At 40.4% G+C, this 143,469-nt stretch overlaps 10 protein-coding genes across 17 annotated transcripts in view; 1 reads left to right on the top strand and 9 right to left on the bottom strand.

Moving 5' to 3' along the window:
* The window catches only part of abca2 (ATP binding cassette subfamily A member 2), a 116,635-nt gene extending 99,463 nt beyond the window's left edge, over positions 1-17,172 (bottom strand). The window contains exon 1 of the mRNA XM_022753053.1: positions 17,107-17,172. Within this exon, the coding sequence (XP_022608774.1) occupies positions 17,107-17,172 (66 nt within the window). The remainder of the gene's footprint in view (positions 1-17,106) is intronic.
* Positions 17,173-28,816: 11,644 nt separating this feature from the next.
* paxx (PAXX, non-homologous end joining factor) lies at positions 28,817-33,891 on the bottom strand. 3 transcript variants are annotated; one of them, XM_022759185.1, is made up of 8 exons: positions 33,856-33,891; positions 33,245-33,497; positions 32,071-32,131; positions 31,940-31,989; positions 31,566-31,750; positions 31,382-31,432; positions 29,211-29,301; positions 28,817-29,124 (listed from the first exon to the last, which is right to left on the bottom strand). In XM_022759185.1, exons 2-8 carry the CDS (start codon positions 33,343-33,345, stop codon positions 29,076-29,078), a joined length of 588 nt encoding a protein of 195 aa, XP_022614906.1. In that variant the 5' UTR covers positions 33,346-33,497; positions 33,856-33,891; the 3' UTR covers positions 28,817-29,075. The 3 variants fall into 3 exon arrangements, with proteins under 3 accessions (XP_022614906.1, XP_022614914.1, XP_022614923.1); XM_022759193.1 differs by having other exon boundaries at positions 31,572-31,750; XM_022759202.1 differs by having other exon boundaries at positions 31,940-31,983.
* Positions 33,892-34,249: 358 nt separating this feature from the next.
* LOC111231900 (perforin-1-like) lies at positions 34,250-36,605 on the bottom strand. Its single transcript, XM_022759174.1, has 2 exons — positions 36,528-36,605; positions 34,250-34,776 (listed from the first exon to the last, which is right to left on the bottom strand). Exon 2 carries the CDS (start codon positions 34,760-34,762, stop codon positions 34,364-34,366), a length of 399 nt encoding a protein of 132 aa, XP_022614895.1. The 5' UTR covers positions 34,763-34,776; positions 36,528-36,605; the 3' UTR covers positions 34,250-34,363.
* A 2,604-nt stretch (positions 36,606-39,209) lies between these two features.
* LOC111229465 (perforin-1-like) lies at positions 39,210-43,038 on the bottom strand. 2 transcript variants are annotated; one of them, XM_022755807.1, is made up of 2 exons: positions 42,978-43,038; positions 39,210-39,817 (listed from the first exon to the last, which is right to left on the bottom strand). In XM_022755807.1, exon 2 carries the CDS (start codon positions 39,801-39,803, stop codon positions 39,417-39,419), a length of 387 nt encoding a protein of 128 aa, XP_022611528.1. In that variant the 5' UTR covers positions 39,804-39,817; positions 42,978-43,038; the 3' UTR covers positions 39,210-39,416. The 2 variants fall into 2 exon arrangements, with proteins under 2 accessions (XP_022611528.1, XP_022611522.1); XM_022755801.1 differs by lacking the exon at positions 42,978-43,038 and adding an exon at positions 39,959-39,995.
* A 2,754-nt stretch (positions 43,039-45,792) lies between these two features.
* fam151b (family with sequence similarity 151 member B) lies at positions 45,793-54,786 on the top strand. 3 transcript variants are annotated; one of them, XR_002665455.1, is made up of 7 exons: positions 45,799-45,839; positions 46,113-46,237; positions 48,827-48,986; positions 49,061-49,278; positions 51,407-51,542; positions 53,084-53,169; positions 54,617-54,703. XR_002665455.1 is itself a non-coding variant. In XM_022757456.1 (6 exons), exons 2-6 carry the CDS (start codon positions 46,188-46,190, stop codon positions 54,726-54,728), a joined length of 696 nt encoding a protein of 231 aa, XP_022613177.1. In that variant the 5' UTR covers positions 45,793-45,839; positions 46,113-46,187; the 3' UTR covers positions 54,729-54,786. The 3 variants fall into 3 exon arrangements, 2 of the variants coding, with proteins under 2 accessions (XP_022613177.1, XP_022613169.1); XM_022757456.1 differs by lacking the exon at positions 53,084-53,169 and having other exon boundaries at positions 45,793-45,839; positions 48,807-48,986; positions 54,617-54,786; XM_022757448.1 differs by lacking the exon at positions 53,084-53,169 and having other exon boundaries at positions 54,617-54,786.
* A 3,204-nt stretch (positions 54,787-57,990) lies between these two features.
* On the bottom strand, positions 57,991-59,789 carry LOC111231726 (ankyrin repeat domain-containing protein 34B-like). Its single transcript, XM_022758948.1, has 2 exons — positions 59,587-59,789; positions 57,991-59,485 (listed from the first exon to the last, which is right to left on the bottom strand). Exons 1-2 carry the CDS (start codon positions 59,787-59,789, stop codon positions 57,991-57,993), a joined length of 1,698 nt encoding a protein of 565 aa, XP_022614669.1.
* A 10,136-nt stretch (positions 59,790-69,925) lies between these two features.
* Positions 69,926-74,032, bottom strand: dhfr (dihydrofolate reductase). The gene is made up of 6 exons (XM_022757095.1): positions 73,844-74,032; positions 73,667-73,716; positions 72,209-72,314; positions 71,272-71,395; positions 70,789-70,904; positions 69,926-70,154 (listed from the first exon to the last, which is right to left on the bottom strand). Exons 1-6 carry the CDS (start codon positions 73,933-73,935, stop codon positions 70,037-70,039), a joined length of 606 nt encoding a protein of 201 aa, XP_022612816.1. The 5' UTR covers positions 73,936-74,032; the 3' UTR covers positions 69,926-70,036.
* Positions 74,033-75,181: 1,149 nt separating this feature from the next.
* On the bottom strand, positions 75,182-83,010 carry LOC111229339 (general transcription factor IIH subunit 2-like). Its single transcript, XM_022755632.1, has 15 exons — positions 82,973-83,010; positions 82,313-82,413; positions 81,963-82,040; positions 81,546-81,582; positions 81,037-81,123; positions 80,892-80,942; positions 79,017-79,071; positions 78,142-78,247; positions 77,967-78,057; positions 77,631-77,826; positions 77,043-77,106; positions 76,828-76,931; positions 76,606-76,708; positions 76,478-76,517; positions 75,182-75,727 (listed from the first exon to the last, which is right to left on the bottom strand). Exons 2-15 carry the CDS (start codon positions 82,366-82,368, stop codon positions 75,617-75,619), a joined length of 1,179 nt encoding a protein of 392 aa, XP_022611353.1. The 5' UTR covers positions 82,369-82,413; positions 82,973-83,010; the 3' UTR covers positions 75,182-75,616.
* A 6,377-nt stretch (positions 83,011-89,387) lies between these two features.
* On the bottom strand, positions 89,388-100,487 carry LOC111227513 (trichohyalin-like). Its single transcript, XM_022753041.1, has 9 exons — positions 100,353-100,487; positions 99,117-99,302; positions 98,271-98,442; positions 97,714-97,893; positions 97,492-97,614; positions 97,034-97,064; positions 95,324-95,405; positions 89,911-95,240; positions 89,388-89,391 (listed from the first exon to the last, which is right to left on the bottom strand). The coding sequence occupies exons 1-9, from the start codon at positions 100,485-100,487 to the stop codon at positions 89,388-89,390; spliced, it is 6,243 nt and encodes a 2,080-aa protein (XP_022608762.1).
* A 37,859-nt stretch (positions 100,488-138,346) lies between these two features.
* gcnt4 (glucosaminyl (N-acetyl) transferase 4, core 2) lies at positions 138,347-142,624 on the bottom strand. 3 transcript variants are annotated; one of them, XM_022755556.1, is made up of 5 exons: positions 142,506-142,624; positions 142,035-142,227; positions 141,081-141,163; positions 140,841-140,903; positions 138,347-140,604 (listed from the first exon to the last, which is right to left on the bottom strand). In XM_022755556.1, the coding sequence occupies exons 3-5, from the start codon at positions 141,116-141,118 to the stop codon at positions 139,314-139,316; spliced, it is 1,392 nt and encodes a 463-aa protein (XP_022611277.1). In that variant the 5' UTR covers positions 141,119-141,163; positions 142,035-142,227; positions 142,506-142,624; the 3' UTR covers positions 138,347-139,313. The 3 variants fall into 3 exon arrangements, with proteins under 3 accessions (XP_022611277.1, XP_022611286.1, XP_022611294.1); XM_022755565.1 differs by lacking the exon at positions 142,506-142,624 and adding an exon at positions 142,330-142,344; XM_022755573.1 differs by lacking the exons at positions 142,035-142,227; positions 142,506-142,624 and having other exon boundaries at positions 141,014-141,232.
* Between the last annotated feature and the right edge of the window lie 845 nt (positions 142,625-143,469).

Genomic DNA, 143,469 nt, shown 5'->3' with positions numbered 1-143,469 from the left:
TTTGCAGTTGTTTGGAAAGAGTTGACAGAAGCAGACTCAAAGGAGGTTTTCTGTGTGGACTTCTGGAGGCCTTTTACCAGTGGAGGTAGAGCAGAGACTGTTACATAAGCTTCACTGCTGCTCCAAGAGGCGACTCATCATGTAATAGGAACTGTTCCATCTTACAGGTACGTCTTGAATCAACTTATGCTGAGCTGTGCCCCACTGCTTTTGTTTGTTTTTGAGCTTGCTGCTGACCAGCTAACTCTTTTTGAAATGTTCAACAAGGCACCTTGCAGCCACCAAGTGCCTTGCTTAGCTGGGGATCCTTATTCAGGGCTCGGTTGACCACTAACTGAAGTGTATGGCCAGCACATCGATGTGAAGAAACTGCATGCCTCTCTTCCAAGATCCTGAGAGCTGCCACAAGATTAGCAGCATTATCATGAACAACAGCCAGCAAATCTTTCAGAGAGAAACCAAACTTCTCTGCAGCCTTTTCCACCCAGCAAGATTCTCTGCTGTGTAGCGCTCCTCAAGTGGCATTGACTGAGGTTCCAATCCTGATTTACAAAGTGGCATGTGACTCCCAAATATGACTCAGTGGCAATACTTGCCCAAATGTCAGTCGTGAGTGTGATTTTTGATGCAGCATTTTCAATCTCTGCTTTCACTCTCTCAACAGCAGCCTCATATTTCTTCTCAATCAGATCCTTAAAGTGGCACCTGGCGGGAAGTGTGTATCCTGAATGAAATGTGTTGATCATCTCATGAAAGCCTTGACCCTCCACAATAGCAAGGGGTCTCATGTCTTTAAAAATCATCTGTAAGATGCAGTTAGGAAGCTCAGCAGACATCTGGGGTGTGCATGGATTTAGGCTCCTTTTGTGGAAAAAGTCATCCACAGTGCTTTGTCCGGTCCTGCAAAACAGACACATAAAGCATATGGGAATATATATATGTGTCGTATTTTAAAATCTTTTATAATTTCTCACTGCTGTGTTATACTAATAATACATACATCGATTAAATAATTCACTGTATGTAATTGCAACAGTTTCCCTGAACTGGATTTCATTTCTTAAACATGGCTGATAGAGTAAAGAGCAAATGTAAAAAGGACGAATAACAATGTGAGATGATGCGTTGTGTAACGTTACGTTTAACAGCAGCAGCAGTGATGCAGGGGGAGACAAACATTTAACATTAGCAAATCAATTACTTCCTACAGCAACACATTCCTCGTGTTTATAATCCAAATATATATTATGTTTGGGGGGGGGGGGTAAACTGGACTTACAGTGCCGTCTTGCTCCTGCTGCCATTTTGATAAATTGCGCCGAGATGCTTCCGCTTCAAGTGCTCCAGCATGGCGGTAGTAATGCTGTGATAGGCCATTTCCAGTTTGGAGAGCTTGCAGAGCACCACGATGTTCTGTCTCTGCTTAAAATATTTAAAATATTCCCACACTTTAGATGATCGTGGGCAATGTTTTTTTGCTTCAGCTTGCTCTTCGGTGTCCATGCTCTGACAATGTGCAGCCATCATACTTCCTCCTTGCAACGCGTCGACGCACGTTACGTAAATCAACATGTCGCCCCAGCCCTAATATATAAATATCGGCCGATATATCGATATCAGAATTTTTTAACTCCCTAATATCGGTATCTGCAGCGGCCCCAGAAATCCAATTTCAGTCGGGCTCTATTACATACAGAATTTTTTCAAACAATGACATCATCCCTTCCCCATTTCCTTCTTTGAATGGCTGAGCTGCACATTTCTTTTCCTACGCAATAGAATCATCTTTCTGGTGATTCTGCACACCAACAGTGCTAGGCTGGACCTAACTAGATGCTATGGCTGTAGGAGATTGGATAACAAACAGCGAAGGGAAAAATGGTTTGGACCTACCAACTGTCTATTAAATAAACATCACTGGAAGATAAAACACAAACCTGAAGGACAACTTGAGGCAAAGCACAGAAAAATAAAACTAATTATAAGACGTCATTTCATCTCTCTCTCCAAATTAAATCCGACAGGCAACTGGACTGTATTATGTGCTGTGCGGAAGACGGTTTCGCCTCTTGTATCCAACAGTCGGGCTCGTTCATCAGTTTCTTAATGTAATGGTCTTCTCTAGTCCGCACTAGTCTGACCAAGAAGAGTGAGTTAGGACCCAAGGTGATTTAACCCTTTGTGGGTGGTCCACCCAACTTCGTTACCTGTGTAGTACTGGTTTCACCTGACCATTGTTTGGTTCTCATGTGGCACGACCGTGTCGTTAGGGGTCAGGTGACCCTGTTGTTGTCCCCTGTGAAAGACAGTCGTTTAGGGTCAGGTGAGCCCCTGTGGATGACGATCGTTGAGAGTCGTTGAGGTTATGTTGTTGAACTCCTCCTGCGGTACCGATGAAAGGGCGACATTGTAGATTGGGGATAGATGGTGTCGCAGCACCACCTCCCCTGTTTAGCGATGGCCTCTCCACTCTTTACATAGTATGGTTTCCTTGACTCCCCTTTTCAAACCATCTGTCCTCCCTGTCCAAGATTTTGACAGTGCTGTCTTCAAAGGAGTGTGCCTTTTCCTTTAGGTGGGAGTAGACAGCTGACGAACAAGGGCCTGAAGAGTTTTGCCCTTCCTGTGTTGGGCCATTACGTTTGTGTTTAAAGTTGTTTAGTTTTCCCCAATATATAGGTCATTGCAATCCTCACTGCATTTGACCGCATATATCAGGGTGCTTTTCTGATGTGTTGGTGTTTTGTCTTTGGGGTTTTGTACCAGTTTCTGCCTGAGTGTGTTACTGGGTTTGAAAACATACAGGGATTTGGATGTTTGTTTAAAAATCCTCCGGAGTTTCTTCTGAGACCCCAGACACGTATGGAATGCACTATTTCTGCGTTTATCTTGCATTTTCTCAGCATCCTCCATCTGTTGGTATTCTTTCTGGGCGTGTTGTTTGAATCTTTTGCCAAAGGTCCAACTCGGATAGCCACAAGTTTTCAGAGCTCCCTTTAGATGTTTGTGCTCTTCTGCTTGGGCCCGAGTGGAGGTTGGTATGTTGTCAGCCCTGTGTTGCAAGGTTCTGATAACACCCAGTTTGTGCTCCAGTGGATGATGTGAGTTAAAGAGAAGGTATTGGTCTGTGTGCGTGGGCTTCCTGTATACTCCAATGTGAAGGCTCCTGTCCCCAGCAAGGTGGACATCACAGTCAAGGAAAGGTAGGTGGTTGTCTGTTCACAGACAGACGTCATTTCATGTTACTTCTCTTTAAAGGTGTAATGTGTAAGATCGTGCTACACTCAAAAAAATGATTCACGAGTGTGCTGTTCATGTGAATACGGTAAGTTTAGTTGTTTGAAATATATTGTGTTGATGGTAGTAATATGATATTTTAGAATTATATTGATATATTCCGTTTTTTCGAGTTTCTCAAAGACAATGTGAATGCTTTGGCATTTATATTTTTGAAAGTCTGATGAAGTTAGAAGAGCACGCGCCTGAATGCATGGATATGGCTTTAAGCATGAGTTAGCAGCACTGCTTCCAGCCCGGTTAGCCTAAATTAGCAGAATGAAGCTAGTGGTTAGGCTACTGCCGCTCAGGCTGCATTATTTATAGTTACTACTTTGATGCTCGCGTCGAGACGAGGTCGGGTGTCGCCGTTTCCATTAGGCAGGACGTGACGGCCTTAAGCTAAGGGTTAGCGCTAGGCTAACAGAGCATAGGTTTATATATATGTTTAGCGGCTGGCACCTGCTGCTGGAGTTTGGTGCTAACTTGCTGGCTCGCTCTACAGCGTGTTTTAAAAATATTGAAATGTGTTAATTTAATGTTAAACCGAGTTTCTTTGTCACAGTCGCCACTGCTGCTCATGTGGAAATGTTCTCTTGGGACATTTATATCTGTTTTATATCTATGCCTGAGACACACCGCTACAGTTTATAGACGTAATGTAAGAACAACAATAACAGTCGACTCCCTCTGACACTGCGGCTGAAACACGAATTTAAAATCATCGTCGATCGTAAAAATTTACACTGACACGACTCACAGTCAACGTTTAATCGCCATATAATGTTTAAGGTTTGAATACAGCGGGAAAGAAGGAACTAACAATGTGATATTTTTCCCATTACTTAAAGCAAATCATCATAGGGCCAAGTCAACAAAGATCAACTCACATTTTGTATGGGCAACCTCTCAAATTAGGTGAGTACATGTGATAGCATTGTTAATTGTTGAAGCTTAATTAAGCCATCGTTTTCTGCTAAAATGTTATCTTAAATTACATTTTCATCTGTTTTTCCTCTTTCTTTTCTAGGTAGAACATGTGAATGGGCGTGTGGGAATGTAAGGTGTGTGGAAAATCAGTATCAAGTAGGTATGAATTGCTTAAACATTGCAAGCTAAAACACCGCCATCATGGAAACAGGTTCAGGCATCTCTGCCCATATTCTAATTGTATAAACAATAAAATAAAAATAAAAAATAAAATAAACAAGAGAGAGTCTTGAGAATGAAAGAGTAGCTCTCTTGACAGAGGTGAAAAAGAGACACAACAAGGCTGTGGTCAAGGAGAAAATGCAGAAGACCTTCTCCTACAGATGTCAGGAGGTTGTCCAGGACTCACCTTTAGTCTCTGAATTTGTGAACAGATGGCCTGCCTTGCTCACAGTGAGTGAGGTGAGCATTACTGATGACATTTTGCACACTGCTCTGCTGATGTATAACTGCTTTCCAAAATTATGTTCAGATAATAATTAAGTGGGGGAAAATATTTTATTCTATATGAACATATCTATTTGTACTATAAATCCATGGTGAACGGTTTTTTCTTCATGTCAACAGCATTTCTTAAAACTGCATTTTCAGAGACTGATTGTAAAGGGAGACTACACTTACTTTTCTAATGGGAAGTTTTAAAATGCAGAGTGGTGGCATATCAATGTATTGAGATGCCATCAGCTGTCACGATTTAGATTTTTTGTAGCTGCCCGACTTTGATATTGATGACTTGTGCAACTCATCTCTATAGTTTGACACTGAGCCTGACATGAGCTGGTGCAGGTGCTTTTAAGACTCTGTGTTAACAGTTTGACAAAGCCCTGAAATATGGAAAAGGAAATGATGATACACACCAGAATGTTGAGGATAGACAACTCCCCATTCAAGAAGATTGAGATGCGATTTATCTGCATTTAAGATTGTGCCCAATTGCCAAGTCTCTCTCCAAGTGTCTGTCCTTTTTCAGCCCAGAAAATTATTCCTCTTAAAGCTAGAAAGTTATTACTTCTTACTTCTCCTATTGTATCATTCTTTTCTCTTATAGATAAATGCGGAATTCATGCGTATAACAACTTTGCCACTTCAAGCCAAGTTTTTGGCAGAACTTGACAAATACACACCTAACTTGATGAAGGTCTTCAGCAGTAGAGGAGGAGCTGCTGGAAGGAAGATCAAGCTCGTCATGGCTCCAACTGCTAAGGCAAGTGCATTAACCCTTGTGTGATGTTCATATTTTTGTTACTCAGCCAGTGTTGGCGGGTCTGGTGGACCCGCTGCATTTGTTGGGGTTTAATTCAACACAATCAAACAATTTTCTGTTAAAATACTTAACAGATGTTTACTTCATCCCAATTACAAGCAATATACAGTAAACAGCATATACTTGTATGGTTAATATAAAATGTGTAGGGGGGTGTACAATGTGTGGTCATTGAAAATGTGTTCTGATAAATATTCTTCACAGAAAATGAGCCAAGGCCAATGAGTCTGGGTTTGAAAAAATACTTAATCATATAATATTTCTTTTGATAAAAAATGAAAACGGGTCCCACAGACCCGAACACCACACAAGGGTTAAACTGTTGCATTATTTACCCAAATAAGGTTTTTCTCCCCATGTAACATCTTTTTCCCCATCTACCTTCCTCTGTTTAATCATCTTCCTCCTCGACCCACTTTGTCAGTCTTTCATTTATCTTTCCTTTGCCTCCATCCTTTATGTCCTTCATGGATGAGATGTTGGACCCCCTCCCATCTTTTGGTGTCTTCAAGCTTCCATACTTAACTTTCTTTCATCTTCCTCTTACCACCTCTCTTTTATATTTCATTTTCTACTTCTCCCTTCCACTTGTCCTCTCATCTCCTACAATTTCTCCTTTTCTTTACATGTTCACCCCTCTTCTCTATCGTCACTCTTTCTTCCATCTTCTCTTCCTCCCCTTCATCTTCCTTTCTATACCCTCTACTTCCCAATGTCCATCTTTGTTTACCTCAACAACCTTCCTCTCCACCTCACATGGAGGTTATTCGTGATAAAGATCTGATAAATGCTAGAAAACGTCTTGAAAAATTGCTAGCCTTAACATTTGATATACAATCTTTTGCAGAGTGACGACATCGAAGTCAAGAGGGACTGTGTACTTCGAGGTCTTTGTGCTTATCTGAATGAGGACAGCAACACTCTTATCAAGAACTACTTGGTCAGTATTTGCATTTTACTGTGAGCTTTCAGTCTATCAGTTTATTTCAAAATGCTGAATTAGTTTTTCACCATTAGAACATCAACATTGAGGAAGCTGAGAGAAACATCGCACAGACCACCATGAGGCTTTACGTGATCCAAAAAGAGGGTGCAGATGATGAGGAAAAGCCAGAGGATGTTGGAGTGGTGTTTGAAGGTGTGGAACTTCTTTGCAAGCTGGGAAGTATCTCCTTTGGATGGGCCATGCTTTTTGGGCTCATCTACACACTCAACCTATCCCCAAGACCTTAAATTCACATTTGAGTTCTTCCAGAAAGTGTTGATGAACTTGGATGGTAACAGACTGTCTCCAAAGGTGCAAGCACTTAAAATAAAGATGCTTCAGTGAGATCACAAGTTAAGGTGCTGGATAATTGAGCCAGCCACATTTGACTTGGACATTGCCATTGTGATCTTCTACTGCCACTTTAACTTTGTTTGAAATTGTGGATTGTTTATATAATGTGCTGTTGGAAAGGATGGAGCATTTGTTGGAGGAACCTGCTTCTGGACCCTTTGGCCATTTCTTTCATTGACATTACTTACTATTATCTTGTTGAAGAGGAATACACCAAGACCATTCATATGCACAACTTTCATTAACTGACTGATCACTGTTATTTGTTCATTAGTGATGGAAAGCAGCAAAAGGCTTGCATTTCTCTGAAAATGTTGTTGAATGATTACTTAACGTTACTGTGACAATTGACAGTGACAATTCAGCACAAGTCAGTCTGGAAGCTGTGAAGGATGTTTACAGTGGATGATGGATGAATACTTAGTCATCACATGTTATTTCATGTCATCAAAACAATTCTTGTGTGTGTGTATCCAGCATGTGAAGATGCCTTTGTGCATTTCCAATGTAATCCCAATGATTACATCACATATTCCCAATATTGATGTGTGCAGAGCTTGTTAGATACTTGTTTATGTGGAGTTCTCTTCTCCCTCATTCCTCGTTAGTTTCCGCCCCTGGAGCTGCATCCCTGGGGGTCAGGTGGACAGTTACCTACAATGTGGATGTGCACAGTTTTGTCATGATTGCCCCCACCCCACATCAGCTAATTACTGCTGTTGTGCTGTTATTTCACCTTGTAACTGTTGCATGTGTTACCATGCCTCATCCTCATTGTGAAACTTGTGCCAATTCGCTGAGCTTGCTTGGGCCTCTCTCGTGGTGAGGCTAAAAAAGTGTCCTTGAAATTAGGACTTAAGTTTTTATTGTTATCTGTTTATTTATTTAGTTTACCTTGAATAATTTGTTTATTTGCATTATCTTATTTGGTTTTACCTTTTTCAATTAGTTGAGGATAACTGCATTGAACTTCCAAATGGTGGTGTTTAGTCATGATGGGATGTATTTTTTGGTTGAATCCCTGGTGTCATGCAGTATATGCTCAGTGGCCATTTTATTAGGTACATGTGTACACTCTAATGCAGTCCAATACATGCTGCTCCAATGCACATTTGCATAATGCCTCCTATAATCAGTTTTTATGACATTGTCATAGAATTGTTAAATGTTTGATGTCATGGTGATAATTTCTAAATTATTCTTCCCATTTACACTCATGAGGAAGGCAGAATATTAGAAACACTTAACAATATAATGTAGTCCAGTAGAACAGCTCAACTATGACCTGTCATGTTTGAATTTACAAGTCTGACAAGGACACCCAAAACGGAAACATTTTAAATTTCACAAGTTGGAATTTACAGCAAAGCTGTTGTATTTACTTGCAATAGATTCTACAAGTGTACCTAATGAAATGGCCACTGCTTTCATTGTCATCTGTAGTACTAACAGCCTTGCCTTTTTCTAATTGCAAAATGTCAAAGATAATTAATGTTCCTAAAAGTTGTAAGGTTCTGAATTTTAAAGCTCAGTACATGCTATACTGTGTTATACTGTGCCGGTGCACCCAGAGTCTGAATAGCTTTTATGATTTCTGTTCCTGATCTTTCACTTATTTGTCTTTGTGTTGAGGTAGACATATGCTGTGGCTGTGACATGTCTTTAAACAATGTTCAAGTGCCAATACAACAGGTGCACAGCATTATCCATGTGGTGCAGACACATTTAAAAGTTACTGTAATTTTGAAGTTACTGCAAATAAAGTTGTCAGATCTATGCTGTGTGTTACTTTGTGATTTTAACAGGAGATAGGAAAACATATTTGAAATGCATTATTATTGTTTATATACTTTAACACATAAGGTTTATGTGAAAGTTCACCTTACCTTTAACTGAATAAACACATAAGGTTTATGTGAAAGTTCACCTTTAACTGAATAAACACAAAGTTTATGTATACGTTTGCATTAACTTTATTGAATTTATTCACACTGATTCAGCATGGTAGAAAGACATTGAATTAAATGGGGCCCTTACATTGAACTTGCCTAATAAAATTACATGGAAAAACTTCATGTAATGGAAATACTTAAAGTCAACGTTTTTGGTACAATTATTTTTTTGAGTGTACTTGCTCCACCTCCATAGGGGGCAGCATTTCACCTCTTCACCCCTGTCCAGTTAATCATGTTGTTGTTTTCCCCATGTTCCTTATAATATATTTATATGTGCATTTATTGCTAATAGTTAAAATTGTTGATAGCACTGAAACAAATTATGAGTACTTGTAGTACAAACAGTATGTTTTTATTTACCTATAAAAATATGAAGGCAAGGGGATACTGCATGACACATGGGTGTCAGGCTACAGCAGCATGAGGAAGGGATGATGACATCATCACAAAGGCAGAATCAGAAAATAAGGTTTATTGCCAGGTAGTTTTTATTTAGAAGTGCAGTATCCAATAAACATATTAACAGGAAATAACAATGAAAAGGTAAAATACTGCAACAAGCAAAAAGATAAATATACATAGATACACTTATTAAAAAAATAAAACTATGAAAAAAACTATGTACAAAAGTGTTGACAAAACCCCTGCTGAGCAGGATGTGCAATAGATCACAGTAGAGACAATATGTGTTCTGTGCAGGGATAATACTCTGAGGTGTTACTGTAATGTGGTTGTTGATGGTTGATGAGGCCAGACCCAGAAGAAAAGGCAGGTGCTGGTCCAACACTGGGGAGGACTGGACTGGAATTCTGGTCCTGATACAGACAAACATGTGAGAGGACAATTAGTTTAGATCATACAAGTTCTTTATATTCAAACATGTTACGTCTGCTGTGTGTGTATAATAAATAATAATAATAATTATAATAAATATGAATTAGACAGTGGTACAACTGTGGTATAAATATTCATTATTATGAATCAGCAGTATGAACATGTATACACTGTGGCTCTGATATAATCACAGTGGGATAGAAAAGTGGTGCAGAGTGGAGCAGGGTGACAGCTGAGGGGAAGAAGCAGATCTGAACCTGCTGGTTCTGGAACAGGCTAAATTCTACTGAATCGCTAAAACTTCTGTCGACATCATCAATCATACATTTATGCCACTTGAAATGTTTGTCAGTATGGTTTGTCATTTGTACTAATGATACTTTTCGCTACCGACCAACATTAGATGTTACTCACCAGTGTAAAAGTTGCGAGCTCAGCGTCAAACTGCATCTTTTTACTCGCCCGGAGCTGTCTCCAGCGGTGGGAAGCCACACCAAGATTTACTCCTTTTCATCTTTTCTTTGCAGTTGAACGTGGTTTCTTGTCGGAGCAGTCTTCGGTATGGAGATAAAGAAAGCTTTCTAGGCGCTTCAGCCATCTCTGCGTTTCTGTGATGCTAGTCAGGAGCTTTTTTTTTTAGTCGAGAGCTGTAGTGTTACTTCAAGCTCTGGAGGAAGTTTTTCTTCGTCGTGGGACTGTGGGCAGACTAGATGCTAAACTGACTCACACAGCATCTAGTGTCATAAAGTGGTATTACAACACGGTTTGGGACACAGCTAGTTTGTCAGTATGCTCAATTTAGTAAATATCTCTGAAATACAATAGATGGAGGTCTTGGTCATGACATTATCACTGTGGCTCCTTCACATACTGTTGATAGTGTTAGTTCATTTTTTGAACATTTTAAGCTAAAATTCTGGTCAGATCTTACACACTACACCTTTAAAGCCACATGAAGCTAACTACTAAAGGCAGTGGTATAACATTATCTATTAGCATCTCGCAACAATGGAACATTGCTAATTTGTTTGCAGATTTGGATTTAGTCTGAAAGTCAGTAGCCCAATGAATTCAATTCAATCAATCTATACTCAATAACTCGTAATGACAAAGTGAAAACAGAATTTTAGACTTTTTGCAAATTTATGAAAAAGAAAACTAAAATATCACATTGATATAAGTATTCAGACCCTTTGCTATGACACTTGAAATTTAGCTCAAGTGTATGGAGGTAGATTTGTCTATTATTATATGTGAACAGATTCACTATCTGTGTGTAAATGTGTAATCTGTAAATATAAAACACATTTCCACAAATACAAAAAATGAATTTGTTAATTCAAAAATATCTGGAAAATATGAAACAGACCTGCAAATACACAAATTCCACAATAAAAACATATGAATGTATTTGAATACGTTCAATTCATTTACAAATAAATGAAAAATGTGAATATCTCTCGTTTACAACTTTCAAACAGGCACTTGTGAATCAGTTTTCAATTTTTGAAACTCAATTCCATGCTTGTGGATTTTCACAAATGCTATTCCAATTAACAAATAAAAAATGTATTCATAAATGCCACTTGGCCAGAAGCTCTCATCCACATCACACCTTGAGTCTCCTGCAACACACCTTGGAAAGAATCTTTTTGATAGTCTCCCTGTGTGATATATTCTGTTTTAGCAACCTGAATGTGCAAAGTACAAGTAGTAACCAAAGGTTTTTAAATAAATAAGTGGAGTAAATCACATGAGCTTTACCGGTGTTATTTGGTATATTAGAACAGAGCTAAGCTAGCTGTTTCTCTATACTTCCAGTCCATATGCTTAGATAAGATAATCTAATGCAGCTGTCTTTAACTACTTTATATACTGCTGGGTAGTTTAATCAAGAATGCATCATATCATGTCATCATGTGTTTAATGTCATAAATCTGTATTTATATAGTATCTGTTTGATGGAGTAATAAGAAGTATAATATTTACCTCTAAAATGTAGTGGACAAAGTTGTATAAAGTAGCATAAAATGGAAATACAGCATGTAACTCAACAAATTTGAGTAAATGTAGTTAGTTACTTTCCACCACTCAACAATTTTTAATTCCATTATGTACAGTATGTGTGTACCCCTCTTCTCTCAAATCCTACTTGATCACTTTTGAATTCTTTATGCAACTGGGCCACGATGTTCCTCTATGTATTAACTTGTGTCTTACCTCGGGTAAGTGCTGACTACATCATTGTGCTGTGATCAGTCCAAAGGACAGCTGTAGTCAGGCTAAAGTAGAGCAGCATGATTATAAATCTATAGGCAGGAATGATGCAGCTGTTGCTATTATTATTATTACAGAGGCTCTCCAATGCAGTTCTCCTGCCTTCTCTCAGTTTGATGTCTGAAGGTAGATGGGCTAAAACTGGCTGCCCCCCTACCCTCCAACCCACAGACACAAACACAAACAGGACACCAGTAATGGCATCAGGTGGTGATAAAACCAGGAAGCCAAAGGACAGACCCATAATCTTGCACAACTTCAGTCACACCGTGTCTACACAGGAGGCGTATGGCATGAGCAGCAGTTAGCAGAGGAGCGGCAGCAGCTTCAGTCCACACAGGATGCGTTCAGGCACAGTATTGACAGTAGGACACCCACATTTTGGTAGTGTTCAGACCCCACAGACAATCACTGTAGTTACACACATGCATGTAGCACGAGCTGTCGACACGTGTGAGACCGACAACTGAAAAAGCATGTTTTATGAGGCATTTGAGTAAATAAGAATTTTGAGAGAACTTGACCTACCGCTGAAGGATATGGAGTGGCCAACCAGGAGGAGGGACATGGACCCCCCAAAGAAACATTTTGGCCGTGAAAGCCAAAATGTGGTTCCACCATTCCCATAATATATACTGATCTTAATTATTGCATATTTTAATGAGTATGCCTTACTAATTGTAAGCTTGTAGTGAATTAGTTATGCTATGTTCACACTACTACAATTAAGTTTTAAAACAGATCTCTTTTGCTACGTTTTTGCCTACCGTCCACACTCCTCTGAAAACGGAGACTTTTGGAAAAACTGCTGGACCTGTTTTAGTTTAAAAACTATGGTGTTGTTTTGTAGTCTGGACGGGCCAAAACGGAGACCTATGAAAGCAATGACATAGACACCCATGATTGCTCCGTGATTGAGTCTCATCAGCCTCAACTACCAGTGGTGAATCATAGATGCTCACAAGTTATTTTTTTTCGAGTCCAAGTCAAGTCTCAAGTCTCTTCTGGTTGTAATAAGCATTCTGCCCCCTGCTGCTGCCATACGGTCTGCTGACAACTTCATCACCATATCTTATGTACTGCATCATCATCACTCCCTTATCTATAAAGTTATACATGATACTAAGGGAGAGAACAGGGATGGAGTGGGAATAAAAATCAGCCCAAACTTTTGACTTGGACTGACCCACCAGAACACGTCTGGAGACACCGTCGGATACGGCCGTCACACTGCACAAGAATCATGTAGCAAACAGAGGAGAACAAACCGAGGAGAACACATCAAAAAGAACAATCAGCACTTTAAACTGTGGTGCTTTTTGTCACTTTCCTCTGTATAAATCTGTAGTTAATAGTAGTTATAGAGAATATTAGATTAAAGTTCAGTCTGGACAGTACAGAGCTAAGAACAGTGTGACGGATAAACAACAGGCTGCACTGGCTCATATTTCAAATTGTCTTTCCTTAATGTGTACAGTTTGTCCTGCACTGGTTGTGTTCTTTGTTGTGCATTTGTGTGTTTTATTTAATGTCTAATCTATGTGCCTTTTAAATTACCCCCTAGGACTAATCAAGTTTATCTTAATGTCAAGAAGACTGTGCTATGTTTTTGAAAAAAAAAGGGCAAATTTGGATATTGACCTTGAGTTTCGACCTTGAGGTCGTACACGAGTTGAAATACTTGGGAATCATTATCTTCACATTTAATCCAGATTTGGAGAACAGTAGAGAAAAATAAGGTGTGCCAATTTTAAAAGGCTACAGCTGTTTCTATATCAATGTTCCAGATACATAATCAACATTTCATGTCTGCTGCATTTTTTAAGTCTGTTTATGTTTGTCATTTTGTCATGTTTGTGTGCTTTCTGCAAGCTGGTTTCTGCACTTGGCCAAGGCTCATCAATGAGGGAGGAAGCTCCACTCTGTAACAACACTGTTCAGGGATAAGTCTTCTCTTCACCTGGTCGTGTCAGTTTCAGGAGTCACATTCTCCTAGCTACATGTTTTTGAATAACTTATCAATCATTTAAGCCAATCAAGTAGATTGCAGAAGTGCCTAGTGAAAAATAAGGTGTGCCAAATGTATTCATAAATACTGCAGCAGATGACATGCAGTCATTAATGAGAAATTGCTTGTCCAATTATCACAAAACTCACAGGATATGTTTCATAATATCGAACCACGTGTGTGAAACTATTTAGAAATGGCTGAATAAGGAGCATGTACATGAGCCTGGTGCAAACTTTGTCATAAATCAGTCAGTTTGTCCAATTGTCACAAAACTTGTTGAATATTTATGTTGAACTAGTTTGTCAATTACCAATGGGGGGGGGGGGCACAAAACTTTTCCATATGGCTTTATAGTATATTATCTTTCTAGGGCTTTTATTTTGAAACTGTTGTTTTGTTCTGACCTAACGGCTTAATGATTGATTGATATATCAGTTCAACAGTTAAATATCCTGGGACATCGTTAGCATCTGTCGTAACGATCCTCTGCCGAGGACTGAGGTCGGCCTGTTTATTTTATTTTGAGGTTTAACGCCAGTCCAACTCTGTCGTGTGAGCAGTAGTCTGGCTGTTCACACACATTACTCAGTGATTCTGCTCCTCTGCTCTCACGTAGATAATAGTAATGACCTCATGAATGTGGGTTTCGCTTCTTTTGCAACAATGAAGTTAAAAGGACCATCATCCTTTGTGATGATCTGACAGGAGTGGCTTTCCTGTGTGTGTGTGCGTGCATGCGTGCGTGCGTGCGTGCGTGTCTTTGTCTGTCTCACACTCCTGATCATTCTGGTCCACTTTAACCCCTGTGTATTGGTATTTTTAATGGGTTACGGACACTCATGTATTCTAAATAGTACATTTTAATCTTGTCAGGTAATGGTTGGTTAACGAGCGTAAGAAAAAAAACATCCCTAGTCTGCAGTAAAACAAATCATCACTTATTCAGTGTGTTGTCAGCCTAACAATGGCAGAATACAGTGAGTCATAATGGAAACGATGTCATTGGATGGATGTTGTCTGTAAAATTTACAGCTAGTGTCACAACCTAACCTTTGAAAATTGCTGTACTGTCATTCGCCTCTCATCTTTATAATTGCTGATGAATTGCACACACACAATCACACACAATCAAGAGATTAATGATGTTACGATGAACCATATGGAGACAGTTGACTGGTAATGCATGACAGCAATAATTTTACTTTTTGCAGCAGCGAATACTTAAACAAATCACTATATCAATTACAGTAATGAGTGCAAATGAGCTTTAACTGACGCTTGCAGCATATTTAAAATATGAATTTTTAATGTGGAACAATTTGGTGAAATATGCAGATGCCAGACTAATTTTTTTAAATACTTAATAGTCTTGGTCCTTCCATTTTGACTGTTTTTTGTCAAGGAAATTATAAGTAGGCACACTAGACCTGCTGATAGACATGACTGCCTAATTTACCTGGTCACCTAGGTGACTATTGGCCTTCTCTCTCCAAGCATCACATTACAGGAACGCACTTCCAGCTGATTTGAAAGACTTTACAACAAATGGCAGTTTTGCTACAAAGTTGAAAATCTGGTGACTGGAGAGAAACAAGAGTGTCAACATGATGTATGATATATTTTCATCCTGCACTGTCCTTTAATATCTGAGTGCCATATGTGATGTCTAATAATGGCTGCCACTTATAAAGCCCCACCAAAATCTTCATCTGCCACTGCTGCAGAGGAGGAGGTTAGAAGATACCCAGAAGTCACACCACTGTCACTCACAGAACACCCACTACTCTGCTGTAAGTCACATGAGCAAGTCTGGCCTTCTCTGGACAAACTGAAAAACAGGTACCTTTGTATCCCAGGTACTAGTGTCTCAGCTGAGGGTGAGTCTGGAGACACCATCACAGCAGAGAGGAGCACCCTGACCTCAGAGCATGGGCTCCTCTCTGTCCTTCACTGTCCAAATGTCCCAAGGCCAGCAGCAAACAATAGCACATTTTATTTAAGCTACACATTTTAATTTATTTCAATTTAACATTATTTGTTTAATGTAAGACTATGTTTTTTTTTTGTTTTGTTTTTTTATTTCATTTCAATTTAACATTAATTTGCTTTCAAATTCCCCAGTTTCTGAAGGAGCTGCTAACTTTTGCTGGACAAGTTACATTGTTCAATATACCTGTAATAGTACAGTCGTTCACACACAAACTGTCTTACAAACAGTTCAGTTTATGAACTTTATCTTGTTAGATAAACATATGTTGAAAAACTACGAATAAATCGCAATAATAAATCACAACATATGTTATGATATGTCAGCATATCACTAAATGTTTAAAATAGCAATAATATTGTAGAAAGGCTTAAGTATAATGATGATATATCATGAGGCCTCTGGTGATTCCCACCCCTAATAAATACATTTGATTTAGTGTGGTTAGACAACAGATACTGTCATATGATCATTCGCTCTAAAAACAATGTATTATTATCCTCTGTGATTATAACTTAAATCCTACAGTCAGAACTGAAGTGGCAACAAGCAAAAAAATATGTATAATATTCCTAATCCCCTTCAAAATTAGTCACACATCAGTATATTTATATGCACTCTCTCCAGAATTCTTTCCATCAAGTCTGACAACTGAACAATGTTACAGATGTTTTGAGGTTAGTATGAATCATTTCATATGACATTAGCATATCTTGTAACGCTATGATAGCAACACCAGGCCCTTCAAATTATCTGCAGCTTGTGGATAGAATAAAATAAAAACTTGAGCTCATGACAACACATCCTGGGCTCATATTCACTGCATAGGCCTATTCCACATTCAGGCTGTTATTAAACTGTTGTTTGTCCACTAACAACAACCTGTTTGACAGAATAAGCACAATCAGAAAAGCAGTCTCCCAACAACACCCTGCCAGTAAACCAGTGTGGACATCATTATCACGTTCCCTCTGAAGCTCACTGCAGTGTTATTCTAATGTGTGATGGGAACATTTGCAGAGACAGGTACTGGGAGAATTAGCCCAAATAACGGCTGTGGACGATGCAGCAGCAGCGGAGCAGCTGAACCGACGCCCGTCTGCTCTCCATAGACGGACAACCACACACGACTTTAAAGGATTTCACAGACTGTCATATGAACAGATGTCTTACCGGCCCCCGCCTCTTCAGAGAGATGTTCTTCCACAGCAGGAGATGGAGCTGGTGCAGAAATCCCATTTTGCCTCCCACTTCTGCTCCAGTGTGTCCTAATTTTACCACATTAGCATACAGGCGGTGGCCTGTGACGAGGTTTAAATAACCGGAGAATCTCTATCCCATCCCCGGGCATCCATGTGCCCGCTCTGTTCCTGTGCTGAGATGTGTCGGCCTTCACTAATAACAAATAATATGACGCTTGTCTCCACAGTTTGTTGGAGAAGAAGAAAGATTATGAGCAGAGACAGGTGCTGGTAGAATTAGGCCACAATGACAGTAAAAAGCGTAACGACACTGTTTGTATTCCGTCTGTCATTCTCCGTGTGTCGGTCCATCACCGGCCAGCGTTTCCCCGGTGTCTGATTAGCTTTATTCCGTATGACAGTACTGAGTTGGAGCAGGTACCAGCGGGAACAGCATCACGTAAAGCGAGCCAGAGTAATGAAAACCACCACTTCCGATCTGCCCTTTCAAAGCAAAAGCCAGAATATTTTGACTAGACACCAAACAGGTCGATTTAAAATATATATATATATTTTTTTTTAATTTTTAATATTCTTTCAAAAAAAATTCCATTAATGGTTATGCAATATTTGCTGTAAATTATGTTTCCTGCCTTCTCCATACTGTCAAAAGTAAACTCTTGGAAAAATACTAAAGCTTTTATTTATCTATTTACTGGGCTGAAAGTATTCAAATTCACATATTGCGTCTGTTTACTGGAATCAGCCTGTAAAATACCAACTTTGTACCCACTCTGTACAGGTTGTTTGTCAGAATGTAAACTGGTTGTTAAATGCATGGAGTCCCACAAAAAATACTGTGGAGATGAACATATTAATTTGTTTAATGGTAGAGATGCATCATGATGTGGGAAAATACATTCACTGAGAACTTTAGAAACACCATACTAATACTGCATAAAGACCCCCTCCGATGAAAATTGAGTTTTTCACCTTGTTAACATCCATTTGGTTTTGTATGGCTCTGTGCTGGGCTGTCCGTTCGCTTCATTCCAGAGAATTTAATATTTCAGTAACACCACGACAGCACTTCTTCAAATTTGGCACAAACATTTACTTGGACTCAAAGATGAACTGTTCAGATTTTGGTGGATGAAGATCAAGGTTCAAGGTCACTGTGACCTCACAAAACATGTTTTTGGCCATAACTCACAAATTCATACACTAATTATGACACAATTTAACTCAAATGTCTACAAGGATAAAATTAAGTGATGACATTTTACATCTAAATGGTCAATGGTCAACTTCACTATGACATCATAATGTTCTGCAAAAACACCGGGAGGCAGTAATTCTAGTTTTATAATATATGATATATATGATATATGATGCGTGAAATAATCATCAACACCATCACTGAGTGTTTCCACCTTGAACTGCAGTGAACCAATGACAGTCTCATAAAAGCAGATTCAGACAGCCAGGGTTTCATATGTGACAAACCTAAGGAACCAATCCTGTCAACTTGTGGGGACAGTGGGCGGGGCTAAATAAACCTGAAACTTTGTCAGTACAGAGAGAGAGAGTGAGCTAGCATTAGTACAACCACTAACACTGTCTCATACACTGACAGTTACAAGCTAACAAACAACATAAACAGATAAAAGATGCTAACTACGCTAACCGTTCTGATCCGTCTGCTAGTCTCTGGTTCTGGTCTCAGACTCCTCATCTGAGTCTGGGTCTGACTGAGGCTCACACATGTGGCTGAGTCTCTCTGCTGTTTCCTCCTCTAACCATCTTCATACCCGCTGCTCTTTCACCTGTCCACCTGGAGCCAGCAGGTGGTGGGTGGGGCTCAAGGTCTGATCCAGATGTCTCAGTCAGGATGTAAGAGTAGATGTGCTTCCATTTTTTTTTTTTTTTTTTACTTTTTATGTGTGAAAACCATACCAACCTGTCTTTGCTCTCAAAACAGCCGCAGTTCTTCTTGCCATGGATTGCAAAGGATATTGGAAATGTTTCTTTGGGATTCTGCTCCATGTTGACCAGGGCTGTAGTGTTATTTGCTCAAGAAGCGTAGCGCAGCTATGACATATGCATTGGTTTGTTAGGTTGTGTATCATTAATTTACACAAAGAATCAAGGATGAAATGCTCATAAAAACTTGTTAGAAAAATAACTGAAAACAATTTGCCTTTTTAAAATAGTAAGACACTGAATCTCAACAAGTTAAACTAATGGGCTAAAACTACACTGCTCAAAAAATGTAAGGGAACATTTAAATCACATATCGGATTTTGATGAATGAATGATTCAAGTTGAAAATCTTTACTGATGTACATTGTATAATTTGTTGAGAACAAAATGACATAACAGCGGGACTGGATTCATAATCACACCGAAAATCAAAGTGAAAAATTGAAATCACAGGCTGATCCAACTTGTGTGAATTTCATCACAGCAACTCATAATGTGACTCAGTAGTGTGTATGGCCCCCACGGACCTGTATGAGGGCCAGACAATGGTATCGGTGCCTTCATCATTCAGGAACTGCCTACACACTTTGGGCTCATGAGGCCAGGTGTTGTCCTGCACCTGGAGGAACCCAGGGCCCACTGCACCAGCAGTGACAAGGACACTAGCAAAACACAAAACTAGAGAAGAATCAGTCAGGAAGGATCAGGAGAGAGCAACTGTCTGTGGCCACCACATGCAAAACCATTCCTTTTTCACAATCACTTGAGCTTCCTAAATGGACAGATTGATATCCCTGAAGTTTAACTGACTTGGTGTTAAACTATGATGATTAAGTGTTCCCTTCATTTTTTTGTGCAGTGTATAAACACAGGATGGATGACTGGTCTACTCAAACTAATTAGTGCTCATCAGTTCAGAAAACTTGTTTAAAAAAAAAGAAAATCACTGAACACTTCACAGGATACAGCAAATACTTCACAAATACTGCCAGAGGGGATCCAGTTCAACTGGTTTTGCCTTTGCTACCCTTGTCTGAGTGTCCTCAGCTCGGTGGTGCTCAGCCAAGTCCTGACATGACACATGGCACACTTGAATTTGTGATAGGTTGGATGTTATCGTCAAGTGCGTGTGGCTGAAGACCCTCTCGCATTCTGCTGTACTGCATGGAATCAATAAGGTACAATTCATCAGTGACAAGTCTCTGAACGCGTTCAGAGTGGATGGGTGAGGACGGTGGAATTTAACACACAGGTTAGTACTGCAACTGTCTCTGTATCCTGGAGGTAGAGGGTCTGGCCAGGATTCACTGTCCAGGACTCTTGTTTGTTCAAGCAGCTGAGTGTACTCCATCTGTGAGCGAACATCATTGGCTCTGAACATTTGATTCCAGATGTTGCTAATTACACTTGTCAAAAACTGTTGCAAATTGATGCACACAATTTTGGCATTGTCAATTAACTCCACCATCTCAGGCTACCTCTGGCTGCTGCTATGTTGGCCTCAAGAGTTTTGGTACCCGGTGATTCTTTGATTTGTTCAATGACTTGTATGCTTCTCCGTTTTTCCATGTATGTGGTGGCGATATTGTGCTTTTGTCAGCACTCAGACAGAAGAGCCAATTCGTTTAGGATGTTGTACATGATGGCCAAATCGCTGACGAACTACTTGGAGCACAGTTTTCTCTGCAAGCCATCATACATTTTCCTGTCACTGTGGGTTTTACGTTCACTTGACATGCCAAGTGTGTTCCACACTGCAACCACTGTGCAGAACAAGCTGGCCACCCACTGTGTATCCAGAACGCGCCCTATTTTGCTTTGTTCGAGGTGAAGCTTTTGAGGTGATCTGCTGTAGAGGCTGCTGTATATAGTTTGGAAGTGGTTCATGCCTGCTACATCTGAGACACAGTCACCCACTCCAGCTCAACTCTATGATTTAGAGAGTGCCACATCATGATGCTTCGGTAAAGGTTAGAGACACTTGACACTTCTCTCTCCCATTCTTTCCCTGAGGGATCGTTGCCTTCTCTTCTCTCTGTGATGCTCTCTCTCTCCTTCACTTATTCTTTGGTGTAGTAGAATAATACGTGAATTAGTAGCCAGTTGTAAAAGGATGAATGTCACAGCCATAGATAATCTTTTTTTAGGCTACCATATTTCCTCAATAAATTTCCAGTAGTCAAATACAATCCGGGTCTTGAATACGTTCTCAACATGAATTAATAAAGTTTGGTGCCAAATAATGGCCAGAGAAAAACCACTGTGACAAACTCCTGATGGCTGTCATATTATTTGCATGCCAACTAAGCATAATGTGTATTTTCATCCCTTTCATTGAATAAATTCAACAGTGTAATCATGCTATCTTCAACAGTGGCACAGTGCCTGTAGAATGTGTTTAAGTTTCAGCCAAACTGTATTAGTTAACGTACAAGCGCCACAAGTTGGCAGTTGCCACATTTCAAGTGCAGTATGGAAACCTTGCAAGTCAGTGACTTTTCCACAACACCTTCCAGCTCCGAAAGCCTTGTTAAGAAATGAAGTATTTCTGTCCACTGAAATGTTTGGGGGTTTTTAATTTGAAAGGGATACAGGAAGTATTGTGTTTGTATTGACAACATAATATAGTAACTTTAACAGGGAAAATGGAAACAGTTGATGTCAATAAAGACCAGTCACTATTTGAGGGAATTGTATTCATGAAAATGAATAAGAAAACAGCAACATTAACGTTACGTTTGAAATGCTAGTTTCAGTTAGCATTAGCCTAGAAGAAGCCAATCCCTTAGGTGGTCTGAGGCATGGGCCTGGTGCCAAGTAAGTTTTTAATTATGATTGAATTACATCATTATGTACTTTTAGTTACCTTTTAAGCTCTTTCAAAAAAATAAATGGATATTTTGCTGACTTAGCCCAGGGGTCGGCAACCTTTACTGTCAAAAGAGTCATTTTTGCCCCCTCTCCCACCAAATAAAATTTGTCTGGAGCTGCAAAACATATTTGGCCCTTAAAATGAAGATAACACAGCCTATAAATTTTTATTTATAGTTATACTATATATAGTGCCTACAAAGAACTATAGTTTATGTTGCATTCACAAAATTATAGAACTACATTAAAGAAAACTGTTACATTGTATTTATATTTATCTATTTTTACATTTTATTTATTTATTTTTAATTATGAATGGTTGCTCTGACATTTTAATGAACGATTCTTTCATGTATTTTCCATCCATCAATGGCTTTCCAAGCCTTACTATCTCCTGGGCTGGCACAAAACTAGCAGGAGTAGTTGAGTTTGGAGACTTGATCCACTTCTTGAAAGTATGATGATATATTTGCTCCGCTCAGCTATCAGCAACAGATGTGAAATTGCTCTTTTTCACGCTGCTCCAGCTTGGTACTTTTCAGCAAATGCTGTGTGCTCGTTCTGGAAATGTCTCTCAACATTCCATTTTTTGTTGTTTGCTAATTTCTCACCATATATCAAGCATACAGGTAAGCCAGCATCGTTGGCAATAAAAGCAAATGAATCTGTCCACACAGAATTAAGCACTTTATTTTCCTCTTAGAATTTTCTTCTTTTGGATTTATCCATGATTAACTTACCCAGGGCGGGGGTCAGAAACTCAAGACTAGCCACCTGCAAGGAAGTGCGCCGGGCTGTGGACGTAGGATGTGTAGGATGTTTAGGATATTTTAGTTGAGGAAATATTAAAACGTTTTATTTAATTTCAGTGTCACAGTATCAGATAAGACGTGTTCCCTTTGAAAGATTGTCCACTGCACAACAAAATAAATAAAAAAAATAAAAAAATACAGTTACTTCCATGTTATTTTTTGTCAAAGCTTCAGGGAGCCACTGCAGAAGGGCTGAAGAGCTGTGGGTTGCAGACCAGTCAACCAGTGGTGGCTGCTGGTCTTATAAGGAGGGGAAGCTCATTTTCGGCCTACATCATAAAATGTGTCCATTTATTTATATGTAAATTTGCAGTGACAGAAGAGAGTCGCCAAACACAATGCTGAGGATCAGTAACGTCTCCAGATCAACTCCGAACAACAGAATTAAAAACTTGAAAAATGCTCCGGTGGATGCTTATACTTCGCTGATTCGCTCATTTCGCTGTCAATCAAAAAGGGACTCAGCCTCAGACAGATCATCCAATCATCATGCAGAAGCTGAGCATCCGGGCCAGCCCACTGCCCCATAGACCCCCAGAGACGCTGAGCGTCCGATGGGCGGGACAAAGCCCAGCATTTATCCAATGACCGTCTAGTTTCGCTGCAGTGGAACAACCCACTCTGTGCTTCCCCATTGAAGTCAGTAGACGCTTGGCGTCTACACTGTGTAAAGCACTGTGGCGCTGCGGGGATGAATGAGAAGGAAGTTGTGTCGGTTACCTGTGATAAGTAGCTGATTCTGAACAAAAGATGAACGTGTTCTAGCGCATATTTAGTCAATGAAATGTACACACAACAGAACATATTTGACCACTTATTTTGTTGACATTTTAGGGGAAGCTGCTTCCCTTGCAGTCTTAGAGCAATCGCCACTGCAGTCAACATATGTAGTCTAGGGAAAAGATGATTGAATTCCCTGTGCTGCTTAAAGGTTACTGGCAGCTACTGCAAATTTTAAGGTATAATGTTTTCATTACATGGTACTCAATGCATAAGTTGACATTGTGAATCAACCAGCACACTTTAAATATCAATATAAAGATTATTCATTCACACCATTATTGACTGGTATGCAGAAAACATTCTCCACACCATAACACCACCACCACCAGCCTGGACCGTTGACACAAGGCAGGTTGGGTCCATGGATTCAGACTCTGACTCTACCATCTGTGTTTAAATTCCAGATGAGCAGTTTGAGAAACACTCAGACTTCAAACCAGCCTTTCTGACACCAGCAACGATGACCATGGTCAAAGTAACCGAGATCACATTTTTCCTCATTCTGATGTTGATGCGTACATGAACTGAAGCTCCTGACCTGTATTGATTGTATGCACTGTACTGCTGCCACATGATTGGCTGATGGGATAATTTCATAAACAGGTGTACAGGTGTTCTTAATAAAGTGACTGGTGAGTGCATGCTGATGTTTGCATCGCATGAAGGCCTTCTGTGTTCTTAGCATTTATACCAATATTTATCTGGTACTGGCTTCTTCTTGTTGTGCCTAATAACCAGTATTAAAGCTTTTTTTTGGTTATACACAAATATATATACATATATAATATAATATGGGCAGGAATATTTTTACACAACAATGTGTCTCCATGTCTGTGTTTGGCCCTTTCCTGTTTCAACATGACAATGTCCCTGTCCTCAAAGCCAGCTCCATAAAGCTGGTGTAGAAGAAATAAACTGGCCTGGATAGAGCCCTGACCTCAACCCTATTCCACACTTTTCAGATGAATACTGACTGAGAGCCAGACCAGTATCAGTGTGAGAAATCAGTAATATTTTTGTGGCTGAATGGGAGCAAATCCCTGCTGCAAGATTTAAAGATCTGCAGGAGAGCTAAAAACCAGAAGAGTGCGAGTCTGTTATGGCAGCTTATATTAATGCCCATGGTTTGGGAATGTTCGAGTGTCCACATACTTTTGGGCATGTAGTGTATCTGAGGTGTTTATTACAAGATAGCAGATAACACATTTTCTGTCTGAAGTTAGCATCTTCTTGTAGATCTTTAGAACCCACATCAGAGCCACATGATGGAGAAACAGGAGAAAGAAAAGAGCAAATAGGTTGGCACCGATTATTTTACAAAATGTCAATTTTACAGTCCATTTTGCTACAGACCACAGAGAGACAGTGTCAAATACAGCAGTTTACTGCAGAGCCCAAGGGCACTGCATAAACTTCAATGTCAACTAGTTCAGGTGTGCATGTTTTTTCACAGTCAGTATAATCAAACTTGACTTCTTTAGCCACCAAAAAATAAATAAAGGATTCTACAGAGCCCCTGAAGTCCAAAATGATGATCATCATGTTGTGAAAAATTGTTTAAATTTTTAAAATAGAATTAATAATAACTGTTATCTAAATAAATAATATGTCTAGCCATCCATCCATATTCTGCTGCTTATCTGGTGTGGCAGCAGGTTTCTCTCGCCAGCAATGTGTTCCAGCTCCTCCTCGAGGACCCTGTGGCAATCCCAGGCCAGATGAGACATATAGTCTGTCCAGTGTGTTCCTGGTCTCAACACACTGCAACTTAACAAAACACAAACAGTCAGAAAACATCTTCATCAATTTGACAACACGTGCTGTAAATTCTCACAACACAACGGGTTTCTCTGGTGGCTCCCCCGGCGGCTCCCCCAGTGGAGCGCTTACATCGCTAATATTGCTAATATGGCTAATATTGCTAATATTGATAATATCAAACTTACCCATAAATGCCTAACAAAACAGGCATCATTTTAAACTGAAGTTAAAACAGTTTAACAGTGGTGCAATCATCAGGTGAAATTCGAAATTTGTCCAAATCTTTGATTTATGACCTATTGCTGGGAAAACTCATCATCCTATTAGTGAGAATTAGCAAATGTTGGCATGCTAACAAGCTAAAATAAAATGGTGAACATGGCAAAAATATACCTGCTTAAAATTAGCATCTTAGCATTGTCACTGTGAGCCTGTTATCAGCCTAAGTACAGCCTCACAAAGCTGCTCGCAGCAAGCTGACAGCAGATACATGTTATTGTAGTAATGCTTGTGCTCTGTGCTGGTTGTATGTGTCTTCCTGTTGAGCTGTCATCATCATCATCATCATCATCATCATCATCATCAACATGCGGCTCTTCGGCCTTGGTGGCTCCCTGAAGCTTTGACAAAAAATAACATGGAAGTAAATATTTATTTATAATTAATTTTTTTAATTTTATTTTTATGCATTTATTTTTATCTTGGAGTTCGAGGTGATAGTGTGACACTGAAATAAAAAAATGTTTATATATTTCGTCAACTAAAATATGTGTTACATCCTACTACGTCCACAGCCTGGCGCCTTTCCCTGCAGGTGGCTAGTCTTGAGTCTCTGACCTATGCCCTTGGTAAACTAACCATGGATAAATCCAAAAAAAAGAAATTCTCAGAGGAAAATAGACAAAATGATGAACAAAAATAGAAAACAAGTATACAAACATGACAATATGGGTGAAAATGGGACATAAGCTTCAAAAGCTTGTGAGTAGGGGCCCAGTCACGGCATGTACAAAATACAACTTCAGCCACAAAATACCTGAATGCTAAAACCTAAAAGCCTAAAAAGAATTACTAAATGGTCGAGAACATCTGTCCCATCAGTCCTTATATCTATTTGCTAAGGCAAGATCAGCAATAAATGGTAGATAGAAATAATGCTAAAATAAATGCTCAGTAGAGTAAGCAGTTCTGAAGACCCCAGCCTTTCAGGATTTAGGCAAGTTTAAACATATTTTAGTAGCAACTGCTGCTTTAAGTTCTTTTGAAGAGCAGATAGAGATAGTGACTTTTTAGAGTGTTATGAGGCTCATTCACACCTGTGGACCTCTGAAGCCACACTGAAACTCTGCAGTTAAGTTCATGTTTCAAGTTCATTGGAATAAGGTCATTTAGGTTAAATACAACATGATACATTATACAAGCACTGTGAAAGATATCACATTCAGTAAGCTTCAAGAAACTGTAGCAGTGGAAAAGAGCGTCAGTGGGAGCGTTTACTGCAGACCATGATATTATACATATGACTTTTTTCTGTTCAATCTGTAGTTTCTCCAGATAACTAGTGTTGCGTGCCTCTGTGTTATAGTGTCTCTGTGTATGTTGGTATGACCTGCTCTACCCTCCCCTCTCCTCCAGCAGGTGATTTGGCACGGCTGTCCCTGTTCCCCAATCAGCAGCTGGGGCTCAAATGCCGTAGGAGGAGGCTTGGCCGGGGCCATTGTGTGCCATTTGTCCCGAGAGAGAGAGAGAGAGAGAGAGAGAGAGAGAGAGAGAGAGAGAGAGCTGTGTGGAGCTGTGTTTGTCGTTACGTCAGATAGTGATAAATATATATATATATCGTTACAGTTTTCCCGTGCTGTGAATAAAACTCCTCCTTATTTATTACTGGAATCTGGTTCCTGTTCTTTTTCACTGTTGCTTCCCTCTATCCCTAGACTCTTTCTGGGAACGTACCACTAGGATAAGTATTACACCATATAATATTACAGTTATTTATATGAGGCTCAAATAAGGGCTGATATAATGTTTGTAGAAAATGCCTCAAATTAGAAAATAAACCAACATATTTGGACTTTTTCATCAACTCATCAATATGGACCTTAAAGTTTAAAAATTCATCAGTGTGATCCCTCAGGAATTCGGTGGACTTCACTCTCCACCATTTATTCTAATACGAACATGTTCAACATTATATTGACCTCTGTTGGAACAAAAACAATGAAGTTTGTCTTGCTTATATTAAATGATATCTTATTGCATTTAAACTATGTATCCACCTTAACCAGTTCCTCATTTAGGTTATTTTGTAGTGCACATACATCTGAGTGATCTGCAAATAAAACCTTATGTAGAGTGCTGGAGGAGGTCACAAAATCATTTCTATACAGAATAAAAAGCAGCAGCATGTATAATCGTTGATGCATACATACTGCTTCCTGTCATACATGTAGCTACTGAACCATCTGAGTGCTCGACCTCTGACACCATAATGCTGTCCCCCTAAAAACAAACATGAAATTAATGAACACAGCCTGTGTTCTTTAGTTTATGGTTCCGTTGTGACCTGTGGTACTTATGATATATCTGGGATATTCTGATGATATTCTCAATCAATTTATTAATAATTAATTCATTCATTCATTAGTTAATTTTACCTCAATTAAATGACTGTCTGTGGAAAACATTTGTAACTCAGAATAACTGTTATAATTTCAATTTTGGGCACAGGGAAGATTTCAGTCCAGATGTTGTGCTTATTTAAACAGCTTTCAGAGGCTTTAGTGCAAATTTGAAACATTTCCAAGCGGAGATTATCTCCCCAGTGCTGTAAAACCAACACAGAGGGCTGGAGGAGACATGTCTGTCTCTGTCAGGGTCACATGCAAGTTGAATGAAAATTCTGCTGGTGCTGCTGTTGCATTAATTATATGAAGAATAAAATATATTATTTATCTGTGTCATTCATCTGGCAAGTTTATCAAGATAAGAAAGTGACAGGGTATGTGTGGTGTGTGTGTGTGTGTGTGTGTGTGTGTGTCGCAGACGCGAAGAAAACATGTGAACTCCACGCAGAAAGGCTCCAGCTCTCTGGCAGATTTGAACCCAGTTATTGCTATTGATTAATATTACTTAAAACTGAACATGCAAATGCAAACTGACGCGCAGAGTGGATATATCAATAACTTCACAATTAAAGAGTACAATTATTTCCTGCCACACAGGGGATCATTCCTTCATAAGGTGAGGGTTAGGAGGAGGATTTGAATCTTGATACAATGTTATTCAGAGTAGAACTGCCACCTTATCAAATGCGTTACACACAAGAAAAGTGTCAATAATATTTGGAGATTGTGCTCTAGAAAACAAGATATCTGGCCCTGCCCATAATGTTTAGTCTGCACAGATCTAAAGAACATCTATTTAACCTTTGTTTCCATTAACGATCAAGAATAATTGGCTAATTGTTTTACACACAGTCAGAGCTAATTTATTGCAAGATATTCTTTATTTCATTTCCAGATTAAATAACATTCAATTTAATATCGTACAAGTTACTGCATCATTCAGGAGGGAGACACTCGTCATGAGAAATACTAAAATACCATTAAAGAAATCACTGTGTTCATTGTGATTGATGTTATATGCCATAAAGGTAGTCAAATAGCTGTGGATTTTAAAAATTATGTGTTAATGGACTAAAAGAACAATCCTTGGTGGTTGTACAGCAGCAATGTGACATCATAAAGGTGGATCAGTGTTCATCTGCGTCATCAAAGGCCACACCAGTCGCCTGCAGCTTTCTGCAGGAAAGATGAAACAGTTGTTGCTTTACGTTCACAGTGAATCATGTGGATACTGACAAAAGTTCATGAGAGATATACTTTACTTTTTAGCTCCTGGGTTGATGAGTGAAGCCCCTGGAAGTCGTCTCTTCACAGTCACTGACGGAGCACTCTGCTGCTGCCGCGGCTCAAACTCTGAAGAAATAAATCATCATCTCTGTAAGATGCTGAACAACTCCATAAGCAATTCACCACATTTACAATATGGCACTGAAGATCCTGGATTCTGATTGGTTGGAAGGTGTGAATCTCGACACCTACAGACAGGTGACCAACATACAGTGTCTTAGTTAAGTGCTGGGCCACCATGTGCTCCTCTGCATTGATTCCCCTCCTCTCTGAACTCTACTGGAGGATGAACCGTTCTTCCTAAAGATATTCCCTCATTTATTGTTGTGATGATGATGGTGCAGAGCACTGTCCAACACATCCGTCCAAAATCTCCCATAAATGTTTAACTGGGTTGAGATCTGGTGACTGTGAAGGTCACAGCATATGATCCACATCAATTTCATACTCAGCTATTCATAAGAATTGGACTTCTACGGAGGCCCGAGCTAATGTTGCCTGTTTCAATCAGAGACTCGGGCAGTTTGAGATAAGTAAGGACTTTTTTGAACCGTCAATCATGTAAAGCTAAACTAGTGGAGTCCCAGAATAAAAATATAGAGTTGGAAATGAGCAGAATAGAAGAAAGGAGAAAGGAGTCACACCCCACTCTTTAGAAATATTACAATATGGAGAACATTTAGCTCAGTCTCTGATGAAGAAGATAAAACCTATGTTGATGTTTTGTGTGAATGTTCACATTTTTGTGCATTTTTAAGCGTCCATATCAACACTGGAGTCAGTTACCGTGGTAACTTACTAACCTGCTCCCTGGCAGGTTTTCTTCAACAAGCCCTGAGTTTTTGTGTGTCTCCACCCTCCTGCTGCGACTTAAGAAGTTTCTGACACGAAAAGTCAGTTTCCTCATTCATACTGTCTACGTTAAAGTGCAGATCGGAGACATTCATTTAAAGAAGTTTATGTTGGGAGAAGATTAGATTGTTAACTAAGACCTGTCTTAATGAACATGATCTCTTTTATGATGGATCAGTCAGTGTGAGGACAGAGACAGAGATCTGATATTCAGATATTACAAATGGAGGCTTCATCCTCAGATCAAATTAAAAATCTGCACTGTCCGTCTTTATAACTCTGAGACATTAAGACACCTGTCATATTGTCAATCTCTTCCTCTGCACTGAAACAACTACTATGCATTCATCACTATCACTAAATCCATTCAGATTTACTAGCATTATAAACCAGCAGCAGGTGAAGCGGTGGAGACTCCATACCTGTCCTCCGTCTGTCTGTTCCTCCATTATTTACATTCTTTTAGTTCTGAAGTAAAAAAAAATCAAAAACGGTTTCTTATAAAAATATTCCAAGATATGAATATTGTCATCCGAAGTTTGTTTACACAAGACGTGCAGAATGTTGCGTTGCCATGGTAGTTGGTGGCAAGCTGACCAACCAGAGCACACTGGGCTCCAGAGGGAGGAGGGGGGCCTTAAAGAGCCCTGAGCTCTACCAGATCGTTTCAGACAGAGGGTGAAGAGAGTACAGTATAAAATGTACAGCAGAAGAAAACTAATGTTTTCTCAGAACATTAAATCTTGTAAATCTTTTTTTAGTCCACACCAAGAATGAAATGATGAACACTAAGAATGGTCACAATAAGTCCTCTTTAAGTGAGGTTTTGCATACAGGCTGCAGATAGTCTGAAACTGTTTTAACAGCATTTCAGTAAATGTATATACATTCACTACGTGTTGGAATATAGTCATTAAATGCTGTTGAGCAAGATGTAAAATAAATGTCTGAAAATTTACACTACACTAAATAAAATGTGGAAATATAAAGAGAAATAAATAAAACAATAAAATTGGCTTTTACCTATTGCTTTTGCTTTTATCATATTGTTTTTGCTTTTACCTATTGCTTTTGCCTTTTCCATTGGAAGTAGATGGGTCTGCCTGCAGGTGGGCAGGCTGCGATACTTGCAGTTACACCCACTTCATGTTACATCCTACAGCTGGTTACATCCTGCCTCCCAGTACACACCCATGCTAACTAGCTGTAGCTGCAGTGTTGGACCACTGAATAAGTTTTAAAAACACACATTTACTAACCGGAGGATCTCATTCAGAGATTCAACTAAACATACCTGTTGGATGCCATTGGTGATTTTTCATTGGACTGACTGGCAGAGGTCTAACTGGAGGGACGGACAAAACACACTGAGCATTGATTTCAAAGTGACAGCTGGTTACATAAATGCATAAGTTCCTATAAACTCAAACCCCACACTCTCTGTGAAACAACTGCAATAAGTCACAGAAACAAAGTACATTTACTGTCCAGCTGAGAGAGAGTGTTGGCCATCCTGAACAACAGCTCCCTCAGTTCCTCTGTAGCCTGGGGGCTTTCCAGCCTGGACAGGGTCACACTCAGGTCCCCTGGATTGGAGCCCACCTGGAGCTCCACCCTGGAGTCATGAACCACAACAGACACGTCCCCACTACTACAAGCCGACCTGAGGAGAAAGACAGGAACATTCAGCCTCAGTTACCTAAAGATGACTCTTTAATCCATACAGTCTCTGGCATGGGAGCTGCTCGGTCTCATTACAAAGGATGTTCTGCTGCTGCTGACCACTGAACTCTAGTAACTTCCCAGAACGTTACACAAAGGGGTTTTAAAGGAAACCGGGTTGTAATCTTACCTGAGTTTTAGAGCATAATCTTCTGTAGATTTCAAGGCAAACCTCTGTTTCTAAACAGACAGGTACAGTTACAACCAATGTCACAGCAGGTACAGAGTGAAAATCATGAGGGGTCTGCAGGTGAAACTTACAAACTGGTTCAGCGTGCCCTCAGTGTACTCTGTGCTCCAAACATCAGCAGCATCTGTCAAACTGCAGCAGATGAACAAAAACATAATGATGACAATAGTTAAAATCCCACTTGGTCACATGTCCTTACAAAGGGGGGGGCAAATTGGCATTAAAAATGCACATCTACAACCTAATTCATTACATGGTCTCAGGTGTGTGTCCTGGTTGTTCCAAACTTCTTCCATTTAAGAATTATGGAGGGACTACACCTTCATGGTCATTCCAGATCTGGCATTTTGATGGTATGAGTCACAGACACAGGGGAGATACATGCCCTCTTAAGTTACAGTGCTTTGAGCGCTCAGGGCCACCGTACATGTCCAATCAACTGGGTTTACCACAGGTGGACTCCTATCAAGGGGTAGAAACATCTCACAGATGATCCAGAGAAATGGAAGAACCTGAGCCAAACTTCAAATAGCGCAGCAAAGTGTCTGAATACTTATGTCAGCGTGATATTTCAGTTTTTCCTTTTTTCTAATTTTGAAAAAAAATTCTAAAATTCTGTTTTCACTTTGTCATTATAGGCCATTGAGTCCAGATTGATGAATACTCTGTAGAATAATGATAATAAACCGACACAAAAACAACAGAACCCATGTAATAAAGAAGGCATTAACATTTTGAATAAGTTACATTTTCTCCATAAGGTTTAAAGTGGCTATGCCTTCAGAAAAGGATCGTCTATTGAAGGGACATTGGTTGGTTCATATTAGTGTGTACACCCCTGAACTGACTCAGTGAGCCAATATAGTGTTTTCTAGTTTAATTACCGTCACAAGAAAACTGATTTTAGGGATCACTTTTCTATAGGCCTACACTCTACTTACCACCAAATACGTTTGGAGATTGATTGATCGATTGATTGAACACTATAAATCCGACTCCACGTTTCTGCATTATGTGAGCATTTTATGCTACTTGGTGGAGTTGTGTTAAGCTGTCCTCATCAGAGGGGGACAATAATTCAGTTTAACACCAGGCTTTATTTTAAATTCTAACACAGCAGTTATTTTCATGTTAAGTATAATAAACTGTCGGATTTTAAATGGACATTGGCTCGAGGTTCTCTCCGTTCAGTAGTGAACGATTTAAGTCAATTTCCTGTGTATTTTAAGACAAGAGTTGACTCACCAAACAGAAAAGATTCCGTTCTTTCTGTGAGTATAGCAAAGAAATTTAGACTGGCTCTTTTTATCTAACACAGTGTAGTATGACGGCTGGTTCACATCCATGTTCACTTCTAACAAACAACAGAGCAGAGAGCACAACAAAACAAAACCTGTCGTCGTCTTCTTCTTCTCCTTCGACTGCTTCGTTTTCTTCTTCGTTGGGCTTTTAATGGCTGTTGGCAAACGAGCCTAACGCATAACTGCCACCTACTGGACTAATGTGTGGAAGAAAAGAAAAGAAAAGAAAAAAGAAAAGAAAAGAAAAGAAAAGAAAAGGAAAAGAAAAGAAAAGAAAAGAAAATTATTAAATTCTCTCTTCATCACCACAAGACTAACAATTTTCATAACCAGAATCATATATCACAATATCTACAGGATGTTTATTATGTAGGGCGGTGCAGAGAGTCTGTAACAATGACTGTACAAAAAGAACAATTACATTTAATGAGCAGTGAGGAGGCAACAAAATGAACTGATAAACAAAAGATCTGCTATCACCATCAAAAATGTATTGTTAACATAATATCAGTATTTCAATTTTTTAAATATCACGTCACCCATGAAGCAGTTTACCTTTAAAACTCAGAGATTCAGCGACGCTCTTCAGTGACACAGGACAGGACGTCTCCAGCAGCTGGGAGCTGAGCTGTCTAACATTTCCTCAGCTTGTTTCTCTGATAACTTCAGATCCAGACGTCCGACGACTAAAATCCTTCATCTGGTTCAAATACAGAGCTGGAAACCACCAAGGTGTCAAAAGTGTATGTGGCTTAAAACTAGATAAAAGTCAATGTTGAACTTCTGTCAGACAAACACACTGACACATGATCATAGAGGATATGATGTCACTGACAGGCGACCAATGAAACGTTACCATGATTAAAATCACAGATTTCTCTGGTTGGAGAATTGATGGAAACATCTGTGATAATGTAAGAACTCAACTCAACAACATATAGAGCAAAGGTCTAGATGTTTTTAGCCATTTTAATGTAGAAAAGTTTCAGATTATTACCACGTCATCATGTTGGAGTAATGCTGTGGTAAATACAGGCCACAGGGGTCATACATCTATACCAGACTAATGATTATTTCCACCAAGGGTGTAGAAGTAATGGAGGGAGCCACCCTTCTTCAGGAAGCAGTCGTGCTTATGGGTTCCCGGTTTGATCTGACGCTGGCAGACACCCAGCAGGTCATCAGAGATGAAATCACTGTCAAACACCTCAAGCCTCAGTATGTCGTTCTCCTGGCCTTTGAAGTGGGTGAACTCCTCCTCCCACCAGGGGTTGGCATCGTTGTTACGGATGGACGTCGTACCCAGAGTGGCTGAGCCACAGAACACCTTGACGTAGCCGTCTGTGGTTCCCAGGATGTTGGAGGGAAGACCGCTGGCCCGCAGGTTAAACACCGTCAGCTGGGACTGAGCCACACTCAGACTGCACAAGACCAGCAGGAGGAGAGGAAGACTGGAGGCCATGGCTTCACAGGAGGCTGTGGAGGAGGGTGCATGGATCTGTGAAGATCTTATGACACACTCTCAGCTTTCAGTGCCCATGACTGCAATACCCCAATGTGAGCTTTTGAAACCGTGGCCCATAACATCCAGATGAATATATATATATATATATATATATATATATATACAGTACATATATATATTTCTTAGACTGATCATACACAAATGTTTTTACCCCAAAAATAAGTGTCATTTTGAATTGAAGCAAACTCTACTGCCAGACAAAACAGTTGATACTGCACAGTTCTACAGATTCTACGAATCCTACAGGTCCCATTACTGTTAGCACCACAATGAAGCACAATGAAACACTTGTTGATCATTGCCGACATCACTAAATTAACAACAGTATTAGCAGAAATTGTGAAGTTTAGAATCATCCAATACCCAACATAATTCTTTTAGGGATTTTGCTGCTCAAGGACACCAAGGCAGGGTTGATGGGTTGTGACTTGCTCCAGTTTAAATATGAGATTTGAGCCACTCTCACATAAAACTTGATGTCACTGCCAGTAATCTGCCAACCTCAGACCTTCTGTCAACGATCCTGGTGCATATTTCATTCTGACTTAAGCAGTGTTTTTGTTTATTTCACATTTCACTGTCTTTAAACAATACACAAGAATTACAGTACATTACAGTACATAGATATTTGATCTTTATCTCATTATTTTGAGAAAATTGAGGAAGTCATATTTATTTATTTATATAAGATATAAATCATTATTACAAGAAAAGGTATATTTGAATTTCCCTTTTGTGAGTACAGTAGACTTATCATGAAGTACAGTGGCTCACCATTGCTGCTCAATAGTTGGGAACCACTGGGAGACGCACCAAATACAAATACGTCACAAATAGGATGGTTAGAACTGTTGAAAATATGTGTTGCACCATTCCCCTGATTCCTTCTATAAAGCATCTGTATCAACACTATTCACCACATGACTCATCACTTATGACTCAATGAATCAGGGAGAAGCCTGATAACAGCTGCATTAGTTTTGACTGTCACCGCAGTTATCTCTATTCGTCCCAGGAAACATATTAATCCATTTGTGACCTATTTGTTTCAGACTCACTGTGTGCTGCCATCTAATTCATTAATCTCCCAGTCAGACTGTGGATGGAGGATAAAATACTCAAACACACATTCACAATAGTATTTGCCATTAAATTAGCATTTCATTTCAAGGACAGCAGTGGAGAATAATCCCAAATGAAGGGCTCAGAGGGACAGTTTGATTTTTTATTAATTCAGAAAATGTGAACATAAATGAACAGTTTGTTTCATTAGTATTTGAGGAAATGTATATAAACATTAAAACAAAAATGAAACATAAAAAAACAGAAACAATGTGAAATTGGAGTTTAAAAGAGGAGATAAATATAATTTAATGACATGTAATAATGTAAAAAAATATTTCATTCAGCAAGTGGAGGGACCTCAAAAGATCATGTGATCAAAATTAAAGTATAAGTGGGGTGAACAGATATGGGAAATGCAAAAAAAAATGGAAAGTTCAAATTAAATTAAAATTAAAATTAAAAAATCTAAATATTCTTTTCTGAATTCAAGCTTTAGCTTTTATTTCTTCTACTTCTTTACATTTTCTGTCATTCAGATTAAAAGTAGAAATGGCCTCTGGGCACTAATTAGCTTGAATAAAATTAAAACACAATTACCAAACTGAGCAAGATGACAGTGACATATGTCAAATCTTACCTGTAGTGCTGATGACTCGTCTCTCACTGCGCTGTTGTTGAAGGTGTTTTTAAAGGCCAGCACACTCATATCAGCTTCATCTCACCCTCCCACAGCACACTGACAACCTGTTCCACTCTCAGCATTACATAATATGCCAGAAAGAGAATGTTTGGTTTGGGTCGGCTTGTTTGGCCCATCGGTCACGTTATCCATGTATGATGAGAGGACTACAGCACCACATTCATCTGATTAGATTTTTTTTTTTACAGTCTCAAAAAGCAAATACACCAAATATTCCAAACAAAGATTTCACAGTTTCTCTGAAACTTTGAATCATAAGCTTTATTTTCCTGATGTAGATCACAAGTTGACACATATTCTGTGCCCTCACCAATGTAAGTCCAGGACACAGCAGATAATAATTTAAGTGTTTTTTTTCTAATTCTCCTCTAATGATCTTATAAGCCGGCTGAATGGCTTCCATATATCTGTAAAACCTTTGTAAAACCTTTTGTTTCTGTATATATGTCAGCAGACATGTGCACAGACTGCATCACCAGTATCTATCTATAACAGTATGGCTACATCCCAGTGTCAGGGCTCTGTGTCAGTGTTGCTGATGCTGGATCATTGGCAGACATAAATAAAATGGAGCTGTCTTTGCTGTTGTTTAGAATGTCTTGTTCTCTTCTTATTGTCCTCTTTTATTCATGTATTGCTTCTTTACTGTTAAAGGTTCTTGAGTTTTTGACCTTTAGTATCAACGTGATGTTTTTCTGTGTGGGTCCCTGTTTTGTTCACGTGCTCAGGTTTTAACAGCAGTGGAAAGTACACATGCATGCAAGCAAGTGATCCTCTATGATGGCACGCCGATCAACAGGTGGTAACACGCTAACACATGGGGGAAGACTGCAAGCTAGTGAATATGGATGGGAACAAAGCTGGAGTTCAAATACTAAATAAAATCAACTGTTTTATGAGGAAGGACATGTTAACCTGAAGAATACACAGTGTGTTTGAATTAATGTAAACACAACTGTTTGATGTTTGCTCCTTTAAGTCAGCAGAGGTCTATTCCAGAAAACAGGTTTAACAAACTCTGACTGGAACCCTGAACTCTGAGCTGATGAACCCTGCGACGGGAAAAGAGTCAATTAGTTCAAACTGTTACAGATTATTCAGCGTCGTCCACTAGACCACATTCTTTATCAGACTTTTATTTGTGGAACAGCTGGAACCTGCTGTTTGTTAAATTAAATGTTCACATGTAACCTGATGTGGAGCCAGTTCTGCTGCAGCAGAGGACGAAGATATAGATGAAACAGATCAGACACAAGTTTATAGATATAGATGAAACAGATCAGACACAAGTTTATAGATTTATGATTGTAACCTCAGATTTTGAGTTAGGTGCTTTTCAGTTGAAAAAGAGTCGAGGTTAAAGCTGAGTGTAAATTTTCAGATGTCTACTATACATTTAAAAATCTTGCTCAACAGCATGACTATTTCAGTGTATTCAAAACCTGACATTTAAACTACATTTAGTCGAGTTTTTAAAATGTTAAAGTATTTTCAGCTGCATTACTGTCATCCTCACTCAGAAGTATCATCATCTACAGCGTAATATGACAGCTGTGATAGGACTGTTCATCAGTGCGACCAATCAGAACATGAGAAATAATTCTTCATAGACCAGAGTCATGTGTGTCTAAAGCTTTTTTTTACAGTGATGAATGTTTCGGTGCAGAGGAACTGATGCCAGTCTGACAGGTGTCTTAATGTCCACAGAGTCTCAGAGTTAGAAAGATTTGATGTGAGGATGAAGCCTCCATGTGTAACATATGAGATCTCTGTCTCTGTCCTCACACTGACTGATTGACCAGAAAAGAGCTCATGTTCATAAACACAGGTCTTGGGTAGCCTAACAAACTAAGGACCAATCGGGATTTTAATCTTCTCCCACATGAACTTCTTTACATGAATGTCTCCGATCTGTACTTTTACGTAGACGGTATGAAGAGGAAATGATTGGTGTCAGAAGCTTCTTAAATCGCAGCCGGAGGGTGGAGACGGACAGAAACTCAGAGTAAAAGGGAGTTTCCCTCATCTCAGGGTTAAGAAACTCAGAGTTTTCACTAAACCTGGAATAGACCCCAGTGGATCAACTGTTAGCCAGCAGGAGATCACAGTCACACACTTTAACTGATGAGGCAAAGGGAGAATATACTGCAATACCCAAGAATATACCATCTCACACCTTTAGCACGGTACTTGCAGCTTGGTTAAAACACACAGAGATGACTTGTAGCATAAAGTAATCTATTGAGTGTGCACTGATTTGTCAGTAGAGACAAAATGGCAGTTTATCTTGTGGCTCTTTTTTACCTACATTATATTATGCATAGAATCACTTAGCAACCTTCTGTGCCCACTTAAACTGATGTTAACGGTCATATTTATACTGTATACCCAATTTTCACAAATGTCTATTGGTTTGCAAGACCTTGAGCAATGTTTATAAGGAGTTTCAGTCTAAGAAGGTAGTAGTAAATAACAACGGTAATCTTGTAACTTCTGTTTCACTCTCACAATACTATGTTAAATGTGTGGGAACATGATATAAAGTTTGGTTGTTGCAGCACAGTTTATTTTCATGGTCATCCTTGGAAAAGGGTAAAATAGCCAATAAATAAAATGTGACAAAGGAACAACAATAAAGTTTATTGATTGAGTTAATTGACTTTGAGTATTTTTCTGGTCTAATTCTGATGAAATGATGAATCATAGATTTGGAACAGAGAACCTGAGCACCCACAGTGTGTTACACACATTCCCCAGAGCCAGTCCGAGAGATGCAGGTTGGGTGTAAAGACTGAAGGTCTCGTATATCTATACATGCTCAATGATTCAGCTGAGGGTGTAGGTGTAATGGAGGGAGCCACCTTCCTTCAGGAAGCAGTTGTGCTCATGGGTTCCCGGTTTGATCTGACACTGGCAGACTCCCAGCAGGTCATCAAAGGCAAAGTCATGGTCAAACACCTCAAGCCTCAGTACGTCGTTCACCTGGGCCTTGGAGTTGGTGAACTCCTCCTCCCACCAGGGGTTAGGGTTGTTATCACGGATGGATGTCATACCCAGAGTGGCTGAGCCACAGAACACCTTGACGTAGCCGTCTGTGATTCCAAACAAGTCGGAGGGAAGACCGGTGGCCCGCAGGTTAAACACCTTCAGCTGGGACTGAGCCACACTCAGACTGCACAAGACCAGCAGGAGGAGAGGAAGACTGGAGGCCATGGCTTCACAGGAGGCTGTGGAGGAGGAGGAACAAATCCACATTGTATCAAGGGAAATGTTTTCTCTTAATTTTGTTTTTACTCAACCCTTATCTGTCATTAATATTTCTGAGGTGCTACTGTTTTTATACAACAGCTACCACTCAGTTGTCAGACCTGGCCAGGTAAGGTCTTCCATGATTGACCACATCTCTTCCTGCTTTTCCATCAGTCAGAACAGTTCTATACTGACTAGCCTGGCAGGCCTGATGCAGCATCCACCTGCAGTTCATCCTGATATCATTCCTGTGAACGTCTCTATATCTGAATAATGAGATGTTATTGGTTGTTATTTTCAACAGAAAAAGGGAAGAAAATATCTAAGCCTCTCATTACACCACATTTCTCTTCGTTACTTCTGGTGTCTACTTTCAGAATAAAGTGACCAAAGTTAAGCATTTACAAAACCAGAGCTGTTTTGATTCTTTTATTTAAAAGATTCCACTGCAAGTCTTGATTGGTTACAGTCTGTCTTGAGGATAGATGGAGTGAACAAAGACATATGTATTTAGAGTCATGAGTTTTCACTGCCTTCCAGTGGGCACATTGTGGAACTGCAACATGATTAAATTTGTTATATACTGATAATATCAATATATGTGTTAAAGAATGAGGCTGGTGCTATGTTATGTTTTCCTTACTGTCAATGACAACCAACAGTGTGTTAGTACATCTTTCGATACTCTCTGACTTCATGGCTCGACAGCCTCATCATGATTTGCTCCTAGATTTTAATGTTTAAGTAGTTTCAGTTCCATTCCTTCCCTTTTTTTTTTGGAGACTAATTTCGACTGCAGATGAACACGTGGTGTTCTGTGAGTATTTTGGGCAGCAGGACAGTGATTTAGTTAAAACTATATGAAGGTATGACTTTAATATACAAATCAAGTACTTCTTATACTGAGTGCTGAAAACAAGACTTTTAAATGAGACCTCAACATGCCACAGAGGATTCTGTCTCTGTTGGTCCAGTACAGTGAATCAAAGTCAAACCTATGATGTTATATTATTCTTTGTAGGACAGCATTTCCTGCCCTTTGTTCATTGCTATAGGAATGATTTTTTTTTTCTATGCCATATATCTCATAACACAAACAAATAAAACAAATTACCCAACATACAAATAAAAACAGTTTTTTCTCTGTGTAGCTGCTCAGGGATGCTGCTCATTTCACAGATCAGGTCCTGAGGGTGAAATCTTATGTTGACTCTGTCAAGTCTGAGAAAATAATTGTCATAGTGGTGTCATCAAAGTTATGTCTGGTGAATAAAAATTCATCAAAGAAAACCTGTGTGACAAACTGTGGAGATTGAAAGACGTGGGCATTTGAGAGCCAGTGTTTTAGCTTGATTGAGTTGGTTTATCTCGGGACTAAAAGTCAGGATATCTCAGCTTCTACTGCTTCCATTTTAAGAACTTGAGAACTTTATTGAAGTGTAGTATATAGATATCTGGAGTAGGCTACTCCTAATTAAAGGCCATTATTGAACATAAGTAACTGTGACTAAAATCTTCATACAAAATCAATGTACTTTAAACTGGAAAAGGAAACACATATTGACTCTGTAAATAGAATCTGTGAACAGGCCATGTTGCACATAAAATCTCCTCCCGATAAAGATAAAACAAACCTCACTGTTATCGTCTTTCCACACACGTGTTGAGTTAAACATTCAGGACATGTTATATCATCCTCTCTGAAGGTCACTGTGAAAGTTTAGCTCCAGAACAGCTGGATGTGTTTGGACTGTTGTTCCTATCACAGTTGGACTTTAATTCCCAGTATGTCATGGAAATTTGAGACACTTCACTGTTACTTTCTACAAATAAAAAGCAAAGCTAATTAGCTGAACAGAAAGTGTAGATATAAAATCACCAACAATACTGAGCTAATAGATTAAATAACAGCTATAGAATGTGTAAAGAAGATTAGAATGATTGTGGAAACAACAAATTAATAGATGAATTAATGGATGAATTTTGCAGTATGTTATATTGAGGTATGTGACAGCAGATGCATGTATAATCCTCTACAGAAACTATACTGTCAAACTAAATAATTCCTTTTTATTTAAGTGTGAATACACTTTCATTCCTAATGTTATTTATATTGATTATTAAATTATTATTATTTATTTTTTTTATTTTCAAGTTGTTCATTGGATTGATTTACTAAATTAAATGTTATTTGTTGTGTGTTTGATTTATCCCTCTATATAGACTTCCATTTATGGAGGATGACAGGTGTCATGTTACTGCTTCTTTTTATTAAATATCACTACATGAAATACCTAATAATGTAATCACTTCATTTGTGGAATAATTTATCACTTCGACATTAACACCATTGTCTCCACCAAAGTTAAGACGGGCTAAACCAAAACTCTTTGTCCACTTGGCAGCCGCAGACACAAGTTGTGAAAACCACTATGACACATCATCGCCTTTGAGGTTGATATAGTGAACTTGTTATTGACACATCCAGCAGTTCTGAAGCAACATTACAATTAATAAACTGGAGTTGTGAGTCCAAAAGTCCAAAGTCGAAATCAAGCCTCTAGCAGCTGTATTTAACTCCCAAGGGAAATATGTGGCTCTTTAGATGCTAATTGCTCCATCATGTTCACCAGCTAGTTGCTAACAGTTAGCAAATCTACTGAATGCCACAAGCATTTAGTGGATTTTTCAAGCTTTTTTCTTCTAAGGATGCTGAAAACAAGCGGGAAACTAAACAATGAGGTGTGGATCTCTGTAAAGGTCCATAAAGCTGAGGGGAGATGCCACATGGGGTGTTAATTCTCTATGGGTTCAATCCCTTTTACATTGTCTCATTGTTTTCACATTTTCATGTGATTTTCTTATTTTAGAAATGTTGATTATAGTTGCTTTAAAGCTGGAAAATCATAAATAGGCAGAAAATGAACTGCAAAGTAGCAGTAGAGACAGTAGGAGTGCTCCTGCATTAGAGGTACTGGTTGGCGCCAGCAGTATTATTGGTGTACTACAGTCATTACTTATAAATGGGGACATTGGGGTAGAAGTTACCCAGGAGGATGGATCAGTTTGAAGAAATGAAAAGGGAAAATGAAAAAACTCAACTGCCCCTAACTAGAAGATTATATGTGAAAGTCTTACCTGCAGTCTTGATACCTTGCTTCTCCCCTCTCCATCTACAGGCCCATGTTTTAAAGGCCAGCAGAGCTCATATCAGTTTGATAAAAAAAAAACCCTCCCATAAAACCTGCCACACTCTCAGCATTACACAACACGACACACTGTTATACAATAATGATGAGCGGACTCGCACTCATTTTAAACTGAATTTGCTTTATTGGCATTACCATAATAGAGTGTTAGAGTTAGAGTTATAATTAAGTGCACTAGGTACAACCAAGCAGGGGTTTGAGAGATGCAGTGTTTTTTAACAGACTCATTGATACCGTCACAGATGCCTGAGGTAGGTTAATCAAAAAATAAACCATTAACTGAAAGTTAAGGCAAATGGATAGGGAGCCAGGGGAAGCTAAAACGGGTGTAATGAGGTCAATATGCTATAGGCTTGTGCCTGCATAACATATTATACCCATAGTTGGCAGTATTAAGCTTCACTAGACTGGGCTGGATGAATGAAAATGTGCTCCTTTGCTTGCTAGCTTCTTTTTTTGGACACCTACACAATTAGCAGGCCTGTAAAAACAATGTAGAAATAATCAAGTCTGGATGACACAAAGCTGTGAAGTAGAGTCTCTGCGTTAGCCATGGTCAGAAGCCAGTCATGGTGATGTCTTTAATGTGCTGATCAAAAGAGAGGGGAGTATCAGACCTAACACCTACATTACTGGCTGTCAGACTTTGAGAAGTCATGCACGAGTCAAGAGATACTGATACTTGATCGGGTCGGCTCAATGACCTGCACCTCAGTTTTATCTGGAATTAGGTGCATGACACATCGTGACATCCAGCTCTTCACAGCAGACAAGCAAAAAGCCGCACTTCCTGTTAACCGAGCAGGCTGTCTAATCAGCTGTGACCTGCCAAAGTCTGATTTAAACACCCGTCTATATTCCTGGAAAAAATAGCAGCGTCTACTCCAGTAAGATGAAGGCCGCCCACTTTCCGCAGGTCACGGTGGTGCCAGAGAGTCAGTAACCAACAAAACCAAATCTCTGCTATCTACAAAGCTGAGAAAGCCACAGTTCAGTGAAGCTCCACTACCTCGGATGGTCAAGGGACGAGAGAGGATTCATCGATGCTGAATCATCTTTCTGACAAATTCAAATGGCATGTTCATGGCAAATCATAATGTGCATCACAGACAGCCGCAGTGAGCATCACCAAAAATCACTTGGATGTCCCAAACAGCCCTGCCCTGCCCACCAGACCATTTAAGGAATCCAACTTTTATTTATATTCATCAAACATTTTTAAAACTTGCACCATAAAACATTTCAGTTGGGTGACTTTATGCTGGTGGTTATACACGGCCCATTCAAAATGCTTGACAATTCAGAAAACCTCCCTTACCCACGGTGTCTACCAGTGGGTCTATGATGCTGCCACGACAACAGCCAACGGCCGTCCCACCACAACTATTATAACACAGCAAAATTGCAGACCCAGAATTTCTGATCCATACACAAAACCAGGAACAGACTAATGACACAGGGGAGGGGGGAAATGGGGGAGAACATAGGGAGTGAGGGAGAGACAGAGTGTAACCGGTAGCCCCCCCCCCCCAGTTGGTGCCTCCAGGTGACCCACCAGGCTTGTCAGGATGAGTCTGATGGAAATCTCTCATTATCTGAGGATCCAGAATGAAGGAGCAAGGAATCTATGAGCCCTCCTCGGGCCTCTATAGCCCTCCCCGTCAACCAGGTGCTGCAACCACCTGCCTCTGCGGCACACATCCAGGAGCCACCGGACAGAAAAGGCAGGGTGATCGTCAACGATCCGGGTAATGTTTCATTTTTCCACTTTCTAATGTTTGTAATTTTACAGGTGTGTGGTTGAAATCAAAATGAAGGCTGAGTTTAAGGACAGATGTGGTCTGACCCATGAGTTCTGAGTACACATATAACAATGTGGTTATAACTACTGAGTACTCAAGGGTCAGAACATCAACATGTTAATGACATGGATTACTGCTGTGATCCCATCAAAAGATGATCTGTAGTTATTTTTAAATATTTTAAATTCTTTACTTCTGATGACAGATTTGATCTTCCTTTGTGTGGATGATGCTGTGGAGAGATTTTCTTCCTTTCTTCACAGATGATTCTTTCAGCTCCTCTTTGTTTGAGGGGTTAGGTGCCACTGTTCAGCAGGTTTCTTTGCGTGGTCTTTGGCGAAGTTTAATCTGCAGTTTTGTGTAGTTTTGTGAGCAATGGTTTTCTTCCTGGTACAGATTGACTTCATGCAATGTCCTTCGCACTGTCTGATCAGTCACTGAAACACACAGTCCCACAGAAAAAACACTTCAAAAGCACTTGTCTGTTTTTCAGTGCAGGGTTGCATAAATAGTGAATTGTCCTTTCACAAGGACAGTTACTGTTCCCTCTGTTATTGGGGGTTAGAAAGATACAGGATGAAATACTGAGAGGGAGATGAATCTTCTTAAGCGCTCATACACCTCTGTTGCCTCTGCACAAATAACATTGGAAGACTATACAATACAATACACAGAAAAAAAGAGAAGGTCACAGAAAGGTACCACTTGGTGAATTGGCCCCAAGATCAGATGCAGTTGTGACTGAGGGAGGAACTTTTCTCCTTTTCTTTGAATGTCAGTGATTAATGTTATTTTTACTATTACCAAGAAGTTGACATCTAATTAACATTAGGAAAAGTGAAACATAGTTTTGTTAAATTGTTAATGTTAGATAGCATCATGGGTTAAAGACTGCCGGTTCTTTTATTTTGAAAACTCGTAACCGGGAATGAGGTTGGTGTTCCTGCTACTAACTTGACTTGTGTAAACTCGTGTTGTTACTGGTTGAGGTGAGTCACGGATTGTTGTCTGTCTTTCCTTTGCCCTAGTATTAATGAGTTGTTTTCCACTTTATGTTATTTGGAATTTAAAGTGTAAAGACGCCAACAAAATATCTTAAGTGTGCTAACTGTTTTCAGCTACGCTTCGTGTTTCTCACGGTAATCCAGCTAGCTAACATTACAGATCCCAGTCTGCTCATCTTTACTCTGGTTCAGCATCCGGACTAAAGTCAAACCGTGGCTGTAAAGTGGCGCTAATTGACGGTAACGCTTTGTCCGCAGGGCGATGAGTGACCGGACGCTGGAGTACTTTCTGAGTCTGAATCAGATAACGAAGAAAGACGCTAGCGAGGTGAAATGGTCGCACGCAGTGAACAGCAGGAGCAGACTGACAGAGGCTCTGACAGGTGTGAACAGTCACATTTTTACTTGAGTTAAAGTACTGGTACACTTGATTTTAAAAATACTGAAGTATTCAAAAGTACATTTTTCTTATTGTTGTATTGTTCCACTTTTACAGAACCTAATCTAAAACAACTGACTGACTGACTGTAGGACCTGTACAATAAAAAGCTTGTAGAATATGATACAAAGACTGTAGATATGGACATAAAAACACAAGTGAATCAACAAGTAGCTGTTGTTTTCATTTTTCTTTTTTTAGGTAGTGATAAAGTTTGGTCATGGTAAATACAGCAAACATTTTAAGCAAAATACATCTCTCCTTATTTCTGGCTGTGATTGTTTTTTCTCCTGTGAACACAGTGTTTGGGCTATCAGATTTTCAAAATAAAATACAATTCATTCACTGACTAAAAGCTCTGTTTCAAAGTAAGAGTACTTCATAGAAATGTAGTGGAATCAAACTACAATATTTGTCTTTTAAGTGTAGTGGAGTAAAAGTAATACATTTAAAAAAAAATAATACTCAAAGTACAGATACTGGAAAAATATACGTCATTACAGTACTCAAGTAAATGTACGTCTTTACTGTACACCCCTAACACCACCTAACAGACACACCTAGTGATGTCAGGTCACTTGATTTAAAAATGTAACTTGAAGCCATTTGTCATCCCATTATCTGTGTCTTTAAATCTGATTTCTAATCTAGAAATCCCTCTGTTTAAACCAGAGTATATGCTGTAACATGTGTACAGTGTTTCAGATTAACAGACTCATGTTAGACAAATCATGCTCCTTATTTCTTTTCCTTTTATTTTTTCAATGTTTTTTAATTGTTGCTTGATCATCTGTCAAACCTCTGCTTCTGCTGCTTGTTGTAGAGTGATTGCGGCATCTAAAATGGTTTCTTTTCTCCATGACAGGACGTGAGTCACCCTTTTATTATTATATTGGTGGTGGCAGTAAATCATACTCTACTCATAATGCCAGTTTTAAGGGAAAGGTTCTGCCACCAAGTAGCACAAAGTGCTCACTTGTAGTGTTAGTGGAAGTTACTTGTGTCACTCACACACAAGTGCCCAGGCCGCCTGGACTCCAAAATACTGCCTGTTAAGACTGAGACTGTGGAGTACAGCTGAAGTTAACAGTTTGACAGATGGATCGATATAAAATAAATTTTCAAATATTTTGATAACTGATTAATTTCTCATTTTAAATCTAGAATCTTTGTTTTTTTGGACTATTAGTCAGACAGAAGACAATTAACCCATGATCACCTTGAGCTAAAACTGTGATGAACATTGTGATGAACTACTTTGTGATTTTATTTGATTTTTGATTTTTAAAACACTGAAATAACACCATAGAAAGTATATTTTCTATTTGAAATATATGTTTTTATATACAGTATCTGCTTGCCTTGTGCTAGTGATGGTGACATGAAGCTTCATGAAGCACTGAACCAGTCCAGCAAAGTGGTTTTTGAAAAGGTTCATTTCTTGATGCTTGAAATTAACAGAGCAACATCTACTGGACAGAATGAAAGCAAGAGCAGACAAATACACGTTTGCGTGTTATAAAATATCAGTATAATGGAAACTATGATTGTATCTTCATTCTAAACATAACTTTATCGTAATGACTGTAAATGCAAAAAAGATATATTTTCTATGCATCCAATGTTAATATCAGTCAAGTTAAGCTCAATGTATGTATTTTAGTTGAATTGAAGATTGAGTAGCCTCTGAAATGTGGGCAAATAACATAATGGAAAATGATTTTTGGAAAAAACACTTAATTAAAAGCTTTACATGTCATCAGTTCTGTCATACATCTAAAATGAGATCAGTAGTATGGTGATTCTGATGTGGGTGTTTTATGAATGAGGTTTGACTGACTGACTGCCTGACTGACTGACTGACTAACTGCTCGACTGCTCCCATGCTCAATATCTGGAGACACTCTGGACAGGACGCATAGACTTGTATGATATAGATATGACAAAAATATCTATCTCTCAGTTGAGTAGCTACAAAAGACCACACTGTAGGATATTAGAAATTTATACTTAGATCATTTTGGATAAAACCACATGTGTGAACTACGTGTAGTGGCCCAGTTGTTTGACATATGTTTGGCAATTTCCATACTGTTTTATGTTATGTATGTATTTTGCATTTCATTGTCACTGAACATTTTTTTTAAATGATGATGATTTTGTGAAGGTGATTTTTGTTGTTCTTGTACCAAACAAGCATGTTCCTTTTCGTCTGGAGGATATGAGCTGTAGGCTGGGGCGTCTCTGTAGCAACACAATGCTTATGGTGCTAACAATGCACAACAATGTTGTCTCACATTTTTCTTTATCAAAAAACATGCAGATTTGGATATTGCACTTGGCCATATTGAGATTTGGATTATATTTAGATTGATTGTGCCACACTAGTCAGAATTAAGAAAATAAGTTGTGTTGAAGTGGAATCTGGAATCTGGTCTGAACTAGACAGACATGATCACAATGTAAATCCACAGCTGTTTGAACAGTAAGAGACATGTTTCTCTTGTGTTGAGTTCTTCACTGACCCTTTTAGGTCCCATGCATATGTTGGAGGCTGACATAATCATAAGAGGTCGTGACCCCAAAGAGCCAGTCATGGCACATCCCCCTGACACAGACAGTGACATCACACTGAAGGAGTGGCTGGAAGCAGTGAAGGCATATGACAAGGGAATCAAACTAGACTTTAAGAGGTGAGACACAATTAAATTCCCTCTATTGATGTGTGAGTGTGTGTGATGATGACACTGGTTTACTCACCATGCAGCCTGGAGGCAGTGTCTCCGTCTGTGGCCCTGCTGGAGGCGGTGCTGGCTGAGACGAGCCGTCCTGTGTGGATCAACGCAGATATTCTGTCTGGTCCTGGTGGACAGGCCACACCGCTGGAGCCTCAGGCTTTTCTATCTGCCATCAGAACTCTTCCCACTCACACCGTGCTCTCCCTCGGCTGGACTACAGGATGGACTGCTGGGACAGATAACCCAGGTGAAGAGACTTCATTACCAGCGCCTGTGTTTACATTCTACTGATGACAGAAGAAAAACATCATGTTAATACCTCAGTCAGAGAATTCATCGTGAGAGAATGTCACTCCCCTTCTCTCTCTCTTCTTGTCCCGTCTATCTTCATCCACTGTCACTGTCAAATAATTGCAAGTTTCCAACTTGGCCTCCAAACAAATGTTTACGTACAATGTCACTACTAACATTCTGAGGTTGAAGTGTAGGAACCATTCACTTGAATAGGAAAGTGATTTCCACTGTACATACTGCACATTAGAGAGAGAGAGAGAGAGAGAGAGAGAGACAGAGAGAGAGAACATGCAGGATCAATGTGGTTGGTCTGGAGAAGCTGGTGGGTCACACACAGAATACTTACAATAGGACCCTGGTCTCACTGAGCTACAGTACCAGTCATTACTGGGAACACTATTCCGAATGATTAAACTGATAACTGTAAGTCATTGATTCGAATGAAAGTTTACATGGGAGAATGTGACTAACCCTAACCCTGTTTTGGCCAAGTTTCATTTTGGCCTGACATCATGTCACAGCTGATATTATCATTTTAACCTGAGTGACGGTCAGTGCTGGCTACAAATGAGAAACTGCTACAGTAGGAGCATTTACAAGTCTCATACTATTCCAGCTTTAGGGAAACAAACATGCTACAATGAATGATAGAAGAAACTAGAAAATTCCTGAAGAAATATGAATGTGTCTGCTGCTTGGTGCGTATCCATCACACACGTTTCAATCTCTACAGAGGACGTTACTTTGAGTTTCATTCATGTTGTAGAGAATTATCCTAACTCTGACCTCAGTCACTGCAGGTGTCCATCAACAAGCTCTTTGAAACTGTGAGGACTGGACAAAGTGACCTCACAATGATGGTTTGGGACCTAAATTTGTCCCCACAACCACAGCAAGACATGTCTACACACATACATGTACATGCCCCAACAGAAGCTGATCTGCAATAAAGCTGCTGTGATTTCTCCTGCTAGAACATGGACAACAGAAAATAATGCCCTGACTTAATCAGTCTAATTAGCCAATCGATGTCTATCATAGAGTCTCCAAAAAGCTTGTGTTACCAGGTTGAGACACTTACATAGTTAATATCTATAAGGTGGAGATGGTGTTTGTGTGTCTGTCAATGTAAGTGTGTGCGTGGTGTTAGAAACTGCCAAAGCTTAACCTTCAAACAGCACTTTGAAGTTGTCAGGACCGACCAAAATGACCTCACAATAATGGGTTTTACCCAAATTTGTCCTCACAATTATAGAACGACATGTACACACACTCAAAAAGCCACACAACAACACGCACACACAAGTACACACAAATACAACATGTTGATTTAGCTTAGAGTTGCTCTCATACCTGAGTTAAACGGCTAAAGAACCAGTGCACAGTGCAGGGGAGTCGCAGAGGACAGAGCAGACATAGGCAGAGTTTTCACTATGAAGCCGGAAGCTTCCACTGTGTTTACAGTCTATCGTTACCAGCAACAAAGAAGTATCTTCCGAGTGCTAAGAAACTAGCGTTAGCACTAGCTAGTTGTATTCTTTCAAAGGAATAGGAAAATTATATTTAGTCATAAAATTCTCATACGACAGAATAGATCCATGTTCATCAAAAATAACTGCAATATTACTGATATTTCTTTGGCCCTAATTGGGATAAAAAAGAGATTGTTTTTAAAGGTTATATTTTCATTGTTCCATAAGAAGGTTTTATGTGGAGAAAAATTGTGGATGAAGCATAACTTCCAGGCAAGAAGATATTTCTGATAAAAATTACATAATGACACAGGAAGTTTGTTAGGTGAGTAATTACATGTTAGAACAAAAGAGAGACCACCAATTTAATCAAAAATATCACAGTGCAACAGTGTGGCTTATACTGATGTGTCTTAAATAGTTTTTGGACAACAATTGAACTCTACACAGTAGTTGTTAGTAGGACACATTCGTGGTTGGTTTGGGTCTGCATATGGGATTTATTACCAGCCATATCCTCAAGAGTGTTACACCTGGAGTAGATGTTAAACCTGTAGATACTGTGAGAAGGCGGTCCGGATGTTGATATGTTTTCTTTTCTTTCTTCAGGTTACAGCTGGGACATGGTGCGTGTGATGGAGGAGATATGTAGAACCCTTACACATCCTGTCACTTTCCCAGTTCGTGCAGCTCTCCTGTCCCAGTCCTTCTCCCAGCTCAAGTGGCTGCTGCAGCAGTCAGACAGGTGAGGTCACACCAGTGAGGCCAGTCTTTCACATCAGCATTTACTTAATCTCTGCTGAGTTCCACTTAGGGACGGGTATCATGAAGATTTTAACAGAACTACTATTTTTATCGATACCACTTATCGATTCAGTTCTTTAATGGTTCTCTCATCGATCCGGTACTGTAACAGTACTCTTATATATCTGGTACTTTAACTGTATTCTCATCGATCCGGTACCTTTAAGGACACAATCCTTAAGGAGTCTGGCAGCTTTGGTGTTTTAAAAGGTTAGTTCAGATTCGCCGAAGTCACACAAACAAACTAACCGATTGAGGCAGCGGTAGACCAGCAACTCCGTGTTCTGCAAGGTAAAATTAGAGTCGGGCAGAGTCTGGCTGAGTGAGAGAGAGTGATGTCTGGCTTTTTTATAATAACAGTTTCCCACCAGAAAAGCCTGTCTGACTGCAGAGTAAAGTGGTGAAAAAAAAAGTTCTAAATATAGAGTACACTTAAACTGATATTGATATTTTTGGTTGGACCTTTTAAAGTGGCTTATATAAGTTTTGCCTTCCACAGCAGTGCATTGCTTAGCTTCTGTGCTGGTACTCCTCTCTGCTTCTCAAAGCTAGGTGTGTGTCGACCTCCCTACCTCGTACAACCCCACTTCAAATAGTCCGAACCATCCCTTCAAGTACTGTGCACGACGCAATGCCTTGAAATTCATTTCATTTGGCCTTCAGTAGAATACCTGCAGGATCCTCTGAGGATTCATCATTGTGCTGTCTCCTGGCAGACTTCAGCAGGCTGCAGCACTGGTGTGGTGGTGCAACTAAAGAAAAGAATGCCAATAATTACCAGCCCTTTAGTGTCCAGCAGCAGGTGCTATAATAAACGTTACGTTCGTGTGGTCTATTTGAAACACTATAACAAACGTGATTGAGTAGAAGTTAACGTTAATTCACCTGCACACAGTTGATTCCGGGACATGAGTGATTAACGGTAATGTTAAGCGCTGTATTTTGCAGACATAAACCCGGGACACGGCCATATCAGTTGAAACTAAGTCAGGAGAAGAAATCGAGAAGAAAATAACATAACAAAAGCACATGAGTTAACCTGTGCTCTACAAAAAGAAGGGCAATACTGAGTTTGATGAGGAAACAGTCATCTAAAGCTCCATCCAGTCAAAAAGTAGATGTCCAATACTGTGAAAGTATCAAAGCCTCAGTCCACAGAGAAATGCTCACAGCCTGTATATGATGGTGACAATTGACCATACTGGGCCACCATAATCAAATGTGCATATTTTAAGTATTATATTTTAAGGCCACCCCTCCCACACTCTTTGTTCAGTTTACTTGAAACTTGTCATTTTGGTCTGGATTTTCTTATTCTTATCATTTTAGCTTTTCAGAGAAATTAAAGAACACATTTCCAAAGATCTGTGTCTCTTTATGCTGTGGTTGAATTCTGTGTGCCACATAATAAATGTTGGACTGTTTGCTTTGGAAATCCTCTGTCACAGTAAAAAATAACTAAACTCAGTACATCTTCCACAGCTGAACTTTACAACAGTCCAAACAGCTCTAATCCAAAGCAGAACCTTGTACAGGCATGATGGTGATGATCCTTCAAGTCAACAGAAGTGAGAGCATTTTTATTTTCATTTTTGTATTGTGATGTGAAACTGAGTGTGTGAGCAGGGTTTAGTTACCAGAGGGATTTAAATCAAATCCTTCAGATGTGATAGGGTTGGTGATGGCAAATATGGTGACGTGATACAGAGCTGAAGAGAAATATGGAGCTAAGGAGCTGCAGAGGCCGTTAGCGTCCACACACCTGCCTTACCTGTGTGTTGTTATACCAGGAGAAGGAGGACAGCAAACCACATTCTTCACATTCTTTACCTGCTCAATCCAAACCATAGTCTGTAAATAAAGATGGACATGGCCTCCGTGACGTCACCCACAAGTTTCTGAAGAGCTGTTGTGAGCTGTTCTGTCGTCGCTGTCGTCGCCTTTACCTGACTCCGCCGAACGCCAGGCTAATACAAAAATGGGCAAAGAGGAGGGGCGCAGTTGTCATGATGGAGGAAATTAGCCGCAGGGACCAAAACTGTTTTTTTGTACCAGGCTGTAAACATGTTTATTTCTGCTGTAAAGTTGGACATTTTAACATGGGAGTCTACAGGGATTGACTCCTTGTTGGAGCCGGACTCAAGCGACCAGTCGAAGAAGTGCAGTTTTTGGTATTCCGTGTTGGCTGCATGTTTCAGCCTCAGAGGTTGCCGCTTCATCCAAACACACACCTCCTACTGCTCTGCTAGCTGCCCACTAGCTCAGATTTATATGATGGGCAGGGTTATCTCTTCATCTGTGATCATATAAATTTATGACTGCCCCTGAGTGCAGAATGAGTCATCAGAATATTTTCACATTTTGCAGGAAGAGGAAAGGGAGGGATTATATATAAAGTAGATTTTAAAAAAACCTGATACAGCATATAACAAGAGGTAAATGACAGTTAACACAGGGAGCTTGGAAAATGTAGTCTTCATTTCACACAGTTGCAATTATCTAGTAGGAGAATCACATCCACTGTAGATGGTTTCAGCACCATCTTCCTCTGGTCACCCACAAGCCCCTGCTACAGTGAAGTGCTGAATGCATTGTGGGCAAGTTTGGTTAGCAAAGGAACAGATCCAGTTACTTTTCCACCAACTTAGTGCATCTCAGTCATCCTGCAGTGAGTGTGATTTCTGGCGGTACTCTGCTGGACTGTGGCATGTCTGGAGAGAAGCAGCCTGCGCTCTTGGTGGATCACGTCCTCCCTCACAGTGAAGGATAGGATTTGAAGCTGGCGACATTTCTAGCCACAGAAAAATGGCAAGTCTTTGCGATGGCTGAATGACAACTTATCAGTTTATCCACTCTATATGTCTCTCATCTGTTATGTCTACGCACTGAAGGCGTTACAGGAAAGGCAAAGAGCAAGTCTGTTCCTGCCCACAACTGTAAACAGCAGAGTCGTTATTTGTTGCTCTGACACATGTTAATATCTTTGAGCTGTTAATGAAATGTTGTTGTTCACAGGTACACTCTAACTGTGTGGACTGGCAGGAATGACGTGGTAACACTGCAGGACTTGCTGCCCTACAAAAAAGAGATCCACATCAGCAGGATCTACTATGACCTGGACTTGTGAAGGACAGAGCTCAGCGTGACGTCCGCTGTAAACACTGAGAAGCTGTCTGGCTGTGGCTTCTTCAGGAGACTGTCACTGCTGGAGAGAGGAAAGTCAAACCTGTCTGTCTTTTGTCTGGAGTGTAAGTTAAATCTTACGGATCATGTGATAAATAAAGTATTTTTGCTCCATAAATTGTGCATATATTTTTTCTGACTTTTCTCTAATTGCTGCCTGTTCCTTGCGAAATACTGAAGTTACCTCTCTTCTGCGCTGTAGCAACAAGTCACTTGTAACACTGCGTAACAAGTTAAAGTGTTGCATTCAAGTACAGTTACAGAACTTAACACCAGGCCAAAAAGCAGTGTGTTGATGACCTCTGTTGTTTTAAAGTCTGTTTCACCTTTGACCATACGCAGCATAACTGGTTGGTTGAGGTCAGAAATGTGCTGTGTTGCACCTGTAACCACACCCAGTGATGTCACAGGGTCCTGGAGCACACCTGTACGTCACTACAGCTGGAGGTCAAAGGGCAGATTTTCAGGGCTGTTATACTCTTCAAAGTATCAAAAGTAAAAGTTCTCATGCAGAAAAATCTTCCTAGTATTTTATTATTGTATTTTATTTTAATTGATCAATGGATTATTACTGATGCTTTGATGTTTCAGTAGTGCTTTACTGTTTTAGTTGGTTGATTTGGAGATGATTTGAACTATTTTATACTTGCAAAGTAACTAAAAAATGCACAGGAATATACACAAAAAATATACAGGGACCTGAAATAATAAAGTAAGTCCTCCAAATATTTTCATATTTCAGTACCAGTTCATACAGCCTTGCTGAATAATCCATCACATCTGCTGCATTTAGGTTTGTTATTTGTCTGAACACAGATTTAGAATTGCTCAAATAAGCCACTCAATGAAATGAGATACTAAGACACTCATATATTTGGTACAAGGTTTATTGAAAATACAGAGTTTTACAAAGAACACTGACAACTTGCAACTCTGTACATAGTGACAAGAGTATCAGAGAAGGTTTTGTGTATTCAGGGTTGCAGATTTTCTAACTGGCAGTTTAGATAAAAGGTTATTCTCAGAAGGTAAGCTCCTCCAGCACAAAGTGAGTGAACTGAAAAAGAAACCTTGTAAGTGCTGGGCTGCACTCTTTTCTTTAGTGTGCAGTTTGTGTTGATAATTACTATTTAATTCCAGCAGTGCGGAGCATGTTTCAAATCTAGTTAATTGATATATTATTTAAACCTTTGTATAGAATAAATTGTTTTAATAACTTCTTGTAGAAAATTGGCAAAAACAGCTGGCAGATGAAAAGTGGATGAAAGCTGTATTCACTCTGGACTGTCCTCTCTCTGATGCAAGGTCATTCTCAAAGATGAAATCTTCTGTAATGTCACAGCCAAGTCTCAAATCTGTTTGGCTTTGAAAAGCAAATGTATCGTTTCTTCATTACATAGACACATAAGTTCTGTCAAAAGTCTGAATCATGAGAAAAAAAGTCCACATTCAGTTTCACTAAAAGGGGTGACATGGCTCAAGGTATAGACTCATCACATATGTTGTTTTTAATTTAGCAGCTGTGTAAGTTTAACATTTGTTACTCAGAGTTTTTACCTGAGTTCCTATGTAGATGTTGACAGTGACGGCCTCAGTTCTGAGTCAATTGGCTTTTCTCAACATGTAAATGAATCCACTCACTGTTTTAATCAAGCCCTCCATCTTGTTCTGACATGAATTGAACATTTAATAATATATCCCAAAAATGCTCTGTTGTCTGATCATTTTTTACTTGGACTTTACAATAATGCATGACAGCATTTGATGAAAAATTCTATTACAAGAGGCATCTATCTGATCATGCTGTACCATATTTAAGGAAAGAATCCCTTTGTTATTTAGTCCACTGCCATGTGTTATACAATGTCACCTGTCTCAACGTTACTCCCACACAGGGTGATGATCTTGTTGATAATGCTGCAGTCTCATCGCGTACAACACCTCTGAAAAAGAAGGTAGTGAATTAGAGGAGGTTCCATGTTACAATTCACATATACGCATGCTTTAAAGCATCGCGTAAGCTCGACAGAAAGTGGCGTTCCACCGATCTAGAAGAATTTAACCTTGATAAAGATCTGGATGACCTGTAATTTCTTACTTCTAAATTCAGGCAAGTTGAAGTAAATGTACTGAAGTAAACACCTCAGAAAAACATCATCTAATCATATAGTCACTTGCATTACCTCAGCCTCCAGTGCTACCATCAGAAAGCTTGGGGTCATGTCTTTTACTTACGCATAAAACAAGTTTGTAGGACAGCCTTCTCCCACCTGTGCAAAATTATGAAAATGAGAAACATCCTGTCTCAAAAGGATGCTGAAAAACTAGTCCATGTATTTGTTACCTCTAGACTGGACTACTCTAATTCTTTATTATTAGGATGTCCCAATAACTCAGTGAAAAGCCCCCAGCTGATCCAAAAATGCTGCAGCAGAGTACTGACAGGAACTAAGAAAAGAGATCACATCTCTCCTGTGTTGGCTTCTCTGTCCTACTGATGAAGCTCCATCATATCTTAAAGAGCAGAACACTCCGCTGTCTACTTGTGGTTCCTAGAGTTTCTAAGACTAGAATGGGAGGTAGAGCCTTCAGCTATCAGGCTCCTCTCCTGTGGAAGCAGCTCCCAGTCTGGGTTCAGGAGGACTTCTTTTTATTCACACAGTCTGCCAGCTTTACCACCAGAAGCATCCTAGTGGGGCACCCATACAAGACCACATACAGAAAACATTCATTCATTCTAATAGCTACTTTCCATCTGAAGTTCCTGGGCAGGTGACAACACCAGACCAAAGTCTCTCACAGCATTAACTGGAAAGAGATCACTGACCAGGAGTCAGTGGACAGCTGGAGTAAGATCAAGAAGGACATCTGCCGAAACAGGGTTTACCATCATTTACAGTCCCCTCTTATCATGTGACCAGAATTCCATACTTTGGTCATGTGATTAAAACAAAATCATCTCACAGACAATTAAGCAACTCCATTCACTGAGGAGGGAAATTAAATGTTGAAAGCTTTGTAAACAGAAAGCAAGTTGAACCTTGTGTTAAGATTTTTTTTTTTTTTTTAGTCAAGTCCTGTAGTCCTTTTTGGAAAAGTACTACAGTATATAAAGTTTCACATTGAAACATGAGCAGGCTATTACTGCAATGTGTGATACTGCTAAGGGCAAACACATCTTCCCCTGATACATGCAAAATGTTATTCTAGCGGCCAAAGGTTTCCTCGAAGTTGCCGAGCTGTTTCATCTGCTCACTCTGCATTGAGTGGCGTCTCCACAGCATTTTCTTGGTTTGTATATTCTTCAGGAAAACAGGTGCACAAGGGGCAAAAGGCTTTGACCCTGTAAGAACACCGTTCAGTGTCTTGCTACTTCCACTCAAAGGGTAGGAAGAGCTAGAGCAGACCCCAATGTGTGGTATTGGAGCATGGGGGTTCAGAGGAGGAAGGTATCCAGGGCGAGTGTGGGCAATGTGATCTAGAAGTAGGGCCCCTGAGCCTCTTCGCTCCAGCCAGGCTGCGCCTCGTCTCTGGACAGAGCTCTCCAAGGACTCCCTGGATCCTGACAGAGTGGAGGACCTGATGTTGATGAGCTTGTGCCTTTCTGTTCCCACTCCAGCTCCACCACTGTTCTTGGAGCTATTGTTTCGGCTGCCAAACTGTGATAACTGAGAGTCAGAACTGTAGTGGTTAATACCAATATTCTGCCGACGGACCACATTTTGCAGACTAGAAACATTCAGTTGTCTAAGACAGTCAGCGGAATCTTCATCCACAGGACTGGATTCATGGGGAAAGGGGAGACTGTCATGATGCAAGTTTGGGTGGGAAGCAGAATGCAGTGAACTTGCAGCGCTGTCATATGACATCTTTCTACCAAAGGCTCTTCTTCCACCTCCCCTATTCTCATTTCCTGACATGGTCTCTAGTGCTTTCAGAAGCCCTGGTGTGTCTTGGACATCGATACTGTGGTTGCGTGAAACAGCAGGAGGTCTGCTGCGGCTGACAAGGTTACAGACTCTGAAGGACAAGTCCTCCTCAGGTGTAACTTCCACTGGCTCCTCTGTCAGAGAGGAATCCTGGCTCTGCTGGAGCAGCAAGGAAGGACTTTTGGACCACTGCTCTGAGTGAAGTCTATGAAGATTAAGTTGCTTATCCATTCCATTAACACGTAAAGGACTAGGATGTTGGATTGGAGAACCTGGTTGAGATGTGACATGGCCGGACCCTGAGCGAAAACACTGGAAATCCCTGAGGCCAAGAAGGGGGCTACCGGGCTGGGGAGAAGCACTTGCCGAGGAGCCCTGTGGAGGAGTTTGTAGCTGGAGCTCATATGCAGACATACAACAAGTTGTTGGGGTGTAATGCAGGCGCTCCTCAAGGTCAGGGGGTGGAGGGACATTGAGATACTGTTTTGTAACATGATGGCCAGATGGCAGTTTGTTGGTGGTGATGATGATAACCTCCTTACCCTTTGCTTTACAGGCATCCAAGAGGACCCTGAGGACATCCCTGTTTCCTGAATTGACTGCATAAACCAGTGCTGATAAGCCTGCATGATCCTCCAGAGTTGGATCAGCTCCACTGCTCAGAAGGAGTGACAGTATTTCAGCTCCAGCTTGTTCAAGGCATGCATGCATCAGAGCTGTTTTCCCTGTCTTGTCTTGGATGTTTGGATCAGCACCATTTTCCAGAAGATACCTATTGGGAGTGAAGATCACATTTATTACACCAAGTGGCAGCTAGTAATTCTCAACAAACACATGCTTTCAAGAATCAACATGTGCCCTGATAGAACGTACCGAACCATCTTGTGTTTGGGTACACTCTGTGAATCTGTATGGTGTGTCTTGCAGGCCACCATAAGCGGTGTCTCGCCATGTTCATTACTTTCGTTTATGTAGGCCCCTCCCTCCAAGAGCAGCCGAGTCAGGCGCAGACGACTCAAACAGACCGCCTTTAGCAGAGAGTTGCCATCGGTTCGCACTTCTGTTGACTCATCCATTGTAAGGCTCTTGGCTGACTCTAATCCACCTTGTCTTTGATGAAAAATTGTCACTTATTTGTCCAAAGGTGTACACAGCCGAGTGCCTGCAAGAAGAAGAAGAAGAAGACTAAGTTCTCAGGTATAGTTCATCAGGTGATCAACAGTTGGTGGCTTTGAATTGTTGGTCCTCAAACTACAACAGAACTTCAGATGAACTGCACGCTTTTTGTTGGATGCACATCTTTTTTAACTCTGACTCATTCAAACCCATCCCGAGTCTTTTCTGCATGTTATGCATGTGCACACTGAGATATTCACATACTTACTATAAATGTAGACATTAATACTGTATATAATATGTCATACAGCTGTTATATATACATAACCTTGGAGGAACAAACTGGACCCCAATGGCACAACAGAAAATGTAGTGTAGACCTGTGAAGAAGAATGACTGCAAAGCTCCACATTAATAGACCTTTGTCACTACAGGAACTTAAGGGCCCATAACTTAAAATGGCTCCATCTTTGTGCAGGTTCTTGGTGCTTAACACAGTGATGCACCGCTGAACTGGTATTTTCCTATGGCGCACTGAGGTTATTTCCTAACTAATCACACAACACCGCTTTATGTTTTGCTGTTCTTCATGATTATGCACCAGATACTGTAAAGATTAATTAGTGATTCTTAGCAGCTCTGTGATCTATTAAAGTTAGTAGGTAGTCTATGCTCAGGGCATTGTCTTCAATGTTGTGAGTCGGGTTGATGAAAATAGAGCCCAAAGTGCAGCCATTGTCAGGTTCAGGTTTTGTTTCCACTGTACGAGTTCCTGAATCAGAATTTGGGCCCTGTGCAGGAGATGGTACTAACTCAAAGTTCCAGGTACTCTTGAAGGAAAGAAATACAACAGCTGTTTTACAACACTGCAAACACAGCGGTTAATACACATGACATGTTTAGATAAGCACTGCGGTTAGTTTCAGTAGTCAGACATTGTTCTGGTTCAGAGTTCCTTATGTGTTTTGCTTCTTCATTCTTCATTTGTAATTGTAAACTGTAGATTGTTTGGACCGTGTTGGGGAGTACACTGATGTGCTAGTTGAATATGGTTTATTTCACCTGACACTAGCATTTTAAAAATCAGTACATTGTAAGTAGTGACCTATTTGTTCCATAAAGTAGTGCGGCAGTGAAGTGCTACAAAGCTACATCGCCATATTTAATTTTATCTTGAAGAAAATAATGAAAAGAAATGAGTTTGCCGTGTTCTGCAGTCTGTTCTCCTCCCAGTTTCTGAACATCACCTCTGTTGTTTTATTGACATCACCGTCTGTCAACCTTTCCCGAGGAATGCACCTGGCTTTGGGAAGCTGGTCAGCACGGTGGTACCTGGTCTGGTCAACCTCCCACTGCAGGTGAGCGTGAACATTACTCATCTACACAGCACATAAAAACCCTTCTGTTTTGTATAAAACAGTGGAAAACGACAAATACCTAGAGCCTCTCCCTCACAGGTTACTACAAGATCAGGTTATGGGAAGCTCCAGGTTAAGGGTTGTTAAGTTCCCATAGTGAAAAAGAGCTATAGTCTGGAGGACTCTACATTAATAGGAATGTTAGTGTGAATTGTTTGCCTTTCTGTGTATATTACTTTTGTGAGTCCTGTCCAGGGTGTACGGCACCTCTTATTGTGTGAATGCTTGCATAAACTGATTAGCAAATGGATGGGTGGTAACTATAGCAACAACATTTGATGTTCAAAGTAGGTGTAGTGCACTCACAACATAGGTCTATTGTTAATGTCTTAGAAAGTTCAGAGCATACGGAACTGAAAGAAAACTGGGAGGAGGAAGGAGAAATGCTGAAAATCTATGACATTATGACACATTATCAATGTAAAATATACACTAGTAAAAACATACAAAAGCAAGTGCTCCTTGAAACCAATATTCTGATGAGTGTCATTCAGTGTTCAGTGCAATCACAGTTCCTGGTTTGGCATATGTTGTCATGACATTTCTGTTTGGATGTTGCATAATTTTGCAGTGTTTGTCTGTCCTCTTTGGACCTCTGTGAGAAGCCTTGTGTTGCCTTGAATTCTCACAGTGATGATCACTTCTGATGACGATGACACACATGTCTGCATTTGCAAAATACTTCAAGATTCACTTGTATAGTTGCCACTATAACTATGCTTCACAGTAGTTGAGGTTACACGGTGGCAACAGTTAAAAACATAGACATCCCATTAGCTGCTGTATGGATGAGAAGCAAAGTCAGGCATTTATTCTAGCTTCAGACATAAGAACATAATGTGTTTTTCATCCTCTCCTGGACAGCCTGTATTCACTACTGCTGCCTATTGTGTGTGTGGCCTTGTGTTTCTCTCTGTCAAACTGTGACTGTGAATGAACTAGTTTAACTGCAGCACACTGCATGTACAAAACAGCAGATGATAAATTATATAAAGTGGTCAAAGTGTTTGTTTAATGTACTTTTATCTGTCTGTACTTCAGTTCATGATTTGACTGTAGCTAAACAAGAGACCAACTCTTTTAACCAAAAAGATCACGTCCAGTCCCCCCACATCTGTCACATCCTAAAGCTGGACTTTACCTGTTCACATCACCCCTGCAATACTAGACACAGGTGTTGTATGTGATATACCATGCTTTAGATTCTTTCATACTCTGTGATGCAGTGAGAAACACACATAGATTTGTAAAACTGGAGTTATATCAAGGTAACAGACATCCCCACAGGGACACGACAGGCCACCAACATCGTTAGACAGGTTGTGACGTCAGGTGACCAAAAATCATGTCAGGACGTCTGATGCCAACGTTAATGTAACGTAGGAATAACTGACGACAGCTGACGTTGATATTTTGTTGGTTTTAAGTTGTGCTGTTAAGTCACCAATATCCAACCTTCTCCAAACGTCTCATACCAACGACATCTTGACATATAAAATACTAACATTCTGGTCATGAACAAAACCCAACGTCTGCTAAACGTCACAATGTCAGTTAGCTAACGTTGGGTTTGATGTCAACCCAATTTTCACTTCCTGTTCAATGTTAGAGTCATTAGAGCCCAATGTCCCTGATGTTACATTGTCAGCTGGGATTATTTTACTGTTTGTCAGCGTCAGACAAGGAACTAAATTTAGCCCTTACAATTTTCATTTGGACTGGGCCCATGTTCATCCAAAGAACACACTGCAGTATGAGGCCGTGTTCTAAGCAATAATGTCAAGTTGATGTGGTGGTTGTTTCTGGTCCTCCATTAGCTCCGCTACTTCTATACTAGCTTTGTTAGCATTAACTCCGTTATTATCTCCACGAGCTCTGTCACTGTCTCTACAAGCAGAAGAACCTACGAGGCCATCAGGTCTTTTTGGGAACGTCATCCATTTTGTATTTTTGATTTGTTATCTTAGCTTCTTTCTGTCTTATTTTGATTATTTCCCCCCTGATCTCTGACATTACTCGGATGGACAGATCTACTTGAAGGGGTGGGGGAGGTGATGACGGTCCTGCACCTGCCTTGCAGTATAGGCTGTTCCAACATTAAGCAGCCCAGGGCCGGCAGGTGGTGAAGATGGAGACGGAGACACACCTGTTTCATGTACATGTTAGGCCCTGGGTGCAATGAGGGGAGAGGAGAGACCCCCACTCCTCCCATTTCCAAGAACCACCAGCAACAACATTTATAGCCCTCAAAGCTTTCAACAGGATATTTAAGCTTGAGGGTGAGCTACCAACTAACCAAATGAATCAACCTAACTCTCCCAACTCACAAAGAAACAATCAAACAGCACAGTACCCCCCCCTACTGGCCCCAGAGCATGACACCGTTTACAGTGTTTACAAAGGTGTAGACCACAGCGTGCTGTCTGGCTAACAGGAAGTGGAGGAGAGCCATCCTTTTAAGTTTGAAGCTGTCAGGCTGGAACCAATCAGCTCCCTGGAACAGCCTACACACTCCTTTACTCACTCAGCCAATCAGAGAGGCTCACCTGCTCCAAATAGGCACAACGTTGCTTGGGTTCTAGCTTACTTGTGCTGAAGCAAGGTATTTATAATGCTGTTATCTCACTTCCAAGTAATGTAAAAAAATAATATTCACATGCTGCAGTTGGAAACAACATGATAGTGGAGTTTGTGGGCTGTAACATCAAAACCGGCGAGTGGTGCAGCTTTTAAGCATCAGAAGTAAAAGTAGAAATTATACAGATTGGCTTCTTTTATACTGTCATACGTATGGATGTTATTATTTGGTAATTATTAATCATGCAGCAGCAAGTTGGCAACATGTCATTGTTGTTGCTGGTCTGGGTGGAGCCCATTTTAACTCCTGTGTGTACAGTTGGGTGGTTTAATGCATCATATTTTAGAAGTTGATCATTGGTCTGTGTGTAAAGTAACCAATAGCTATAAGGTAGTCAGACAGTACTATTGTCTCTCAGACATGTAGTGAAGTCAAAGCAACAAAGTATCAAGTATCATAGAATGTAAATTCTCAAGTAAAACTGTGCTGCACTTGAACAAATATATTTACTTTCCACTGCTGGAGCTTGGAAACTCATTTAACAGAAAGCCTGCAGATTGGCTGCTTGGTGTTTTTGAGACACTGGTGTTTACCTGGCAGGAACAGTCTAACATAAAGATCCTACTGATACTATATGCATTATGGGAAATGTAGATACTGTAGCTAATACACATACCAGCATCTAAAAATCAAGGTATCTGCTGAACATTCAATCTGTGGGTGATACTAAATGACTGGAGCACTATTTTAATCACTAACATGTATGTGTGAGGACCAGGAGGTTCTAACTTCTGTCAGCAGCCTGTTCTGCCAGGTGACATTCAACCCCATCTGTGTTTCTTTGAGCGCTCGGGCCTGGCCTTCAACCAGCATCAAAACAGACAGAATAGCTAATGATAGAGACAGGCAGCAGAGAAATGTCATTCCTCAACATTTTACCACTCCACATCTTTTTTCATTCCATGCTCCAAAGTAGAGACAGAGAGCTTATGATGATGATAATAATAATAATAATAATAATAATAATAATAATAATAATAATAATAATAATAATAATAATAATAATAATAATAATAATATAAGAACTGCTTATAGATGAAATCAAGTGCAAAGCAAAACATAAGAAACCCATGTAGTCGCAGGCAGCTGGGACATGCTGTCAGTGCATCACAGAAGCATAGTTCAAAATATGACCTGATAGGAATAAAATGTTTCTTTGAACACAACTGAAATAATCTGCTGCCTGTCTCCTACTACATTAATAAATTCCAAGTTATGCTCACATATGGCTTTTAGGTGAAGCAGCTGATTTCATAAATGTCTCTGCATCATTTATATATGATGTTGTTGTGTCTTACACAGAATGAAACATCCACACTGATAACTCCTGTTTCACAGCATGAATACAGTAAATGTAGCAGGAAGCAGGAGATATACTTTAACAAATACAATAGTTTTACATGAATTGTGCCATCTGAGGTGTCAGCTTTCTTTAAATATTATTTCTATTGTCATTAAATAACAATTCTAACCTTACAAAGAAGAAGAAAGATTTATGGCACGCAAAATGCAGCGACAAAATGGATCTGAATATGTTTTAAAGCACAACTGTTGTGAAGACATGAACAGTAACACCATCTGTACATTACATATAAGTTATTGTTGGTATGTGCAAACTTACCTGAATGTGTTTCATTCTTTACCATGAGAACTGTTCAGACTGCAGGCCCCCTCCAGTCGACGGGCTGAGGAGAAACCAGTGGTGGGAGCAGACATCCATGCAGGAGAATGACTGATGAAAGGAGAGTGTGAAGACTGATATATGTCAGATGACAGCGGAAGGCTGGCCTATGGCAGCTGAGAAGCAGGAAGCACACAACCAATGACAGCACATCCCATTGTGAGCAGCCACAGCGCAGACAGTGGTCTTTGGTGAGGCACTTGCGCAGGTAAGACTCATTTCTTTTCACCTTCAGGTATTCAGACGGTTGATGTGTGGAGTGACAATAGTGCCACTGACGTCACCAGAAGGTTCAAGGCTGCAGACAGATTTATTTTGGTAAGATTGCACAACAAGGATATTCATTCCGACGTATCACCATATTCCGAAGTCAGTGGTGGAGAAAAGAAGTCACCTGAATGTTTGTTTAATTTTCTACCTTAGAGAACTTTCAAATCTGGTAATGTTGCAAAAGCTTTTTAAAGGACATATCCAACCTGATGGATTTCCAATGTGTAAAAACGGAACCGTCTGTGTAGGTATCAGTGGTCAGTATGATGAAGCAGATTTTACTATTTGGGTGCACTATACTCTTTCCCCCATACTGACTCATCTTTTACAGTTTTTGATTTCCTGTTTACTGTGCATCCATAGAGAACACTCAGCTCTGCAGTTACGGCCTCAGTATGACTCGAACTAACAGATTTGTACATGTTTTCAACCACATGGAACGGAGAAGATCGCATCATCACCTTTTCCACTTCTTGCCCGTTGCAGTGGGCAAGTGGGTTACAGCAACCATGGCTGCAATGTTTATGATACTAGTGAGCAAAACCTGTTATATTCATTGTGTGATAATACTAACCATTTCCTCTAATTTAAGCTACAACCCAGACTAATTATCAGCGTGATGAAACTACAGAAGGTGATAGCAGCAGCCTCTTTCTACAGGTTGGTAGGACCAGAGGCAGCCGGTGCCCTGCAGCTGCTTAAATTATAGCACACCATTAATAAACATGGGCCATCACATAAAAATACACCAGTGCATATTGGAACACTTGCCTACCTCTGTCTGATATTCAATGTCCAAAAAACTCCGGACCGTGAGGAGGAGATTTAACAGGGGAACACAATAGTTTCTTTTGGTACCAAACACATCTCACTCTTGTACCAGAACACTGACATCTATCTCTCAAAAAGAAAACTTTGTCACTCAAAAGAAACATAAAAATAATAATGTCAAAGTTAAATAAAAGTCAATTTGCTTTTATTTTTCATTTATATTTTTATCTATTCATTTAGGAAAAAACAAGATTCCATTACAATGACAAGAACTGCACATCTTAACTGCCTGGATTGTGCTACTTAAAATCATATGTTATAGAAATGAGTCAGAAAAGCTGCAGTATGCCTTAGTAGGCTGAATTTTTTTTTTTTTAAAGTTATTGCAGTAATGCAATTCAAAACAAACCAGTTGGCCACAAGGTCTCATCTCTGCCAATTTGTCCTCTCTTGAAATACCTGGGAAAGAATCTTCTTCAGCTATGTCAAGGCGTCCAGCATTCATTGTATCCAGGAGAGATAATAACTTTCCACCTCTGTGAGGAGAGTCATTCCTCTGTGCGATTGGCTTTTTATGTAGATGTAGCAAAATGTAGCAAACTGCAGTCTAATTGAGAGTAATTACATGTTGTGTAAGGTTTTGAATGTAAATGCTTGACACATTTGTCACTGTCACTACACTTAATATCCAAATCTATGGCCTCGATGCTTGTAACTTTCCATGCGGTCTAACCTGTTTAACAGTGACCACAGGGGCACTGCTGTCCACTATACTGCCATGGTAGTAACAATTTCCATAGTGAGACGTGTTCTGAAGTCATCTGGCCGCACACGCCACCAGTCCTACAGCACTCATAAAAAGACAATAAACACCTGCACTACAATCATCCACCCATAAACTTGTTGGGGGAAGTAATAACTGCCACTGACGGCTAAAGAAACCACTGATGGTTAACCTGATGGGCAGCATACCATTTAAGTTCAGTCTTTACGGTAGCAGCACAGCTTCAAATCCAGCTTGTGCCATTTTCTGCATGACATTGCCTCTCTCTCTCCCAGCTTTCCTGTCTCTTGCTCACTGTCATTATCACATTAGGAAAAGCCAAAACTGTCCAAAAATAACTTTAAAAGGGTGAATGATGCCTGCATGAAACAAGAGTGATGAAGCCACTTTTTGTTCTGCTTCACTTGCTAAATATGTGCTTCAGTTGGGAATCAAACCCAGGCACTCTAACAGGTAGCAGATATAAATCTACCTTCCTTAAAATGATTGATAACCTTGGCAAATCATTTAGTGGTCATTAAAATGTATTAAGATTTAGCCTATCGATGATGCATATACCTCATAAATCACCACACTGCTCTCCCCTACAAACAGACCATGCTTTTAGCATGTCACAGAGATGCACAACCAGATCATGGGTCAGAGGGTCAGCTCCAGAGGATCAACCAATGGACACCAGGCAAACTGGAGAGCATAGGCAAAATCTCCAGTTGTAACAATAAGACTCTGTCTATTGATATTTGATTGTTTCTTATATCAGAATAGTAACTGGAAAAGGACTGATTAACACTTAGATGTGATTCCTGGACTCTCTTGAATACATGAATACACACACGCGCGCACACACACACACACACACACACACACACACACACACACACACACACACACACACACACACACACACATACAAACACACCAACCTCCCTTCCTCTGTCCCTCTTGGCCAATTGTCATAAACTACAACCCACATCCCAATCCTGAGCAGTGGCCAGCAGAACAGACTCACAGACACAGAGCTGAGGAAGAATATATGATTAAATATTATTCTGTAAAATATACAATGCTTCTATGTAATAAGTCAATTCTCAGTCTATCCTCTAGAATGGCAAAAATACATTATAGGTTTCAAGACAATATCTTCCATGTGATCATACTGTCAGCATCCTTCACACACCCACAGTGTCTTTATTATTACTACCATAGGCCAGTCAAAGAACTGCTGTGTAATCCACATGTATAGACTTTAGCTTTAGGGTTTATATTGTTGTTTGATCAGTTAACCACTTGTATTATAATTAATTCCAGGTTTGAAGGATGTAATATGAAACCCACACTTTTTTTTTACAGCCTCCTCTAAAGTTATCCAGCCAGAGATCGAAGATCGAATTTTCAACCGACTAAAATGTATAGAAATACCAACCGGGCTATGTGAACTGTATATTTTATTTCATCTGGATAAAAAACAGTAGCGGAGCGTCGTTCCGGTGGCTCCGGCAGCTCTACACCTGTGGTCCCACCACAATGTTGCACGCAGTATAAAATAATGTATCTCACTTTCCTGCAAAACACCGGGGAATTTCTTCACACGGTCTTTAACAGTAATTTTGTTGGTAAATGTGAGACGTTCACGTGACACGTCTACAGCATCACAAGCTTCAAAACTAGAAACAAAGAAGTGCGTTTGGTGACGTACATCCAGGTTTTGCAGAGGGACCGGTATGATTGGTCCAACTCGCCTGCAACTTTGCATTTTTGATCAAATTTGCGAAAAAGATGCGATGCGGTGATTGGTGATTCACGGGGGGTGGGTTGAATTTTCGTTAATTATTGTGATCGCGACATCCTGCGACTGTCCTGCGGTTAATAAACCTCTTTATTTACACTCAGTCGTCCTGTTGTGTTCTTTAGAAGGAGAGACTGGAGATCCATTGAAGAAGAAGTCGCAGCTTCTGATATGAGATTGATCACATTAATCAATGACATGATTCATTGATGTCCTCCCTGAGAACTCAATGAGAGCAAATTCTAAATTGTGGTGTTCACTACACTGCTGTTGTGGGTTATTGTGTGTAGATTGATTTTACTTATTTAAAAATAAATGTAAAACACAGTAACGTGCAAAAAGTGAAGGGGTCTGAATACTTTCTGAAGTCACTGTATGTGCGTCACTTGACACTTTGAGTTTATAAATAAGTGGCAGGTGTACTGAGAAAAAGAATATCTGATTCATTTACATTCTTATATGGATGTTTTCTTCTGTTAAAAATGTTATTATAGCTAAAATCTATTTTTATGTTCCTCCTTGACAGCTTTATCTGTCCTCTCTGAGGCACCTTGAGCTGCACTAACCTGTATGAAAAGTGCTATACAAATAAAGTTTGATTGATTGATAATGAAAGAAATGGTCACCATTATCAGACTCCATAACTATCCGTCCCTCATAACTGGATGCCTGATAAAATATGATTATGTCAAGGATAAACCCTTTTCCTATAAATAGGTGTTTTTATATTCCTCCACCTGTAAATAACTATATAGCAGGAAATCATTGATATCTGTGTTTATTGGTATGACACCACCCAACTGTAAAAATGAAAAAAAAAAATCCAGCATTTACAATGTTGCAGTGTCCATTTACAAAATCACAAGGATGTTTTTTTTTCTCCTTGTTGTCCTCCACATTGATCTGTGCTTTCATAGACTTCAAATCTGTACTGGATACCATTCTCCTCCTGCAGCTCCTGTGGCACTCCCGGAAACCTGTGGGAGAAACGAGCCGTACTACACATTTCAGCTGGTACACACATCAATGTTACAGGTTCAAAGTGGCGATCCGGAAGATTTTCACCTAAATAAATATCTATTAAGTCACTATCGCTGAATGAGCTAACACTATGGTGACTGAGCCACTGGCCCACTGATGAAAGTACTGTAACGTTTATGACAAAGAGCTGACCAACCTGGGGAAAATCACATGCTTTTGCACCACTTCGCTTTGCACAAAGTAATTTCCCCACTCACTGCCAATATCAAGTTGTGAATTGCATTCAAATATTTAATAAAAACTGAAATAATGTATTTAGTATATTACCTAGAACTTGTGTTTTCATTTTCCGACAGTCACATTGGCTGCTATATTGTACAGACGATCTCCCACCTCCTCTCTTAAGGCCGGGCATGTGTCTGACTGTATGTCGGGATGGGGCAACAGGTGTTCATGTGTTGTGTTGTTCTAAAAGTTCAGTTCCAGGTTATTACAACTGCTTGGGTTTATGAGTGGAGATATGACTGTGTTCCAAGACCTCAGCAAAAGACATTACAGTCAAAACTACCAAAGTTGTAATAAACCTAAACTGACCCACAATAATGTGCTGAGCATGTCTACTGATCTTACTCTGGCAGTAGATGATATTTTCCTGGACTGATTTGAGGGAGGAACGTGTCACAGTCAAACTGCTTCAGGATTCGCGTGACAAACAGTCTCTTGGTCCCCGGGCGCTCCATCAGCTCCTGGTAGCCCAAAGCAATCACAAGAGTAAGTAGAGATAGACTCAGGGTGTATATGTGCAAAAGTGTGTGTATGATTCAACATGACCATCACTAACAGCTGCAGCCAGTATGACATAATGACATAATATAATTTAGATATATAATGGTGATCATTTATATATTATTTTTATTGTTATTTGTCTTCATTGGTTCTATTTCTGCAGCCGTTCTCCACGAAATCAAAGACAAAATTGAAAATTAAATAATGTAAAAATAAAGCAACTGTAAAAGTAAAGCAAAATTTTCCAGCGCTGTCAGAACATTTTTAAAGATTGTAAAACAGACATAACGTGTGAGCAGCGGCCACTCCGGGTGCTCCACGCAGTACCTTGTAGAGAGAGCTGCCTCCTATAATCCACACCTGGTCAGCCTGGTCTGCCAGCTCCGACTCCACCAGCCTCAGAGCTGAGCTGAAGTCTGCTGCTAAGTGGTGTGCTCCTGCAGGGGGCGCTCTGGGGGAATATAAGTTATGTAAGGTGATTGTTAAATATGAGCAATAGTTAATGTGTAGTAACATTCACTTTAGCCCCTGTAGGCCCTACATAAGAGGTTCCTGAGCAGTGTAACATAATTTTCTTCCTAACCTCCAATGGTATCAATCCATGCAGATTTTTTCATTTCTTTGCCCAGTTGTCTCTAAGATTTCTGTCTCCAGCCCAACACAATAACGGTAAAAAGAATTTAGTCTTAGTCAACATCACTCCCTCTCGTGTAATATTGCTTAATTAATTATAATAATCATGAAAAGAAGATGTGGTGACGGCCTCCCATTTGGGGGAAAGTACAGCACTCTACAATGCTCTGTTCTCTTTGAACTAAAACTTCACCAGGGCCCAGGTTTTTATTTTTTGACATTTCTTATCAAAAGGTAAGAGAATATACAGTTCAGGAAAAGTTGACAGAAACTTCATATATAATGTGTTTATTCACATTTAGCCAAAACCATCATCTTTCCCCAACCTTAACCAAAGTGCTTCTGTTGCCTAAAACTAACCAGACAGAACTGTGGTGGTGAACCCTGGTATTAGTCCACCCCAAACACTTCCTGGCAACGACACTGCCGTTATTAAGTGTAGCGTTCATTTATTTATTTATTTTTATTAGTTTAACAGGGAAATAGAGTGAACATTCATTTGTTGCTGCAATAGAAGTTAACAACAGAATCTGAACAAAATGAGCAACAGCTCCCTCAAATAGAAAACACCTACAGTATAACATTTCATTTGTGCACTGTTGTGTGTCAGCGTCAAGTGTGTGACACATACTTGCACTCTCTGCTGAGGACGATGTTGATCCTGTTGTTCAAAGGTCTGTTCTTCTCTGGGATGGAAAACCACGTCTTCCTGCCCATGATCACCACATTCTGCTTTCCTGCAGGACAGCAACGTTATGCTCCTCTTCTTCTTCAGATATACAACTTCAATACTAACTTTTTCATAACATACTGTCTTATGTGTGAGTCACACTGCTGATATACTGTAGCCATTATCTTCTTGCTTGACACAGATAAAACACAGACAGGGGGTTGGGTCAGGAGTATAGATTATAAGATGGAGGTAATGCTGTGTTAACAGCATGGGCTTCATCAGTGTATTACAAAATCTAAAGGGATACTCCACTCAAAACATGATTCTACCTCTTTTCACTCTATTGGCAGCAACAGACAACATATCTTAAGAATGTGGGTTAATTAGTAAATGTAATGTGATTCAATATACATTTTAGTAATAACTGTTAGTGATAAATGTATTGCTGAGCAACCTGATCTAAGCAATAAAGAATATTTGTACTGCTGTTTTATCACTTTATATTTTTCACCTCTGAAAGAAAGTTGTTGTGACATCATTCGTGATGTAACATACCACAAAGAAACTGAACGCTGACATAACCTATTACATATTAACCCATATGAAGAAAGTTACTCAAAGAGTCCAGAACACGACACCCGTAGTATAATATACCATACTGAACAATCAGTGTTTCAGTTACTAATAAAACAATGTATAAGGGCTGCAGGTGCCAGTACCGAGTTGATGCCAAATTTCTGAAAATGTGACTGAACTTGTTTTTTTACAGGACTGTAGGTAGGAAGGTACCGAAGATGTCGTATGTAAAGGAGATGTGATTCTTCCAGGACTGATGAGGGCAGTCTAATAAAACTACAAAGCATTCTAGTCTGACATCAAATCCAGAGAGAAGAAGAAGACAGGCACAGTAAACAATAACATGTTGAATGACAGTGGCAGGTACAGGTGCAGCAACAGGTCCACCATGACTTGTAAATAAAACACACCATGACTGGTGTATGCACACATTTAGTATTTGATGCAGACCATCAGGGACGAGTTATCGACACAATCTGATTGTCAAAATCATAGGAGACTGAGATGAAAGAGAAGAAAGCACTAGAATATAGAAGCTATAGATCAGCGGTCTCCAACCTTTGTTACTCTGAGAGCTCCTCTGTCACCACTGAAGTTCAATTGTGACAGTGTGCATGTGGAACCCCACAGTTCAAAGTTCTCAGTGTCAAGACGGAGCTTCCATAGAATAAACCGACAGCCAAGCCAGTTACAGGCCACCATAAGCTCAAGAGAACGTTCCTAATAACTTTGGCTGTAATGTTGCCGTAAATGTTTAACTGTGATTAGTAAAACTTGTGAAGCTGGAAGCTCTGACAGTTTGTTTTTAATTAACGCCGTAACAAAGTGAATGTAAGTTACCTGTCGCAGATGAAGTCGCTGTCATCTTTCGGAAATGTTTGAATTCGTTACTATAAAAGAAGAACAGTTACGTCACAAGTGCTGTGTAAATAAAAATGCTGACCTGTGGTTCAGAAGCTTCCTGCAGCTTTCACTCAAGCTTTAATGTTTCCACATCAACAAACCAACGTGACTTGCCTGAGTCGAACAGGATGCCACGGCAGGTTTCCATTGTATCCAATGCCCAGGTCCGGACACACCGCCACGATACCGTTAAGAATGCGGGACATTGTGAGTGGACTGAACACTGGACCACTCTGCTCCGTGTCGTTTGCTGTGTGTAACCACCAAAGCTTCCCGCCAGTAAATATTACAAAAGCATCGAGAGTGATTTGTTAGATTTCCTCTTCCGGCTTTGCGGCAGCGGACACAGTCGTGTCGTTACATCACTGCCATCTTATGGACTTAAATAATATCAACTTTCTTCCACCAGTCCTCGCTGTTATCTCTAAATATCACACAACCGTTACCTGCATTCAGTCAGGATTTAAAACATGCTGAGGTCATGGTATAAAAGTACTACGACGGATTATTAGGGCCACGTTGAAGGGAAAAAAAACATTACGAGAATAAAGTCGTAATTATGAGAATATTATGTGAATAAAGTCATAATTTTACAAGAAAAACGTCATATTATGAGAATAAAGTTGTAACTTTAGGTTCCGTGTTGTTTTAGAGGGGAAATATCAGAGGCTTTAAAATGAGGAACGTGGAGCATCCTGTGAAGTTATACTGCAGCAGAGGTTTCACGAACAAGGAGATACTTTGTCTTTTGGCTCATCATCATCATCATCATCATCATCATCATCATCATCATCATCATCATCATCATCATCATCATCATCAGCACCAGGACATTGAAAAGATTGTGAAGAAACGGAGTCTATTCTATTGTTAGACAGACAGACAAACAGCAGCTGCCAGAAGCAGCTCAGGCTGCCACTGACTGTCCTTTCACCCGTTTGATTGGTTGATTGTAATATTCCTAAAAAAATGTTTTTTGCTCTCAAACTTTTACATTTTTAATTCTCTATTACAACTTTTTTCCTGGTAATATTATGACTTTATTCTGGCAATTTCAGATTTTTCTTTTCCTTAATGTGGCCCTCAGTCATACAAATGTATCAATGCATCCTTATTACATTTTATATATTCTGACCTTTCATGTTTTCTTGGGTTAACTGTTTCATATTTGATAATCTAAATGCAAACTCAAAGCCTTTTCCACATTGCCAGGAATAATACTCTGGTTGGGAAGTACTGAATCTTTTATTTATTTGGTCTACAAATATCCAGTGTGAATTTTACTGTTAAAATACCTGCTGTATAATCCCAGAAAAATACCACAGAATCTCAGTGTCCTCAAAAGTAGCAACAGCCCTCTGTCTTACCCTAAATTTAGCATAGCAAGTGCAAGACCAGACAGCAAATTTCAACAAGTAGAAAAATCAGTTTTATTGTAACTAGCATGTCACATTCAGAACTGTAGTACAAATCTATAAACAATGCACAAAAATATTTCTGACATAAAGCATCTCAGATGAAGTTGTCAGAGCAGACAGGAGCTTTGAACCAACTCAGCACCATCTTTAGGAAGAGCGCAGCTGCCTCCACCTTCACGATCATCCAATATTCTGTGCCGATCTTTAACATCTTTGAAATATGACTGCAGTCTGACACATCAGCCCAAAATCTCCCATAGGTGATATACTGGACTGAGATCTGGTGTCTGAAGGTCACAGCATATGATTCACATCATTTTCATGCTATCAAACCATCAGTGATCCCTCGTGTCCTGTCAACGGGGGCATTGACGTCCTGCTTCTCCACTCATTTTTTTCTGGCCTTTCTTTTCATTTGACACCCATCTGAGTTTGTTTGAGTCTCTGTCTGACGGTTGGCCTCTCACCTTCAGGGTGCAGTCTGACTGTGAATACAGCAGGGGCAGCAGTGGAGCGAATCATGAATGAAGAGATCACACTCCACACAGAACACACTGTGGCATGATGTACAGGTGAATATCTACAAAAACAGAGACACAGAGGAAGAGAGAAGATGGTTTAGAAGTTGCAATGAATAAATGAATAAAAATACAAAGTTTAACACTTAAAATTAAAATATTTCTTCTTTTTAAATCAAATCAATCAACAATCTATTACTGCAGTCCCATATATATATATTGAGGGCTCATAGGACAGACCAATGTATGGGTCAAGCTACAAAGACAATGGATCCTACAGTTAATTGAATTGTAACAATAAATTTGATAAAGATCAGGACATCCTGGTAACCAAGGCGTTATGGCATATACCATGAACCACGATATCCACGGTTCACATCTGCCCAGGGACCTGCATGTCATTCCCCACTTCTCTCTTCCCTCATTCCTGTCATCCCTGACACTTTATAATGTGCCAGAAAGAAAAAGACTGAAAGATCATCACACTAAATCGTAGTCCTATTTTTGTGTGATTATCTCCCTCCTAAAAACAAATATGTAGATATACTGTGTATATGTTTCATCAAATAATATCATCAAATGATCTAAGCTATCTGGTGGACCAAGTACCTTGGTCCACCAGTGCATCACCATGTTCTCGGACGTGACAAAGGTCCTTCAGTTTCAGAAGATATTTTAACTGTGAACAGTTCATTCTGTGATGAGGGAATTCAACTTGTGTAAAATTGGGAGAGTTTCTCTTTAATGGAAAAAAGTATGTTCTACATCTGATAGGCCCCCCACAGATTCAGACATACACTCACTGTACTTACACTTTTATCCTTTAGTTCCCCTTGACAGGCCTGGCAGCACCTGAAACCAGATCACAACAGCTTCAGATACATAGCAGCTCAGAATCTGTGTGTGAGAGTGTGTGTGTGTGTGAGTGTGTCTCAGTCACCTGTCTCCTTGGAGCTCCTCCACAGGACTCTCTGTAAAAGCAGGGAGGGGGAAGAGGTGGTGGAAGGATCTGGCAAGATGGGGGGCCGACACCAGAGTCAAACCTTGGAGACAATACACACACGCACCAGTCAAGAACTGCAATACTTTTATGATGCAAGAGGAAAAAAAACACTGAAGTTTGATTGAACCTTACAGTGACACACGCACACATCAGACATACCGCAGACTTTGCACTCCACAGGAAGTTCTGTGTACTTGGCGTGGCACTGCGGACAGAAGTATCCTCCCAGAGACAGACCTGGACCACTGCTGCTGTCCAGATGACTAGGAGACACACACCAGAAGCAGCACATTACACAGGCAGTTCACTCTAGTAACACACTGGCTGCTCACAGCCCTGGACACAGGGTTTACATCACAGTGTTTTCTACTCACGACATGCTGAATGAAGGCTTGGCATCTTGGTCAGTCAGAGCAGCAACAGTGTGTTGAGGAAAACCTGAGGAAGCACAGGATTCAAATTAAGTGGGTCTGACACAAATATTCAGTTGATGCTTTTAACTCATAAACAATCTTAATATTTTAATGAAGAGCAAGAATGGCCATTATGAGTGTGAACGTTCACATATTTTTTAATGTTGGAAAAAAAGGAACAGTGTCTCTAGACTTCAAGTATATTTCTCTCACTGTCAGTAAACCTCATGAAAAGACCAAACCAACAGTGTGTTATGCTGTCTCACAACACTGTCTGACCTCTGTAACCTATCTGGGCAGCAAGTCCATCCTGCATTAGAAAAGGCTCAGTAATTCCACTGTAGATTTAAACAAACATTACTCAAACAGGAGGAAACAGTGAATTAGTTGGGGACTATTTTCAGCAGTGCTTTAATCTACATTTAGCAGCTCTGGTGAGTATGTGGAGCAGCAGGACAGTGGATGTGCTGTTAGAGTTGCTGTTTTTAACACTTCCAGTTGGGTTAGAAACATTCTTTACCAAAGATAGGGAAGCATCTGTCTACTGACCCATGCGTATTAAAGAGCATTCAGACGAGGAGCTGGCTGGAGGAGGTTTGACGTGCATCATCAGAAGCTCTTTGAAGTGACTCTCGTCCAGGATAACGTGGTACAAGCCGCCCGTCTCCCTGGTCAACACCGTACACACCCGGACCTCTGCTGACAGGCCAATGACTGACACGCGCACCTTCAGAGATGTGAGGGTCTGACAGAGGAGGAACATGTTATACACAACAAAGAAGGAGACCAGACATGCAGCAAGAGAAAGAGTTACTTTTAGTTACAAGCTACATAGACAAGAAACCTTATCAGCTATTACGTGGACACTGATGACTGTGATTTCACCTTGATCAGCTCATAGATGTTGGCTGGGTCACATGTGGTGAGGCTACTGAGGATTATCAGGATCTCCCGACTCGTATGTCCAGGCATGTGCCTTCATACAAAAACAAGCAAGATGTGAGTGACACTCAGTAATATGACAGAAGCCAGTCTACAACATGAACACTGCAGAACCTACTTGAGGGACTGTATGGCCAGGTTGAGAGAGTTGTACAGGGATGGCTCTCCTACACACACGGTGTCTACTGCTTTCTTCAGAGCAGTAATGTGTTTCTTTGGATTTCCTGTGGTGAAAAAAGACAACACATCACAAAATATTAAAGCCGCACCAGGGAGGTATTCCATCAACGTCGCTAAGGAAATCTGTGCTTACTTGAAAAAGCCCGGTTAGAATTAACATCGACTTTCACTTCAGGCTCAAGCCGTTCCATTAATTAAAGTATCAAAGTATCCTTTGACCCTAGTGTCTGAACACAGACATGAAAAAGGTGATGCGAGCGCAAAAAGACACTTGATGGAACTGTTTTTTGAGATTCTGTTTCCGGTCGTTAGAAATTCATTGAAACACAGCTATGTTAAGCTTGACAAGTTAGCCTGCTACGGAGCAGGCTAGTTCAGCAGTATAAGTTACCATGGTTACTGAGTAGGGAATCCTATAAGCCACAGTAATGGAACGGAACTCTGACTTATATTAGTGAGACTTAACAAAATAGGCCATGGTTTTCCTTTATCTGCCTTCATGCAATAGCGCTCTGGTATCTTCACAGACTAACAATTTAACACCAACCACCAGTGTGACATTCTCTGCACAGAGTGACGCCCACTGCTGATTAAAAAGATGGAGACACATGGTTCATTATGGCCTCATTAGTATTAATGTGACATTTTCCTCTGTTGCACTGACTACTGTTTTAAATGAGAACCCTAACATCGATAACATGTCTTAACATGTCGTTAAAAAAAGATAAAGCAAAAACATTTTCACCACTCTGTAAAGGGAGCTCGTTACACTGAGGGGTGGAGTCTAACATCAGCAGGTCATGTGACACTCACCTGTCAGGTCAGTCAGCTTCTCAGCCCTTTTATTCTTTGTGGTGATGATGCCCACCTAAAGACACAGCACATGTTGTTAGGTCACATTACAGCCACTGACAGTGTGTTGAGGTAGAAACAGTAATGATCCATTTCTTTGCTGTCTGAACACTTCACCCACTTAGCTGATGTAATGTTTATGCTTGTTGGAGAGCTAACAAGTGGACAACCAGCTACTCTCTGTCTTGTTGTTAGCGAAGGTCGTGAGACTTTCTTTTTACATCAATAACATATGAATCTCTGAAAGAGTGATTATTGATTTAGTTAAGAAATCTAATTAAAAGGTTCTGTAAATGATCATCACTGCCTCTAGATGTCGCACTAGACCACCACCACCTCAGACCAAAACAAATGCTTCATCAGCCGTAACTTCCAGCCAAAGATCCTCTATAACAGAAGATGACACATTACAGGCAGAGTCAATGGTAAGACATGGTCTACACTTCCTGTCTCCTAAGGGGGCGTGGTCGTGATTGCTTGTTCATGTCAAAACATAACAACGATACAACACTAGATACAGTATGAATTTAATCCTGATTTTGCTGCTTGTTTTACTCTGTTATCTTTTATCTGATCAACCCAGAACAAGATCGTATCAGTCTAATACTCTCTGTTTTCCCTCCAAAAACAGTTAAAGGACAATAACAATAATAGTAGTGAAAATGGCATTATTAAGCAAAGAAACATGTTTTATTTCAGATTAAACTTTCAATTCATTGTTAGATCCCTCTAAATGTCTGTGGTTGGAAATCGACATCTGCAGCACCGCAGCAGTGAAACCAGAACCAGAACCAACAGAGAGAAGAGATCTGTGTTGAGAGACCTCAACTCTTTTCTCTTGATTCGTCTGAAAATGACATTTTAATGTCAGAATGTTCTGAAGATCTGTGGCTTATGAAAAATGTATCCAATATTTATTTCATGACTTTGAGCAAAAGAATCACAATGTGTGATCAGGTTCACTTCTCCTGCTGGAGTGAACGGACTCAGACCTGCTGCTGGTCTCCTAAAGGGGCGAGGAGGAGGAGGAGGAGAAACCCACATGACACAGGTACAGCAAATAATTGTGAAAGCGCCATCTTGTTTCTCAACTGCTCTGGCCTCCATTTAGCCACAGACCCTTTCCCCTTCCACTCCCTTCACGTTCTCAGTCAGCACAGTGAGGATGTTTTGATGGTCCACCAGCCCACGGGATTTGAACAGACAGGCCCCATGTTCAGTCCACATGTGATCTGGTCTCATCTCTTTCTTTCTTTCTTTGAGGCCTTTTAGACTAAAATGTTGTTTCTTTTTCAGTGGAGGAAATTCTGTATGTCACTCTCACCTGAATGTGACATCTCACCTGTGGGTGGAGCCGGTGTGTTTATAAACATTGGGAGGATCAAGGGATTAACAGGACTGACTCATGTGCACTAACATGCACACGCTGTCAACCCAGCTACCAAAACAAAGACCAGAGAAACACACACACAGAGGGGGTGTGACTTGGTTCTCTGTTCAGGACGCCATTACTCCTTTATATCTTTACATAGAGAATAGCTGTTTGCTGCTTTATTAATGTTTACATTCTCGTTTACAGAACCTTTAAAATACGGTCAAATCACACCTGACTAGATATGTAAAAATGACGTTATTGGCAGTGCTGCGACAGGGTCAGGAACTCTACAATTACTCTGTACTCATGATGGTGCTACCCTCACTACTTGTGTCATTATACAAGAATATAATAAAGTCACGTCAACTTGTGTTTCAACAAGAGCTGAAGGGATTTAAATGTAAAGTCTCAGAACAGTTGAGTGTAAAACATGCATCGAACTCATGGCTGTATGAACATACCTGACTGATGGGGTTCTGGTCAAAATACTCATCAACAAAAGCTTCCATCAGCTGCAAAGTGAAGGTGAAAGGAGATGGTGCTTTACAGATCGTCATAATGTCTGCCTGCTCTCGTACAGTGTGATGGGTCTGCTACCGATTTTACCTTTAGCGTCGAGGTGAGGCGGTTTGGTTTCAAGTCCTGGTCTTCCATGCTTCTGGAACAGTCAATCACCACAAAGAGGTGACGCATCTAGAGAACAGGACATCATTTAACATCTTCAACTTTTTTAGTAATGACACACTAAACATGAGATTCTATTTTCATAATAACAAAGAACTTCCATTTTATACTAACACTGTGTGTATTCACAAGAACAGTCAGTAACACTGACCTGCTGCTGTGCTGCTGCATATATTATATTGCAAAACAAGAAATGAAAATGAGTTCTACGCTTTCAGTTTTTTGTCTGTTGATGATGAGGATGATGATTATGACAATGATGATAAAATCTCTAATCTATCAAAGAAATTATGTTATACACCACATTATCTGTAAGTGTAATAGAGTATTTTGGTCCCTATAAATATGTAAAACTAATGCTGTGTAGCAGCTGGCACCATGTTGATCTGACAGACAGATAAAGAGAGAAGCATAAGACTGAAGTCACTCACCATTCCAAGCCGCACTTGTTCATGGCTCTCTATCACCCTATGAGATAAACAAAGCAGAAGATTTGTGTGTACTGTGTGTAGTGTGAGAACTGTCTTCTTCTTGGGACTGACCAGTGAAGAGATTTGATATATATAAATACACACAGAGAAAATGTTCCACAAACAGTATAGTAGCGCACACATTACTCTTAGGGTGTAGAGCATGATATGTAACATGCATTTACCTAATCCATTCAACACACTGAATATGTTGTAGTGTTTGTTATTACTCCAACAGAGAAGTATGAGCATCATTTACAGTACATCATCACAAACCAGTAGAATTCCAGCACTATGGTTTTAGATTATTAAGAACAACAAGTTATTATTCATTCAGACATCCGCATGTGTCTTTGTATTTGTCACATGCACACACACCTTTTCCTTTTGGATTGGAACAGGATCTCTTCCACTGTAGCTTTGAGTGAGCCAGACTCATCCTCCTTCAGCACCTCCCTGCAGGAGAATACATGTTCAGTCACCAAGCACCTTTAGGTACACCTGTACACCTGCTTATTGATGTTTATTGATATAATTATCCAATTAGTTGATCATGTAGTGGCAGTGTGATGCAATAAAGCATACTGATACAGGTCAGGAGCTTCAACTAATGTTCACATCAAACGTCAGAATGTGGAAACAGAAGAATTCAGTGACTTTGAACATGCTGGTGTCAGACAGGCTGGTTTTGGGTATCTCTCAAACTGCTGCTCTCTTAACAGCCTTACCATGTCCTCTCATAGCCCCCTTCCCAGCGCTTGGCTCTCTCTGGTTCTTCATCCATGATGTCTCCCAGCCAGAAATTCAACGCACGAAAACAGACAACGAACTGGGAAACAACAGATTCACATTAACACACAAGTCTGCTGTAAATCTCCATTCATAACCGAGGAACCGCAACTACCTCTGATTTAATATTACGGTGAGTCTAAACCTGGTTGGTGAAGTACTTATATGAAGAACACTGTGTATGAGAAGGCATGATGATTCCTAACAGACTGTGCTCTTCGAAGTGACCGGTAAAGACAAAGCATTATTCAGATGCATACCGAATAGACTACGATATGACCCCGCGTCAAAACAGAAGTAACTGCAGTGGGATGAACAAGGCGAGTTATCTGCTGACCTTTCTCATAACATTATTATTATGTACATCTCGTTATTTCAAAACAAACCTCGCATACCCTTAAGTGACAACCTGAAGTCATTACCTTTACAACGGTTAGCTAGCAAACCGTTCTTCTGACGGACGTTACTGGAAGAAATTAACGGTACTAACGTGAAGAGGCGTATCTCCTTGATAGTTAATATAATTAAGATGGTTAATATGTAGTTATTGTGTGTGATACGACTCACTATCTAACTACGCCGAATAAAGACAAATGTACCTTCACTACTAGCGGTGCAACAGATTTATCTTCCGGGAGGAAACATGTGCTGTACGCTCAAAGATCCACTACATTTCTCTACTGTCTCTGCTAAGCTTCCTATTCTTTTTCGATGGTGTTTAACGGCAGTTGGCATCCAAGTAGTTGCATTACTGCCATCTTTCGACATCACTCAGCTCCTAAATTGTCTAGTCTGCTAAATCTTTTTCAGTAGTCCCGTTTCCCGCAAGAAGTTACTTTTGCATCCTCTCCCCTGCTTACTTGAAGCCCTTCTTCAGCTCCCTTCCTCTCATCCACAAACGTTCCATTTCCTCCATCATACCCTCCCTTTCTGATTTGTCTTTACTGCAGTAGATTGTGACATGTTCCATAGTTTCTGGCAGGTTGCTGTGTCCTATTCTTAATCTTGACATGATGACCTCTTCTCTCTCCTGCTTCCTCCCCTGTACCTTACACTGCCACCTCTGTTTTGCTGAATGTTAATGTATTCCCCTTGTCTCCTGATCCCAGTGCTGTTGCCATTCTATGTGAATATTTTTTCCTTATATTACTTTTCCTCTCCGTTTTAGATATCTTAATTCTGATATCTATTTCTCTTCCATAGAGCTTGTTTAGCCAGTTTGTCTGCTTTTCCGTTCCCTTTTATGCCTATGAGCTGGAATCCATAAGAATATGACTTTGGTGCCCTCGCTGCAAACCAGGACTTTATGTGGTTTGTTCTTTACAATCCATTCCAGGGCCATGAAAATGACATACATCTAAACTGTGTACACAGCTAGGAAATCAGAAGTTAGTTTGAATATTTCAGTTCTGTAATCTGGGATTGTAATTGCAGAGCCTTTCCTGTGTGTGATTGAGTCTTTTGAGCCATCAGTAAAAATGTGCAAAAAATCTGAATATCTGTGCTCTGTCTAGCAATGGAATGTACTCATTAAATCTGCCTTTTTATTTCTTGCCTTGATTTGCAGCAATTCCATACCCTCCTGTGGAGTTTCCAGCATCCAAGCAGGGATTACTGGCCAAATGACAGTTGGGCAAAATTCTAGCTCCGACACTCCTAGGTTTCTTGCTGTTGTTTTGCCTGTCTTGTTTTTGTTGCTCTCTGCTTTTCCCAGTCTGCAACATTTTTTTAGTTGGATGGTTATACTCATGATCTTTGAGATTTATCCAGTAGTTAACCAGTAATTATTTCCTGCGTAGGCACAAAGGCATTTCTCCAGTTTCTACTTGGAGGACACACACAGGGGAGGTTCCTACTGTGCCAATACAAACTCTTAGGGCTCTAGCCTGAACTTCTAGTCCTTAAGAATTGTTTCTGATCCGAACCATATGCTACATTGCCATATTTTTACCCTTGATCTGATTAAGGATGTGCTTCATTGATATCATTTCTACTTTTCCCCTTTTGTTGCATTATCCCAATACTGTTGCCACTATTGGTTTACCTCTGTCCACGCTATGCCCTTCCCTCTGATTTTGATCATTTAATACTGACCTCAACACCTTTTTTAACTGCCTCCTTTTCCAGTTTTTCTGCTCTCTCATGTAAGATACCTGAATGTGCAGGAACTGACATGAATGTGATATCTTCCCTTTGACTAGTTATTCTTGAATTAGCTACCAGTATTTCATAAAGCAAATCCTGATGACTTCTAGCTGTACCTGTTTAAATACTTGCAAGGGCTGACACCAAATCACTACTAATGACTATATTACAACAACTAACCTGTTCAATTCATTCTAGTGCCATCAACATGGCATATACAGTAGTTCCACACTATAAACATTCAAGCAATCTGACGTTCTATTATTATATCCCATTTGATAGCTTGGCACAGCAACTGCAAACCCTGTTGCATCTGTCTCTGGATCCTTTCATCCATCTGTAGAAATATGTATGTTGTCTTTATACTTTCAGTCCCTATAACTATAATATTCACTGGCTAAATCGGTTTTCTTATTCTTATACTTATGTTTAATCTTAAGTAGTTCCATGTCTACATGTGGATTTTCCAATATCCAGACAGGTCTTACATGACACACCACTGATGCTCCAAACTCTTGTATATGCCCATATCTCTTGCCAAAACTTTTCTCTTCTCTTTCCTTTCTGTCGCCGTGGTTACTATAATAATGGTCATGGCTTGGTTAGGTTTAGGCACAAAAACTACTTGGTTAGATTTAGGCATTAAAAGTACTTGATTAGGCCACAAAAACTAGTTTAAGTTTAGGAAAAGACTCTTGACACTTGACACGTCTCTTGACTTAACTGCATCCTAAGTTCATCATTTACTTCTTCCCATTTGAAGCCTACCATATCCAAACAGTGTTCTAGCTTTTACAATGATCTGAATCCTTCCAGTTTTAGATTTGATCTGTTGCATTTTATTACTCCTCTATTCATGCTTCTTCTCTTCTTCTTCTCTTGCTGTCACTTGTTCTATGTTACATCTTTCCTCCTTGATCCTGTCCTGCAAACTTAACTGCCTCAGCATATGAGATTTCTTCCCTCACCCTTCTCTGTTGCATCTCCACCTCTTTTTTCAACATTTCACAACCCCCCATAAGTTACACTGTGATCACCTCCACTCTACAACAATTTGGCTTCACTCCCTCTCCACATTCCCTATGCTCATGTTCCCCACCACACCTAGCCTAGCACATCTTTTCTTTCCTTTGCACTCTTTGGCTACATGCCAAAACTCCTGGCATTTGAAACACCTCACAGGTTTTGGTGTATATTCTCTTACATTATTCCATAGAATTCCAAATTACACCTCCTTTGGCAGTTCACTTTCCTCAAACTCTATCTAGATGGTTTCAGTCTCTATTTATCTACTCCCCTTGTCATTCTCTTCACACTTTCCACTGCACTATTCCTCACCCTAAGGGTCTCCACCATTAAACTGAGGGGAACCCCAGAAATCACTTCCTTGTGACCACTGAACCTCTTTCCCCAACTCTTACAACCATGGACACTTTGACTTTACCAACACTAGGCATTCTCTTTACCTTCTCCACCTGCACTTCAGTGCTGCATCCTATTAACAAGTTTCCATCTCCCAGAACTCTCGCAGATTTCACTTCCACAAGCAGGGGGAGAAACAAAGCACAGAGCTAAGTGTAGCATGAACGTCAAACAACACTGCCAGCTGCTGCTTAGTTGACTGCATAACTCCAGTTTGGGCTAAAACAACAGATGTATTTTCTACAAACCAAAGCTTTTCAAACTCCTTGAAGCAAATGTTTGACATTTTCAGAAACAACGGTCTGCTACTCAGTGTGAGAAACCTTAAATAGGGTCAGTTACTTTACTCAATATTGTAATGTTTCCACAAACTAATGTTTTTACACCTATTCCTCATAATGTAAACTAGTTACAATAAAAAATAAAGTTCAGTGATTTTCATGACCTCACAGCTTATAGAGTTTTGTTTTTCTTTGTTCTGAAACACAATAACTAGTCTACAGCTAACTCAACATCTGCTGTTTACTTGATGACTGAAGAAGCCCAAGCCCAGACTGCAGCTACTTAAACCTGTGATGCTGCTGGCTCAGTACTGTTATTGAAAACAGAAGGTTGGTTGGTTCCCCTCCCCCGAGAAGCAAATAAACACTTGAAATACTACCTTCAGAAAATCTTTATTTACCACAAAAATAGGAATTTCAATTCATGGAAAAATAACTACAGAGAAAAGTTAGTCCACAGAAAACATTACTAAAAGAAAAATAAAGGTTTAGGGTTAGTTGATCACATTAAATGACTGCTGTTGCCTTCTGACATAAATGATGTCTGCTATGAAGAACAAAATACATTTATGAAAGATCACAGTTTTACATCACACAGCTAAATTAATGCTAGCTTCCAAGCTCCAAATGACATAAACAACAAAATCAACACTTAAACAAACGTTAATAACACAAGGTATAATTTGGACTAAATATCACATAATTAAAACATGACTGAGGAGACCGGCTACACGATGTATTGATAAAATCAACCTCAGGGTATAATGCTTAGTTCACAAAGTTAGTTAAAAGTGTAACATGTATGAGGTTTTTAAAATAAGAGAAATTAAAATAAAGAGTGTTAATATTAAGACCTGAGTTCTGCAGAGTTGCAAAGCAAGAACAAGTTATACATTCAGTGCATTCAGAAAGACCATGTTTCACATTTTATGTTGCAGCCTAAATTCATTTAACTTTTTCCCTCATCAATCTACACTAAATACCCCATAATGAAAAAGTGAAAACAGAATTTTTTAAATGTTTGCAAGTTAATACAAAAGAAAAAAGTGAAATAGCACATTGACAGAAGTATTCAGACTATTTTGTCAGTACTTAGTTGAAGCAGTTTTGGCTGGGGAATGATGCGACAAGCTTTGCACACCTGGATTTGTGGATTTTCTGTCATTCGTCTATGCAGATCCTCTTAGGCTCTGTCAGGTTGAATGGGGACTGCTGGTGGACAGCCACTGTGAGGTCTCTCAAGAGAAAAGTCCAACACTCGGACAATGGTGTAACTTCATCACTCACTCAGTCAGTCACTCAGTCATTTGTGGATGTAGTGCTGGTCTTTTTTTCAAAAATTTCAAAAATTCTCTTTTGGCTTTGTCATTATGGGGTATTGAGTGTAGATTGATTATGGATTAATTAAATTAAATGATTTTTAGCATAAAGCTGTAACGTGAAAAAAGGGGTCTGAAAACTTTCTGAATGCACTGTATGTGCATAAAACATGATCTTCAGCCACTTGACATTCACATTTTAAATGAAATATAAGAAAATATTTACAATATAAAAATATTATTTCGCAACTTGTATAGAATTCTTATTAAAATGCAAATTATGGCTTTTTAAGAAACAGTCAAAAGAAATTCAGTGTGGTCCCATTAGATTTTGTTCATGTGTATTTGTATTTGTGTGAAGAATCTCTGCTTGTAATCAAACCTGGTGTTTTAAATGAAAAAGTCAATTGATGATTACGTACAAACCAGGAAAAGGCAAAAACACCTAAAAAATTCTTATTAATAATGAAGTTGCTGAGACACAAGACCTTCAATAGTGGGTCTAAAATATATTTCTTTGGTTTGGGCAGAGTTTATACAGCTGTGGCAAACTGCTGCCTTAAACAGGTCAACTGACATCTTAATGTCTGTAGAACCTCTTTAACTGTACATCATAGTCTTCCAATACTGAAAATGAATATTAAAGAACATTTCTAAAGAAGGTTAGGATATGCTAGGATCATCAGATAATACTGTAAGACAACTCTGGAAAATGATCATAGCGTGCTTGGACATATTTGGTTAGCCAGTGTATTGTCAAATGATGTTATATTCAGAAAAAGTCAGGTCCAACCTTTTAGCCTCTCCGTCACCGACCCCAAGAGGCTCCATGCACTGCTCTCACAGGATGTCACTAGATCTCACTGAAATGAGGAGACTGGATTTTTTGACTGTTTTGATTGAGCTTTGTCAGTGTGAACATGGCTGCACTGTTCTGAGGATTAACAACACACAGTGACGGTGGTGTTTAGTTTCTCCTGCATACCGGTGACAAGTATATCGAAGATCAAGTCTGAGCCATTAGGCTCTTTTAAAGGCATATTATGTGAATTTTCATGCAAATGTAACACAAATTCTGAAAATTTAAATAAATTCATCGAAAGAAAATGTGAATGAAATTATGTTTCCATATGAGAACATTTGGAGTGGGTTCATCAAGATAAACAGCTGGTGGAGTTAAACCATTGTAGGAGGAGTGTGACAAGATTATGCAATTAAAAGAACAACTGTCAAACCTTATGAAACAAAATGTAGAGAACATGATGGAAATATAGCGTTTCTGTTTGCTTTGTGTTCATTTGAGGAACATTACAATCTCATCATCCCGCACCGCTCTGTTTTGGTCTGTTACTTTTTTTTTTTTGTCTCTTCAGTGGAAGTTCAACATACATACATTCCTCATGTATGTCATGATCTGCTTCCTTTCCTTTGCACACTGTCACTTTGTGCTTACATTCATAAACCAATTTTTCCACCTCAACCAAGCATAAGAACTTCCTTCCAATTTATATTTGGAATTTCCAGTGTTTCCACTCACGTTTTTTTATGAATAATTTGAGAATGCTTGGAAGCACACCGATTGTATACAATTTGTATTTGATCATAGAGTCCTTGATGATCACGATGGCGTAGGTTTTGGTCTGTCCCTGGGTCAGGTCCTTGTTCCACGCTCAGAGGCAAATTTTTTAAATTGTAGTCATACTGGCTTTAAAGCAAGAATCTGTAACTTTGGCAGAGCAGCCACTCTGGACATAATTAAGTCACAAGTAACAATTACAAAATAATGCCATTCATCATTATCTATAGCCACTTATCCTTTGCAAGGTCATCGGGGGTTGGAGCCTATCTCAGCTTACATAGGACAAGAGGTATGGGTACACCTGGACAGGTCTATGACAGCCTATGTTTAACACTAAAACGTAGTGCAACAGTAGCATAAGTAGAGAAAGGTCATCGAATCCATGAGCTGAATCAGTAATGCCAATTACACAGCATTATGTACAGTATCTAACATTTTTGCTACTGTTCATCCCAAACCAAGTGAAACTCTTGAGTGTACATTGTGAGCCTGCCTGCATTAAAACATTACATATGTTTGTTTTTTGGGGGGTTTTTTTGCCAGTTTTATGACTGTACTCTTCTTCATGTATTTTGGTGTCAATGTCAACCATAGTATTCAGAACACCCTAAACTCTGCTGTGACGCTTAGATTTGCGAGTTGGTGTTACTTCAGTACATTTTCTCTTGCGAGGACGTCTCTCCTGAGCGGATTCATGGCTCTTTTCTTTATCAGACTCCTCTGCTTTTTGAACTTTAACACTGCGTCGTCTGGGTTTAGACTGGGGTGTTATAATTACAGAGGGAACTGACCTCCCTCTTAAAACTCTCTTGCTAATCACTATAGGCTCCACCTCTTCCTCTGAAATATCCTGCTCATCATCCTCATTCTCCTGGTTTAAAGCTGCTGTCTCTGCCTCTTCATCTGTATCTAATTCTAAATTGAGGATATCCCCCTTTTCACTAGTGCACTCAATAGCCCCTGTGTCTTTCCCTAAGTTTTCATTTTTATCATCTTCCTCGAGCTTCTCTATCTGTTCATGAGCAGAACATTCAGCTTTCTTGTTGTCATCATCCTCATCTGATTCCACTTCAAGCTCTACCTCCCTGTCAGTGGCTGCCTCAGCCTCACCCCCCTCATCCTCCTCATCGTTTTCCCTGTAATCCACTATTGGTCGTATTCGTATGGACCTTCGCTTTGGAAGTTGGATTTCTTCTGCTTTGTCCTCTTCTTTGTTTGCAGTTTTCATTCTCCTGAGATTTCTGACTTCTACTACGGAGTCCACAGTTTGACCTTCTTTACTTTCATCTGAGGAAGAGTCCTCTTCTGATTCCATATCTTCTGCTGCTGGGTCTTCAGCAGCTGGTTCTAGCACTCTGCTGTATATCAATTCAGCTTTTTCCTTAGCCTTGTTCTCTGCAGTATCTTCAGCTGGAGGCTTTGCCTCCTCTCCTGTAGATGATGTTTCTTTCATGTCTGCTTGTTCCTTAACGTTTAGCTCTCTGTTTTCAGCTGCATCATCAGTCAATGGATCCACTTCTTCCAGTGTTTCCTCTCCCTGCTGCTGAGACTCCACTCCTCCTTGGTCTTTCTGTCTCCTCGATCCTCGTGATGGTGTGGCATTTGAAGCTTTTGTTTTGCTCCTAAGTGCTCTTGTTACAACTGGACCTTCAACTAGTGCCTCTTCTTCTGCAGTGGTAGTGTCAGATCCCACTTCTGTAGCAGCAGTAGATTTTTCTATGACTGCAGAATTTGCCCCTTCTACTTCAGCTGATGAAAAGTGGACTGTGTCGGTACTGGTCTCATCCACAGCTGTCACTTTGCTATCCTCCTTTTTGAGCACTGCTGTTTCCTCTGTCAAGGTGTCTATCTTTTCTGCATCTCCCACAACAGATCCTCCACCAGCTGCACTCTCAATGTCTTCCTCTTCCAAACCTTTCTTTTTCTCCACCTCCGTTTCTATACACTTCCCTTCTTCCTCAGCCTTCTCTCCTCTCTCCTCAGGTGATTTCTCCCCTGCCTCTTCTTCCTCTCCTTCAGCCTCCTCTGCCGGAGAAGTTACTTCCTCTGGCTGACACTGTGTGCGGGCTCTTTTGGATCTATGTCTAGGTGTGGCAGGAGCGGACCTCCTCCCCTTCCTCAGAACTCTTGTTTCTGCTGGTTCATCCGTGCTCTGTACCTGTACTCTTACTGCACTCTTGCCACCACTTCTAAGACCTGTTGGTTCCACAGCTGGTGCTTCCTCCTCATCAGTAATATTTCCCTTATTTGTAGTGGGTGTCTCTTCGTGACTTGCCCCAGCAGAAGCCTCTCCCTGTCCGTCAGCAGACTGTTCCTCCTGCTTGGCGAATGATTCCTCTGGAACTTCTGGCTCTGTATCTTCTTCTTTCTGAGCTACAACTCCCTCATCGTCCATTTCTTCTATTTTCTCATCACTGTTGTTTTCACTCTCATCAGCTTTAGAGTCCTCTCCTTCAGTCTCCTCGGCTGGAGTAGTTACTTCTTCTGCCTCTTCCTCTGGCTGACACTGTGTACGGGCTCTTTTGGATCTATATCTCGGTGTGGCAGGAGCAGACCTCCTTCCCTTTCTCAAAACTCTCGTCTCTACTGCTGATTCACCTTCTTCTGTGCTTTTCCCTCTGGCTGCCTCCACCTCTTGCTCATCATCTTGTCTTTTAGTGGCTTTACCTCGTGGTGTAGCTCTCACCGCCTTTTCCCCACCTCTAAGGATTCTCGTTTTAGAAACTGAAGCTTCCTCCTCCTCAGAAACACCTTTTGCCTCGTCATCCTTTGCCACCAACAGTGTCTTTTGTGCATTTTCTCCAGCTGCAGTTTCTGCGATTTGTGCTACTGCCTCCGTGTTCTCCGCCTGTCCCTCTTCTGGAGCATCTTGTTGTGTGACAGCTTCCTCTGCCATGGTATCTGCTTTCTCTACACCCATTTCTGGTCCTATATTTTCTACCTGTTGAGTTGTGTGCTGTTTCTCAATATATTCCTCTTCTTCTTCTGCCTCTCCTTCCTGAACTCCTGTAGATCCCTTTATTCCCTCTCCTTCCTCTTTCTCTTCTCCCTGGAGTTGCTTTTGGGTTCTTGTTGTTGTAAATCTCTGAGCGACAGGGATAGACTTCCTTCCCCCTCTCAGAACTCTGACTTGAATTACTGGTTCCTCTTCTCCAATTTCTGAAGCCACTTCCTCTTCCTCTTCGCCCTGTCTCTGCCTGCTTCTTCCTGATCTGTGTTTTGGTGTGACTTTGGCTGCTTGTTTTCTACTTCTCCGTTTTCTCATCTCAGTGACTTTAAGTTCCTCCTCCTCCTCCTCATCAACATTTTTAGCTTCTGTCTCTTCAACACTCCCCACACTTGTGTCTTCCTGTATTGTGACTACATCTTCCACGTTCTCCTCCAACCCTTCTTCATCCATTACCACCTTCTCCAGCTCCAGGGGGGAACCAGGAACATGCTCCTCTGCCACCGTTTCTTCCTCTTTCATTGTTCCTCCCCTTTGCTCCTCTTCTGCCTCGGCATCAGCCTTTTCTAGCAGAACACCCTCCTCAACAGCTGCCCTTTCTTCCTGGACTTCATGATGGACTTTTTTCAGGTCCACTAATACCACAGTCACTCTTTGGAGATCAGAAAGCAGGGATGTCTTTTCTTTACTCTGTTGATCCCCAGTTGAAGGTATTGCCTCCTCTTCACTAGGTGTAAGCAGAGCTGAGTCAGTGTCAGGTTTGGCTAATGGAGGGTCAGTCTCTCCTTGTACTAAATCATCTGCAGCAGCTGGAACTCCAACGGTGTTTTCCTCCTCTTCAGTCATTGACAGTGTTCCTTTTTCTGACACTCCTTCTTCCACTTCTACAGTAACATGTTCCTCCTTCTCCACCACGATTCTACCCTCTTCTGGGGCTTCTCCTTCTGCCAATGTCTTGGATGTGACTTCTGATTGGTTCTCCCCTACATTTTCTCCTTCCTCTTCCACAGCCTTCCCTTCCTGTACATCCATTTCTGACTCGAAACTCCCCTCTCTTTCAGAAGCAGCTTCCTCAGTAACCTTTGCTGCTACCTCCTCAGTTTGTTCCCCTCTCTCTTCATTTGTTTTTTCCACAGCTGCTTCCTTGACTACTTTTTCTTCCTCTACCCCTGTATCCTGAACGTCTGCGTCCGTATCTGCACATATCTCCTCCACTGGAACTGTTACCGTTACTGCATCCTTTGCCACAGCGTCCATCTCTCCTTCAACCTCAAAGTTGCCTGTGTTTGTTTCATCCACCTCCTTTTCAATAGTATCTTCACCTATGTTGTCTTCCTTCTGCTGTTGGTTGCTTCGCCCTCTGGACTTGCAGCTTGCTTCAGTGGTCTTTCTTCCACTTCGGAGTACTCTTGTTTCAATAACCGGTGCTTCCTCAATATTTTCCTCAAGCTCTTCTTTCCTAACAGTCTCTACCTCTGCAGTGACATCTACAGATTCTTCTGTAATGTTTCCCTGGTTCCCTCCATCCTCCTCTTCCAACATTAGCATTTCTGGGTCTGGTGTTTGTTCCTTTGCTGCAATCAGCTCCGTCTGTTCCATTTCTGGAGCAGCACACTCTCCATCAAATGTTTTTTCTTCTGCCTCCGTCACACTAAGGTGATGCCAAGTTGATTTTAGGTCCACTAAGATGACACTGGCTTTCTGGAGCTTGGGGATTTCAGAGCCAGCCTCCCTGTCCTGAGGCTCCTCAGCTCCTAGCACGCTGGCCTCCTCTTGAACATCATCGGGTATTACTGTTCCTGAACCAGAGACGCCGTCTGCCTCTTCCTCCTTATCTGCTTCCATCGCTGAAACAATGTCTGTCTCTTCCTCTGTCTTTTCTTCTTCCTGCACCTCCTTGCTCTCCTCCATGTTCATCTCAGTTAAAGCTAAAACATCCTCTGCTGCTTCCTCTGCCTTTGGAATTGTAGCTTCTATCATTACAGAGTCACAAAATATCTCTTCTGTTTTGTCAACAGTCTTCTCTTTTTCTACCCTGTGGCGCTCCTCCATCTGTTGTCCATCCCTCTCTTCAGCAGAACCTCCTGCACTCAGGCCAGCTTCATGTGTGTGCTCTTCTTCTTGATTCTGATGGGTTTTTCTTTGTTTTCTGGGTCTGCCTCTCACAGCTCTCCTCTGTACAACAGGGGGCTCCTCTATTTCCTCATCAGAGACCTCTTGTTTATCCTGTATCAGTGATGCTTCTACCTCCGCATCCTTTTGTTCTGTTACTTTTTCATCCTCATTTTCCTTTTGAAGTGCAGTCTCTGCTGTATTGGGACACTCGGCAGAACTGTCTTCCAGCCCCGGCTCCTCTGGATTCTTAGTCTCCTCTTCATCTCTCAGTCGTTCGTCTTCCTGATGTTGATTTTTATCCTCTGATAAGTCTCCCACGGCAACTATATCCTCTTCTATGGAGGTCACTTCTTCTTGTTCTTTTCTCTCAGCTACAGCTAACTCCTCCACTACTTCAGTTGTAGAACCTTCATTCTTCCCTGCCACATCATCAATCTCTTTCTCTAATTCTTTACATATTTTCTGGCTGTGTCTGGTATACTTGCGTTTGGGTGTGGGAGCGCTCGAAACAGTTCTTCGCCTCAAAATTTTCCCTCCTTCCTGGGCTGTAGTTTCCTCCGTCACTGCCTCCAGCAGCTTGCTGTGCTGTTGAGATCTCTGTCTGTGGGTTTCATTCTGTACACCTTTTGTAACCTTTACAACAGTTTTTTCAGCTTCGATGTCCCCTGACGTTGTATGTGTTGACAGACTTAACTCATGTTGTGCAATTCTTCCTTCTGACTTTTCATCAGAAACCGTCATTTCAGTTCCCTCTTTCCCCACTTTCTCCAGAGTTTCTGCTTCCGCGTGTTCCTCTAAAAGTTCTTCGGAGGATACCAGTACTTCCACGTCTTCGTCCTGACACTCTTCCTCAATTTCTGATGCCATATTCTCAACTGTAATTTGTGAGTCATTTTTCAGATCCTGTGTGGCATCGTCTGCTTGTGGCTTCTCAGTCACAGGTGTAGCTATAACATCAGCTTCTTCTAGGTCTAGGACAGTGGCTGGTTTGTCTTCATCTTCAGGTACAGTATCAACTACATCCTCACCTTGTTCTTCAGCGGCCACACTGAACATCCCCTAAAAATAAACATACAAACTGCATCATGAACAAGTTGCCGCATTGGGTATGGAGACGAGCATGCCGATAACAACTAGCTCACCTCAGTCTGCTCCAGCTCAGGGACATCATGTGCCTTCTTCCCCTGTTGCTCTCTGGGAGTTTCTGCTTCAATATCCTCGATTCTAAAACATGTTAGATATCACTTGTTAATTTCAAGCATTGTATAATTTATTTTACGGTGTGACGACCACACATAACAGATCGTCTATGAGAAGATGACAAAAATAAACCACTCAAAATGAGATACTGGCACGATGCCTTTCCACAGTCATGACAGATTAGAAAGTCGCTTGGTATCAGGAACTAATGTGTTCCTTTCATTCTCTCTTTTTATTTTTCCCTGTTGAAAGTGTTCGTGCAGGAAAAACTACAAGAGAAAAAACTCATGAAATTTAATAGATTGGTTTCAAATTCCACCCACTGAGGCACAAAAACTAGTAACATAAAACTAATTGTGGCGCTATAACAGTGCAATAGTGCAATTTTCTGGAAAACGGCTTGGGCTACAGTCAAACTTAATGCTGATGAAAAGTTATTAAAAGAATTTCATTTAGTCAATGTATTTTTAAAATGTAAACTTTTAAACCTGTGTTGTTAAGATCAATTTTACACAAATGCTCATAAATCAAAATTGGCTGATGCTATTGTGACCAGTGTGAGAGAGTCTTGGAGTATTCTGCCTCTAGACGTGCTACAAATGCTAAAAGTTTATATCTCAGATTCAGCTGAATGGATTCATACAAAATTCAGTTCATATGATCTATGGTCATTACTCGGTCTATGAATAAAATTTGGTAATGATTGATTAAAGTGGGCGTGACTAATTACAGAAACGTCCTTCACAGCTGAGATGTTTTCAGCACATCCAGCGAATGATGATGAAAGTTTGCTTCACTGTAACTTATGGTCGATTCAAAAGTCCATCACTCTATATTTTTTTCAAATATGTAAAATCAATGAACAGATATCTCCACAAGTCTTCATTCAAATGTTACCAAAACTAATAAGACAGACATTCTCTAGATGGTAGATATCAGACAGTGTTTAAATAGAACAAACAGTGAGTCCTGAATGATATTCATAATCTTGCTATAATATTTACTGTATGCACAACATTTCCAGGTTAAACAGTTTCAGTCATGATTAAGCAAACATTCAACAGCAGTTAAATTCTATTATAATTACTCTACTCTATTGAAATGCTCACGAGCTGCTTGGACCCTGATAATTGCAGCTATATTTCTAATTGTTTTTCTTACTGATTCAGGTGTTGTGAATTGAAATTTCAATGTATGCATCTACTCTACAACATAGTATTTTATTTACAGTGTCCCAAACCATTTTTCTTCACTTACGCTGTGTAACAAAAGCAGACTCTTCAAGGATGGGTAATTTAAATGGTAAAAATGGCCCTAACACAAGACTACTGACATTTGACTTTGGATTAAACTCAAAAGCACCTAAAATGGAAATTCTTAATTCCCGAATGTAAATGCATTTGTGATGTTTTTGGTAGCCATATGCTTTAATTCATAACAGACCTGATGACTTTTTCTGATTTGTCCTCTGGGGTCTTTTCTGTGATGTTCCTTTGTTTTGAGCCACTACTCCTGCCGCCGACTGCAACAGGCACGTCCTCAGCCTCTGAAACTGTCCATGATTACATTAAATGAAATACATACTCTAATACACTCACTGGGGAATCCAAGGGAAAGTTTACAATGTAGATGTAAAATGATGAAACGCTCACCTCTGGTAACTCTCAGTACTGTCACCTCCTCCTGCGAATCACGATCACACAGATTACTTTCACTTGTAAAAATAATTTGTTTCTCAAACAAATGTTTCTCAAATTGGAAGAAAATGAAAGTACCACAATTTCAACTGTGCATTCCATAGATTCAGCTTCTTTTATCTGTCTGCTAAGTGCCTCCCTCTCCAAACGCTTCTCAGTGACTTCAGTAATCACAAGTGATTCCTCTGTGAGTGAGAGGCTCTTGGATACAGCTGAGAAACAGAACATGACATGCAGCAACTGAATAAGTGCACTAACGGAAAATGTGTCAAATCATTTTACAGTTTTCATTTGAACATTTGAGAATTTTACGACGGCTGAAAATAAAAAAAATAACCTATACGGTGTCAAATCATAACGTCCTGACCGAGTTATTGGTCCAGCTCTATAGTGCAGTTTTTCTTCTTGCTTACCACTCAGGGCCATGGTCTGGATCCTGCTGGCGATATTGGTCCTCTGGTTGAGTGCGCCTACGCTCTCCACCTCCCACAGCAGGTCTGTGTCTCCTGGGTACTGACACAGGTACTTCTCACACACTAGGGACAAAGAGCAGTTCATAAAAAGAAATAAAGTAGATTCATGCTTCTACATATCAGTAAGGTAATGCAAGCGGAAGGGTGACCTGACTTGTGTACCTTTATACATGGATTTTGTGATGGGGTACCTCAGCCCCAGACAATCCTCTTTGAAACTGAGCACGAAGTCCTCCAGCATCTGAAGGCCAAAGCCTTTACCACGCTGACACTTTCTAACATACATGGAGTCCATCACAGGGAGCTGGTAGCTCCTGGTTGAATAAGAGTTAAATAAACTACCTGCAAGAGAGAGAAAAGGGTTTAATCCTGAGGACACCGGCAGAAAGACACACTTTACCGCACAAGGATTAAACCAGGTCTTGTGTGGATACAAATGTATTTAATACTTGTTGGGATGAACAGTCTCAAACAGTCTTGAAACAACTGTGCAGTAAGCAGATTCAGCAGAAGGATCATCATCAGCACTCACACTAAACCCCTTAGGGAAATCTGGTTGTTCTTCACTATAGACACCAACAGGAAGCCAACTACAGACCAAACAACAAAACAACATTTGAGGAACAGTAGGGTCCAAAAGTCTGATACCACTTTCTCAGACTTTTGGACCCCACTGTATCATCTATGGAGATAAATGTATTTAACTTCATATAAATTACCTGAGGGTTTTACTGAATAGAAGCCAACAGCCTCTCCATTACTCCAGAGGATTTTTGCATAATCTTTTTCTCCATGGCAGAGGAAGGGAAGCTCGTCAGAGCTCATCTCCTTAGCTCTATAGATGACACGATTAAGGATGTATAAAACTATTCTCTCTCCTACTGTCTCCACCTGAGGGACACACATAGGAAAACACGTTATTCCTCACATAAAAAGTTCTCAGTTTCTGCTTAATCAGTCTAAAACAAGAAGCCATTTTGAAGCACAGAAACAGGGACTCCCAGAAGTACACCCTGTCATCAGCAGCATTAACCGACACATAACTACCACTAAATTCACCTTGGTTGCAGCTTAATGAAGAACCTGAGGAAACACAGAGATGTTCTGAGATCTTCTTTTTCTCTGAAAAGACTGCAGAGTGAGGCTGTGGATGTTGTGCTCCGTCTCTTAGTGTGTCACAATAAGAAACAGTAAATGCACTGCATTTATATAGAGCTTTTCTAGTCTTCACGACCACTTGCTTTATACTAATAGGCACATTCACCCATTCACACGTACATTCATACAGTGCATACATATCACATACTGATTCAAAAAAAAAAAAAGTCAGTGAGAGCCTTTTAGGCCTCATGAATGCCTTTTACATTTGATGAGACATCACGGTGCTGCTCCAGACTTTACTGAGTCTAGTGAACTCCATTTTCAGGAGGTCTTCAGGAAGTCTTTCTGGACTGCACCTGGACTCTGAGGGCAAACAGCCCAACACTGACAGCAGCTGGTCTCTCTGATTAGAATGAATGAACACAGCGACAGTGGATTTCTAGCTGATAAAAATCTCCTCATACCTCCATGGCTCCATCTCGAGCGGCATCTGTCGTCTTGAGAATATCGTCCACTGTCCACCACTGGTCGAGCAGGTACAGGGCCACTGCAGTGAGTGGATCCCTGGGAGAGAAGAGGGCCAGGATCTTCTGTCTATCACTGGATCCATACAGAGGGATGAAGCCCACGCTAGAAATGTCTATGGTGACCTGAGGACAAACATCAGTCTTCAACCATGTGAAGGATTTAACTGATATATCTTGTTTCTGCTGAAACAGTGCAGTCGGTGGTTGGAAACTAGCAGAGCTTTATCAGTATAAGATTTAAACATCCTGTTCTGAGGTGTCGGCTGATGTTAAATGCATCCAGTAACCCAACTTTGAGATTTTATTCTAACACAAGGGGTTTAGGTTACAGGACTCACACAAAGATACACTGATAGCACTGGTTTTGATTATAGTACAGAATCCAAGGGCCATATTTATAATTCTATAATTTATTAAGTATTACTTCATTCTAATCTTAGCCTGTTTCTTTTCTTACACTCAGAGAGTGTATGGGGGAGTGTTTTAATGTATTGTAATGTAAACACACTTGCTGATGAATCACAGACATTATCCACCATCTCTGTGTTCACTTTGTCATTATGGGCTGTCGAGTGTAGACTGATGAGGGAAAATGTGAATTCATATCATTTTCACAGCAGGCTGCTACATAACAAAATGTGATAACAGTGAAGGAGTCTGAAAACTTTCTGAATCCACTGTAGATGTTGTTTCTGCTTGGTCTTGATAAGCAACTACTCACCTACTATACAGTTAAAGTTTATACACACTAATGTTGAAGTCACTGAAACTCATTTTTAACCACAGATTTCATGTTATCAAACTATAGCTGTGTAAAGTCAGTAAGGTCATCGTCTATTTTCTACACGACACAAGTCATTTTTCCAGACAGATTGTTGAGCTTTTCGGAATCGGAACAACTCTGTAGTGTAAGGAGTAACAGCACGTTGACTGTTAAGTATACATGGAAGTATATCCACAACTAAAACGTAAGATAGATATTTGAGAATTGATGGAAGCATTTGTGGAAATGTAAGAACACAACTCAACAACATATAGAGCAAAGGTCCAGTTGTTTTTAGATGTTTTATTTTTGAAAAGTTACAGATTATAACTTTAAGGTTGCTAAATGAGGGAAAGACAGGGCTAGGACAGCCCTGCCACGACAGATGTCCAGCCTGCGTTGTGTTTTACCTGGGTGGAGTCAGAGAAGGCGAGGTGCTCAGGAGAATCAGGGCTTCTGTAGAGGAGGTTGTTCATGTAGTTGTGGGCTGACCGTTCCAGCTCTGCCTGACCGACATCAGCCAGGAGATCCACAGGGAACTTCATCTCTGTACAACACACAACAGACAGCAGTGAGGAGCAGCGACCCCCCCCCCGTTCAGCCATTACTGCCATCCGTCACCACACCAAGACACCTGGAGCTCTCAAGAAGGCAAAGATGAATGGATACATTTATGCCTTTCTACAGCGCATCCCTGCATCAATAACACAAGTCAAAGACGCAGGGCTCTGTCTAACAGATGGAACATCAGAATACAGCCTCAGAAGGACGCAGCTTCTTTGAGGCATGTTGTGTGCTGCACAACTTTGAGAGACTCCATGACGCACAAGGCTCCACAGAGAAGTGTTCTTTCTTATTACCTGCTAAATCACCTAAATTTGTCCACAGTTACATGAAACTGAAGACTTCTCCTCATATAGGCCTAATATAAAATATGTTTAATGTTGTGATTTGTGCTGTTACTTCTTTACAGAGCTTTCAGCAGCACTGATTCCCTCAGCCCTCCCTTCCCCCTCAGCCACATAATACGCAGGCAAAATCAGTTTTTTGCAGAGAGCATATAAGGCAAGGATTAACGCACAGTGTTGAGACAGTGATATGAAAAGCAGCGCTGTGACGGTGTGAAGATACTGTTTAGAGTCCGACTCACTGTGTTGTGTTCAATAGCTGTTTGACTTGCACAAAAAGGCCTTAAAATGTATGGGGGGGGGGGGCTCACTTTTCCACACTTTGAAAACCCCTACCCTAAGGGATAAATAAAGTATCTACCTACCTACATGTATCTATCTATCCATATAAAGTGAAAGAACTTATGGAGTTCTGGGGAAGTTCCTAAGTTCTTTCAATTTAGATCTTGCATACTGTTTGTATTGGTGCTGATGATGAAAAAAAAGACACTTTTAGCTACTTCTGAAAGCAAGTGTAAGTTTTGAGCATGAGGATAAAATGAAAACGATGTCTGGCCACAGAACAGCAGCACCGTCTGCTCCCTGTTTGAACGCTATAAATAATGATGTCAGATAAACTGTGCCCATCATTTTGAACAGACTCTGCACTATTTCATGTTAAGTCATTAATAAAGGGTTGTAATCGTCATACCTGCAAGTTGTAAATCTGCAGTCGTTTTCTAAAAATTAATAACACAACAGTTTTTATTTGTCTTATAACTTATCTATAAAGCATCAGTAAATGATTTACTTATAGTTTTGCTCTCTGTCATTTCATTAATGTAAATTATGTCATTGAAGCATGTTATGTTGATGTGTACCTTGCCTTTAGTAGTAGTGAGATAAAATGCTTGTTTGCGAAATGTATTTCAGTGAGAAACTAATAAATGATCAATGTCACATTGATATCCTCAAAAATGCTCTAACCAGATAAAGTCATAACTCTCATACTCCCTGCACATGCGCCTAAACCAAACAGTGGTGTGTTCAGTTCATAGTTTCTCTGTAGGATAAACCAGAACCGAAGGAGGTGGTAATCTGATCCAATCCACCTGCCACAACGAAGCCCAGGTAATCCTCAGTGATCTCCTCTAAGACTAATAAATTGTGAAAGTTACCTTATACACTTAGCTTCAGTTAGGATTAGAAGACAACTTTAGTTTCTTCTTACTATTTCTATTTATTATTGTTGTTCCTGGCATACAGGCAAGTCCTGTTTGGATTGATTATGATTCAGTGACAGTGAACGAGCACCTGGAGCTAACACGGCTAACATGTCAAAGCACTTACCTCTGGTCAATTCAAAACACGTCTAACTGTGACCTTAACAACCAAACTGAAACTTACAGCAGCAAAAACCCAGGTCTGATTCAACAGCAGAACATGTTTTTCACTTTGAGCAACAAAGAGGCAACTTTTATAGAAAACTTCTGTCTGTTCTATATCATTCACTTTGGACATGAACAGCACAACTAAATAAAAGCCTGGTTTTTGTCAAACTGAACTTACTTTGATCATTTTAATGAGCATAAGAATCTAATGATATAGACACTGTCACCCACACAGTGACACTAACACCGTTACATTGCACATGTCCACACAGAGTTACAGCTGTGTTCGGATCATGACACTAAACCTGAGGGTGTGTTTGTAATGTCTTTCCCTCAGTGCCATTTATTGTTTAACATGCCACATGTTTGAATGGATGAGTCCTAGGGTAGTTGTCTATGAAAAGACTGGAATGTTGACCCAGTGTGTGATGTAACTGAGTTGGGGAGGGGGCTGGGCCATGGTTTGAGCCTGTGCCACAATCAATCAGCTTACTCTAACAAGTCATTGAATAGTTTTGAAATTAACTAACCCTCCCTTGAAAAGGGTTTCAGTAGCTGAATCCTGTCATAAACACAGCAACAGTCAGTAAGAGAGGAGACCATGACTGTGACTGTGACATGGTCATGCTGAGGTTCACATTAACTGAATGTTATAACTGAATTAGTCTTTGATTTGATCGTTGAAACTCTGACATGAGTCTGTTTTCTTCACTTCATTCAAGGTGGCTTAATTGGTAATATGGTGGATAAGGGATGTCATGAAAACTGAGACTTATCAAGTCACATTATCAAGTCGATGCCAAAATCCTGAAAATTCTGCCAGTGCTTCTTCTTCTACAGTACCATAGTTACCAAAGGTACTGTTGATGTCATAGGTGCTGGAGATGTGGTTCTTCCGGGACTAACAAGGGCATTATTAAACACTACAAGTCTTCCAGTCTGACATCAAACCCAGAGAGAAGAGGAAGACAGGCACAGTAAACAATAACATGTAGAGCGACAGCAGCAGGTACAGGTGCAGCAACAGGTCGGCAGGGACTTGTGGATTAAACACACCATGACTGGTGTATGGAGACATTTAGTATTTGATGCAGACCATCAGGGACAAGTTGTAGATGACCATGAATCAGTATGTAAGCGGTGCCGCAGCAGGAAACAGCTCTGACTGATCTGAGCAGCTCAGAGACATCAGATACTGATAAAGACATCAGATCTGTACACAGAGTTCCAACTGATGAGTTTCACTTTATATCAACATGTTGTCAACATGTTCATGTCCTGAGGCAGCCTTGCCTGGAACAATATGGAGGCGAAGATGACGTATCTCAGCAACGGGCTGAAGCGACAAATGCAGCGTCTATGTATATATGTCTATGGGCACAACAGCTCTGATAACACAGGCTTCATAAATAATACCTTAAATACAGTAACTCCTCTGACACAGCTCCTCACTTTGGCAAAATGAGTTCAGCCAGTTTCTACACTGGTTGTAGACCAGTTGACTCCTGGTTTACACTGTGATGTAAACTGTTTAGTTCATTCATAACTCTAGGTCGCACTTTAAGTGCACTTGCATTTAAAGTGCGATCAAAAACTTATTTAGAACATCTGGGGACAGTTATAAATATCCGATCAGCTGCAGGTCCTCCTCCTACTCTAGTGACCCCCCCAACAACACACACACACACACACACACACATACACACAGTCAGTCAGTGAGCATCACCAGCCAAACAGAAAATCCAGTCTGTCTTTTGTGAGGGTGAGAGAAAGAAAAACAAACCTGGCAATTGGCTGTGTGTGTGTGTGTGTGTGTGTGTGTGTGTGTGTGTGTGTGTGTGTGTGTGTGTGTGTGTGTGTGTGTGTGTGTGTGTGTGTGCATGCCTGGCTCTGATGAAAGTAGGCTCAGTGTTCCCTCAGGGCAGGGAGTAGTGCATCTATAAACTAGAGGCTTCAGCTCCACACTGAGCACTGTCCTGACACTCTCAGCCTCACAGGAAAAGTTGTTCAAAAAACAAGCTTGTGCAACATTTCTGTGATTGGTAGGAGACAGTGGTGGCAAAATGGCTGCAAAGCCGCCAGCGCTGCAGCAACGCCTAAATACAATACACAGTGAACACTAACAGTACAGTTACAAAGGAGCTACACACATTTTCATCATGTTTCCCTTAACAAACACCTTCAGTGAAAACAGGTTATGTAGCTTCATAGCCTTCAGTACCAGTAGAGATAGATATGCAAAACTGAGACACTGGGCCTCATTCAAGAACCACTGGTACAAACAGATTGGTTCTTATGTGGTTCATGGCGGTGATTCATTTACTGGTATTCACCAAGCCAGATGTCTCTGAAATATGTCAGCTCTTTAGGTTAGAAACTCATTCACTAAACACACAGTCACTTAGGGGGGATGCTATTCCCAGATACATCACTGACTATAAATGAAGGTTTAATATCTATATATCTATCTATCTAATACAAAGCTCACTTCACTCAACATGTCAAAACATGTTAGAGTCTGTCTTCCCTACAGATAAACCTGGGGTTGGTGGACAACATCATGCTTGAAAATGACTTCAGATCCTTCTTAAAGGGCCTGTGCAAAGAGTTAGAAGATAGATGATTATGATTGCTGTTATATTATGTTTCCCTGATGTTTACCAGCCTAATATTATGTCACTGTCTTAGCTTGACTCCTGAGGTTACATTGCCCACCCACAATAGTGAGACATGAGCTCATGAATCTGGCATGTAACCCTGTATTTACACAGTTTGACCTTTAACCTGTTGGTCTTTAACATCCCGACCATCTACCGACAACACACACGGAACTATTATTGTTTATTATTTGAGAAATAAATAAATAAATAAATAAAGTAAGGTTTTTTTGTCTTTGACGCTGAACACCGCTGAGCTCTCGTATGGAACAAGGCTACAGAGTTTGACTTGTGGTACATGATGTTCTGATAACAAGAGCTACACAGACACATGGCAGGGGGCTGCATTGTTTGCACATTTAAACACTCAAAGCTGAAAATCACATGTGAGTAAAGACTCTGATCAAACTGTACATCAAACTGAACACATAAAACGCTGAATGTGCAATTCTTACTTCAATAAGCACAAAGTCTGAGAACACACACACACACACACACACCTCTGTGTCAAAACCAATGGGCTGTTTGAGTGTTTTAGGGTTGTTTTGTTAAAGTTTGGTAAAGAGGGGTTAGGGAATACATTATGTCACAGAGTGTCCTCACAGAGAAAGAAGTAGTGTGTGTGTGTGTGTGTGTGTGTGTGTGTGTGTGTGTGTGTGTGTGTGTGTGTGTTCTCCAGCAGCCACGCTGATAGTGATGAAGCAGGGGACAGACAGGAGTAGAAACAAGTTTCCAACAGATCTGAGACGTGCAGACTTCAGCTCTTCAGTCTGTCCCCTTCAACTGAGTGAAACACAAACTCTGTGTCAGTGATGTTCGGGTTCAGAGCCTCTACAATAACACCAGCAGCCTGACCGAGAGGATCTTACTGGTTGTTGGGTGATTTTACAGCACTGGGTTGACTTGGGGGTTCGGGACGGTGAGAGAGCAGCAGCTTCACGTTTGGACCCAGAACATTATGTTCCCGGTGGAGACGCCGTCACTGTGTTGGCGTGTCGCCTCCAGCTATAGGTGTAGCGGCGGTGTGAGAGCTGCTCTGCTCCTGATAGACTTCATTTAACACCTGCAAGATCTCTACTCCATCAGATGCCCCTAATCCCGTAAATGCACAGAGAAAATAGCCAGTAACTCGCGCATGTGTATACTAGGCCTACAACACACACCACACACACACACACTCAACAAGCAAAACACAACACACACAGAACCGAGGCGTGCCAAGCAGCAAGGACGCACACTCACCTCCTCTCTTCGCGGGAAGCTGTTCCTTTCCTCAAAAACTCTGTGCACTTTCAATCCGTAAACTCGCTTTTCTTTGTGATGTTGTTAAATGCGTCGCTGTGCGCATGCTCGACTCGAGCCACCAATCCTGTGCAGCTGCTTTATGTAACTAAAGTGTAATCCAGTCTAACCCCCTGCCGAACATAGTGAGAGCAGAATTCTGTCACATCAGCATCTTAGAAGTGTTGTGTTCAGGTGCTGAGTTCTACCTGGGGACAATGACCATCATTCATGTTGTGTGGAAAAAACTTTTTAATTTTTACAAAGATACATAAATTATGGATTTTTGATGAAATAGTGCAGCCAATCTGAATATTTCACACAGAGCAAATAAAACAAAATTACAGAATACACATGATACTGTCTGTAAATGTATTTTTAAGAGATTTGCATAAATTTAAAGGGCCAAAAAATGGTTCTGCTGCTTTCCCCTCCCCGCTGTGTCCTGTTCTTCCCCTGTTTTGTCTGTGTGTGTGTGTGTGTGTGTGTGTGTGTGTGTGTGTGTGTGTGTGTGTGTGTGTGTGTGTGTGTGTGTGTGTGTGTGTGTCATAGTGGTACTATGTTGACTGACTCTTCTGCAATTTGCTCATGTTGTCATGTTGACCTGGCAAACCTTGTTTCTCCTACGTTCCTGGCTTACCTGCTACGCCCTCATCCTCATTTGTGTATGAGACTTTAGGGTGTGTGTGTGTGTGTGTGTGTGTGTGTGTGTGTGTGTATGTGTGTGTGAGTAATAGGGTCTTCTAGTAAAAGTTGATTGTACACAATAATAATAATATTAATAATAATAACAGATAGTAATGATAGCAATGATATTGATGATAATAATTGGAATGTTAACAATGATATATAATAATAATAATAAGTGGTATTAGCAGCAATTTACATGTGCACATATATATATACAGACAGCATAACAAACTGTCACTCGGTGAGGTCAAGTTGGGGTTTTTGTCCTGTCTCCATGTCTTGTCATTTCCTGTTTTATTTTGAAAAGTAACTCTCCTCTTGTTTCAGGTCACTTGCCCTTCCTCATGTGTCACCTGTCGGAGTGTCTTCCCTGATTCCTGATTGTGTCCACCTGTTTCCCATTGCCCTCATGTGTCTTATAGTCTGCATCTCCCTTTGTCTTGTGCCAGAGTATTTCGTTCCGTTCGTACACCCCAGCCAGTCGTCACAGATCTTGTCTTGTCTCTGCCTTGATGTATGTATTCTTTACCTCCATGCGAGTGATTTTTTGTTTGGAGTTTCATAGTTTAGAGTCATCTGTTCTGTCAAGTTTATAGCGATTTTTGTAGCCTCCTTTGCAGTGATTTTTTTGTTCTAGTTGTAGATTCTTAGGTGTTATTGTAGAGCCTCTGTTTTTTGAGAGCGCTTTTATTTTGTCTTTATAGTGTAGTGTTTTGGTTTTCCTCCTCAGAGAGAGATTCAGTGTTCATAGTATTTAGCTTTTGTCTTCCTCCTTGTGGAGTGATTTTCTGTTGGTTTATTCCTTTTGTTTCTGCAGTTTTGTCCCTCCATTTGGAGTGGTGTTTGTTTATTAGATTATTTTTCTTCCTGATTATTTTAGTCTTATGACTTGATAGTATAAAATTTCATAGCTGGATTATTTTGTCACTCACAGCCGAGGTTGGAGAAATAAATAAAATCTGCCTCATTAGACACTCTGCATCTGAGTCCTCTTTCTAGTCCAGGCCTGACACAAACAACAAAAAACAAAAACATATTTCTGGAGAAAATTTGAATGTGCCTGCTGCTTGGTACGCGTACTTCACTCCTCACGTTTCAATCTGCACACAGGACGTTACTTTCAGTTTCATTCATGTTGTATAGACTTATCCTGACACTGACCTCAGTCACTGCAGGTGTCCCTCAAAAACCCTTTTGAAGCTGTCTCAACCGGCCACAATAACCTCACACTGATGGTTTCAATCCCATATTGGTCCCCACAACCATAGCAAGACATGTATACACACATTTACATGCCCTAACAGAAGGTGAGCTGCAATACCACCCCAAGCTATACCACCCCATAGAGATGAACTTTTATTACCAAACTTACCTCTTACCTTTTTGAGACTCTTATTTTGAAAGTGTATCCATGTCGTGGAGATGGCGGGGCTGTAAATGTCTGTGCTTCTGTGTTTGGCAGTATAAATTGCATAAGGTTTGTACAACAGAGCCAATAATTCAGTCCGCCATGTGGACAGCATCGTCTACAGACCTGTTGTGTCTGTAGGTCAGTGATGGTTTGGGGGGGGTCCCTGCTGAGGTGGGGGAGGTGAAGCTGGTGGTCTGGAGATGATGGCACGACTCATGGGGGATGGTGTCAGGACTGTACCATTGTCTGTCAAAGCAGCCATAGAAGTCCTTTTGTTGGCCACATGCAAGTTGTTAATGGAGGGAGGGGGGACTTTTGGTGGCGGTCCTAAACATATCCCAGTCAGTGCAGTCCCAACAGGTTGGAAGGTCCTCAGTGGCTTCACTGTTCCACTGCTTTGATGTCCTCACAACAGGTTTACAGAGTTTAAGTTTCTGCCTGTATGTAGAAATTAGGTTGACCATGACGTGGTCAGAGTGGCCCATGGCAGCCGGCGTGAGACGGCGTGATAAGCACTGTTGATTGTGGTGTAACAGTGATCCAAAATATTCCCCAGGGCATTTAATAAACTGTCTGTATTTGGGAAGTTCATGGCTGAGGTTACCTTTGTTAAAGTCACAGAGGACAATTACTAGGGAGTCCAGGCTAGTTCTCTCCACACACACTATCTGGTCAGCGAGTACACGCTGTGCCTCCTGCATGTTGACAAATAAAAAAATAAAAATAAAAAAAAAATCAAACAATTGGCTGCAAAGAGACTTAACAATATTTGGAACAACGCTGCTAACAAAAATGGAAACTATATCTAGGCTGATATATCCAGCATACTCCTTAGCTATATCTCCAAGGTTATTAAAGAAACTAACAAATTGAATTTTAGTTTCATCTGGTCTGGAAAAATAAGAACTACAACATCAAAAAAGCAACTTGCTTAAAAATTATGGAGAAGGTGGAACAAAAGTGATAGATTTTGAAATCATAAATGGAGTATTAGAAATTAAATCAATTCAATTCTTTTTTAATTCTTTCACTTGTGTGTAGTAGGTTGGGTAGACATTGAGATTCAACTTAAACGCAATTTTGAAATAACCACACCACCAGTCAAACTGTCTGCATTTCACCAACAAGTCCTGTTACAATGGAACATTCTTTACAAACACAGTTTCAGTCCTCAGAATATCCCACTGTGGAATAACAGAGTTATAAAGCGCACGAGAAAATCTGTATTTATGAAAGACTGGATGAAACAAAAATATGGTTAGTCATGCATCTGATGGATGGAATGGGTCATTTACTGAATTTAGATGACTTTAGTAATAAATATGACCTGGATTGCTCTATCAGTAATTATATGAAAGTGATACGAAACATTCCAAAGGCTCTTATCCAGTTAAAAGTTTTTTTGACCTGTTAAATTCATTTGGTCACTGGCAACCCATACCAATTTTGCAAAGTTGCAAATCTGTCAAATGTGTACATGCTCAAACGTTGCTCTCTACAAATTGTAGTTTACCCCGTCACTATTTCTACAAATAGTTATAGTGCTTTATTTAGTTAAAGTGCCAAATGTAATGTGTCTTTATTTAAAGCAGGCTTATTACATTATGTAATGTAATCTCTCTCTCTCTCTCTCTCTATATATATATATATATATTTAGATTTTTATATATATATTTTATATATATATAAAATTAATTCAACATAAATGCATTTATATTGAATTCATTCTGCTTGATGAGGAAGACTTGATATCACTGTAGTTTCAGTAAGTGTATAGATTAAAGTAGGCTACTTATCAAAACCAAGTGTAAAATGTGTTTGTGTGTTTTCTTCTCAGTTGAGGAAATCAGGCGAAGCAGTCACTTCCAGGCCCTGTGAGGATTTCACTTCTAGGAGGACATCAGGATTGGTGTCAAGTAATTGTAATTATTGATTACATTTTAAACTTGCTATTAAATCATTACATACATGTGGTTACGTTTTTATTTCAGTAGAGACTAGTTTTTTGGAGGCAACACAATCATAATACACACCAGCCAGCATCATGTGTTTGAACTGTTTCAGCATTACACCTAGGGGGGGGCATGTTACATTACTCTATGAGTGAGAGAGAAAGAGAAGTGAGCAAAAAGGCGACTGTGTCCCATTTTCACTCCAGAAGTTCTATTTACCACCATAAAAGCAGCAGGATCAGAAAATAAACTAAATGACGTGTTATATCTGTCCATGTCTTTTGCGCTTAACTCACAGCAGCTCCTACACACAAACAGCTTCATTACATTAGGTGTTCGGAGTGTGTGTGTATGGATGCTCGCATGTTGCAAGCATCAGTTATATGCGATTATACATGTGAAACTCTGGCATGCAAATTAAATTTATCATTGATTTACTAATACAAATAATGAGTTACTATGGGAAAAGACAACATTTGCAAAGGAATGAGCAATAGTTCTAATGATCATCATTCACCGATATCATTGTCCATCGGGACAACCCTATTGACAACAGACCTCATTTTAGTGTCATATGTAAATAAAATAACTTGCTGACAGCAAACAAAATGTTTCATATAAACATTGTTAATTGAATTTTGTAGTTTGCAGTTTGATTAAATTTTTGATTTAATTAACATAATTTTGACAAGTTGATTGAGTAGAGAAACATCTGACTATATTTGTATTGTACTGATCAGATTATGGATTGAAAGAAGTGAGGATGAGGGTTTTATGATGTAAAACAGAATGTCATCAGCATATAAACTGATTTTGTGGTGAAGTGATTTTGATTGGATTTGTGTGGTTGTACTGACTAATAGAAGCTGCCAGGGCTTCAATGAAAAGTGTAAACAGTAATGGTGATAATGGACATCCTTGTTGAGTGCCTCTCTGTAATGTAAATGGTTTTGATATGACTCCATATAACGGAAGCAGTGGGTGAATTATAAAGTATTTTATTCCAGCTGGTATAGTATGGCTAAAATCCAAAGTGATTTAGGGAGGTGAAGAGAAAGGACCAATCTATCTTGTCAAAAGCTTTTTCAGCATCAAGGGGTTGCTATGATGAATTGTGGGTTGTTTGTTGAGGTATTGTTCTTGAAGAAATTAATCAGATTAAATAATCTTTGAGTATTTGAGTGTCTCCCCTTAATGAAACCAGTTTGATCTATGTGTATTAGTGATGAGATTTCTTCAGTGTTTCCTGAAGTTTACAGCCACTTCCTGCCCTGCTCCACTGCTCAGGATTCACATCACAAACAACTTTAAAATGAATGACATTTGTCACACTGTCTCAGAGTCTGAATTCTACTTCTGAGTCCTAAGATTAACAGAGTTCATTATTTTAAGATACAAACCATATGTATGTAACACATAATGTAAATACTAAGCCTAGAAATGGGCATGATTAATCGATGATCGATAATTGATCATTAAGAATTTTGTCGATCACATGGAATCTGATCGATCTAACGTGTGTATCAACAAGGTTATGTTTTGTAGTTGTCACAATCCGCCTCTGCTTCCTTGTATTGACCCCAGCCTTCTGTCCCCAACCACGAGCTCTGCCTGTGCCCTTCCTGGTTCCCGTCTGCCTATATCCAGTTGTGTGCTGCATTTGGGTCCATACAACACCCGTTTCAGTACAATCTAGCCACAACATGGACTCAGCGCACACAAACCTCCAATGGTTCATTTGGATCACGTGGAAGGAGCCCTGCAACAGCATGAGGCTAGACTAGCCTCCACCACTGCAGAGATCCAGCAGATGGCAGCTAATCAGAACCAAGCATTAGCCGCACTAGTCACTCAGGTCCAACAGCTCGCCATTGCCCTCGCCCAGTCACCAGCTTCGCCTCCTCCAGCACCTGCCCCTGTCGCCTAGTCTGCACCTGCTGGTCACATCTTTGAGCCTCGTGTGGGGACACCTGAACGCTATCCTGGAGATCCAGAGAACTGCAGCCCTTTCCTCACGAACTGTACCATTATCTTTGCTCTGCAACCCCTCACGTTTGCCACAGAAGTTGCCAAGGTGGCGTTTGCCATCAGCCACCTCACAGGCAAGGCTCGTCTGTGGGGAACAGGTGAGTGGGAACGTCAGACCGTTGCCTGCTCCACCTTCCAAGCCTTCGCAGCCGAACTTTGCAAGGTGTTCGGGGTACCTACCCAGGGTCCTGATGCTGCTGGTGGAGCCAAAAACATCAGGTTGTATCACAGTGTGTATTTCACTTCAACTCTGGAAACTCGTCCACACTGATACATCTTCATTGAAAAACGGTGTATTAAAAAAATGATCTTCATGCAGACTCAGTCAATTACTGCTGGTCAGTTCATGATGGAGAGTGACAGGAAACATGGGGGTAGAAAATACTTGCAAAAGATTCATACAAAGGACATTTCAATCAGGAGAGACTCATTTGCCTAACAAATAAACTTGAGAGACGTGAGAGTCTTTGGCGATTGGACCCCATCTTGATGTCATCATATGTGATAAGGGGGTAAGGCTGTGTGAAGTATAGGAAACCCCCAAAAGGAAAGCAATAGAAGGAAGAATGACAAAACAGTTAGCTATCGTGATCCTTCCCTTACTGCAGCAGGACTTCTAGTAAAATAGGTAACAAAAAGGTTACACAGAGAAATACATGTAAATGATGAGATAAGTCATGAATGAGGTTGCATTAGCAAAGCTGGTTAGTGAAAATGAAGTTGCTATAGGCCTGAATAAATTATGGGAGGCAGCAATTATAGATAAAAGTTTAATTCTTTCTTAAAATAAAATAACAATACCAGTGTGACTGAACTTAATCACACAAAACAGGAGTGCTGACATTGCACACAGGATATAACACTAACCAGTACCAAAACAGAATGAATTATTAAACGAATTTTGTAAGTTGTTGCATGTTTTTGAAAAATAAAAAAAAAAAAAAAAAATAGAAATAGGTTCTAGGTATAGTTCTTGTTACTCATCTACTTTATGGTCTGTGTGTGTGTGAGAGAAAGAGAACATGTTGGCCAAAAAAAAACCCACAACACTTGCAGGGATTTGGTTCACAGATGCACAATGTGAAGAAAATGGACTTTATGCAAAAGTTACTTGGACTCCTGTTGAGAGAGGCAAGAACATAACAGTTGCATAAACATAAAAAATGCATAAACAGTTTAATTCACACATAGGGTTGTGTTTTTGTTTTCTCAGGGCCCTATGATGGACTGCATTTGCAAAAGATCAAATTAGCCATAGGTCTGTCTATTATTTTTGCACGGTGGGGCTGTAGTATGATGCCACCATGGCTGCAAACTCACTCCATCGGAGCCCTGGAGGCAGGCACTGTCAAAACCCTGAGGGTTCATGTTCATTGCCCAGAACAAGAGGGCATTTGTCCTTCGGATATGTCAAGGTAGTGACTTGGCTGTAGTGCTGGAGGGCTCCCAACATCCTTCTTCTGCCTGAACGGCTTCAGGGTGTGCACCAACTCCGTCAAAAGATTCCGCTCCCGTGCTGTGAACAGCAACTCATTGTGCCCAGTCTTTTCTAGAACAGGGTTCTTGCACCATTTTAAGAGTCAAATTTAAAGCTTTTTAAGACTTTTTAAGACCTCAACAAATAAAATTAAAGACTAAAAATTGTCATAACAATTTCTTTGGTAGAAAATACTCAAATTTATTTTATTTTAAACATAATCAAAACTAACAGTTGTATTTTTTCAACTTTCTATTGTGACACAGAACAGAGCCAACAATCATTTTCCAAATAAGGACAGAATAACACTGAATAACACAAATAACACTTTGACACTTAAAGCACTCTCCATTGTAAATAACTTCAATAATCAAACTCCTCAAAACAGCCTATCCAAAGCCAAAATGTTGAAAATCATTTACATAACTGTTTGAAAAACAAGACCAATGTTATCACATGACTCTTAACAAGAGAAACCAATTAACAGAGACATGTGGCATAGCTCTGCCACTTGCTTCTCAATTTCACAGTCTAGGTCCATCAAATCCCCTCTCTTGTCCTTGCATCTTTTTCTCATGGAGTTGGATTTAGTGATGAGTTCTGCCATCTTGGTCCCTGCTGTATTCTCAGCTTTCTCTGCAAGGCTATCTGCTTCCTTCTCTAAAGTTTCGCACACAGTTGAGATTGTTCTTCCTTCTTGCGTAGCTCTTCAAGCTCATTTTCAGCCCCTTTTCTCTTGTCCATCTGTTTTGTCTTTTCCTTTTTCTTGCTCTCGGCTTCCAAGAAGATCCTATATTGGCTCCGTGCAGTTGCACACTCATTTAGCAGCTCTTTAGTTAGTGGCACCTTGACCACTCCACCACACATCCTCACATAGTCGCAGATTAGTCTCTGTGACACTATAGTGTCCTCGTTCATATTGCACATCTCCACCTCCTTGTTTATGGAGAATCCACGCTCCACAGTTGCTTGTCCATGGGACAGAAGCAGCAACTTTTTCACAAAGTTCCAAAGTTCTGCATATCCACTCATAGCCTTATGCAGGAAGCTGTCAATTTGCGATTTTCCATCCAATGCAATGAAGGTCATGAATTCCTCTCCTCTGGCCTCGGTGAAGATGAATTTCTGAAATTGTTGTGCAATCTTATCACCTGCATTTAGATTAAGACAATCACACATATTGTCCGGTTAAAATCATATTTGTGGAAATTACAAGAGACTTATATTCAGGATACTCTGGAAAATGAATCTCAGTTTTCCAACTACATTTCAATTATATATATATTCGGCCTTCAAACATTTGTTATAACTCATACTGGGCTATATTTTTTTAATAAAATAAAATACAACTAAAAAGACGAGCTGCAAAATAACAGGCTAGTATAACTTGAAATCTAAATTATGGCAATTTAATGATTAAAAATTACATCATCTTAGTCAAAGGTATTGAGGAGAGAGACACAAGAACATGTAGAGCAGTGGTTCTCAAACTTATTTAGCTCAAGGACCCCTAAACTGACACAAATTAGACTACCAATCCCCATCTTTTAAGATTTTTGCTTTTAGACGTTTTATTACAAAAAGTGTGAAAGTCCCATGACCAAAATAGTCATACATTCTGTCACTGTGTTATTTATGGATGGAATTATATTGAAAATAAATGATTCCCCTTTTGCTGGGGGCCTCCTGGGAAGCCCCTCAAGGATCCCTGGAATCAACTTTTAAAACCACAGATTTAAAGATGGGCCCAAAGACTGCCTTTGCTAAACATAAATAACTATTCACATTTCTAATATGTCTACACATATTACCGGCTGTGACTCCTCCTGACAACTTCTTGTCCTGCACAAATTTCATGATGAGGGCCTTCATTTTTTGCAGGCACCTGTCTGGTTCAGTGTGCATCTTTTGGGGGTCCAGGCACATCATATTTCGGACAGTGGGGTACTTCAGGGGGCACTTCAATAGAATTTTCTGACAAATTTCTGACAGAGCACTCTGGCTGTCTCGCATGAACTGTAACACGTCACACTCACTTCGACCACTCTGACTGCCTGACATTCCCTGACAAAAGCAGAAATGCAGGGAAGCACATGTCACTTGAAACTTCAAATAAGCTCTCCCTATGTGTAATTTACACTACACAACACTTGACAAATCACGTTAATATGTCAACTGCTGATGGCAATTACTGTAATCTTTTAATTTTTCAACATAAATACTTCACTATTTAAGTGACTTTGCAGCTCATATAACACATTGTTGAATTCATTTAAGATAATAAATGTTACCTTGAGGGCAGCTGTGGCTCCCATGCCAATGTCCACTTGCTTTGGACTGACCCAAAGCTTTTGGTCTGTCACATCAAGCTTAACCAGCTTTACTGGGGAAACATCAACCTCTCGCTAAATCTCGCTTTGAGAAGCGTCTGAGAAGGCTCTGAAAATATAATAGCAGAAGGATAATTATTATAATGAAAATTGGAATAAGTGTTACAGTATTTACAGTACTTTCTATAAACATCAACATGCTGAAAACTCATTACTTTGTTTTATTGTACATATCCTATGTAAGTAACGGCTCTTGAATGACTAAACCATTAATACATCTTTAGTAGTCATTTGGCCTACCCTGATTAGATCCTCCAAATCTCTGCCGAGGAAGGGAATCATCGGGGCATCTGCCTGATACTTGGTGAGAAATGGCTGAAAACTTCTTGACATACTCATGAAGAAGTGTTACTTTGCCAGGATAATGGGATCTATCCGGGCTTCTGCGATGGTGTCATATGATGATGACCTTGGATTGGGGAGCTTCTTGGCTTTGACCTGATCCACATAGGTGACAACATATGGCCAAATTTCAGTGGCTCTCTCCACTGCTGGAAGGTTTTCCAGCCAGCGATGTCCACAAAATGGCAGAGGAAATGTATCACACTTAGTTACTAACACAAAGTCTTCCCTCCTTGCAGGTGCACAATGAAACAGGTAGTGCAGGGCTTTCAGGACTTTCTCAACTTGCCACACTGCGAAACCATTCTTGAATCAGTTGTGCATCGTGTGAAGGCCACAACTCCCAATTATTTGTAGTTGGGCTCCACCACACTGCTCTCTGTGTTCCTCTTGTAAGAGTTCAACAAACTTCCAATTAACACTGGGCCCATCCATTGACAGCGAGAGCATGTTGTTCAGATTCAGCTCCTTTGTACCTTCTTTGTATCTTCTTGCTTTTTTACCACACAATCAAAAAAGCAACCTGATATATGCGGTCAAATGCAGTGAGGAATGCAATGACCTATATATTGGGGAAACAAAACAACCTTGAAGAGAGAAGAAACTTGATGTAAAAGGGCCAAACCAACAGTGTGAATGTGGAAAGAACAGACCAAAGAAGAAAGCAAATGGAAACATCATTTTTACTCTTCAGTCTTTCCTCAAAGGTACAGTCTGCTCATTAATGCCCTCCTTAGTGATGACGCAAACCCGAAGGGCATCTCCGGTGTAGACATCTCTCTCTGCAGCTGAGATGAAGACATCTTTGACCAGCTGAACCGCCTTGTCCTGAGTCAGAGGGACATGCTGCACACCCTCCATGTTCTTAAAACCAATCTGGTTGTCAAGCCAACAAAAGTATGGCCCAACACAGAAGGGCAAACTCTTCAGGCCCTGTCTCAGCTGTCTACTCCCACCTAAAGGAAAAGGCACACTCCTTTGAAGACAGCAATGTCAAAATCTTGGACAGGGAGGACAGATGGTTTGAAAGGGGAGTCAAGGAAGCCATCTATGTAAAAGTGGAGAAGCCATCGCTAAACAGGGGACGGGGTCTGCGACACCATCTATCCCCCATCTACAATGTCGCCCTTTCATCGGTACCCAGGAGAGTCAACAACATAACCTCAGACGACTCTCAACGATCGTCATCCACCAGGGGCTCACCTGACCCTAACGACTGTCGTTCACACGGGATAACAACAGGGTCACCTGACCCTAACGACGGTCGTCCACATGAGACCACAACAATGGTCAGGTGAAACCAGTACTTTCACAGGTACTTTGGTGGACCCATCCACAAGAGGTTAAAATACCTGGTCCTACTCCAGCTTTCTTGGTTAGGACTAGTGCGGACTAGAGAGGACCAATACATAAGAACTGATGAAGCCGCTTGGATAGAGGCGAAACGTCTCTCACAGACAAATACAAGTCCAGTTGCCTTCGATTTAATTTGAGAGAGAGTCCTCAAAGTATCCTTCACTGTCCAACTATATCCTCTGTTGACGTCAGACACAACTCCCCGCCCCTACTGTAAACAGTGTGAACGAGTTGCTGCCTTCCTCCCTTGAAGGCGCCGGACGGTTGCCAGAACCTTTTTGAGCCGACGATAGGTCTTCCTCCATTTGTTCCACCGAACTCCTCCCACGCCTGAGTTTTTGCCTCAGCAACTGCCGCGGCTGCGCTCCGCTTGGCCCACCGGTACCAGTCAGCTGGCTTTCCCAGCAGACCCTCACAACCCGTTTGGGCCTGCCAGGTCTGCGCAGCGTCTTCCCCCGCCATCTGATCCTCTCTTCACCCGAGTTTCCAAAACATACGGCGGCAGATCTGATGATACGACTACAAGTCGATCATAGACCGGCGACCTAGGGTGTCCTGGTGCCATGTGCACCTATGAACGTCCTTATGTTTGAACATGGTGTTTGTTATGGTCAAACTGTGGCTAGCATAGAAGTTCAATAACTGAACGCCGCTCGGGTTCAGATCGGCCAGGCCGTTCCTCCCCACCACACCCCTCCAGGTCACGCTGTCATTGCCCACGTGAGCGTTGAAGTCTCCCAATAGGACAATGGAGTCCCCTTTCGAGGCACTTTCCAGCACCCGCCCCAAGGACTCCAAGAAGGGCTGTTCAGTGCATAGGCACCGACAACAGTCAGAACCCAATTCTCGACCCGGAGGCGCAGGGACGCAACCATTTCGTCCACCGGGGTGAACCCCAACATACAGGCAGAGAGCCTGGGGGCCACCAAAAAGCCCACCCCGGCCCTCCGCCTCTCCCCTGGAGCAACACCAGCAAAGAGGAAAGACCAGCCCCTCTCAAGGACTTGGGTTCCGGAGCCGACGCTATGTGTTGAGGTGTGGCCGACTATATCTAGCCGGTACCGTTCAACCTCTTCCACGCCAGAGAGGTGAGGTTCCATGTTCCAAAAACCAGTTTCCGTAACCGAGGATCAGACCACCAAGGCCCCCGCCTTGGTCTGCTGCCCAATCCACATTGCACCGGACCCCACTGACTCTTCCTGCAGGTGGTGGGCCCACTGGGAGACGAACCCATGTAGCCGGTTCAGGCTGGGCCCGGCCGGGCCCCATAGGCTAAGGCCCGGCCACCAGGCACTCGCCCACGGGCCCCAACCCCAGGCCTGGCTCCAGGGCGCTCATTGGGATCTTCTGAACAACACAACACATAAAATCACATATCGGCATATTTAGACAAAATCAAGTACAACTGCATACAGTTACGCCACTTAAAATCTGAGCTAGTGTGTTGTTACCTGTTAGATTCTCAAAGTGACCATAGACTGTGACCTGAACAGAACACTACTATGCGTTTTCAAACACAATCAAAACATTACTTACACTGAAATGACCCAAAACGTCCTCGGCTCTGGAGTGACCCATGAACTCCGATCCACAGTAGCGGGCGATGACATGGTGTGTTCCCGTCTCATCATCAGTAGTCCAGAACCGCAAATGAATGTCAATTTGTTTGCTCTTTGTCGTTTTATTCATGCTTTCGTCAAACATGATTACATATGGCTTCTCACTAACGCTGTGTGATAACTCCTTCTTGATGAATGAAGCTATGCCATATTTGGCGAGATACGCTGTTTTATTTTCAACACAGGTGAATGACTTTGCAAGCTGGGAATCGGGGAACATGGCAGCAAAGACGCCACTTATATCCTCATTAGATTTAAATGAATTATGCCTCATCACAGTATGGAGAACCCACAGTACCTCTGCCTTTTGGGTCTCTGGTGGTAAAATGAAGTTTTTCAAAGCCAACTGAGAGGTGGCGTCTGAATTTGTATCTTTAGCTCATGCTCCGAACAACGCAGGGATTAGCCTGGCCCCGCTGTGGCTAGCTGCCGCCGCATACCACTGGTGCTTAACTCCTCTCATATGCGCCTCAACTGCTTTGAGACCGATGGTCCCTAAGGAAAATGTCTTTTTTACAAAATTTGCACGTTGCCTTATTGTTATTTTCAGCGGGCGCCAACCACTTCCTAAATGAATCCTCCTCCATCCATTTGTAATTGAATTTGCACTTTCCCATCTTTGCTTTTTGAACCGCACTTTGACAACCACCGCGCGTACTGGCTGCACGCAGGCCGACATCAGTCTGTCGCTGACGTACCGTAAAACAGCTATTAATCGCGGAGTCTCTCATTTACGACGGTATTTGTACTAAGTTAAACAAATACACACTATGTTTTACGGTCATCCACTGAGCTTTCCCATCGGCATTAAATGCACTGTCTGGAAATTTAATACCTACAGCAAATTTATGGTAAATTTAAGACAATTTCAGACCTTAATTACCCGGATTTTAATTTAAGACTTTTTAAGACTTTTTAAGGACCCGCGGGAACCCTGTAGAACTTGAGAGAGCTTTAGATGATCACATTAGAGAACTGCCTTCACTTGCCTCAGTGTCGAGTTCAATCTTGTGTTGACAGTGGTGGGGATGCCTCCTTGTTCCCCAAATTCAGCATCAAACACATCTTTGAATGTTGTGCTCGTGTGCAGCAGTGAGTTGAGTTTTGATAACTTTGAAAGAGAAGGAGTTTTCACTTTTGTTTCTCTCAAACTGTCTCCCACCACCAGTTGGAGAGTGTGCACAAAACACTGCAAGCGCTGTTTTTTTCCCATAGCAGCATCTACTGTTTGCTGATCTTCCAGGGCTAGGTCATGCCAGAGCTCTGGGTCATCAATATGATCCTCGTCATGTACTTCATCCTCTTGTTCAGTGGGGAAGCACACAGTGCACGCTTGTTGGCTGCATTGTCACTGATAATATAGTCCAATTTATCTTTAATTTCATACTCATCGCATATGACCTCAAATTGCTCACAGATTCCTACAGCTGTTTGAGAGCTTTTGAAGCATTCACAGGCCAAGAGATTGGACTTGCTAGCTATATCCTCTCTTCCTCTCTCTCTATCTAGTGCACGGTGACAGCAAGGTACCTGATCATTTCTCGATAATGAAGATCCCCGACATGATGATGCAGGACACCGACACGAAACGGGGGGAGGTCCTCTTGCTGGGAATGAATGAATATCGCCAGTGTTAGTTGATTAGTTGATTCTGGAAGCAAAGTGAAATATATTGATTCATGGCACTTTTTTAACACACTTTGAATCTTTCAAATCATAAGGCTCAAGTCCAAGTGAAGTCATGAGTCACTGGCGTTAAACTCCAAGTCAAGTTGTAAGTCCTTTATGATATTGTCAAGTTGAAGCCGAGTCCAAAGTCATCAAATTTGTGACTCGAGTCCACGTCATGTGAATCAAGTCCACATCTCTGTCTGTTATCCACTACAAAAGGTCAAGTTATCCACTGCAAACAGTAACACACAAGGCTAGAATGCTAGCTTAAGGCACACTATTGAACACAGCAAGCTGACACCCTCTACTGGAGGCACAGCAAACTACACTTCTGTCAGATTACACTGTTTGTAATGCACTGCAACTCACACATGACGTCACCACTCCAAGTAAAAACCCTTTGGTTATCCTGCACAGGTATGGAATAATTCCCCACTGTGCTCCCACCCCACACTATCAAAACATTAAAACACACACAGGAGGCATCTGACCTCCCCTCCTAACACTGGAACAGCTAACCCCGTGCTCTAGCTGTCTTTGTCGCTGGCAGCCCTAAACAACTGCGAATGACACCCTCCCTTCCAAAGAGTGCTGAACTGCTGCAATGTGTGTTCCAACCCCAGATGCCACAGACACAATGTCTTTTGTCTCTAAAACCACCTGCAATCAGGCACACCTGTTGCCAGTTCAGTCAATCAAACCCAGTGCCCAGTCACTGGCTTAATTTCACACAAAGTTATGCTAACGGCACAATGTGCAATGTCTGTGGCACTAAGATTTCAAGCAAAGGATGTATCAATAAAATCTTATCAATTCCCATCCCGAGTCACACCACAATACCAAATGAAATTAGATCAGCAAAGACCAACTAAAATAAAATGCAAGTAAAATAAGTCAGACAACTAACAGAAATTAAAAGTCAGCAAAGGTAACAGAAATAGAGGCCTGATGGCCCAACTGAGAACAGAGTTCTGCATGTGTGGCATAGAACATGCCGAGGCAAAGATAACTATGGTGATGAATGAGGTCTGGTAACCTGTTGTGCCAGGCCGACCAAAACTACAAAGATATAAAAGAATGGTGATTTTACCAAGTGTATTTAGTATGCCAGGGACTTCCACCAGCAGGAATTTGCACAAGTAATGACCAGAGTAGGATCACCATCAGTTATATGTATGACTTACTGAGGATTGAGTTCAAACATCTGATTACGAAATAGCACTAATGTCATGCGATGTAGGAAACATTTACAGATGCCTTTTTATGTAATTAACTGCTGAATAGAAAATTAACTAGGACAAGAGGGTTATAATGTTTATACTGGAAGATCCAGCAAACAACTGGTATGTATTGAAGTTAAAATGTCGTATATCATGCAATGTGAATGAAGCAGAAATGAAGGAACGAACTGTGATTGTTGAGCAAATGTCATGTTAAGATTATTGCTGTGTGCCCTCTATTGATGACACTTCAACTGTTGATTGTCATGCAATGCATACATTAGCGCTCCCATGCTGATCCAGATATAGCACCCCACTGTTGATGAATATATCTTCAACAGTGCAATGAGGGAGGTCAGTGCTTACAAATCATTGTCCTAAAAGCCCCCCTAAAAACCACAGATGGGAGGACATCTGTGGAAATCTGCAATAAACCAGGGAATGCAGCTTGTGATAAAAGGGAAGTGAACCATTCAGATGAACAGATGAAGCCGGATGATTTTTTTTTTTTGTATGTATCTATATGTATATATAATCTGACAGGGGATGCAGGGCACCTAAACATGTATCATTAAGGACAGGGATAAGCCTGAGCTGAACTGAGGGGGATCCATCAGCCAACAGTAGTGTGAATCTACACAGGCAGTGTCCTACACCTGTCAGGAGGGGGCACTACAGGCTACTACACATTTGGTTACTCGCTCACATTCACAAACCCAGAGCTGTCAACAGCTTCTGCTGAAAGTCTGATAGTAACTATGATGTACAGATCTGCTGGAGCATCCCATCCATTCTACTCCATCAGTAGACTATCCAGTTCAGAAACAGTATCGTCACACAGAAACAGGCCTTTGGAGTACACTCCATACACAAAGGGACCTGCTCCATCGCAATAGGTTTCAGTCTATCCTTAGCATTGTTTAACTCAGGAAATGAGTACATCACAATTGGCTGACCTTTCACCGTATTACCACTTGATCTTGGTGTGTTTTGGGTGAATTTCATGTATTCACGACTTCATCAAGTTCTTCCTGCATTGAGAGAACAGTAAATACAAATGTGAATATAAGTCTTGTGCAATGTAACTGCTGCCTGTCTTAAATCGAGGCCTAGGTTTCTGCCAAGTCATTGTATGCCCTCACTTGCTTGTTTTTATATCTATGTTTTTATATCTCTATGTTCTGTAATCAGGGCGTCCTTGTAAAAGAGGGCTTGCTCTCAATAGCCCTCCATGTTTAAATAAAGGTTATATGAGTCAATAGTGAACACACACAGCACACGTTCTTGTTAACGTCAACGATAATCAATGTAAAACTAAGCAGCCCTATACAATAGCACTTCCAGTGACAGCCTAATAATTTACAGTCAGTGCACTGTGATTCTGCATTTCCAATACAACCTACAGCAACTTCTGGGTCTTTTCCAAGAAGTGCATCCTCCAGTAGGAGCACCAACCTGTATCAGACTGTCTTCACGAGGGGATCACCTTGTCTCAGCATCAGATCACATTAAAAAATATGATGATAGCAATTTAAGAGAAGCGTCCGAATGTATACCTATATGTTTCTGAGTTTTGGTCCCTTTCAGGGGAGCCAGCTCCAGTGTATTGAAATAAAAAGTACTGTATAAGATGCATGCTGCCCTGCACCACCAGGGGTCTATTCCAGAGAGCACATTTAATGAAAACTCTGAGTTTCTTCTCTGAGATGAGGGAAACTCTGGGTTTTCCGTTCCAGAAACTGTGATCCCTTTAACTCTGAGTCAGTTACCATGGTAACTTACTCTGTGAAGCTAACCTGCTCGCTGGCAGGTTTTCTTCAACAAACCCTGAGTTTCTGTCCGTCTCCACCCTCCGGCTGCCATTTAAGAAGCTTCTGACACCAATCATTTCCTCTTCATACCGTCTACGTCAAAGTGCAGATCAGAGACATTCATGTAAAGAAGTTCATGTGGGAGAAGATTAAAATCCCGATTGGTCCTTAGTTTGTTAGGCTACCCAAGACCTGTGATTACGAACATGAGCTCTTTTCTGGTCAATCAGTCAGTGTGAGGACAGAGACAGAGATCTCATATGTTACACATGGAGGCTTCATCCTCACATCAAATCTTTCTAACTCTGAGACTCTGTGGACATTAAGACACCTGTCAGACTGGCATCAGTTCCTCTGCACCGAAACATTCATCACTGTAAAAAAAAGCTTTAGACACACATGACTCTGGTCTATGAAGAATTATTTCTCATGTTCTGATTGGTCGCACTGATGAACAGTCCTATCACAGCTGTCATATTACGCTGTAGATGATGATACTTCTGAGTGAGGATGACAGTAATGCAGCTGAAAATACTTTAACATTTTAAAAACTCGACTAAATGTAGTTTAAATGTCAGGTTTTGAATACACTGAAATAGTCATGCTGTTGAGCAAGATTTTTAAATGTAAAGTAGACATCTGAAAATTTACACTCAACTTTAACCTCGACTCTTTTTCAACTGAAAAGCACCTAACTCAAAATCTGAGGTTACAATCATAGATCTATAAACTTGTGTCTGATCTGTTTCATCTATATCTATAAACTTGTGTCTGATCTGTTTCATCTATATCTATAAACTTGTGTCTGATCTGTTTCATCTATATCTATAAACTTGTGTCTGATCTGTTTCATCTATATCTATAAACTTGTGTCTGATCTGTTTCATCTATATCTTCATCCTCTGCTGCAGCAGAACTGGCTCCACATCAGGTTACATGTGAACATTTAATCTAACAAACAGCAGGTTCCAGCTGTTACACAAATAAAAGTCTGATAAAGAACGTGGTCTAGTGGACGACGCTGAATAATCTGTAACAGTTTGAACTAATTGACTCTTTCCTCCAGCTCAGACTCTTTCACTGTTGATGCTGTTTTTAAAAGGTAAATGTGCTTTAATGTCACACATGAATCTTTCTGGCTCCACTGGCTTAAAATGGAGGCTCTGCTCTACCTGTTGCCATGGTGAATCGTTGAATCAGAGATCCATTGATTGATGGCTTTTTATATTCCTCATGCACACGGTTAACTCAGGTGAACATACTCAGAGTTGATTGAACTGACTCAGATCAGCTGTTCTGGAGCTGAAAACTCAGAGTTTCCCGTCGCAGGGTTCATCAACTCAGAGTTCAGGGTTCCAGTCAGAGTTTGTTAAACCTGCTTTCTGGAATAGACCCCTAAATGATGAACTCCACTGCTGAAATTTCATTTTGAACATAATAATCAAGACAAATCTAAACCATGCACATTGTGTCCGCTTCCAGCAGCTGACTAGCTAGTGGGGAGAGTATGGGAGTTTCGCCTCTCCATCTCTCTAGAATAAGGTATATCCATTTTGTTCTTTGCTGTGGACAGCAGAGCAGAGTGTCCACAGCAGAGAGCAAAACAGACTTAAAGATATGCTTTAGTCAAGTTGATGATTGCTCGCTGCCTTAAGTGCAACAAAAGCCAACAGTAAAGAAGATCAAACAACTGTTGAACAAGCAAAACAGAAACTTCCCCCTTCACTCAAAAATATGTTTTTCCTCTTGTTCCTACAGTTGGATGTTTGAGCTTCGCTGTGCAGAAGGGTGTTTGTACAGTTTGACACTACAAGGCAAAAATTAAGACATTAATCTGCATCTTTCCAATATTCAATTTACACAGGTGTGATGTAGAAACTTGAAGCCTCCAGTGCACAAACACTGAGAATGGACTTTACAGGGAAGAAGGAGACATCTTGTGTCCAGCAGTTAAACTTTTGAAATGAAAAATATTTGCATATTAATAGATTCTGGAATTTTTAATAGGGGAAAACCATTAGATGGTGTTTTTGTCTGGAAAAACCCTCTCAGACACAGACAATTATTCAAAGTAGACCATTTTATATAAATCTTAAAACACGTCTGGAGGGGACCTTTAAATACGATGTCTTTGACAGCAGTCAACTCACGCTCCCCTATCTGCTATATTTTACAGCTATACAGAGCTCATTGTGCTAACAGTGAAGTGTCATGAACAAGCTCATTGCATGTAAAAATTTAGTCTAATTAGCTTAGTATCTCAAAATGAGTCTGACCTCTTGTAGATTTGAGGCTGACAGCAGCCTGCCTCTCCTCTCTACCAGCAGTACATGCAGCAGTCAGTCTGACCAGCAGCAGCAGAGAGGAAGACATAAGACAGAACTGTTAACCAGTTCTAAGGGTCTTGTTAATAAGGACATAAGGTCTGATGTTAATTAATCTACGTATTAACAAACTGTTATTTTAATTTTTAATTTTTATTTTTTTTATTGTAAGGATGATTAATGCTGTAAACATTGGTGCTGTATTAGGAAAAAACATGGAAATCCAATCTTCCATACCCAACCCTTTATGTGACTGTGGTCTCAGAAATGATCTAAACAGCAAAATGAGCTGCTTTTGAACTGAGTTTTCTAATAATTATGAACATTTATTTTCACTCAGATCTTTGTGGATGCTTGATGAGTCACTCAATTATGCATTTATACCTAAAAGAATGTTTCCAGAGGCTTAAGATCAAATCTGCGCATACGAACAATTCATGCATAAGGCCCAATGTGCTTAATTCAATCCTTCCTTTGGAAAAGACTGCTAATAGTCTGTATATCCCACTATGGAGTGTTATGACCAGTTTGTTGGAGGTTCCCATCAGCCCGACAGCAAGATAATTTACATGACTGTGTGTGATACATGTAACCCATTAGATCCTATAACTTTAATACTGACCCATCATTAAGACTAGACAATTCTGCCAAAGACAAAAGGTACATGGCGCAAATTCAGTATTATAAACATCCACGAATTAACTATGGCTGTTAAGTAGTACATTTTTAAGTGTGTTAAAAGTGGTATTATATAGATAGAATAAGTGGACTTAAAAATTACATTCAAATGCCATTTAAAATACGATATATTTAAAATTCATTATTCATTAAAATTTATATTTTTAAAGTATTCTTTCAGTGCATTGTTACAATGATAGTTTCAAGCATATATTTTAAAATATACAAAACTATATTTAACAAATTGAAGTTGAAATAAGTACACTTATACTCATACAACACAATTATTTTAAGTGTGTTAAAAGTGTTATTTTGATAAATGGTTAAAAGCATGATGTTAGTATACTTTTCATATATTTCCAGATAGCATATTTCTATTATTGAAAATGTGAATATATTTTAATACAATAAAGTATATTTATTTTTCACCAGAGATGCCAAACAGCTTTTCGACTTTTAGGCTGTATTATTGCAATTCCTTATTATTAGGCTGCCCCAACATGTCTCTAAAGACTCTCCACTTGATCCAGAATGCTGCAGCAGAGTACTGACAGGAACTAGAGTTGAGATCACATGTCTCCTGTGCTAGCTTCATTGGCTCCCAAAATCCAGAATAGAATTTAAAATCCTCCTCCTTACCTACAAAGACATTAATGGTCAGACACCATCATATCTTAGAGCTCATAATTCCCTTTTATCCCAACAGAACACTCCCCTCTCTACTTGTGGTTCCTAGAGTTTAGAGGTAGAGCCTTCAGCTATCAGGCTCCTCTCCTGTGGAACCAGCTTCCAGTCTGGGTCCAGGAGGCAGACACCCTCTCTACATTTAAGATCAGGCCTCAAACTGTCCTCTTTTTAATGTATTTCATTTCTGAGAAAAAAATTTGTGGAACAACCACTTAAAATGAAAGTCAAACAAGCAAGACAAGGTACAATAAAATAAGACTGGACAAAATAAAACGGAAACAGAAAACTACCATAGAAAAAGTGTGCTATGCAAGTCAGTCCAATGAATTTAATGTCAACAGCCTGGCTTAAAAGAGGGGTTTGCATTGTGGAAAATAAAGTCCTCCTTCACTTGATTGACAGATATATTAGAATCAGAAAATAAAATGGCCCTTAAGGATGTCCCAACATGTGATGTTGCCTTACAGGACTCCATCTCAGGCCACCTGGAATGGAGATTACTCTTCTGCCCAGCCATAGCTGAAGCATGATTCCAGAAAACTCATGCTCTGGCATTACAAGCCCAGTAATAATGTCGGAAAACAGGGACGCCCAGGCTGCCCTTTAACTGTGGCCTTTGGTAGGTGCGCCTTAGAGATACAGCAAGACTGATTAGCTCAGATAAATGGCATAATGATCGAGTCTACTGTCTTGGATGAAGATGTGAGAAAATGGTTATATTTTGAAGGTTGAATAAATTTAGGGAGTACTACCATCTTAATAATATTCACATGTCCTATTAAAGAGAGAGGGAGGAGTTTACATTTGTCTATCATAATTTTGAGCTTGCCAATCAATTCCAGTAAGTTTAAACAGAAGCTTTCTGGTAATATTAATCCCCAAATACCTAAAATGATCAGTGGCAATTCTGAAGTATAGCTCAGCAGAAAAACTAGGGTCAAGGCCATCCGACAAAGGCATGAATAGACTTTTATCCCAGTTAATAGTAAACCCTGAAAGCTGCCCAAAGGTGTTTATCAGATTGAGTATGAGAGAGAGGGATGTCCTTACTGCCCTGACAGGGTCAAGATCACATCATCTGCGTAAAGAGCAAGGTACATTCAGATATGCCACACCTTGTCTCTAATAGAAATTGCCCAAGGCTCAAGAGCCAGGGCAAGGAGCATAGGGGAAAGGCAGCAACACTACCTAGTTCCATGGTGTAGCAAAAACTGGGGAGACCTATTGTGGTTAGTTAAAACAGAGGATTTGGGACAAGCATAAAGCATTCTTAACACTCATAAATTTGTCAAATAAAGCATTTCCCTCCACTCAATTTGGTCAAAGCCTCCTGTGCATCTGCAGAAATTACTATTAGTAGTATTAGAGAAAGAGAATCTATCTGGAATTAAACCTTTTGATCAGGGTGGATTAATGTGCCAATGTTTGCTTAATTAGTTTGTCAGGTCTTTTGCTATCATCTTTTGGTCACTATTTAGCTTAAAGGGCTATAGGATGTAACATTACTGTCGTCCCTGTCTTTTTTCAGGAGAAGACAGATATGAGCATCATACAAAGTGTGAGGAAAATGCCATCTCTCACAGAGCAGTTTACCATACAAAGTAAAAGGGGGGCAATGATGTCTATGAGGGCCTTGTAAAATTCTATGCCAAACCCAACAGGGCCACAAGCTTTGCCGTTAGGAAAGAGGCAAGTGGCGCTTTTGAATTCATCTAGCATGAAGTCAGAATCCAATTCCTGCTTCCCTCTTCTGAGTCCACAAACTTTATGGAAGTCCACTTCCTTGAAGTAAAATCCAATTGCAAATGAGTTTCCTCCACAGAATGTTCAAGTTCACTCTTAGGAACTGGGTGAGGAGCTCAAACATCCAGACAGAGAAGAATCTCTGTTACTCAACATTGAATCTGATTTCCAGTTAGATAAGGTTTGGCCATTGGTTGGGATGCCTGACAGACATGTCCACATACAGACACATTTCAAGCGGCAAGCTCCAACGCTGAAAAATTAAGCCAACATGGAATTACCAAAAATTGCACTTCTACGAATGGCTGCTTGAGTCTTGCTCCAACAGTGAGTCAATCCCCATAGACTCCCATGTTAAAATGTCCACCTTTACAGCAGAAATAAACATGTTTACAGCCTGGTACAAAAAACAGTTTTGGTCTCTAGAGCTAATTTACTTCCTCTTTTTTTTTTTCAAACTCTGTCATACTATGTTGTGCCTTTGCCCTGACAGTGGACGTACTGCTATCCTCAACTTTGACTGAAATCTAAAAGAAAACTGTCTGTGACATGTCACTTGCCTCCCGACTCTGTCGTTACCTTGAAACGTGTAGAATAGCGCTAATTCATTTCATAACAAAAACAATGAAAGGTGACGTTAGCAGTGATGCACTTGCTCTGCTGTCATATAACTGTGCTATAAATGCAGGTTGATCATAAAACTATATAACATTAGTTAATGTTTAACGTTTTCTTAGAACTGATTTGTCACTGATTTGTCACTTGACAACTTTAGAAGCGTTAACACTGACATTCATGTTAATTGCAAAATGAATTACCTTCAACATTGTGGATGGAAGATTCAATCCAGTTGCTGATTCCTTTTTTTTAAAATCCTTTTGGGGATCCTTTCAAATCCATCAGCACCATTTATCAATTTGGTTGGTTTGCTTTTCTGCCACAGAATTTACTCAGAGACATTAAAGTTGCTTAAAGAGGCTTCCCACCCTCAGCATGACATCAGAGGAAAATGACCGCTGTGTGAAAACAGTGATTTGGTCCTGGAGGATGGAGTTTTTTAACTTTCTGAAATGAACAATTCAAACAGTTTCATGTTGTTATAGCCCGGGTGTGAGGAGGTAACAGGATTCTAACTGATCTGTCACTCTGTCTTTTCCATTCTTCACGCCTTCCATTTGTGTATAAATGAGTGCAACACTATGATTCTGAAAGTTATCCCAAATCAAACGATTATTGTGTCTCACCACTATCTGTGACAGCAGCCTTTTCACACCACCTTCAAGGACAGTCACACAACTACAACAACAACAACAACAACACAAGACGGACGCATACCCCAGCCTTTCTTCATTTCATCAAAGGTGAGAAGGTCACCAAATATAAAAAAACTTCATCTTTTGTGGACCACAGTAGCCAAAGTTAATTCCTCAATCTGACTCATAGTAGTCAAGTATCCTTGCTCTGCAGCTGTGGATCAGAAAGTAAAAAAGGTCGTTCGCTAAGCAGACAGTCTATGATTCAATTTCTGGCTTCAGATTCAAGGTGGGTCAGATACTGAGCCCAAACACCAGCATGTGAGTGTGTGCTATGGTGGAAAAGAGGCTTATGTGTAGAAAAAAAAGTGCTTGTATGAATGTGTGTGTGAATGGATGAATGTGGCTTGTGTGGTCAATAAGTGCTGTCCATTTACCATTTGAATTAGTTATTTCTTAGTGTTTGGTATGAATAAAATCTTTTATGAAAGCATGTTATTCGTCTCTCACTGCTCAGCAGCCGAGAGAGTGTGAGAAAAGTTATCACATACAGTACTCTCAGTTATTCCAGGCAATTCCCTCATGTAGTGAAGTGTTGGTTGGAACCGGCGGCTGTCTGCACAGACAAGGCCTCCATTATGCTCAGAGGACTGTGCTCCATGGGTATTTTTTTCCATTAGCCATCAGTTATAAAGCTGCTTTTCAAGAAACAAGAGGTCCATATCTGTTCCATGATTGAGCAAAGACTGAGTGGTCTGCAGTGAGTGAGAGAAAAAGTTAGTTAGACTCATTTTATTAAAAGAAATGAAAATGACAGAGGAGGCAGATGTAAAGGATAACATTTCGTGTTTACTTTTGAAACTGAAACTCATTTCTAGTATACATTCTCAAAATCATGATTGTTTGTTTGCTTAGGTTGTGTGCTCAAGCAGATATTGCATTGAGGTCAGAGTGGTGTGGCAACAGAGTGAGGGACAGAAGGAGAAAGAGGAAAAAAGGAAAATAGTGAAAAGTGAAAGTGATGGTAACAAACTGCCTCCCAGGAATGTCTCAACATATTTTTTTCACTTCTGCAAAATGCTGTAGGACAGACAGTCTCTAAGACATGCCTCACACCAAACGTCCACACGGTATTTTTTTCTATTTTTATGCTGAATCCATGAAGCCATGACACATTGAGAAAGTTCTGGTTCTGGTTCAGGTTTGCAGGGCATGCCTTATCTCAAATAAACACTTCTACTACTGACCAGACATTCACAGGTAGAGAAGGCGGATTTACCACCTTCCCATCCCCCACCCATCCCTGGAGTCATAATCCTGCTGTTCCTGGTTTACTCCACAGGAACAAAGACAGGTTGTTCACCCAGAGGTACTCCAAGTCCATGGAGTATGAGGCGCCGTCAACACAGGAACTGGGCAGGGCTGATGACAGAGTCTGGATGTAGATACACCGGAAACTTTGACCGGGCCTGACCTCTTAGGAGGTTGACTTCAGTTCTCTACAGCTGAATATCATAATGTCATTTGTGTTTGTCATCCCCACTTTTAAGTCTGACAGAACTGTTTGTACACTGCAGTGGTGTGTCATCAGGACAAGAAAGGCAGCGGTGTCTGACCAGTTAAAGCTAAAAACAGAGATCAGTTACTGAAGTGGAGGTGATGTCTCTCCTCACATCTGATCTCAGAACAGCATTCTGTCCAATAAAGGATCTGATGTTGTTAACCTTGAAAGGCAGCTGGCTTTCTCTCAAGTGAGAATCCATCTTGTTGGCTACTGGCAGATACAGGCGTGTCTTAGGTTAGATTAAAGCGTTATATCAAAACTGGGGGGGTAGAAAAGCAGAGAACAGCTTTGAAGATGTTTTCACTCCTCTCTCAAGCACATGATGTTCTGTCATGGCTGACAGGATGGAGATGGTTGCAACAAGTTATTGTAACTGTCCTCAAGCCAAGCAGCCGAATCACAACAGACCACACGACAGTATTTTTCAACATTTTTAGCTCAAATTAGAAAATATCTGCAGCTAATTCTGTCCCATAGCACAACAGATGCACCAATAATTGCTCATTTTAATGTATAAGAAAATACAAACAAGTTATTTTGTGAATTATTTGATTAGCCTCTCATGGTCTTATAATATATTTGCCTGTTCTGTTTATTATGAGCAATAAAATAAATAAATTGTGCCCATTTTTGCCTCAAGGTAGGTTCTGTGTTCTACACAAAACAAAACTCAATAACTGTTCTTTGATAAATATTATTACATAAATAATTAAATGATAGGCTACTATAATATTATTGCACAAATAAATGATTGCATTTTACATACATGTAATATATTATTGTAAAACAATGTACATTTTCAGAATACTGTGCTTATTGCAACAAAAATCGAAAGTTGATTTGTGAAATTTAGCATATTTTCAATATGTTGCGACCGTCCCTGATCTGTGTTGCAACTGTCCCCATGTCATGTCCCCATTCAAATGAATATTGTGAAAGATATGTAAAATGTAATCATCTTTAAATGGTATGGGTAATTAGCAGAGAGATGTAAGGGCAATATGTAATAGTTTGGTTGGTCTTGTCCAAACTGTCTCTGAGTAACAGAGAAATGCGTTAATTGTCCTGGTCCCCTCCTCTATTCACTGTTCGGGTCAGGGCCATGTAGTGACCGAAAAAATGTAAAAACCTGAAAAATTAAAAAAAAAAAATTGATTCATTTAAAAACATGGCTGAATAAATATTTTCCTCTAATGGTTGCAGCAGTTGTGTCTGTCTATCAGAAGCAAAGAAGGCCACAAACACAATCCTTCCCTAACTCTAACCAAGTCAGATCACAGGAAGTCAAACCTGCGGCAGGGCACTGATATCAGTCACTGGCTGCCATGGAAACCACACAGAGGTGTTTGATATGTCCACAAACATGTCCCAAAGCTATTTGTTCCACTTCTGAAAAATGGAAAATGATGCACAATAGGTTCAGTATAATGACAGTTTATATTTTCAGACACAGAGATGTCAGATCAGAAAATGTGTCATTGTGAAACTCTCAAAATACGAATGATGTATTTTGTCATGTATTTAGGGAGGATAAAGAGGTGGAAATGAGCCCAGTGTTTAATTTATACAGGATGTTTTTGAGTGACATTCCTGGGAAACCCAGCAGTGATGTGGAAGAGAGTTGGTGGGAGCTGTAACAGACTGAGACCTGAGATGAAGCTACTGTATGAACATATGAGTATTTGAAACACACTGATTACTGAGATGAAGACCAAATTGCTGTGGTGATTTTACAGGTTTTTTAAAAGTTTTTTTTCCACAGTAAAAACATGTGAGCTGTGTACTGACCAGGCAGGAATAAGGACTGTGAAGGAAAGTCCTGTAGATGTGATACACTGGTCGAAATTTGTTGGAACTGGAAAGCCGGCCAACTGGCTGAAGTCCACTGGGCATTTGGTCAATGATCTCATCTTCGCATAACAATCTTGGAAGAGTGAGCCATAATGTCATTACTCTGGGTGGGGAAGGTTGCTCTGGACATCTTGATTTTTAAAGCCAAAAACTGCTACAAAGCAAATCACAAATTAAATGAAAATGTCCAGGAAGTATTAATTGGCTCATGCTGAAACTGAGTCATAAATTCACAGACCTGGAAGATGACACAGCAACTCTTTTGGAAAAGAGATCTTAATGAGCCTGGGTAAAAGAAAAAATAAACAGCTCACCTTGGACTGTGTCCAAAATACCAGAGCACAGAGAAAGAATGATGCTTATTGTCCATTGTATACCTGCAGATAGACAGACACGTAGGAGGGGGCAGAGGTTTCGTATTCAGATTTCTCCTGTCCTCCACAACCCTTCTGCTCTGCAGAGCAGCCATGAATTGAGTTTATTGTGAGGAGCAGGCCAGTATAGGAGAGGAGGACCAAAATGAGGCCACTGGTGACTAGCCACTGTTTATCCACTCCAATGATACCTTCTGTTAAAAAAGAGCATTGACTCTCCACCTCAGGGTGCTGTGCTGTAACAGATCTGTACAGGGTTTTTGTAGTGACGCATTTCATAACGAAGAAATGAGGAGATTAGAAAATATATCATCAGTGGGTTGACAAACACTCACCATGAGGTTTATTAGTAGCTGTACAGAAGCTTGTGTTCAGTTGAAAAGCTATTTCCTTAAACAGACAGACATGTTGATGCTACTTGTGTATTTTCATTAGATCCTTAATCCTGGTAAACACCCACATCCTGCAGGCTTTCTGTCCCTAAACTGACAAACATTATACACGTTAGCACAGGTTGATAGACCTCCTCATGACCAGTAAATGTTATCCCTTTAACCGTCACTACCTGTGACCTGTGTCTGGAGGGAATACTGTAAAATCGGAAACAACACATTGTGTAATCACAACACATCAAGGAACATCACAGCCATTTACCCAATAAATTAATATTAATTTCACTGTATGTGTATTTGTAATATGTATGTATGTACCGAGGATTCATAAATGCTGAAGCCTTTTCATAATGAAGTCAGCTAAGGTGCTAGCCATTTGACACCTCTTCCATGTTGTCCTTTAAAGTCTTCCTGTGAGAGATAACGGCTGATTAAAGTATTTACAGCCAGTCAGGCAGACAGGAACACAAGCTGATTCTATGCAGCCTCCACCTGCTGCTACACTACTGCTGCACCGCATCCTTTGTGTTGTACAACGACATGATCCCATTTTAGCCTGTCCGAGCACCTGCTCATCAACTGCAGCCATCACTGCAGTATGCAGAATAAAATACAGGTTTTCACTAAAGGCTTAAAAAAAGAACTTGTAAAATCAAGAGGGAACCATTCACCTGTCTGAAAATTTGCCTCTAGAATAATCTTCTCCATCTCTGACAAATGGAGGTGTAAAACACCAGTCTGTCTTTAAGCCAAGTGTTTTTCCTGTGTGGTATATTCTGACAGACTGAGGAGTCAGAGCTTAAGCACCCTGAGTAACGGTGCCTCACAAGCTTCCACCTCCCCACACTATCTGATATAGTTTATGTCAGTCCTGTTCAGGCATCAGTAAAACACCACTTTCCACAGTTAAATGAACTTAGGATGAGACGCAGGAAGAACCAAAAGATCTGTACATGAAAAATATCATGATTTACATCTACATAGCTAGCAGGGCCCATTAAACTGGTCCCATACAACTGGAATACTGTTAAAGGTGCCCTGTTGTAAACAACCAGCAACTTGCACTGTGTATATCCTTAAACCTGAATAAAAAACCGGGTACATTTAATACCTCATAAAACCTTTGCAGAGCCTTTTTAGAGACAAATGTAAACTGATATGACAATGGTGATGTATGAGGAAGTAATAAATGTTAATTAGGTCCCCACAGGTAAAACTAGTGCAGTCTAATCCAACAGTGTTGCAGTTAATCCTCTTTCATCAAGGGAATAATGTTTGTGTCATTAAGTCGAACCTCACTGATATCGATTTGTGTGAAGTAACCAGACAGGAATGTCTGTTACTTTAACATTATTTTATATTATACTGCCTATATAAATACTGCCAATACAACCTGAAGTAGTCCCACTTATTAAAGACCTCAGTATGTGAGTATACGACTCAGTATACGACCCTGGGTTATATGTGTTGTTTTCATAGGGCAGATGTTTCTCTCCAGAAACAGAAAAAGACAAACAGGATGAGGACTTCAAGCCCTTGATGTGACACACCTGTGAAGGAAAAAAGGGAAGGAGGAGACGGAAAGGAGGAAGGACAAGGTGAGGAGGACAAGTGAAGAAAGACTGGTGTAGAAGAAAAAGTTAAGTCTTTTTAAATTAATCTTTAACTGTTAGGAGTATGAAGAGGGACCTAGTTTTATCAGTCGGCCTTCAGCACAGTTTATCACAGTACAACAGTTACCATGGTAAAAATACATGAAATACAGAACTGTCCCTCTTTTTTATGTCATAGATTAAAACATTGGGTATTTTAATGTTGAAATGCTGCTGCACGTCTTTTAACTGGCACACGCAAATATGGCCACATTTCCCCCATTTTAGCCTCACTTCACTGGTTGCCCATACATTTTAGGATTCATTTTAAAATTCTTTTATTTGCTTTTAAATCTCTCAATGGTCTCGCCCCTCCCTACGTCTCTGAATTGCTGCACCCATATTCTCCCACCCGCTCTCTCAGGTCAGCTGATCAGCTGCTCCTGAGGGTGCCAAAAACGAAGCGCAAGCTCAGAGGGGACCGTGCTTTCGCTGTGGCAGCCCCTAAAATGTGGAACGATCTGTCTCTGCACATTAGACAGGCGTCTTCCTTGTCTGTTTTTAAATCCCTTCTTAAGACCCATCTCTTTTCCATGGCCTTTGACACCCTGTAAGATGTGATTTTATTTTATTGTTTTATCTTATTTTATGTTATTTTTTGTTTTCTCTTATTATATATCTGTTTTTATTGATGTTTTATGTCTTTTAATTTATCTTGTGTTTATAATTTTATCATGTACAGCACTTTGGTACCTTCTGGTTGTTTTTTAAAGTGCTTTATAAATAAAGCTGGATTGGATTGGATTGGATATATTGATCGCTTAACTGAAACTGTCCCCGTTTTGATTTCAGAAACCTGGTCAATTTATACAAAACTGTAATAATGAGCCTTTAAAATATAAACTTCACAGGGCTCTGCACATCGTGAGCCGTCTGTTAATGACATCGGCAAAGCTATAATGATTCCGAATGTGTGGGATCAACCAGCTATAGACTGTTAGAGCCGTGGAAACAATGAGTGATCAAGTCTGTTTGTCAAGTCTTTATACAACTACTACCATCACTACAGCTGACTCCAGGCTGTCTCTGAGTGTGTTGTGTCTGTCTCCAACAGTGAGTCAATCCCCAAGCATAAACATGTTTACAGCCTGGTACAAAAACAGTTTTGGTCTCAATAGCTAATTTCCTCTTTCATGACACCTGGACGGGGTTGAATTTCTCATATAACTCACTCATTTAATTTTTTATGAAGACTTAAAGTCCTGTATAATTGAGGGTGTGGCCTCTTTGAGTGACAGTTGGCTGAGCGTATGCCCCAACCCGGCATGCACTGAAGTCATAGCTCCACATCCGCCCCTCCTCTTTGCCCATTTTTGGATTAGCCGAGAGCTTGGCGGAATCAGGCACTGCCAAGATGGTGACAGTAGCGCAGCTCACTCTGAGCTTCTAAAACAGCTCTTCAGAAACCTGTGGGTGAAGTCGCAGAGGCTACATCCATCTTTATTTACAGTCTATGCTCTGAATATATTCTTTCATTGGCACATCACCCCCAACACACTGTCAATATGCATTACCACCCTCTGCAGTAATAATGTGCATCACATGACGCCTTACTTGTTTACATCATGAGTGTCTTTGTGCATTTACTGTGAGAACATAAGATAGACTACAGCGACCAGCTAATTCATGCATAAACAACCACTGGTGTCAAATAATGCTTTAAATAAATGGGTGTGTAATTTATTATTAATGAGCCAGAGCTCGTTCAGACATGTGATGGACTACAGCGGATTATTGTGACAGGGTATCACCTGTGACCACCACTACAGGACATTCAACCAATAAGAAGCATCATAGTTTTATTTTGAAATAAATAAATCATCAGAGATCAAAAGCTTTCCCCTGAAACATTTCATTCTAAACTGTTGTCAAATCAAGTGTTTTCTTCAATAAAAAAGAAAAACATTGGTGGAACATTTACTTTACAGAACACATGACAACAACATGGATCTTTGGTATTTCTAATCTCACTGTAAGAGTACTGCTCTCTCACTGTAATTACATGATTATATATCACGTGGCACTTCTTTTAAGAAAAGCACTTCCTGAAATGACCCATTGTATTTTAGTCATAGGCACTTTTTCACCTGCTTGTGTTACTGATGAAATGTGTTGTCACTGGAAGCTACAGCCTGACCTTGACTGGAATGAATGAAGACTCCCTGCTGAGCGAGTTCAGCGTTCTGCTACAGCAGGATGATATGATCCAGCAGAGTTGGAGAGAGGACTGAAATCCCTTCACTACTACTTAAACATAATGAATTACAGGTAAAAGTCCAGCAATCAATTTTTTAGAAATAGTTAACAAAAGTAAAATACGTCAAGTGAGTTCGAAGAATGGTCTTTTTCACAATGTTACAGATTACAGATGCATTCTGGGAGGTTCAGATGATGCCTCTATACAGCATTAAGTATAGAAATCCACATTTTATGACCCATGATCTTTCATGTTTTTGCTTGAGAAATCTTAATCTGCACAGTAATTAGAAGCCATCAGACAAATGTGTCCACGAACAAGTTCAATATTTTTCAGTGAAACCAACAAAAGGAAAATACTCACATGATCCCAAAACTGATTGTGATTGAGTCGAACTTTGTTACTTTTAATTTCTGTCATTTCTTCTATCTAATCGCATAATAAATACTGAAACCACTCTCTCCTCTTCACTATCATGTTTGCACATACTGACGTTTTTCCATCAGCTTCTCCTCCAAGCACTTGATCAGGATCGGGTCCACTTTGGGATCGAACTTGTTAGCAAACCAGTGGCCATAGTTAAGGAGCCAGCGAAGTTCAGCAGCTCCATAGATGCAAACACTCCGCATGTGTGTACCTGTGCATGCTGGGTAAAGGTTTCCTTCCAAGTAGTTCCACTTCACCAGTCGTGTCTTGCTCTTCAGATCTGTAACATCCGCCTCGGACCTGGGGATGTGTCCTGGAACCCCAGCGACCCTGACAAGCGTGGCCCAGAAGTGTTCATCTGGTGAGTATGTGTCAGCAGACCATATCAGGAAGTCCTTCGCCATCTGGCTGTTGCTGATGTAATTCACAAAATCCCTTGACAGGACAAAATATGCACTTCCAATGAACATCTCGATACCGTGAGGAGGAACATCTTTGGCCACCGTGGTTTTGACGGGAATACGGCGGTACTCATAAGGCACGTTCTTCAGCTCGTGCTGGAAGCGGAAACGCTGCTTCTTCAGTTCACTGGGTCGACTGGACTCCAGCATGTTACTGCCATTCAGCTGCTTCAGCTCCATCACCAGTTCATAGTTTGACTTGAGAGGAAAGTCCTGGCCGCACAGGTTGATGACGTACTTCCACTTGACCTCCGACCTAAGCAGGTCAGAGAGGCAGTTGAGGTCGGCATTAAGCCTGCTGATGTGGGCGTATTCCACAGACTCCAGTTTTGAGGCAATAAACACATTTGGAGTACAGTGAGCCAGGTTTTTCACAGCCTTTATAAACAGTGGAGAGGCCTTCTGATCATAGTGAATGCAGTAGATGTTATGAGGTGAGTAGATGGCATGAAGAATACGCTCCACCATGGGTGCGTTCTTATGCACCACCAAAGAGTAAGCCAGCGGGAAGTTCCTCTCTGTGTCCGACACTGGGACCTCATTGTAGGCCCTCGTTTTGATAAATGTTTGACAGTCTGAGGTCAGACTCACAGTGCTATCATCATCCACGTCTATAATGACTTTCTGTTTTATCTCCAGAGCTTTGCCGATCTCCACAGGATCCAGCTCATATATTGCAGTGCAGTTGACATCATACCTGCGGTTGTGGATTCTGGATATGCTGACAGTGATACCATAGGGCTCAATGTAGACGCTGTCCCTCACTGTCACTTTAATGTAGACCAGCTTGAGCAGACAGACCACCAGCAGAGACAGAGCAAACAGGAAGCACCTGTGTCTCAATCTATGTAAGTAGTGAGCACATCTTATTCTCATTCTGGAAACAAAAGGATAAAAATGTGGAAAAATAATAAGTTTAATACACTTTAAAGTTATCTTTACAATTTTAAGGTGCATGGAATTCTTGATCTAAGTTCACTAGAAGGTAAACCTTTCTTTTCCTTCAATAATTTACTTCATAAATTCATTTGAACTTCAGGTGTTTTTTTCTGTTTAGGAGGCAGGTAAAATAAAATACAGAGTTACACAGGTAGCTGGTTCTGGTCTCATTACCTTGCTCTCTGAAGTTGTCTCTGAGCGGCTCCATGCAAACGTCTCGCACAGTTCCACAAGAACCTAAATGTAATGAGAACATTTCTCCAGTAAGTGTAAGGAATAAAAGAAATAATAGGCCTACTAACAATAAACACCGAAACTGACTCAACAGATCCAGTAAAGTGGGAAACCTTCAGTCTGTGTGTGAGGAGCAGTTTCAGGAATCACTCCTCAGGTCTGCCTCTCCATTAATCCCACCTCAGTCTGAAAATATTCCTCTCCAACAGGAAACACATGATGAGGCTCTGAGTACTGGACTACTTCAAATCCGGTACCGGTACCTTTACGAACAGACAGTACGGAGCAAAAGTCGCCACATGAGTAAAGACAAAGCACGACGACAGAGCCGAAGTCAGACTCCCATCTGCTGAGTCCGGAGCTCCATCGCGGACCGACAGAGAGGGGTGGCCGCAGGGAGCAGCACTCCGCCCACTGGCCGGACACATCCACCACATCACCACCACCCGACACATTCACCAGTTACTCACTAATGATATGATTAACCCTCTTCAACAGGGGAAGATCCAGCAGCGAGGCTGGATCTATATATATATATATATATATACGTATATATACAGTATATGTACATATATGTATATATATCTATGTCACACACGCACATATGTATATATGTGTGTGTTTGTATATATATATATATATATATATATATATATATATATATATATACATATATATATATATATGTGTGTGTGTGTATATATATATATATATATATATATATATATATATATATATATACACATATACATATATATTTATATATAAATATGACCAAAGGGTCATGATTTCATTATGCAGCTCAAACTTTAACCACACATCTTTACATCTTTATTTTATTTGTTTCAAAGCTGGAAGCAGCTGAAATATGACATTTAACAGTCTTACATGTAGACTCAACATGGAAACATTGAGAGCAGTGTTTAGAAATATAGCTGAGTATCCATTCAGTAGAGAACTACAGTCTACAGTACCTTCACATTGAGTTAATCTGACATAAACAGTTACAACATGAAACTTAACATGTAAATAAACAAAAGACAAACACATCATGAACTCTAAAATCTCACATTTTTCCACCTTCTGTTTAACACAAGTCGAAACTAAATGGGTCAGAAACTGAGTGAAACTCACCAAGTTAAACTGTCGATACAAACACAGTTATCAACAAAATGTTAAATTCATTCACTGCCCCAGTCTTCAAACTCTGAACAGTCTTTCTTTATCAGAATTTCCCAGTAGCAGTCCATCACAGAAGTTGGTAGTAGCTCCTTGTCGTCCACCAGATGGATGATCCTGATTTTCATTAGACGGTTTATTGCTGCCTCTGCACAAGTACAAAAGAAATTCAAATACATTAAAAACCATGCTTTACATATGAATTTGATCTTTAAATAAATGAACAATTCGATTTAATGAGCCTGTTTACAAGCTCAGAGTCCAGGTGGGAGACACATGAGGCAGTGATTAATTATTGACACAGAGAAAGCCATGCGTCAGTGGCTGCCTGCCCGCCCTCTTTATTTGTTTGAGTTGCTCTGAAGGAAGTGTCAGAAGCAGGATGTGTGGAGTGGGTTGGGATTAGATAAGTCAGGAACAACAGACCTGTAGTCAGTGCGTTCTGAGGAGAAGCAGCCCTGCAGTGTTGATCATCATCCTTGGGGTTTGTCTGTGTTGAGTTTCCTTCAGCCTCCATGTTCAATAAATAATGGGACAGGGGCTGGTCTCTGAACGTCACCTGGGCAAACAGTGAAAGAGTTCATCAGAAACATCTTTAACAACATGGACAGGTCTGTTTATAAAAGATGATTCATCAGTGAGATGGAGGGCCAATCAAACAGCAGCACCATGTAACCTCTAAACAGGCCTCTGTATCATGTACCATGCTAGTCTTCCTTCATCTTTTCAATGAGATCGACTTCCAAAAAAAAAACAAAATGGGGTGGGGGTGGGGGGTTACTTACTGCTCTACAGTGAACACTCAATAATTTACAGCCCAGTCTGTATCTGACTGTCTCCACAGACCCTGACATGCAGGAAACAGCAGGAACTTGGAGCTTGTTCCACATCAACAGCAGAGAGGAAGGACAAAAGTCTGTGTGCTGAATTTTTTTAAAATCTACTAAATCCTACTGGAGCCGTGAGCAACGGAAACTCTACTAACAACCTGGCTCTTCCTGTCAAACCTTAAACTATAAAAAGACTTAACATCACCATATCACTGTAGGACTGTATTTTACTGTGCTGCCTGGTTTGTGAACTGTGAGGTGACCTGAGAGCTGAGTGGTTAGGTCTGCGAGTCGACTCTCCTCCCAATTTACTGTGTACCCTCCCTGAAAAGTTTGACTTTTATAATGCACTTTGTAATCGTGTCAAATAAATAAACTCTAATACAATTATAAACTTTATTAATGATTTAAGTCAGTGGTTTATTCAGTGCTTCTGTACTTAATTTTAAAAGTTACTGTTCAAATCACGCAAATTTAGAAATGCTTTAGAGGCTAAGACAGGTATTATAGTCTATATCTCTTGTTGTAAATGATACTCAGACCACCTCCAGTGCTTTTTG

The sequence above is a fragment of the Seriola dumerili genome, unplaced genomic scaffold (genome assembly GCF_002260705.1).
Source record: "Seriola dumerili isolate Sdu_G_001 unplaced genomic scaffold, Sdu_1.0 BDQW01000017.1, whole genome shotgun sequence".
Lineage (NCBI taxonomy): Eukaryota > Metazoa > Chordata > Actinopteri > Carangiformes > Carangidae > Seriola > Seriola dumerili.
Note: the sequence above shows the minus strand (reverse complement) of the source record. Positions and strands in the feature narration are given on the sequence as shown.

Excerpts from the sequence above, each read along its gene's own strand:
- paxx (XM_022759185.1), bottom strand. The coding sequence starts at position 33,345 with ATGGATGTGAACCAGCCGTCATACTACACTGTGTTAGATAAAAAGAGC. Across the intron at positions 32,132-33,244 it reads AACGGAATCTTTTCTGTTTG|TTTGACAGATGCTGCTGATG; the intron begins GTGAGTCAACTC and ends CATCTGCTGCAG. Across the intron at positions 31,990-32,070 it reads AGGGCACGCTGAACCAGTTT|AAACAGAGGTTTGCCTTGAA; the intron begins GTAAGTTTCACC and ends CTGTCTGTTTAG.
- LOC111231900 (XM_022759174.1), bottom strand. The coding sequence starts at position 34,762 with ATGGCCTCCAGTCTTCCTCTCCTCCTGCTGGTCTTGTGCAGTCTGAGT.
- LOC111229465 (XM_022755801.1), bottom strand. The coding sequence starts at position 39,992 with ATGTGGTCAATCATGGAAGACCTTACCTGGCCAG. Across the intron at positions 39,818-39,958 it reads GGAAGACCTTACCTGGCCAG|CCTCCTGTGAAGCCATGGCC; the intron begins GTCTGACAACTG and ends CCTCCTCCACAG.
- fam151b (XM_022757448.1), top strand. The coding sequence starts at position 46,117 with ATGAGTGACCGGACGCTGGAGTACTTTCTGAGTCTGAATCAGATAACG. Across the intron at positions 49,279-51,406 it reads TGCTGGGACAGATAACCCAG|GTTACAGCTGGGACATGGTG; the intron begins GTGAAGAGACTT and ends TTCTTTCTTCAG. Across the intron at positions 51,543-54,616 it reads CTGCTGCAGCAGTCAGACAG|GTACACTCTAACTGTGTGGA; the intron begins GTGAGGTCACAC and ends TGTTGTTCACAG.
- LOC111231726 (XM_022758948.1), bottom strand. The coding sequence starts at position 59,789 with ATGGATGAGTCAACAGAAGTGCGAACCGATGGCAACTCTCTGCTAAAG. Across the intron at positions 59,486-59,586 it reads CCCAAACACAAGATGGTTCG|GTATCTTCTGGAAAATGGTG; the intron begins GTACGTTCTATC and ends CACTCCCAATAG.
- dhfr (XM_022757095.1), bottom strand. The coding sequence starts at position 73,935 with ATGTCCCGCATTCTTAACGGTATCGTGGCGGTGTGTCCGGACCTGGGC. Across the intron at positions 73,717-73,843 it reads TGGCATCCTGTTCGACTCAG|TAACGAATTCAAACATTTCC; the intron begins GCAAGTCACGTT and ends CTTCTTTTATAG. Across the intron at positions 71,396-72,208 it reads GTCCTCAGCAGAGAGTGCAA|AGCGCCCCCTGCAGGAGCAC; the intron begins GTATGTGTCACA and ends ATATTCCCCCAG.
- LOC111229339 (XM_022755632.1), bottom strand. The coding sequence starts at position 82,368 with ATGGATGAAGAACCAGAGAGAGCCAAGCGCTGGGAAGGGGGCTATGAG. Across the intron at positions 77,827-77,966 it reads ACATCTATGAGCTGATCAAG|ACCCTCACATCTCTGAAGGT; the intron begins GTGAAATCACAG and ends CTCCTCTGTCAG. Across the intron at positions 76,709-76,827 it reads TGTGGAGTGCAAAGTCTGCG|GTTTGACTCTGGTGTCGGCC; the intron begins GTATGTCTGATG and ends ATTGTCTCCAAG.
- LOC111227513 (XM_022753041.1), bottom strand. The coding sequence starts at position 100,487 with ATGAAGTTCCCTGTGGATCTCCTGGCTGATGTCGGTCAGGCAGAGCTG. Across the intron at positions 97,615-97,713 it reads CACAAAATCCATGTATAAAG|TGTGTGAGAAGTACCTGTGT; the intron begins GTACACAAGTCA and ends CTTTGTCCCTAG. Across the intron at positions 97,065-97,491 it reads CCAGACCATGGCCCTGAGTG|GAGGAGGTGACAGTACTGAG; the intron begins GTAAGCAAGAAG and ends CGTGATTCGCAG.
- gcnt4 (XM_022755556.1), bottom strand. The coding sequence starts at position 141,118 with ATGTGTTTCCTGTTGGAGAGGAATATTTTCAGACTGAG. Across the intron at positions 140,904-141,080 it reads AGGAATATTTTCAGACTGAG|GTTCTTGTGGAACTGTGCGA; the intron begins GTGGGATTAATG and ends CATTACATTTAG. Across the intron at positions 140,605-140,840 it reads AGACAACTTCAGAGAGCAAG|AATGAGAATAAGATGTGCTC; the intron begins GTAATGAGACCA and ends TTTTGTTTCCAG.